A 144,179-nucleotide genomic window follows, 5' to 3' on the forward strand; every position below is an offset into this window, starting at 1 on the left:
TCTCAAATGTAGGGACTTCCTGGGTAGCCACCCCAAGTGAAACAAAGTCCACAGTACCAGATGATTCTGAGGATATATATAAAGATAAGTGTATATATCACAGGCATCAAGTAACCCCTGAAAATAAGGAACACAATATGGGTATATTACCATCAATAAAGATCAAGAAGACTCCCGTCGACTTGAAATAGGATCAGGTCCTTGATGCTTGTTTAGAGGTGTATAAGGGGGTGGGGAGCCAGGTAGTCACAATACGTAAATTCCAGACACATATAGTGTATATATAGCAGGCCGTGTGTACCTGAGTCTATATACCCAATGAAGGGTTTCCAAAAATTACTCAATCTGAGAAAATTGAAGCAGTTTCATTAGGATATGGCTATGTCACAGCATACAATGCCAAAAAATAGGATAGCGTGTATATATATATATATATTATCCTCCAAAGAGGATTTCCAAAAAATTCCCCGAGTATGCAGGGTAAATTAGGCCCGTATAACATGCCTTCTTAACTCCATAAATGCTCTATAAATCTAAACAGCTGTAAGCTTAAATAACTTGCCACCGGTGGAAGGTATATTCCCCTAGGGGATTGCCGTTTGCGAGCCGCTGTAATAGTAGCCTTATGGTAGTTTTTCAGAGGGCCTCGTGCCTTCCTAGCAAGGAGCTGTGACACCGCCGTTCCTTCCCACCTTGTGGGCGCCGCACCCTGTGAAGACGCCGAGCGTAGTGACGTCAATACGTTGACGCGTTTCATCCGCCAATCACCGCAGACTTCGTCAGAACTGGGAGGGGACTTCAGTCCTTTGCCTTATATGGTGCACTAATTGCATACCAAAAAATCTCCACCTCGCCATCTTGTGTTGAAAGAGTATCACTACATTTGAAATATCCAAAGTGATGCTAAGATGACCCTATAATGAAGACGCCAAGTGCTTTTTAACATGATTTTATTTTGTTTGACATGTTCACCGTGCTCATGTTTAACCTCCTTATGATCTATGTGATCAAATAAAGTATTGCCTGGATTTTTTGAATCCATATTACTCCGTGTGGATCATTTAGTAACCTTCTTTTTTCAGGTAGGAGTGCCCTTGTCACACTACCATATTGTTTGGTTTTGCCATCCAGGTACAGACTGATATTTCTAGGGGATGCTTTTACAGAGAATGGACATACTGCTAGGAGCTGGGAAATATGACCTCAGATGGCTCATGGGGGGGAAGGGGAGGAAGTCTGCTGACCTCAGAAGGCTCATGGGAGGAAGGGGAGGAAGTCTGCTGACCTCAGAAGGCTCATGGGGGAGGACCAGTGATAGATAATAGGAAAGGCTATGCTCCAATCGGAATGTACATCCTGTGTATAGGCACTCCCCATTGCATTGTTCGGTGGGAGGGGATTGACTTTATTCATGTGGGGGGCATGTGTGTATTTTTAATAAAACCAGGGGCTGAGTCTGAAACCGGCCCTTATGTGGTTTGCAACACTAGCCTTAGAGTGTCGTGTGATCATTCTAGGGTAACAGAGCTCTAATTCCCCACATTTCAACAGAAGCTAACCAATTTGGATGGGCAGGAATCGTGTAACTTAGCTGCAGTCGTGGTAAGCAAGATTCGCACAGCTTTATGGGGGATTTCTGCGCATCCAACTGCAAGTACTCACGGTAAGGAGAAATTCGTTAAAGCGAATTTCCAAGACAACACTTAGCACAATGCAGCCAGGCAAGTACCGTTCTCCTGGCAACCACCAAACGCAGACACATCCATTGGATTGCCAGACAGAGAAGAGTGATTTGTCCTTCCAGAGAACATGTCTCCGCTGCTCTACAGTTCAGTGGTGGTGTGCTTTACGCCACTGCATCCGACGCTTTGCATTGCACTTGGTGATGTAAGGCTTGGATGCAGCTGCTCAGCCATGGAAACCCATTTCATGAAGCTCTCTATGCACTCTTGTTGTGCTAATCTGAAGGCCACATGAAGTTTGAAGGTCTTTAGCTATTAACTCTGCAAAGAGTTGCCGACTTCTGTACACTGTGCGCTTCAGCATGCGCTGACCCCACACTGTCATTTTACATGGCATACCACTTCGTGACTGAGTTGCTTTTGTTCCCAGTTGCTTCCACTTTGTTATAATACCACTAACAGTTGACCTTGGAATATTTACAGTAGGTGTAAAGGGAATTTCACAGATACACATATTGCACAGGTGGCAACCTATCACAGTACCACGCTTGAATTCACTGAGCTCCTGAGAGCAACTCAGTCTCTCACAAATGTTTGTAGAAACAGTCTGCATGCCTAGGTTCTTGATTTTATACACCTGTGGCCATGGAAGTGATTGGAACACCTGCATCCAATGATTTCTCAATGCTCAATGCTTTTGGCAATATAGTGTATGTTGTAATAGCCCTGGTGACCGGGAACCGCTCTTTTAAATCTATCAGCCTTTTTATTTGCAGTGGACCCGTATGGTCTATCATGAATTTTGGACCCATAAGGTCTAGTTGTTCGGTCCCTGTTATTCTCAACCAACTCACTCAGACATTAGTCTACCATATATAGTACTATATATAGTACCATAAGCACCACATGTAGTGATGTAGCTTATTATTTTATTAATTCATGTATGTATATAAATCCAGTGTCCTCTAATGGTTATATGTATACCCATATATACATATATTTTTGTACCAACATCCTGTACTAGGACTAGCCATATTGCTATTTATTTTGTCATTCATGATCCCTCTACCATACCTTTGTATAATAATGATAATTTATCAAGAGCCCATTTGCACCCCTCCTCCCTCCCCTCTATTTTTCACCGCTATTATACTTTGTTTTTATTTGTTTTATATGGCCAGAAAATGGGGAACTGGTGTTTAATATATCCATCCAATGTTGTGCCGTTTTTGGTATTGCTGTAATTTGTTGTCCCATGATTAAGGCATTCCATTACTGCCTCCTATTTATATATTTCAGATAAAGGAGTATACCCCCAGGCCTGTAGATGGAGCTAGAGGCTCCGAGTGAGTAGCCTGTGTCTCTGTGATCCAGTCCTCCCACATTTCTGGTGACGTCACTTCCGCCAGCACGTTCCACACTGGCTAGTGTTAACTTTCCTGGACCTGCCAGCATTCCTGTGCCCATATCTACCTCCAGGACCCCCTAGGATCGCGGCTGGCATTTCTCCTGCGGGACAGAAAGGAGCAATCTATGGATTCACAGATGACCCCTGTTTTATATTTACTCTTGTGAGTGTTTTTTTTATCCTGTGTCATTAAATCGCATACTTATGTTCTGCACTTAGTCGGCACCCTCTTCTCTTTTCTACTGATTGGTTTCTATGAAGAGTTACACCAGATTTTGCACTCTCTAGTTTTAGTAAATAAACCACAATATTCCTAATTCCTAAAATAGCAGCATACCAAAGGGGATGCTTAATTTTGATCCACCACTATTGTATATGACAAAGCAGAGTGTAAGAAAGGATAAGAGCATGCAAGTGACAAAATTTGACAAGTGACTAGTCACCTTGATTTTAGTATTCCTTCTGACATTTTTGCATTTTCCAGCAGCTTCTTAAACTATTGCAATGACCACAGTGTTAATATTTCTAGAACTCATAGAAAAATAATCTCAGAGCAATAATATAAAGATACAGCTTTCGGCATCCAATTTCTTGTTACATAGCAACATAGAAAAGTGACAGCAGAAAAAAGACCTAGTGGTCTATTGAGTCTGCCCTTTTTTTTTTTATAGATCTATGTTTGTCCCAAGAATGTTTGAAACCACTGACTGACTCACTACCTTTGCAGCAAATCTATTCTAAACATCAACTATTGTTTCAGTAAAATAATACTTTCTAACATTAGTTTTGAACTTTCCTCCAGTTAGTTTGAGGTCATGTCCCCATGTTCTTGATCTTGGTTTCATGTTGAAAATATTGCTCTCTTGATCCTTTTTCACCCCTTGATGTATTTAAAGGTTTCAATCATGTCTTCCTTTTCCCTTCTATTCTTCAGGCTGTACGTATCAAGTTCCCGAAGTCCCTCCTGCTATGTTTTATCCCCCAGGCCTTTCACCATTTTTGTTACCCATCTCTGGATCTCTGGATTTGTTCTATCCTATCAATATCTTTTTGTAAATGAGGTCTCCAGATTTTGTCCACCAGCCCATCCCCCACAGTTATCACCTTTTGTATCTCTCAACCCTCTCTCTTAGATTGTAAGCTACAACGTGCAGGGTCCTCTGAATCCTCCTGTATTAATTTGTATTTTTAATGGGACTGTCTGTCCTTATGTTGTAAAGTGCTGCGTAAACTATTGGCGCTATATAAATCCTGTATAATAATAATAATAATAATAATAATAAGTGAACACAGTATTCTAAATTGGGTGTAACTAAAGATCTATCTAGGGGAATCAAGACCTCCTTCCTCCTGCTGGTGACCCCTCTAGTAATGCATGTTAGACTTCTATTCACTTTTCCCATTGCTTGGTCACACTGTTTGCTCATTTTGCCATAGTCTGAAATAAGTACCCCCAAATCTTTTTTTTTCTGTAGTGCTGGCCAGCACTGTACTCCCCATGTTGTACTCTGTCACAAGATTTTGTTTTTCCCTAGGTACATTATTTTGCATTTAGAAACATTGAACTGAAGTTTCCACTGCTTTGATCAAATCTATCAGCAATGCCAAACCATGTTCCGTGTTACAGGGATGTCAACCCTATTGCACACCTTTGTATCATCAGCAAAACACATACCTTACCCAACAACCCTTTAGTTATATCACTATCTTAACCTGCATGAAAACCAATATCATCAGCACATCATATGCTCAGAGTAGAGCCATTTATTTGTCATAAATAAATATTTTAGAACTTATGATCGGCTCCTTTTTTAACCGCTTCCCCTCCGCCTATAGTAGAAATATTGATACAGGGTGTCAGGGGTACTCAAAATCACGTATATACATGATTTTGCAGTTCCGGGTAGGGGGCAGCCTCGGCTGTCAATCACCAGGTCCTGGCCAGTGATTACTTGCCGGCATCCAGTGCTCACGGAGTATCTCCGACGGGGGAGAGATCTGTATGTAAACAATACAGATTTCTTTCTTGTCAGCTCCTGCACACTCCTGCATAACAGAGCCATACAAAGCAGTGTGCTTATAGTGAAACAGAGACACAGCACATATAGTAAAACAGCACACAACACACAGTTAACCCTTTGATAGCCCCAGATGTTAACCCATTCCTGCCCAGTGCCATTTGTACAGTGTCAGTGCTTTTTATTAGCACTGATCACTGTATTGGTGTCACTGGGGATGTCAGTGACACTAAATCAGTTACCCTCGGTGTCAGAATGCCCGCCGAAGTCCTGCAGTCTTGCTAAAAGGCGCTGATCGCCACCATTACTGCTAAAAAAAAAAAATTCCATGTATATTCTATATCGCCATTTGTAAACGCTATAACTTTCACATAAACCAATTAATTTACACATATTGGATTTTTTTTTAGCAAAGACATGTAGCAGAGTACATTTGGCCTCCATTTATGACGAAATTTGATTTTTTTAATTTCTTTACTTGACATGTTTAATAGCAAAAAATATTGTTTTTTTCTCAATATTGTCTGTCTTTTTTTTGTTTATAGCGCAAAAAAATAAAAACAACACACGGCAATCAATACCACTGAAAGAAAGCTCTATTTGTGGGAAAAGAAGGACGCAAATTTAATTTGGGTGCAGCATTGCATGACTGCACAATTCTCAGTTAAATTAATGCAGCGCCGTATTGCAAGAAAATGGGGGTAAATCCTCTGTAGGGCAAATGGTTAGGCAACAGTGATTCTGATATCTGTTATCAGATTAATCACTGTTGCCCAATGTTAAGCTCTGTACAAGCTGTGCAAAGCCTGGCTTTATTTGAGACTCATAAATGACTTTACTCTGAGAATTAAATGTGCTGATTACACTCTACCAAAAAAAACACCAGATGCTTTGCATCATTACAGAACTACATTTTATTGACCTGGAAAACTATTTGGAGTGCAATCCTTTTTGTGTTTTGTGGCCTAGTGGGATGAGCCTGCTGGAGACTACAAGCAGCCATTTGTAACGATTGTGCGCAATAGGGACATGGAAGCTGTACGCGACAGCATCTTGTTAAGGTTTCAGCCATTATGTTTTCAATAGCAGTGATCTCCCTCCTCTAGCAAACTATGGAATTTGTAGCTGTAACTTTTAACAAACTTTAAAAGAGCCTCTTAACTCCACTAAAACACACGCCAGAGTCCAGGCCTGAGTGCCAGCTGTGAACAGCCAATTAGTCTTGGCAGGATGTCTGCCCTATCGTAAAACCATAGTAACTCAGTCGAGCCTGCCACACATGATGTGTAAGGCCATTAAAGCTCTAGGCATGCAAATTTCTATAAATACAATTCAAGAATTCAGCAGGAACAAGACACATTAATATAAGGTATGTTAGCACATACAAAAAGGGAGAAAGCAGTCTCCTCCCCCCTGGGTGACAAAGGTATGCTGTTTTTAGTATCCCTGGATACTAAATATCATTCTAAATAATATTCTGTCAGTTTCTAGAATACCACCTGCATGTATTGTAAGTTATTTCTATTAGTGTAAAACTGTATTTGAGAATTGGTCGTAAACGTGGTGGCCTCCCAGCACCCATCCCTTAAACCAGATTATTGGTGAGATGGTCTCTGGCGATACCCCTTTGATATCACAGAAAAGGAGATGACAGGACCTGGTAAGGGAGCTCTCATTTAACATCAACGAAGGAACATCTTAATGGGCTTGAGAGTCACGGCACGTTTGCTTGAACAAGTGGACTAAAATCAGGACTTTGCAAGTATTCTCCATTTTCACCGTCTTTCATTCCTCTGTTGCATTATTGTTCTCTTTATGTCCTTGTAACATCCTTTTCTGTAAATATTTTAATTGCACCATTTGAACTTTTCATTAATAAACCCTGTCAAGAGAACCAGAGAGCACACAGAGACAGATTGCATGGAACCCAACATGTGGGCGTTTATTGGGGAGGCTTTTGGGGCAAAGACAACAGTTAGTTTAGTCCGCAGATCCACACTAGACACAGCAACACAGTAAAGTTCTCTGGAAGGCAATATGGAACAACAGGGGTATGGTAATCCACAGGGTTCAGTCTTTTGGTCAGCACGGGGTTAGTCCACTTACTGGATGCGGGGAGCCGGACACAGAGGGTTACAGTCCACACAGGCAGCTCCAGGCAATGAAGGATTAAGTTTGTTCGGCTCATGGGCAACAAAGAGTTAAATCCAGCCAGGGAAGATGTCCAGCCCGCAGGCTCACAGGGAACAAGAGGTAAGTCCATCCAGGGAAGAGATTCCAGGCAGCAGAGAGTTCACCCCACTCCGGAGAGGATCCAGCAGCAGACGGGCAGTCCGGTAAGCCAGGAAGATGAGAAGGGGATGGGGGATGGTCGTATGAGGAAAGCTGGCACTCAGCACAGCCTTCTCTCACACAAGCAGCCAGAAGAACACAAGGGGGGTTTTCCCTGCTCTCTCTTAAGTAGTGAACTGGGCGCCTTGCTGCTGCAGTGGTAACCCGATACTTCCTGTTGGGTTACCATGGCAACGGGTCCTGTCTCCCAGGTCTCCAGACCCGCCCAAGGAACACGGCCTCTGGCATGGAGCCTGGGAAGATGTGCATGAGGGGGAAGGGAGGAGGGGGGCCTGTTTGTAGATTCCCTCAGCAGGGGGCCAGACTGCCAGGGACAGGGGGGTGAGGGGCTGCTGAGGGTTGCGTGTGTCAGTGACACAGAGGACTAGAAGTCCCAGCATGGACGGGACAGAAGAGTGAGGGGCTGAGGAGTGGGGGTTGGCTGAGGAGTGGGGGGTGGCAGGCAGCAAACCTAGAGGATGTGGAAGGAAGGACCAGTTCTGTGACAAACCCTATTTTGAAACGTGTTAAAACTATCTCTAAGGCTTTTAATGAAAATGAAAGAATCCCTGTCTCTTGAAGAGTACTACTGATAATAGTCCTCTGAATATACCTGTCTGTGATGACAGTGTGTGTTGGAGACGTTTATGCTAAAATCATGGAATTTTTGCTAAGATTGTGAGTCTCCTCCTTCTCAGTAAAAAGGTGGTGGTGGCAGTTTAACCACTTCCAGTCCGAACACTTTTACCCCCGTCCTGTCCAGGCCAATTTTCAGCTTTCAGTGCTATCACACTTTGAATGACAATTGCGTGGTCATGCAACACTGTACCCATATGAATTTTTCAGCATTTTTTTTGAGACAGATAAAACTTTATTTTGGTGGTATTTATTCACCACTGGGATTTTTATTTTTTTTGCTATATAAATGAAAAAGTCCCAAAATTTTGAAAAAAAGTGTTTTTCTTATAAAATTTTACAAATAAATGATCTTTCTTCATAAATCTTGGCCAAAATGTATTCAGTTATCTTTTTAGCAAAAAAAAAAATAACCCAAATTAGTTTATAATCAAAAATGATAATTTTTCAAACATTTTATTTACATTTTTATTTTATTTTTTTTATATTATTATTATTTTTTTTTTTTTACATATTGTCACCCTAGTAGTACAGTGTCACCATAGCGACACTGTACTACTTGTGGGGGGGTTATGAAGATTTTTTTTTTTTACACTGATTGCTGTTACACCCATAAAGGCTATAAAAGCAATCATTTCTCCTTCTCTCTGGCTGCATTCTTGCAGCCATTGAGAAATACTGTGTGAGCTGTGATTGGTCACAGCTTGTCACGTGGTACAAGGCTGTTGTGAATAGCCTTGTACCATGTGACCTCTGTGATCATTCACAGATTTCACACGTAGTAAGCAATGATGTCAGAAGTGACATCTTGCTTACTACTCTGCATGTGATCACTGATTGGCAAATCAGTGATCACGTGATCGGGACCTCACACACAGGTCCCGTACAACGATTGGTGTTCCGGAGGACACAGCGGGCACTGGATCGCGGTGCTGGCGCTCCCAGGGAGCGTGCACAGGCAGGGGGCAGGGAGGCCGTTTATAAACAGCCATCCGCCCCTGCACTGCTCCCGTCCAGCCGTTTATATACATGGGCCAGATGGGAAGTGGTAAAAAAAGTTAATTGCCTAATTAATTAACCCACTGACAATCGCTCTCAGGCTGCTGGCACATAGATTGTGGTCCTGCGAGCTGGAAAATCTGTGTGCAATGTGCAGCTGAGAGTGGCATTGTTACGCAAGTGACAGCGCAGTGTGAGATTGGTGGGTCCTTTGTCATGAGTTGGTGAGAAGAGCAGGAGTCGGGCACTGTGTTCATCATACCATGTTACTATATGTTTTGCATGTATGGTCAACCATCGGCTTCATCAAAAAGCTAGTTTAGAGCAATAGTGTGCAGCTGATGCTGGAGCAATTTCATGTAGACAGAAATTATTTTTAAAGGTTGGAGGAGATCAACAGCATTGAGAAGCAAACAAAGGATGAAAAGGGTAAAATGGTATTCTATTAAAAAGAGCCGTGGTGTTTGCTCATGCTAAATATAATTTATGCAAACTAAATGTCATTAAGTTGGGGTTTACATCTACTTTAATGTGGTTGGGAGACTCAATGACAAATATGGAAGCTAAAGAGACAGGGTAAAACTTTGACTTTTAAAAGGAAAGTAAACATTTCCATATAACCGCAACTGCCTATTTCACTGGATTTACTGATTGTTTTCACGTGTTTATTTGCCAGAAGGTTGCCTTAACTTTTATATATTTTCATCATATGTCCAGTTTAAATTGCTACAGCCTGAATTGTCAAAGATTTACTTTATTTTATTGACACTTCACTGGTTATAAAGCATTTCTGATGACTACAAATTCTCTGTCTCTGTATTTCTATAATTTAATATTGAAAACTGCAGCTTGACATGATTGCTATAAATACTTTGATAGTTCTCTTTGTGGTGCTTTGTTAAAACAACAAAAAGTGTCCCTTAGGTCAGAGAAACTTTTAATAGAAAAGCTGTAATCCTTTTTCAATTTCTAAATTCTTAAATGATCATGGTTTTTCAGTGCATTAATTTTTGTTTATCTGAAACTAATGAGTATTAGGGAACAGTTTTTCAATCTCTTGGTTTTATTAAAATTTAAATACAATTCATCTGCCTGCAGAATTATATGAAGCAGAAGAGAACAAACAAAAGAAAAGCAAAAACCTGATTAAAGAGCTGGGTTCATTCAAACTTTATTAACCGTCTCCTAGAGGTACTTTAAAAAGCAATTTAAGGAGTAATTGTGGTATGGTTAAGACTGATATTTTGATTTTTTGAAATATAAATTTGAAAATTGTATGCATTTTTGTGTGAGTGGGTATGTATAGGTATAGGCTATAACACGTCCTATACATTTAAGCAGATTCTGTCATCTAAATAAAAACACAACTGTTGCAGATACAACGTTCAGTAACCTAGAAGTCCCTGCACATACCTGCATCAGTCTCCCAAATCCTCCTGTTACAAATCAATCCTGGCCAGTTATGACAAATAAAGCACCATCACTTTTGGGATGTGTGGGAACTTGCCACCAAGCCTGTCTACACACATTGGCTAATTATTATAAAGGGCAACCTGTGGAAATGTATAGGAGGTAGCTAGGGATGCAAACTTTGTCACTATCAGAAAGAGATGAGACTTTGCCTGTTAAAAAGGAATGCAATTTATCCTGTTTTTTATTCACGGTAAGTAGGTTCTCTTTAAAACAACTGAATCTATTCTTGAATGCAAAGAAAGGTCAGATGACCCTTAAGGAAATGTGTGCAAAAAATCCTTTCCAAAGGAAGGCAGGACCAGAATGTACATAACAATTTTGCAGGAAAGTCTTTAAAGTGGTACTAAAGCCAAATTTGTTTCTTAGTAAAATAAAAAAGAGGGTATATTTATCTGCTTTGTGCAAAGGTATTTCACAGAGTGATCCCTTACCTCTTCTGGAGTCCCCAACAGGCACTGTCTGCTCCTCCTCTCCTGTGTGTGCCCCCAAAGGGAGCTGTGTACTATGGGGGCACATGTCCTGAGGCCAGGTTGTGTTAGTCCATAGTCACACACAGTGCAGCTTGGCCATGCTCCCGCTCCCTGCTCACAAAAGTTTATGGACAGCAGCTCCCTCTGCCCTCCGTGTTTCCTGGGAGAGCAGGAAGTGAACAGAGAAGAGATGCAGCAGGGCCCAGCATTGGATATATAGAGGAGGTAAGTTTTGGGGGGTGTACAAGTGGTAATATATTTTTACCTTACTGCAGTAAATGCAAAAAGGAAATATGTTTGAACTTTAGAACCATTTTAATTGAGTTTTGGAAGTGTCTCATGGCATTTGCTTTGCCACAACATAATATCATGGACAACACTGTTTTGTACTACTGGATTTGGGTCCTGAGGCTTGAATGGGGCTTGTGGCTTGGTCAACTCCTGAAATGCCATTCGGGTGGCTTCAGTGTGTAGGTGTATAAAGTGCTAACAGAGCGACTTCAGAAAATGCTTCTTGATATATGGATTCAGATAGGCAAAAGATGGAATTTTTGGATTAAATGTAATGTTTGCACAGTAAGTACATTTGTCACTTGTTTTTAGAGCATGTTCTGGAACTAGAACCAATATTATTTTAAAGAGGCCCACCAAGCCAACACAATATTACCTACAGGTTCAAAAAACTGTACGATGCCTAAAAACCTACTAGATGGGCATTCATATAAAGGCAAAAATGGCATTCATCTGTATCTTCTGTATAATTTTAAAAAGTATTTTTTACATTCTTTTCTTTAACATGATTGCTTATTCTTTTTCCTCTAACATGCCTTTTCTTGCATGGGTTCTATGCCAGCAGTGTCAGACAGAATAATCTCCTGGCTGACAATGCTTGTGTAATTCCGGTAATGTTGTCATCAGAGTGCATGTCAGTTGCATGAGACAACTAAACAGCAATACTGGGGCACTATTCACAAATAATTGGGCACTATTCCTATTACTGACACTAGCAAAGGGACATAAATTCCTTCCACTGGCACTAGAGCTGTGGTGCCCAACCTGAAGCCATTTGGCTCTTCACAGTCGTCGGGACCCCTGCAGACACTAATCTGGGATTTCCCTATTTCTTGTTATAGTAGCCATATCTAGCAGCCTCATGTTACAGGTCTCCAGTCTATGACTGTTTCATGATGCATGTCTCCTGTCTTTAACAACTTCTATAGTTGAGGAAAGTGGAAATAAAGCACAAGTTATCTCACTGGTATGTAGATCTTAAAGTATTGATACTGATGTAGGCAGCTTCTACACCCCAGAGGATCTACACAATCTCCTTGGCTTATAGTGTAATGTAACAAACATTGAAAGTGAAGCGCCACACCACTGCTAAGAAGTTCATATACAAATGTATTTCAATAAAAGTCAGGGGAACAATTTTGGATTGTCCCCCTGACTTTTACCAGAATAAAGTTTTATTTGGACCTCTTAGCAGTAGTGTAGTACTTCAGTTTCAACAATCCTATAGCATGTTCAGTCTCCTGCAGCATGTCCACAATTTCTGACCATCTCTGTATCATGTCTGCAATCTCTAACCATCTCTTGTATTATGTCCACAGTCTCTGACCTTTTCTTGGATTATGCCCATAGTCTTTTACTATATCCTGTTGTGTGTCTGCTGTCTCTGATAATGGATATCCACTGAATATTGTGTTTTCCCTTTGGTGATGTCAGGGGCTGCACTTGGGGCCCCTGATATCAATATTGTTGACTTCTACTGCTCTAAAGCATCAGAGCATTCTTTCTCCCACTCATAAAAACACTGGGGCATTATTCCTTCCACTGACCAATGATGCCAGTGAATTTTTTTCACTGAGAACCTATTCTGGGACATTATTTTTTTCCATTGACCAGTTTATGAATCATAGTCATAATAAAGACAGTACTTCAGACTCTCCCATTGCTTCTGTATTGGTGTATGTTACAACCCCTGAACACCTGCACTCTACATGCTAAGTTTTATGTTACATACTTCTGTTCCCTGCTCTTTATAGGACTCTGTATATTACATATTCCTAACCCCTGTTTCCTACACACTATAGTGTACTTTACATAATTCTAATCCCTGTGCACTATATTTTGTGTTATATGTTACCCAGTGATAATTGCTGTACTCCGTAGGTAGGCTCTGACATATTGTTTGCTCTGTGTTTTTATTCTGAGTGCAAAAAAATTATATCTCATAGAAGAATTTCATGTCTTAAAAATAATTCCTTGTTTTGTGCTGCCAAGGATGGTGTGCAAAGAGCAGAGGTGCTGTGTGCTAAGAAGTTTACTGCCAGGGGTTTTATATGGGAAGATGTGCTGCAGGATGTTTTTGCTGGGATGTGGGAGTAGAGATGAGCCGAACATATCAGAGCTGAGTTTCAGCCACACCGAAATCAATAAAAAGCCAAATGTTAAAATATAATAACGGCTAAAGGCTAATTGGCAAGGAATTGTCAATCAAAATGACAAAGGGGGCTGGGTACTTAAACTCTGTTGGGCAGAGAACATTGATTTTAATAAGGCTTTCTAAATTCTTTATTATTAGTTTTCAACATTTACCCAGCTGCTCTGTGCAAAATCATGTGTGTATCTATATATATATATATATATATATATATGATTTAGTATTCCTGGGTAGGGGGTGCGCACTCTGTCCTACCCGTGCTGTCATTGGCTCCTGTAGGTGTCAAGCGGTTCATGACTAGGACTCAGCAGGGGAGCTGACAGGAGAGAGATCTGTGAGTGTTAACAACACAGATCTCTCTCCTGTTAGCAGGGATGTGCTGGTTTTTATCTCTCTGCAAAACAGGAAGATAAAAGCCAGCACATCCCCTAGTAAAAAAAAGCACACAGTACACAGTGTAATCACTCCCCAACACACAGTTAACCCTTTGATCGTCCCAGATTTTAACCCCTTCCTGCCCAGTGTCATTATTACAGTGTCAATGCCTTTTTTTAGAACTGATCACTGTATTAGTGTCACTAAAGATGTCAGTGGCAGTTAGTCAGTTCTCACCCAGCGTCAGTTAGTGTCAGAATGCCCACTGTACTATCGCAATCCTGCTATAAGTCATTGATTTCCGCCATTATTAATATAAAAAAATAGAGTATAAAGTAAATAAAAATTCCAATATACTGTATATACACTGCCATTTGTTAGCACTATAACTTTCACACAAACCAATTAATATCAACTTATTGGGATGTTTTTTTTTCACCAAATACCGTATTTTGCGCTCCATAAGACGCACCTGACCATAAGATGCACCTAGGTTTTAGAGGTGAAAAACAAGAAAAAAAATATTCTGAACCAATGGACTGCAGACACAGTACAGGAGATGACCAGAGACTGCGGACACAGTACAGGAGATGACCAGAGACTGCGGACACAGTATAGGGAATGACCAGAGACTGCGGACACAGTACAGGAGATGACCAGAGACTGCGGACACAGTACAGGAGATGACCAGAGACTGCAGACACAGTACAGGGAATGACCAGAGACTGCGGACACAGTACAGGAGATGACCAGAGACTGCGGACACAGTACATGAGATGACCAGAGACTGTGGACACAGTACAGGAGATGACCAGAGACTGCGGACGTAGTACAGGGGATGACCAGAGCAGGGGCGGACTGACCATTTGGAAACTCGGGCACTGCCCGAGGGCCCAGGGTCAGTAGGGGGCCCCATGAGATGCCCCTGGTACCTTTTTCATAGGCTTTTTTGAGTTTGGGCAAGGACACAGGGGCCTCATGATCCCCTATTGCCCGGGGGCCCCTTGAGTTGTCAGTCCGCCCCTGGACCAGAGACTGCGGACACAGTACAGGAGATGACAAGAGACTGCGAACACAGTACAGGAGATGACCAGAGACTGCAGACATAGTACAGGAGATGACCAGAGACTGCGGACTGCACCTTTTTTTGGGGGGAAAAAGTGCGTCTTATGGAGCGAAAAATACGGTACATGTAGCAGAATACATTTTGTCCTAAATTTGTGAAGAAATTTAAGTTTTTACATTTTTTTTATTGGATATATTTTATAGCAAAAAGTAGAAAATATTGTTATTTTTGTCTTAATTTTCATTTTTTTAATATATAGTGCAAAAAAATTAAAAACCCAGTGATGATCAAATATCACCAAAAGAAAGCTCTATTTGTGTGAAAAATATGATATAAATTTCAATTGTGTACAGTGTTGCACGACTGTGCAATTGTCAGTTAAAGCAAAAAATGGCCTGGTCATGAAGGGGGGGATCTTCCAGAAAGAGGTTAACCAAACAAAGGCATTACAAAAGCACTGTATAACACATAAAGCATTGTCTTAATAATGCTTTAAATGAAACCTTAAAAAAAGCAAGATTACTTTCAATAACATTCATGGGAAATGCATTAAACATGCCTGTGAAGCGGTGCATATGTAATAGAGAAGTAAAATATCAAGATATTTTGAAGCCTTGTAGAAAAAATAGTTTTTTCGCTGTTTGTTTTCTGATAAAAAAAATTTACATTTTTGGAAAAATTTAAATAAAAATCAATGTGGAGTAGTTTTATAAATTAAAAGTAATTTTGTTACACTGAGAAGTTGAAATGTAGCATATATAAAGTATTGTGCTTGAAATAAAAGTACAGCCTATTCAAATCAGTAAATAAACTAAACTTGCTTTTTAACATTTTATTTTTTTATTACAAATGGAACAAGAACAATATATGTTAAGAACATTTCAACTATACATGATAATAGATAACCACCCTTCTTTTCCTCATAATAATTTAAAAGCTTCTTAACAATATGCATTTTCAGTTATTGACAATGCTGATCCAGAAGCAAATATTGCTCTTGCAAGAGCTTGATTAATGTTTTCCTGGTTTTCATTAGTCATTTTATCTGTAAATGAAGATATTGTGTATTTTTGTGAAACAGTGGTTTGTAACACTTCCCTACTTGAAGATGCTGCTGGTGAAGAAACACTTTGTGATGATCCAGAAGCAGCAGGAGTGTTTCTGGATTGAGAACTCTGGAGGGAAAAGTTACTTGCACTTAGAAGAATTTTCTTCCCACAATATTTGTACATTGAAGTAAAAATTGCACTGTGCAAATGTTTTCAAACTCTAGATGTTGGTCTCACCATTTTACTGAGAAGAGCAAAAGAAAAAAAACTATTTACTGACCAGACTATAGGTAAACATTATGCTGTGATGGTGGAGAACATTAATAAGAATCATTTAAAGGTTAAAAAGACAAACTAAGTTGTCAGACAAATGTATCCTCTTACCTGTCAATTAAGACCTTAAAGGACAGAAACTATCATCTACTGTATCCCAGCAATGACCCAACTGTAGGTGATATAAGATGGAGCCCATAAGCAAACTAAACTGAAGCCTTTCCCCTGCAGTGCCCACTGGTGGCATATTTCTCTTGTTGAGAAGTATAGTGCTACTGTATTCCAGGAACTTGTTGTCTTCAGCTAAGAGAGCTTGTAATATTGTAACAAATCTTTGATTAAGGTCTTTATGTTATATAGTTTGAATACCAGATCATATATATATATATATATATATATATATATATATATATATTACTTATCATTGTAAAAGAATCCAAGCTTCTTTTTCTTTCCAATTTTTCCATAAAAAAAAAACAAAAAATGGCTTTGAAAAAAAGTAGAAAAAAACTCTATTTTTTTCCCAATTTTTCCATATTGTTCCCAAGGCCTTCCCATCTCTAACCTTGTATACCGTTTTTTTTTTTTAAACTTACAATTATAAAGAAGAAAATGCTCTTTAAATGACAGTTCCAGACTTCTTACTTCTGTTTCATCTAGACCCATATCCTAAATGACCACATACAAGAAATAGCAGCATGGGATTCCCCCTAAAAATATATACCAGATCCCTCATGAGGATCTGGTATGGATATCAAGGAAAACCCCATGCAAAAATAGCAAAACAAAACATGGGATCCCACCCAGAATCCATACCAGACCCTAATGCAAGTTATTCCCCCTCCTCAATCAAGCAAGACCACATGTCCTCAACATGGGTGTTACCTTTACAGGGGGACTCCCTGGCAAAGAAAATTTTCCCATGTTTATGAGGACAAGAGCCTTCCCTGGCACAGTGGTTGTGGAGGTTTGTGGCAGTGGGTTTACCGCAATCAAGCCCAATTATAAATAACAGTCCCCAGTCCCCTCCATGTGAATGAGTAAGGGGAACATAATATTTCTACTCAATAACAAAAAAGTGTCTAATCCTTTATTGAAAAATAGTCCCACAATGTACTGTAAATCCATTGTCAATCATTTTGTCCATATTTGGTCAATTGCCCAGGAGGGTGTTTTCGTCTCCTGAATCAACCATAGTAATAAAAACAAGGTCAATTCCTCAAGGTAAAAACCCAGTGTATCCCGCCAATGCCCATGGAATGCAAGGGCACACACAAGGATTAAAGGAGACCCTCCATAGAATGAACTGTGAATTGGGATAAAAGTATTATGTATAAGGTTTGGGCTTAAGGCTTGATTAGCTCCTTAAGCACCTTCCTAATGTAAGTGTTGCTATTATTGGAACCCATGTTGGTTTCTGGCAGATTGTAGCTACCTTTATTTTTGTGTCTGATGTGATATTAAAAATCTGCATGTATTACAATGCAGCTGTCTGAGTAACTCTAAACCCCTGAAGAAGATTGACAATGAAACGCCTTGGAATATCTCCCATGGATTGATCTACTCTTTGTAATAAGAGGGAATTGTTTCAATACATGTGGAAATGAGAGTTGTTAGGTGGTATTTATGGCTAGATGAGGATTGCAGTAGAAATATTTTTAAGTAATCTTTCTTTTTATCATAAGAATTTTATATAGTTTTTGTAATACACTTCTTACGTTTTATACATTTTAACTACTTTTTCGGTATCGTTTTCCTGTGCCTTTAAAGTCCAAATCACTTTAAAAAAAATTATGTATACTAGGCATGTTGGCACTGAGCAACATGCAAAATCCTTTTTTTTTGTTGATTTTATACTGTAGGGTCTAATGCAGGCCATAGACGGGGGGAGAAAAGCGGCCGATTTTTCTTTTAAAAAATGAAAAATCGGTCGTTCAAGCGGCCGACGTTACCAGCAATGGTAAAAAAAATCGGACGATTTTCATCCCGTCTACAGCCGCAAAAAGTGTCCCTGCAGAGAGCTCTGCTATTTCTTTGACAGTTCTTTGACAGTTCCTTGACATTTACAGCGGTTGCAACAATGTATCTATTTGTATCCATTTAGGATACAGATGTTTTTATTCGGAAACAAATAGATACAATGTTTCAACCGCTGTAAATGTCAAGGAACTGTCAAAGAACTGTCAAAGAAATAGCAGAGCTCTCTGCAGGGACACTTTTTGCCGGGCTGGAATTCCTCTTATTTTTCAATCTTCTTCTTCATCATCCTCTTCTTCTTCTTCATCATCATCCTCTTCTTCTTCTTCTTCATCATCATCATCATCATCCTCTTCTTCTTCTTCTTCATCATCATCATCCTCTTCTTCTTTTTCATCATCATCATCCTCTTCTTCTTCTTCATCATCCGCTTCTCTTCTTCTTCTTCTTCTTCTTCTTCTTCTACTACTTCATAATCATCATCATCATCATCATCATCCTCTTCTTCTTCTTCTTCATCATCATCCTCTTCTTCTTCTCCTTCTTCATCATCATCCTCTTCTTCTTTTTCTTCATCATCATCCTCTTCTTCTTCTTCTTCATCATCATCCTCTTCTTCTTCTACTTCTTCATCATCATCATCCTCTTCTTCTTCTTTTTCTTCATCATCATCATCCTCTTCTTCTTCTTCGTCATCATCCTCTTCTTCTTCTTTTTCTACTTCTTCATTATCATCATCCTCTTCTTCTTCTGCTTCTTCTTCATCATCATCCTCTTCTTCTTCATCATCACCATCATCCTCTTCTTCTTCTTCTTCTTCTTCTTCTTCTTCTTCTTCTTCTTCTTCTTCTTCATCATCCTCTTCTTCTCCTTCTTCTTCTTCTTCTTCTTCATCATCCTCTTCTTCTTCTTCATCATCATCCTCTTCTTCTTCTTCTTCTTCTTCATCACCATCATCTTCTTCTTCTTCTTCATCATCATCATCCTCTTCTTCTTCTTCTTCTTCATCATCATCATCCTCTTCTTCTTCTTCTTCATCCTCTTCTTCCTCTTCTTCTTTTTCTTCTTTTTGTCTTCCTCTTGCAGGTCACTGCTCATGCGCAGATTTTTTATCGGTAAAAAATCTGCCGATTTGCCCATTATTGCCGCGAAAATCGGCCGATCGGCAAAATCGGCCGATTTTTTCCCCAAGTTTACCGATTAAAATAATCTGCCAAAATACCGAAAAACGGCCGAACAAATAGCCCACTAACGATCCGAAAATCGGCCGATTTTATTTTCGGCCGAAAAATCGGCCGATTTTCGACCCATCTATGGCCTGCATAACACACTGTGTGCTTTTCCAGGATTAGTTGCTGTAAGTATAGCATACTTGTGGTATATTTATGATTGCAGAATGTCAAGGGGCATAATGGGATACTCTTATGTCTTCTTTTCAACATCAGTTTGAACAACAGGATAAATTTGCATCTGATCTTCTCTCTTTATTCTTTAGACTTAGTGAAACACTTAACAAAAGTACCGTACTCTTTATTTTGGCATATCAAAACTTTAGAAAAATACATAAACTAGGGGTAACCCTTTTGGATTATGAGTCCAAATTTTTCTGAATTTTCCAAAAGTAACAGAGGACTTTAAAAAGAATCAGGAGAACAAGTTTATTGAATGCTCTAAAATTATGTTGATCTCACTTATGAGTGAATATAAGCTTCAAATGGTCAGCCTAAATAATGATATTCAGCAAATACAGGCTCAATTGGCCCCTCTGTGAGAAGTGAACACACACAAAGTTCACTGAGTTGGACAATAAATTAAAACAACAGTTAAATCACTTTAACAAACTACTTCTAAACAAATAAGAGGAATAAATTCAACATTGAAAAATGACATTTATGGGGGGCAAGGCTTAAAAATGGATGAATCAACAGTTTAAGAAAAAGCTGAGTAATGATAGAACAGATATAGTACATATAAACTATGAAAATGAAGCTTACTCACCTTCCAGCTTCTCATCTATTTGCTTTGTTTTTAATTCTATGGCTGATTCAACACACTAAAACACCCTCTTGATGTAAGTTTTGCTATTGGAATCCATGTTAGTTTCTGGGAGATTGTAACTACCTGTATTTTTGTGCCTGATGTGATATTAAGAATCTACATGTATTGCATTGCAGATGTCCAGACACCAAACCCCTGAAGATTGCAAATGAAACGTGTTGGGTTACCTCACATGGACTTATACAGTCTTTGTAATAAGAACTGATATGTTATCAATACCATGTAGAAATGGGAGTGGTTAGATGATATTTATGTCTAGATGAGGGTTGTAATTGATATATTTTTCATCCATATCCCTTTTTAGCATAAGGATTTTATATGGCTTTTGTAATAATCTTACAAGGTTTTATTTATTTTGATTATTTTTGGTGTAATTATTCCTGTGCCTTTAAATTCCCAATCACAACTTACTATTATAATTACTATTTTAATAAAATTTTCCCTTAAGGTAGGAGCAGGCAAAGTGTTAGCTGTCTGCCTATATTTTATGCAATAAAAGACGTGTAATAAAAGTTACCGTTTCAAAAATTCATCATTTTTGCTGAGGAATATGTATATTTGTAAATCTGGCCCTACCATATAGAATCTGACAGATTCCTCCATTCACATTACACAGTACTGTAAAAATATCTGAACAGCTGCTGCATCTAAATGTACTGTTGATTGGCCAACAATTTTCTGCCTGACTCTTTTTATTTTTCAGTCAAGGGATGTTGGGCAGAAGGTGACCAGGGTGGACAGGTTCATACATTGAGCAAATTTCAGCCTGATTATTAGATTATAGCCACCAGAGCATTTTGTTAGTACAAGTAATGTGGCGTATTTGTGGAGTGTATACTATAAGTAGCTCAGGCTCTATTAAGCTACATGCAATGTCCTTTTTCTCAAGTTGCAAGGCATACACATGTCAAGTATAAAATTATATTAATTAATTTGATTACTGGAGCATTTGTTACATAATTAAAAACCAGTATTTCATTCTGAAAGTTTACTATAACTTATTTTGAAAAAAGTAACAGCAATAAGCATAAAATACAGAATAGTTCATGTAGAAAATATAACATCAAGCAAATAATTGTAGGAAAAAATAGTTTCGCTATTTAGTTTTCCTCAAGGTAGCACATTAGTCTTTGAAACATTGCAACTCCAGCCGTCAATGTTTCTAAGGTTGCTATAAAAAAATGTATTTAATACTCATCCTTTTAGTAGTAGACTGCTGATAATCTAATAAAAATAATGTGCTGATAAAACAGTAAAAATGCTAAGGCTTGTAAATGTCTCAAAGGAAATGTTATCTGCTAATCAAAGAGCCTTGAAAAATGTTAATAAACTATTGACAACACACTGCCATGTATGCTGATGCTCACACTCATAGTATTATTTTTACTAGGTATTTCTTTCGGTCAATACTAAAGATCTCATTAGATGGGAGATAATAATAATATCAGTCTGAACTTTCCAAGTCTATCGGCTACTGTGACGTGAATGTAAATCTTTAAAATTTATTTTTTTCTCCAGCCTAAAGCCTGGTACACACGATGAGAAAGTCAGAAGATAAATAATGCTTTCAGAGCAATCTTCTGATAATCTGATCGTTAGTATACAGCTTTTGAGAGCTAATCATGACAGTTCATTTAAAAATATCTGAAGGAACAAGCACGAAAATGTTTCTCATAAGATGACAGAAGGAATGAATTTCATTGAATCAGTGCAGTATTTGTCCGAAAGAAATTGGAAGACCAGGACCTATGCATGTTTGGAAATGAAAGAAGACATTACAATACAATACAATACAATACATTACATCACTTCCGAAGTTGTATTCTGTCATACGAGAATTGAGGCATTTGTTTTGTTGTTCAAGTCCCAAGAGAACAACTTTGGGAAAAATAGAGGCCTATTTTAACAAAACATTTTGCCCAAGCAAAATTTTGCAGTATTTGATACCATGTTTTAACCATTGGAGTCCCTCAATCTTTTTTTTTTTCTATAACCCTATTTTAAGTCCCAGAACATTTTTTTTATTGTTTTGGAAATGTCTTTGTTCTTCATCCCTCACCCTTTTAACTTTTGTAGATTTCCTTAAATAGTTATGAACTAATTGTGGGAATTTTAATTTGGGGTAATTTGAAAACTCAATGGACATTCAGATTCTGTATTTGATTCCCATTGAAGAAGAATCTTAGAAACCATTAATGGACATTTTCTAGGCTACTTGGCAAAGTTTTGTCAAACAAATGGCATGGGGAATGGACACTGTCCTGAGGAACTTGTATCAAAACAATAACATTTTTTTTTGTATTCCATTTGAAGGTGATCAACAGTTTTCTTAATGCCCAAATTGAAATATTAACCCCATTAATGCCTGAAGGTAAAACAAACCATAACCATCTGTATACTCGGTGGGAAGGGGTTCAATTTGCAAATTCCTTTAAACAACATTCCTGGGGGATGGGGGAAACTACCTGTGAAGTGAAAATTCTGTATGATGTATTCAACCTACTGCAGCAAAACTGACCTACTGATATAGTTTTAATTAGTACACTTTTTAACATCTTAACTGTTGCATGTAGATGACTTCAAAAGTTGTAAAAGTGTTTTTCCATGAACACAGTATATGTGAAGTCATAGCAACATGCGCACATTCCTGCTTTAAAACAAACATTTTTTATAACTGAGGTCCTCCAGCTCCACCAATTTTTTTGTCCTTCCCTGAATTCTCTCATGTTCAAGAACATCCTTCCTGAGGATTGGTGACCAAAATCAAATTGCATACTCAAGATAAGGTTGAACTAGTGTTTTTTGCTAAGTGGTACAATTATATTTTGATTATTTCAATTTATATTTAAATACTCTTTTTATTGCAGTGGTAAACCCCCCAAAAAGAAAAAATGGATCCCCTGCTGGTTACTGCCATAATGTGCTAGTATTCAATGCATACTAGCATATTATTATGTATTTACTATTCAACAAAGCCGTCCAAGGGAGCGTTGTCACCTGATGGGGTTTCCATCTTCAATTGGTCTTCCTTCTGGGTTGGCAAGCTTCAGTTGTTTGAATGGCAGCTGCAGAGATGACGGCACTCCCGCACATGTGTGCGGGAGTTGCGGCTGTGGCATGGCGCTCTGCTTTCCATGGCCTATTGTGTGCCCTGAATTCAGAACGTCACTGCGCATGTGTGGGTGACATCTTCAGCTATTTCCAATGTGAATATCTCCTAAATGGTGCATGTTTAGGAGAAATCATTATACCTACAGGTAAGCCTGATTAAAAGCTTTGCTGGTTGCAGATTTGGCATTAATTGATATTGCTAAGTCTTTGGTCTACAAGAACCACCTAGTTTTCTCCAGCCTTGATTTGCCCAAAGTAGCTCCTCCTAATGAGTATCCTTCTATATTCATAAAGTGCTAAAAACATGTCCATAAGGCCATCTGATTTGATTCATATTGCATCCCTAAAAACATATTTGTAACAATGGTGTACATTGTTAAAGAGGAGTAAAAAACGTGAAGCTTTACTTTGGAAAGAACACCCAATCACATGCAAGGAAAACAAAACAGCATTTTTTGCTTGCACATGGTTGAATGATGGAAGTCAGCAGAGCTTCCTCTCATTTACTAAGCTCTGAAGCAACTGCACTTGCAAAGTTCACAATCTATTTACTTTTCGTAAACCCACTCATTTTATGGCTTGCTGTTATTTTTTTTCACATTCTGTATTCAAATCTGAACAGAAAGAGCATTGTTAAGTAAGTAAAATGTGGCATTTATCATTAGAGATTAGTATACATTTAAACTAAGTGTACCCTCTATTTTCAAAACAGGGCTCATATCTAGAAGCTGGATGCTTATTTGATACTTTCTAAAGTATAATCATTCATACCTGTTAAAGTATATTATTTTAGATGTTGATGGTAAGTGGAATGAGAAGGAGGAATGAAATAAGTTTGCCCTTGGTAATGCAGGGCTGGGGTGGGGGAGGGTGGCAGTGCATTTCACATGACCTGTCAGTGTGTAAACTGACAATAGTAGTGGCAGCCACTATGTTATACTACACCAAAGCTTGCCTGTCTGATTATTTCAGAGCAAATGAAATACCAGTTATTTCAAGATAACTACTGTGAAAAAACGTTGCAACAATATAGAAAATGACCTACAAGCATATCAACTCTAGATGAAAAAAGTTAATTTAGCAGATTTTGCTTACAACACTCATGATGTAAAAGTTCATTTAACAGATTTTGATAACAACACTAATGTGTTAAAGCTCATTTAGAAGGTTTTGATAACAACACTCATGATTTTCTAGAACATATGACCTAAAGGCCCGAATCTTTAAGTGGAAGCTCTGTTGCCATAAAGATTAGACCTAACTGGCTGATGCTGGATCAAGTTGATCACATGTATGTGCATGTGTGGAGCTATTTATCCTTTAATATTTAAAGTAGAAACACTAAAGTTTGTTTATGCCATCCAGGGGTGGACTGACCCCGGGCAATAAGAGATAATGGGGCCCCCTGTGTCTCCACCTACACTAAAGCCAAAGCCACACCCACACAGCACCCACCTACATATTGCAGCTCAGCTGCATATAAAGGGCATTAAAAATAATTGAAAAAATAATAAAACAACATTGCAGGGTCCCCCCTCCATCCATCCATACCCTTCGGGTCTGGTATGGGTTTTGAGTGGAAGACCACGCCAAAATTAAGAAAAAATGGCATGGTGTCCCCCCCCAAGATTCATACCAGACCCTTATCCGAGCATGCAGCCCAGCAGGTCAGGAAAGGGGGGTACGAGTGAGTGCTCCCCCCTCCTGAATCATACCAGGCCACATGCCCTCAACATAGGGGGGTGCTTTAGGGGGTTCCCCCCCAAACCACCTTGTTCCCATGTTGATGGGGACAAGTGCCTCTTCCCCACAACCCTGGCCGGTGGCTGTAGGTGTCTGCAGGCAGGGGGCTTATCAGAATCTGGAAGCCCCCTTTAGCAGAGGGGCCCTCAGATCCCGGCCCCCCCATGTGAATGAGTATGGGGTACATGGTACCACTACCCATTCACAAAACAAAGGTGTAGTGTGAAAAAAGACAGGAGACAGTCTTTGACAAGTCCTCTATTAAAAGAAGAAAAATAAAAGAATGTCCCCCGAAGTAGATCCAACATCAATCACGATGCCCGCCGTCACCGCTCCCCAAAAAGAGGAAAAAAAAGGCTACGCTCCCGACGCTGGCTCCCGGCCATCTGCCTGCTCCGCTGGCTTGACAGTTCTTAAATATGTAAGGGGCAGGGCCACCCAGTGACATTACTCATGTGGTCCCACCTCCTTGTGAAATCATTAACCCAGCATGCCCCGGTTGATGATGCCACAAGGGGCGGGGTCACACACGTGATGTCCCGGGTGGCCCTGCCCCTTACATATTTAAGAACTGTCCAGCCAGTGGAGCAGGCAGATGGTTGAAAGCCAGTGTCGGGAGAGGAGCCTTCTTTTTTATTTCCAGGTAGCGGCGGCTGCGGACACCAAAATTAATGTTGGATCTACTTTGGGGGACATTCTTTTAGACTTCTTCTTTTACTAAAGGATTTGTCAAAGACTGTCTCTTGTCTTTTTTCACACTACACTTTCCTTTTGTAAATGAGTAGCGGTACCATGTACCCCATACTCGTTCACATGGGGGGGTAGTATCTGGGGGCCCCCTTGCTAAAGGGGGCTTCCAGATTCTGATGGGACAAGTTGTTTTGTAGGAGGGGAGCCCCCTCCACCCCAAAGCACCCCCTCATGTTGAGGGCATGTAGCCTGGCATGGTTCAGGAGGGGGGCGCTCGCTCGCCCCCCCCCCTTTCCTGATTTGCCGGGCTGCATACTTGAATAAGGGTCTGGTATCGATTTTGGGGGGGAACCCCACGCCATTTAAAAAAAATTGCTGTGGGGGTTCCCCTCAAAATCCATACCAGACCTGAAGGGCTTGGTATAGATGGAGGGGGGATCCCACACCATTTTTTAAATTGTTTTTTAACTGCCGGCAATTCTTTTTTTTACATACATTGGGGAACCCCGCTGACAGCTGGTTTTCACTGCTAAAATACCGCATAACTTGATCAAATAACTCATGCAGTATTTTAGTAGTGTTTTTTGGGGAATTCAAACTTTTTTTTTAAATGCTATGCGGTATCCTAATGCATACTCGGATGTGGTAAGATACCACTTAGTGAATTGTGCCCAGTGAGCCTCTCACCAGGTCCCCTACTGACCACGGGCCCTTGAGCAATGCCCGAATGCCTGAATGGTCAATCCACCCCTGACGCCATCTCAGCTAACACTAAACACCCTCCCAGCAGCAATTTTCTCACATTTCAGCTTTGATAACTCCTAATTATGAGAATTTGCCATCAAAGGGATTTAGCACCCTCCTATTTAGGCTGCTAGATAAATTTATTTTTTGGCTCCTCTGTAATCAAGGGAGCAGTGATTGTTCCCTCATGATTTCACAGGCTGGGAGTTTGATTGCTTCCCTCTGCCTCTAGAAGAAGTTTCCAGAGCTTAGGAAGTGAGAATTCAAATTCAAATAACCAGCCTGAATATTGATTAGAGCTTAGCAAATCCCTGGGGAGGGGTGCCCAAATGGTGGCTGAGGAATTTAAAAAATAGCCTGGAGCCCTAGAGAGATTGTCTTCCCCTGCTAGGACTAGTTCACAGCCATAAAAGTCTTTGCCTCTCTGAGGCAAGCCTTAGATTGTGCTGCTTTTCTCTGAGGTCTCAGGGCAGGAGACCTAAAAGGGATCTGGAATTGGCTGCAGGACTTCACCAAAGGGATCTGGTCTTGAGAAGAATTTTTCTTACTGGGTTGTGTCCAGAGGAAGCTTGAAGGTAGCAGCTGTCCTGGGGAATTGTGAGTAATGACCCTATACTAATTCCTGGTGACTGTGTGCTTTTGGGATATAAGTGCCAGACATTGCTCTTAATAAGACAGCTGTCCTAGGGTCTCAGATACTGGCCATTCTCCTCATCAGTGTCCTGGACTGTGAGCTAAGTGAAGAGTGCTTTCCTGTACTGTGCTGTGTTTCTGTTGCACTGGTTACCTTCGACTGGGCAATTGTGCAGGTTAACCAGGGGCCAAAGAGACTTGTCTCATGGTCCCCAGCTCTGAGGCCATAGACCATTCAGTATCCACAATTACTAAAGAGAAGATTGACAGTTAAAAAGACTGGCATCATGGTCTTCAGCTGTGAGGCCTTAGACTTTCCCATTTCTCAACAAATGTTAAGAAAATGATCACATATACCAAAGAGACTTGCCTTATGGTCCCCAGCTGTGAGGTTTTAGTCTGCTCAGCTGTGGGGAGTTGAGACTCTGGGAAAAGACTGGCCTCCAACTGTTATGTGCTAAACATTTTGTACTATTCCAAACATATATCACAAAAAGACAACCTCTAGGCTGTTGATTGGAGCTGGAGTGAATGGATTGTTGCTTGGGTGGCTGTTGGTCTCTGTACTGTTTGGGAAAGAACCAGTTAAAATCAGTGAGCCCCCGAAGGGGGTAGTGCTACAGTTAGAATAGGGGGGGTTGACCATTGTGTACTCACAGATCAGAGCATTGACATCATCAACAATTAAAATAAAGCAGTGAAGATGAAGAAAACAAAAGCACAAAGAAAATTGTTATCAACATTATAGAACAGAGTATAAAAGACTGGATGATAGAGCTAAATGATCTCGTATCACAAAAAGTGGTAACAAGCAACAAGAAAAAAGAGACCCCAAAAGAGAGTCACATTTATCTTTAGCTTGATTATTTTTTATAGGGTGAGATGTGGATACAAGCATAGGCAGGCTGTCTCAGTTGTGACTTGATTTAAAGTGGTCTGCAGACCATACAACTTCAAAAATGCCTTGCAATATGAATTAAGAGGTATCAATCAATGTCTGCATAATATACAACACAAAGTGAAAGATGACAGATTAGATAATATATTTAATTGGATAGAGGAAACATTTGAACTTAAGCTTTCTTGTCCTTTGTAAAATCATCCAAAATGGTATGCAGTCATTTAGCATTACATTCATTTTATGTGGGTTCATTTATAACAGAGAACAACACATCATTTCATTTAGAATACTGTGGCAGCTCATTTCCAAACTAATTATCAACATGGGATAGCAGATATTATGAGGCGATAATGTTTCTGGCAGAACATATTGCCTAATTATATTATTCAAGCTCTACCTAAAAGTAACTGGCCAATACGTGATAGAACTGATTCTACAAAATGATACAAATTAAAGGTGTCCATTACAAATGAACAAAATGATAATACAGAAAATAATTCTGATTTAATCACTGGAGTATGCCTTATCAAATAATATTGCTGTATGTAAAGCAAAAATATACCATTACTTTGAAATCAAGTTAATTGCAAATGTGTTTCCAATGAGTATTTTGCTTAATAACTAGCTTTACCTTTGTACGTTTGTCTAAAAAACACTGAGAAATACTGAAAACTGAAACCAAACTAGTATATTACACTGGCTTTTTTCCTAAGGAGATAAACCAATGAGTAAAATGCCATAGACACCATAACAACTAATCAAAAATAACCTGATACTAGTCTGAGAATAGCAACTCTAAATCCAGATTAGTACTCTGCCCATCAGCATACTGTAGTTCTTTGCACTTCTTAGAAAATCACAAAGTGGACCTATTTAGAAAGATAATCCAAAGGATAATGGTGATAATGTATTTATAAGTTACATGTTACTGACATTACTGCATTAAATGGGTTAGTTGCTATACTTTGCACACTTTTTCTGCCGAAAGAGACCCACACCATAGACAGAAAGGTAAAAAAAATACTCCTTTCATTTAATGTAAAAGATCATTTAGATAACTTCTTTTCAACAGGGTAGAAAAATAATTTTACAGTGAAACCAATCAATCCTGTCATTAGAAGCTATACTTTTTTGCCTCCAAGGTGTTCCTGTGCAGTGTGATTATAACTGAAACATTGTATAAGGTGTTACATCATGCCGAGGATCATGTAGTTTATGGACAGCCTTACTAAATAGGATTGGCATAGCAAGAGATCATCTAAGCAGTTGAGACCACCAGTAATAACCTTAACATTGCCAGTGTGTGTTGGTTGGAACTTCTCAAGACTTCTGTTTTCCCTTTTTGGTTTTGGTGGTTGAGTTACTATAGGTAAATATGCTGTTTACTTTTCAAGGTAAGTTGTGCTTTGCATGGGAAGTTTCTCCAGAGCTTAGTGGTGAAATTTCACTTTGAGATGAATATCCAATCATGTTTAAGGAAATAAAATAACATTTATTTTTTGCACATGATTGAGTACAGGAAGTCAGCAGAACTGCAGCTCATTCATTAAATTCTGTGGAAAAATCCCATACAAAGTTAAACTTCCTTTGCAAATTAAACAATCTATTTGTCTTTAGTAAATCACCCCCTATTTTTTTAGCATCCCAGCACTGTCTTCCAGTATTATGTTTTATATTTGCACGTTATCATGAATCTTTTAACAGACTTATGCTACCAGCTGGTGGAGGCAATTATTTAAAGATCCCAAAATTCTCAGATCCCACAGCTCCTATTTAGAGTAGCAATGGACAAAATGCTTTTTATGCTATTGCTATTTATTACTATCATCACTGAACTCTCACTTGTAAAAGCTTAAAAAGCACTCAAGCATTTACATAAAAACCTATGAAGCAGCAGAACTAAAAAAAAAAAAAAAAAGCTAAAACAAAAACCTTTCAAGACCACTTTTTAATCAGTTACAGTAAGCAGTTTTTTCCTTTTGTGATAAAGGTTTTACATGAATAAATAAAATGTGATCATTTTAAGCACCCCTGTCAGTGTTAAATGGTTTTTCTCATGCATGTGAACTAGTACATCTGGAAAAGATCTTGTTCTTCTGAAAAACAGACTTGGTGTCTGGGTCACCAGATACAAATAGAATAAAGAAAGTTTGGAATAATAACTTACATACATCAGGGATGTTGTGGAAAATAATATATAATTTAGAAATGACACAAACTGGAAGAGCCTTTACTGCTGATCTCTAGTAAGTGTTAAAAGTTAAGCTACTTTTTAAGTCCCTCCCACCCTCCCAGCAAGGGTTAACTGCTTGTTTAGTCTAGGTAGAAAAGCAAATTTGAAGAAAAACTTACCCTGTTCCTTCTTCTACCCTGGCAGCTGATTTCTCTTCACTGTCCCCCTTTATGATGTGGTTTGGTTCTCCATGTCCTCATGTACAATGCAATGATGACTCCGGAGAGGTTGCAGGCAGACAGGTGAAAAAGAACCCTTTTGTGGAAACAATTACACAGAGGAAGGATGCTTGTAAAACTGAGAAATAGGGTAAGTATTGCACCTTATTTCTTGCCTACTTGACTAAATAAGCAGTTAACCCTTACTAAGCATGGTGTTTGAGTATGGGAGAAGGGGTCAGGTGCAAATACAGTATATAAAATTTTTTGAATTTGGACTTCAGGTCCGATCCTTAACTTGACTTCCTTTTCCACCTTTGGGGAAAGGGAATGGAACCATAATTAAATGTAGTAAGTGGATACAGGCATATTACTAACAGAGCAGTGACCTCTATTTTTACAATATGGTGAGGGGGGGGGCAAGGGGTTCCTTTTCTACAAGATAAATGAATTCCCTCTGATGTTCATGGGACCACAGCTTCAGGAGGTTTTATTACTATTAAAAAGAGTTTTTTTTTTCAATAGTGCTGGTAGGAAAAGCAGCAGAAGCATGCGCATTTACTAAATCCTGGCTAGCATTATCCAATGATTCAGCATGTTGAATATTGGCCCAAACATAGATCTAGGTTTTAATTGTCACATTGCACAGATGAATGAAGCTTTCACACACAACACCATTGTTCATATGTGGCTAGGGGAGCATTGAAATTATGTCTTTAAATCCAAAGTACCTATACGTAGATTACAAAAACCAAAATTTTGAAGATAGTATGATCACCTTAATTTGTACTTTTATTGGTAGTACTGCCTATAATATTTTCATACAATGCATTTTTATTTTTTTTAAAGCCTATAGGTAACTCACTGTCAATTTTATTAACATTTATCAAAAACTTGTGTTCACAGTTGAAACTAGGCCTGTGAGAGCTTTTCTATACCCCTGATTGATTGTCCAGGACTGAAACAGTTTATTATAGAACACCACAGGACACAAGAGTACTATAATGAAGAGCAGCAGCAGCGGACAATCAATCAAAGGTGTAGGAAAATATCTCTGCTTATTACACACATCTGAGTAGTGGCCTGGAGCATTTGTACATTATTAAAGGACTTCAGCATTGGTAACTGTCACTAGTTCTTTTTTTAATAGTTAAGGATTTCCTATTTTTTTTAACTTTCAGTATCTTAAAAATGATATATATTGATTTTAAGCATTTTAACTTTTTTTCATAAAATGAAAATGATAGACTCACATTTTGGATCACTCAATTTCAGCAGTAGGCTGACTGAATTTAGAGGGCAGAACTGCTTCTCATCTCTTCCAAAAACTGTCCAATACTAGAAAACCAAATTTTATTTTGCAACTTTTTCATACCTGGGTCCAGAATTGGCAGCTTTTACAGTCAATACTAGATAAGATTAGAATGGGTTCAATTCATTTTAAGTGCCATGCAGTTGCATTCAACTGCACGTGTTTGCAGCATTGTGGGATTATTTAAGATTGATTGTTACTGCATGAAATGGCATACTACTTGTGTAGTTTACTTCATATTGAACCATTTGTTCCAGCCGTTTATTGATCAATTGCTATTGTTGGAGACTTACATCTAGTAATGTTGGTTGCATGATTCAGCTGCTAAAACTCTTCTGTGCAACTTCTTAGGGTGACTGCCAGCAAATGATAAAGTTAGGATATGTTTAAAGATCTAGGGTTAAAGATTTAGGAGGCATTTTCATGTGAAGTGATACATTAAGTTTTAGGGTTATGGTATTTTAACATGTTAGGTTAAGGGTTAGGTTGGGGTTGGGGTTGGGATAAAAGGGTCAGTAAGTCCAAGAATGTTATTCCAGTTACTGTGTGGATTCAGTATTGCTGGCTGAGTCATCTACCTTGTGGACTCTGAAGAGATCATTTTCCTACCACAGTTTGTGGCTCCATTTATGCACATCTTGGAGTGTTAGGTGTCCCAACACATCTTGTAAAGGTTTCACTATTTCTGTTGTGCTCTTCATCATATAAAATTAATTATAATGTACTGGGAGAGTGGTTTTCAGTGTCAAAGATTCACACTGAGAATTGTCACATAAAAGCAACTCTGTTGCTTTAAAAAAAAACCCTACAAAAAACCCACAAAAGAAGAATATTATTTTTCACATTTTCAGTCCTCAGGCTGTTGTCCTCCTGTTTTCAACATTCAACATTACAGGTGAGTCAGTTGCTAACATCCCTTGATCTGTGCTGTGGTTCTCTCAGCTGATCTCTATATTATTACAGCACACTGTAATGAAGAAAGGCTTGGTCGGAGGAGTAACAAGTGCATAGCTAGGGGATCAGGCATTCAACACATCTGGAAGTGTAAGATGTTGAACATTCTGCTGGAGATATTAAAGTGGTTCTATAAACAATACCTTTTTTATCCTAATGCATTCCCTGCATTAAGGTAAAAAATGTCTCAGTAGTAGTATTGCCCCTTCACCAACCTATATAATTACCTAACTCCTAAATAACTGTGTCCATCTGCAGAAGAGCTGGTCTATGTTCCTCTCCTTACAGGACACAGAGGCAACAGAGGGAGCTATTGTCTCCTGTTACTTTGAAACAGATCCTGTGAGTAGGAAGCATGGGGCATGGCTGGGCCATGCTGTGTGTGTCTATGGAAGCACACAGCCCAGCTTGGGAGTAAGCCTGCAAGTGTGTCCCCATAGCAAGCGGCCTGCTATGGGGGTACACACAGAAGATGAGGAGCCAAGTGGGACCCCAGAAGAGGAGGTTTGTGGCCACTCTATACAACACCATTGCACAGAGCAGGTAAGTATAACACGTTTACTATCTTAGACAACAATAAGCCTTTGCAATCACTTTAATTCTTGAAGACAGCAAAGTGAGGCTTTAAAGCAAAAGGATCAGTATAGGGGTTTGGGTTTCCAGCACCAGAAACAAACACATATTTTTACAAAATGGGGTGAATGGACCCTGAGACCTCGTTGAGATGAGTTGAATGTCCCTATCTAAATTGTAAGGTACACAAAACTGGTGTATCCATTTGTACAGCGCTATTGCAAATATTAGTTATAGTGTAACTAATAATCTTTGCATTTAAGGGTAGGTCTATTCCTAAGTACTTGCAGGTTAAGTAAGTTGGAGGATAAATGTGTTTTTTTCTTGCACAGTAGGTGTGGAAGTGTTTTTTTTAAATTACATACAGTTATGGGCAGTTGCAAGTTTTAAATAAACATCTGATGTTATAACACAATTAACACAATCTTAGAATTTGCAGTTTATTTATATCCGAGCAGTATAACAATCAGGGGCGGACTGACCATTTGGAAACTCGGGCACTGCCCAAGGGCCTGGGGTCAGTTGGTTGCCCATGAGATGCCCCTGGTACCTTTTTCATAGGCTTTTTTGAGTTTGGGCAAGGACACAGGAGCCCCATGATCCCCTATTGCCCGGGGGCCCCATGAGTTGTCAGTCCGCCCCTGATAACAATATAACAATGTGCTAGTTAACCATAGAGATGCATAAATATATAGAATGAAAAAAATTGCCTACATTTTCTCTAGAAACCCCAAATAAATTCACTGCTGGCACATAGACAATGTAGAACGACCCAGGATTTCATATGGCTTTTAAAAGAGCTATGGTGACGTTATAAAGCATTTACACAGGAAAGGCAAGTTTATGATGAGCACCTATTACACATAAAAATTTGAATGCTTTGTAGAGGTTTTACACCTGGCTTATTAACTTTGTAATAACATATCCTTTGTAGAAGTAACAAGGTTTCTAATAATGCTTATCTCATCACATTACAATATATTCAAGGTATTCATGAGAACCATGAATGACATCCGGTATATATATATTTTTTGCCTGAATAGCTTCCATCCAATGATTGAAATTACAGTAGAAATTAACATGGGTATTGTAGGTAGAGATCAATGACTTGTACTGGATGTTGATAATGAAATTGCCCAATCCTTCTGTCTTTGCTTTTGTTACCCTTTCATCCTGGCTCTTCATCTTTCTGCCTTAGTGTATACAGGTCAGGATTATACACAATGACCAAAGAGATTAGAAACACTTAGTTGTATCATTCGTACATGATTCCTATGTACATTTCACATCAAAAAGAAACTGAACATCTACTGAATTAGCATTAAACCAACCTGAATCACATCCCTAATATATATATATATATATATATATTGTACAACATATACTGTATATGGGATGTGGTTCAGGTTTGCCTGTTGCTGGATTAATTTACACTTTAAGTTGCCTATACAGCAGTATCCTAAGACTTGTAACAGCATTTGTATCTAGAATATTTGTCCCTAGAAAATTTTGTCCTAGTCTTGCTATTCAAAATTGTCCTGGTGCTGCCCAATTTTACACTGATTTGTTGTAAATCAGTGGCTGCTTGTCCGGCACCCTGAGTGCTTACATCATATACATTACATGATAAGTATGGGAACTTTAATTTTTTTGTTCAATGGCAGTTATTCACTGGCACTTTGTCTCTGTTGTCTGCATATTCTCTTTTGTTTTTACAGGATCCGTGTGCATACCATCATCATTTATGTAAGGTTTCTACAACTTTTTTATCATTAAATTAAAAATGCTTCACACTTTATTATATGTTATAAGTTTCTATTCACTTGGTCTGGTGCTGTTGGGAAAAAGTATATATATATTGGAAGAAGGAAATCCCTATCACCGAACTCAGCCTAGCTCTATCCAGGACACCCCAATGCGTTTTGTCTGCCCCCAGAGCTTAGTCATGGAGGTCTCAATGACCTTCATGACTAAGCCCCATGGGTGGGAAGAAACTCATCGGAGGCATGGTCTGGACGGTGCTAAGCTGGTTCTGCTTTTACCTATGTGACCGCTGGGTTTCTCCGTAGTGCAGCATCTGGGACTTCCTCCTCCAATACATACAGAACCGGTAAGCACTCCTTTCCCAGAGGCGCCACCCACAATGTAAGTCCACCGGATTAGACACAGGGACCTGAGTTGCAGTCCAACAATTTCCATTCAGGTTCACAAACGATATATATTTTTCATTATCACCATGCTCAGATTATTCATACCCATGTGGATACTCATATCATTGGTGCAGTGCTCACTGGAGTTTTTCTACTTCTCTTTTTCCTCTTTTATTCTTCTCATTTTCCTTTTTAGATTTTAACTCTTCAACTTTATTTGCTCTTTTTTTCTCATTCAGCATAATTCTCTATCCTATGTATTCTATGATATATTGTTTTCTAGGTCTTTTGGACCTTGTCATTCTCCAAATAGAACAGATGCTAGTCAATAAAGCGTGGGCAATGATTCAGTTAATTACAGCACATTCTAAATCTAATAAACACTTCCAATCCAGATTTATGGATTTTTTTATTCAAAGTATAGAACACTGCTTTAAATGCTAGTTAAGTGTTATCAATATTTGTTATATGTACTCTCCTGATATCACTTGATCAAGGCCTATTTTAATTGAAAATAAAAAAATGTGTGTTTTCTAAGTGTTTAAATAATAAAATCTGGCATACAGAGAACTCAAGAGAGATGCCATATGCTATTTTAAACATAGCGAAGTCACTCAAATGAATGAGACTTTGAACACAAATTAAAGGGCATCTGTTAAGATTAAAATTACCTGTCAGTATAGTGGTCATATTATGCTGTGGTGCCTAAAGGAGCTAGAACACCTCAGTAAAGTACAGTGCAGCAAACAATTTCCTTCTTTAAACAGAAGGTATTTAAATATCATTTTATTATCAGTCCAGAAATTATGAGATTTAAGGACAATAGTATGACCATGCAATTCCTTCCCTTACTCCCTAGTGGCCAGCTGTGCTCTCATGTCCACTGGTTTATAGTAAAGTTACAGGATCAACTTATGCTTGAGGTGATTGTAGCCATATTAGTGCACTTGCGACAGAAACAATTGAGTACTGTCCGTGATACTTTTTTTTATTTGCACTAACATACAATTTTGAGGACAAGCTTTCGGGGAGTGTCCCCTTCTTCAAGGTCCAAGCAGTACAGGATCAACTTATAAAAGTAGATTTTTTTTTATATATTTTCAGTTACTCATCTTGTATTGAAAGAAAAGTTTTTCACCAAACAGATCATTTAGAAACTAAATTTTATGACCTAGTTCAGTATGTGCAAGTGCTAGAAGAAGATAATCATACCCTAAAACAACAGGTCTCCCAGCTGCAGTCACAACAAGAAGATTTGGAAAATAGGGAGAGGAGACAAAGTCTCTGCATCCGGAGAGTCCCTGAATCAATAGGAGATGCTGACCTACAAGATTTTTACAGGGCCTATTCACCAGACTGGTTTCTATGGTCTTGGACATAGATTAATGTATGGATAGAGCTCACCGTTATCTGGCCCCAAAACTGCCAATGGAAGCGAGACCAAGAGATATTGTTGTCAGGTTTCACTATTATGACAGTAAGGAATCCTTACTGAACTCTACACGTAATAAGGCCTCCGTCGATTATAAAGGGGAAAAAATTCAAATTTACAGTGATCTGTCTCCTATTACGTTAACTAAGAGATGCTTGCTCCATCCGATTATTCTTCATCATCATAAACATTGCATCATCTACATATGGGGGTTCCCTTTCAAACTGACAGTAACTAAAGATGGAACTCAACATGTCATCAGAGATCTCCAAGAAGGAGAGGCATTTCTGCGAAACCTGGGTTTACCCTCTCTCCTGGATAAAGCCCTAGCACTACCCATATCTAAGCCTAGACTTGCCAGCACTCCTAGCAAGAGCTGGTTTGCGGAAACCTAGAAACAAAACACGCTTACTGATTCCACAACATTCTCCCAACCCTTGTATGTCATCCGGAACCTGAAAACGTCTGGTCCTGACAGTTGGTAATCAGTAATGTATGTAGACATATTTGCCCTTTTTTTTCAACTCTTTCTCATATCCTTAGTAGGATGTCCCTGGCATCCTATTGGGATTAACCCATGACCAATTTGATTTTCTAAAGGTTAATTTTATTCTTCCCACTTTTTATTCATTCTGGAAGTGAGGCGGGAAGATACCGTCCTGAATTCATCCTCCCTATGCCACCCCCTGAAATCTATGGCCATTCCCGTAGATGCCTGAGTTTCCTCTGCTACCTAGGCCTTTACCATATTCTGGTTCTTTTGTGGACTCACAGATCCTACTTAGATCTATTGACTCTGTTTTTTGACATTTTTTTCGTGTATTGAACTTGTTCTCTGAGTACAATGTTCTGTTTTCTATACTATGTTTGTACAGCATGATATACCCTTTTCTTTGACCTGCACATGTCAGCTTATTTTGAGAAGTACTACAATATGTCTTTACGTTTATATTCATGTAATGTTAAGGGACTAAATATGATGAGGAAGACTTGGTTGGCCCTGTGAGAATTTCGCCACTCTATGGCTGATATTATACTTATCCAAGAAACCCATTTTAAAAAAGGAAGCTCATTCAATTTTGCTCTCAAATACTACCCCACAGCCTACTCTACTACAAACCGCACAGGTAAAGCAGGTGTAGCTATCCTTATAAAGAAACATTGCCCTATCCATGTGCATTCATCCACACTAGTTGCCCAAGGCAGATTACTACTACTTAACTGTCAATACAGCAACACCCATATTACAATTATGAATGTTTATGCCCCAAATGTTTTAGAGATTCTATTTCTCCTTTGCTGTCGACATCTCATCCTTTTACGATTATAGGGGGTGAATTCAACGTAATTATATCTCCTACTAGAGATCGGAGATCCCTTCTGGGCCACCTACCTTCCAAGCATGTTCTAAAGCAATCTGCTTCTTTTCATCAATGGATCAGAGGGCATAAATTGTTTGATATTTGGCAAATAAAACACTCAAATGCAGGGCAATTTTCATTTTTTTCCCTGGTGCACAACATTTATACCAGATTGGATTCTTTTTTTTATATCTTCCCCGCTGATTACACAGATGGTAGATACTGCTGTTGTCAATAGTTCCTGGTCTGATCATTCTTTTTTGGCTTTAGATTTACCTATAAATCAACCAAGCCCCCGCACATGCCATTGGCATCTGAATTACACTCTTTTGCATCATGCAGACATCAATGCTTGCATATCAATGGCAGTGCATGAATTCTTTGAACTTAATGCGGGTTCTGTACCTAAACTCTCAACTTTGTGGGAAGCCCATAAAGCATTCATTAGAGGTTGCTTTATAGCAGAAAACTCCCATCTCAAAAAAACTCAGTTAAACTGAAACTGGATCTCATGCAACAACTATCCCAGGCAGAAAAAAATCTTGTAGAATCTCCATCCACCTTTAAATTAGCATAGTAATACAACTTAAGAATCAATTTAAAGTACTAGAAGCAAATTCTGCAGCAAAGAGCTTTCTGTGGAGGAAACAAAAATTCTATCAGTATGCCAATAAACCACACAGACTATTAGTCAACAGACTATGAGTGAAATTATCTAGTACCATCCCCGAATTCCTATTCCAAACAGATGGCACCCCCACATACTGCCCTCAAGGGATTGCCAAGGTTTTTGTTGATTTCTATCGCAGGCTTTATAACTGTCTGTCCTCAGACTTACACCCAGTTAGAGATGAGCGAAGTATTCAAAAATTCGATTCGGCTGATTCGGCGAATTCGCGGAATAAATTCGATTCGAGTCGAATATATTCGCTGCGAATTTAACTTATAAAAAGGGTGCTTCTAGGCTTCAGAGAGCCTTTATATTAGTGCAGAACACTGTACCTTTAATTTAAATGCCCTTGGAGTCTGCTGGGGAAGAGAAATAATACTGTCAGTCAGTATGACATGCAGATGAGTGCCGTCGATCTTACAATCACCGCACACTTCACTCATTTGGGCAGTCACGGGGCCAAAACCAGAGTGTGGAGCCACAGTGTGGCGGGGGAGGCAGCAGCAATGGGAGGCCATACAGCACCCTATGACAAAATGGAACCCACCAGCAGTGTGAGGAGACCTGAAAGTGGCACATGGCAGAGTGTGGTGTGGAGACAGCAGCAATGGGAGGCCGTACAGGGACCCATGAGACACTCTGGACCTGGCAGCAGCATGAGGAGGCGGTACGGGGGCCCATGGCAGATTACGGGCCTGGCAGCAGCAATGGGAGGCCCGTAATCTGCCAGCACCCTATGACAAAATGGAACCCACCAGCAGTGTGAGGAGACCTGAAAGTGGCACATGGCAGAGTGTGGCGATGGAGACAGCAGCAATGGGAGGCCGTACAGGGACCCATGAGACACTCTGGACCTGGCAGCAGCATGAGGAGGCGGTACGGGGACCCATGGCAGATTACGGGCCTGGCAGCAGCAATGGGAGGCCCGTAATCTGCCAGCACCCTATGACAAAATGGAACCCACCAGCAGTGTGAGGAGACCTGAAAGTGGCACATGGCAGAGTGTGGCGATGGAGACAGCAGCAATGGGAGGCCGTACAGGGACCCATGAGACACTCTGGACCTGGCAGCAGCAAGAGGAGGCGGTACAGGGGCCCATGGCAGAGTGGCGAAGCGTAAGCAGCTTAAATTGAAGGCCATACAGAGGCCTATGTTAAAAATAATAACATGTTTGGGGCATGATTCATGGCGGATTTAGTCAGTTGTGTCAGGAACTGGTGGTTTGAAATCCAGACTAATCCACGCCTGATTCATTTTCACAAACGTGAGTCTCTCCACACTTTGGGTGGACAGTCGTGTCCTCCGCGGAGTTACAATACCTCCTGCCACACTAAACACGCGCTCCGATGCCACGCTACTGGCCGGGCATGACAGCCTTTCAAGGGCAAATTCAGCTAGTTGGGGCCAAAGGTCAAGTTTCGTTGCCCAGTAGTCAAGGGGATTGTCTACCTCGGTTGGCAGGGTGCTGTCCAAGTAGGCCCAAGCCTGTTGTTTGAGGTCCTGCTCCAGGTCCACCTGATGCTGCTGCTGCTGCGGCTGGTTAGTAGTTTCCTCACTGCGCTGGTGAAGAAAACTACTCATCATCGACTGCAGACTGAGGCAGCCGCTGCTGGTGGAGCTGCCACTGCTCCTACCACCCCACCCCTCCCCTGCTGCCATGGCAGCGGAACGCGAGCGCACAGGGCCCACAGTGTCTGAGGATGGACATTGGCGCAGAAAGGCAGAGACCAACTGACTACATAGGTGGTTTTTATAGTACGTTATTTTGGCCTCCCTCTCAGCAGGTGTGAAAAAGGCCACCATTTTTGAACGGTAGCGAGGGTCCAACAAGGTGGACAGCCAAAAGTCATCCCTCTGTCTGATGGTTATTATTCGGCTGTCGCTACGCAAGCAACCGAGCATGTTATGGGCCATTTGTGCCAAGGAATGCGAGGGACTCCCTGCCTCCATCTCCACAGCATACTGCCACGGTGCGTCTGGGTCCTCTGTCTCCTCCTCTACCAGATGCTCCTGCTCCTCCACTCCTGTCCGCTGAGTGGAAAAACCACCCATTTCACTCAATAATTCCTGAGCACCAATGTCCTCCTCTACCTCCTCCTCTTCTTCCTGTCCTGCCCCCACAGGGGTCATGTGGCGTTGAGATCTGTGCGCCACGTCTACCGCACCCTGACCAGCCATTGTTAACAGCATTTGTTCCAGGACGTGCAACAGAGGAATGACGTCGTTCATCCCATAGTCCTGCCGACTCACGAATAGCGTGGCCTCCTCAAAGGGCCTGAGCAAGCGGCAGGTGTCACGCATGAGCTGCCAATGGCTGACATCTAAGTTACACAGGGGAGTACCTTTATCCGCTTGTAACATCAGGAAATCTGTGATGGCCTTTTGCTGTTCTTAAAGGCGGTCTAACATATGTAGGGTTGAATTCCACCTTGTTGCAACGTCACAGCATGAGGAGTCGGTACGGGGGCCCATGGCAGATTACGGGCCTGGCAGCAGCAATGGGAGGCCCGTAATCTGCCAGCACCCTATGACAAAATGGAACCCACCAGCAGTGTGAGGAGACCTGAAAGTGGCACATGGCAGAGTGTGGCGATGGAGACAGCAGCAATGGGAGGCCGTACAGGGACCCATGACAGATTACGGGCCTGGCAGCAGCACGAGGAGGCGGTACAGGGGCCCATGACAGATTACGGGCCTGGCAGCAGCAATGGGAGGCCCGTAATCTGCCAGCACCCTATGACAAAATGGAACCCACCAGCAGTGTGAGGATACCTGAAAGTGGCACATGGCAGAGTGTGGCGATGGAGACAGCAGCAATGGGAGGCCGTACAGGGACCCATGAAAGATTACGGGCCTGGCAGCAGCATGAGGAGGCGGTACAGGGGCCCATGACAGATTACGGGCCTGGCAGCAGCAATGGGAGGCCCGTAATCTGCCAGCACCCTATGACAAAATGGAACCCACCAGCAGTGTGAGGAGACCTGAAAATGGCACATGGCAGAGTGTGGCAATGGAGACAGCAGCAATGGGAGGCCGTACAGGGACCCATGAACGATTACGGGCCTGGCAGCAGCATGAGGAGGCGGTACAGGGGCCCATGACAGATTACGGGCCTGGCAGCAGCATGAGGAGTCGGTACGGGGGCCCATGGCAGATTACGGGCCTGGCAGCAGCAATGGGAGGCCCGTAATCTGCCAGCACCCTATGACAAAATGGAACCCACCAGCAGTGTGAGGAGACCTGAAAGTGGCACATGGCAGAGTGTGGCGATGGAGACAGCAGCAATGGGAGGCCGTACAGGGACCCATGACAGATTACGGGCCTGGCAGCAGCACGAGGAGGCGGTACAGGGGCCCATGACAGATTACGGGCCTGGCAGCAGCAATGGGAGGCCCGTAATCTGCCAGCACCCTATGACAAAATGGAACCCACCAGCAGCGTGAGGAGACCTGAAAGTGGCACATGGCAGAGTGTGGCAATGGAGACAGCAGCAATGGGAGGCCGTACAGGGACCCATGACAGATTACGGGCCTGGCAGCAGCATGAGGAGGCGGTACAGGGGCCCATGGCAGATTACGGGCCTGGCAGCAGCAATGGGAGGCCCGTAATCTGCCAGCACCCTATGACAAAATGGAACCCACCAGCAGTGTGAGGAGACCTGAAAGTGGCACATGGCAGAGTGTGGCGATGGAGACAGCAGCAATGGGAGGCCGTACAGGGACCCATGACAGATTACGGGCCTGGCAGCAGCATGAGGAGGCGGTACAGGGGCCCATGACAGATTACGGGCCTGGCAGCAGCAATGGGAGGCCCGTAATCTGCCAGCACCCTATGACAAAATGGAACCCACCAGCAGTGTGAGGAGACCTGAAAGTGGCACATGGCAGAGTGTGGCGATGGAGACAGCAGCAATGGGAGGCCGTACAGGGACCCATGACAGATTACGGGCCTGGCAGCAGCATGAGGAGGCGGTACAGGGGCCCATGACAGATTACGGGCCTGGCAGCAGCAATGGGAGGCCCGTAATCTGCCAGCACCCTATGACAAAATGGAACCCACCAGCAGTGTGAGGATACCTGAAAGTGGCACATGGCAGAGTGTGGCGATGGAGACAGCAGCAATGGGAGGCCGTACAGGGACCCATGACAGATTACGAGCCTGGCAGCAGCATGAGGAGGCGGTACAGGGGCCCATGACAGATTACGGGCCTGGCAGCAGCAATGGGAGGCCCGTAATCTGCCAGCACCCTATGACAAAATGGAACCCACCAGCAGTGTGAGGATACCTGAAAGTGGCACATGGCAGAGTGTGGCGATGGAGACAGCAGCAATGGGAGGCCGTACAGGGACCCATGACAGATTACGGGCCTGGCAGCAGCACGAGGAGGCGGTACAGGGGCCCATGACAGATTACGGGCCTGGCAGCAGCAATGGGAGGCCCGTAATCTGCCAGCACCCTATGACAAAATGGAACCCACCAGCAGCGTGAGGAGACCTGAAAGTGGCACATGGCAGAGTGTGGCAATGGAGACAGCAGCAATGGGAGGCCATACAGGGACCCATGACAGATTACGGGCCTGGCAGCAGCATGAGGAGGCGGTACAGGGGCCCATGGCAGATTACGGGCCTGGCAGCAGCAATGGGAGGCCCGTAATCTGCCAGCACCCTATGACAAAATGGAACCCACCAGCAGTGTGAGGAGACCTGAAAGTGGCACATGGCAGAGTGTGGCGATGGAGACAGCAGCAATGGGAGGCCGTACAGGGACCCATGACAGATTACGGGCCTGGCAGCAGCATGAGGAGGCGGTACAGGGGCCCATGACAGATTACGGGCCTGGCAGCAGCAATGGGAGGCCCGTAATCTGCCAGCACCCTATGACAAAATGGAACCCACCAGCAGTGTGAGGAGACCTGAAAGTGGCACATGGCAGAGTGTGGCGATGGAGACAGCAGCAATGGGAGGCCGTACAGGGACCCATGAAAGATTACGGGCCTGGCAGCAGCATGAGGAAGCGGTACAGGGGCCCATGACAGATTACGGGCCTGGCAGCAGCAATGGGAGGCCCGTAATCTGCCAGCACCCTATGACAAAATGGAACCCACCAGCAGTGTGAGGAGACCTGAAAATGGCACATGGCAGAGTGTGGCAATGGAGACAGCAGCAATGGGAGGCCGTACAGGGACCCATGAACGATTACGGGCCTGGCAGCAGCATGAGGAGGCGGTACAGGGGCCCATGACAGATTACGGGCCTGGCAGCAGCAATGGGAGGCCCGTAATCTGCCAGCACCCTATGACAAAATGGAACCCACCAGCAGTGTGAGGAGACCTGAAAGTGGCACATGGCAGAGTGTGGCGATGGAGACAGCAGCAATGGGAGGCCGTACAGGGACCCATGAAAGATTACGGGCCTGGCAGCAGCATGAGGAGGCGGTACAGGGGCCCATGACAGATTACGGGCCTGGCAGCAGCAATGGGAGGCCCGTAATCTGCCAGCACCCTATGACAAAATGGAACCCACCAGCAGTGTGAGGAGACCTGAAAATGGCACATGGCAGAGTGTGGCAATGGAGACAGCAGCAATGGGAGGCCGTACATGGACCCATGAACGATTACGGGCCTGGCAGCAGCATGAGGAGGCGGTACAGGGGCCCATGACAGATTACGGGCCTGGCAGCAGCATGAGGAGTCGGTACGGGGGCCCATGGCAGATTACGGGCCTGGCAGCAGCAATGGGAGGCCCGTAATCTGCCAGCACCCTATGACAAAATGGAACCCACCAGCAGTGTGAGGAGACCTGAAAGTGGCACATGGCAGAGTGTGGCGATGGAGACAGCAGCAATGGGAGGCCGTACAGGGACCCATGACAGATTACGGGCCTGGCAGCAGCACGAGGAGGCGGTACAGGGGCCCATGACAGATTACGGGCCTGGCAGCAGCAATGGGAGGCCCGTAATCTGCCAGCACCCTATGACAAAATGGAACCCACCAGCAGTGTGAGGATACCTGAAAGTGGCACATGGCAGAGTGTGGCGATGGAGACAGCAGCAATGGGAGGCCGTACAGGGACCCATGACAGATTACGGGCCTGGCAGCAGCACGAGGAGGCGGTACAGGGGCCCATGACAGATTACGGGCCTGGCAGCAGCAATGGGAGGCCCGTAATCTGCCAGCACCCTATGACAAAATGGAACCCACCAGCAGCGTGAGGAGACCTGAAAGTGGCACATGGCAGAGTGTGGCAATGGAGACAGCAGCAATGGGAGGCCGTACAGGGACCCATGACAGATTACGGGCCTGGCAGCAGCATGAGGAGGCGGTACAGGGGCCCATGGCAGATTACGGGCCTGGCAGCAGCAATGGGAGGCCCGTAATCTGCCAGCACCCTATGACAAAATGGAACCCACCAGCAGTGTGAGGAGACCTGAAAGTGGCACATGGCAGAGTGTGGCGATGGAGACAGCAGCAATGGGAGGCCGTACAGGGACCCATGACAGATTACGGGCCTGGCAGCAGCATGAGGAGGCGGTACAGGGGCCCATGACAGATTACGGGCCTGGCAGCAGCAATGGGAGGCCCGTAATCTGCCAGCACCCTATGACAAAATGGAACCCACCAGCAGTGTGAGGAGACCTGAAAGTGGCACATGGCAGAGTGTGGCAATGGAGACAGCAGCAATGGGAGGCCGTACAGGGACCCATGACAGATTACGGGCCTGGCAGCAGCACGAGGAGGCGGTACAGGGGCCCATGACAGATTACGGGCCTGGCAGCAGCAATGGGAGGCCCGTAATCTGCCAGCACCCTATGACAAAATGGAACCCACCAGCAGTGTGAGGATACCTGAAAGTGGCACATGGCAGAGTGTGGCGATGGAGACAGCAGCAATGGGAGGCCGTACAGGGACCCATGACAGATTACGAGCCTGGCAGCAGCATGAGGAGGCGGTACAGGGGCCCATGACAGATTACGGGCCTGGCAGCAGCAATGGGAGGCCCGTAATCTGCCAGCACCCTATGACAAAATGGAACCCACCAGCAGTGTGAGGAGACCTGAAAGTGGCACATGGCAGAGTGTGGCAATGGAGACAGCAGCAATGGGAGGCCGTACAGGGACCCATGACAGATTACGGGCCTGGCAGCAGCATGAGGAGGCGGTACAGGGGCCCATGGCAGATTACGGGCCTGGCAGCAGCAATGGGAGGCCCGTAATCTGCCAGCACCCTATGACAAAATGGAACCCACCAGCAGTGTGAGGAGACCTGAAAGTGGCACATGGCAGAGTGTGGCGATGGAGACAGCAGCAATGGGAGGCCGTACAGGGACCCATGACAGATTACGGGCCTGGCAGCAGCATGAGGAGGCGGTACAGGGGCCCATGACAGATTACGGGCCTGGCAGCAGCAATGGGAGGCCCGTAATCTGCCAGCACCCTATGACAAAATGGAACCCACCAGCAGTGTGAGGAGACCTGAAAGTGGCACATGGCAGAGTGTGGCGATGGAGACAGCAGCAATGGGAGGCCGTACAGGGACCCATGAGACACTCTGGACCTGGCAGCAGCATGAGGAGGCGGTACAGGGGCCCATGACAGATTACGGGCCTGGCAGCAGCATGAGGAGTCGGTATGGGGGCCCATGGCAGATTACGGGCCTGGCAGCAGCAATGGGAGGCCCGTAATCTGCCAGCACCCTATGACAAAATGGAACCCACCAGCAGCGTGAGGAGACCTGAAAGTGGCACATGGCAGAGTGTGGCGATGGAGACAGCAGCAATGGGAGGCCGTACAGGGACCCATGAGACACTCTGGACCTGGCAGCAGCATGAGGAGGTGGTACGGGGGCCCATGGCAGATTACGGGCCTGGCAGCAGCAATGGGAGGCCCGTAATCTGCCAGCACCCTATGACAAAATGGAACCCACCAGCAGTGTGAGGAGACCTGAAAGTGGCACATGGCAGAGTGTGGCGATGGAGACAGCAGCAATGGGAGGCCGTACAGGGACCCATGAGACACTCTGGACCTGGCAGCAGCATGAGGAGGCGGTACGGGGGCCCATGACAGATTACGGGCCTGGCAGCTGCATGAGGAGTCGGTACGGGGGCCCATGACAGATTACGGGCCTGGCAGCAGCAATGGGAGGACCGTAATCTGCCAGCACCCTATGACAAAATGGAACCCACCAGCAGTGTGAGGAGACCTGAAAGTGGCACATGGCAGAGTGTGGCGATGGAGACAGCAGCAATGGGAGGCCGTACAGGGACCCATGAGACACTCTGGACCTGGCAGCAGCATGAGGAGGCGGTACGAGGGCCCATGGCAGATTACGGGCCTGGCAGCAGCAATGGGAGGCCCGTAATCTGCCAGCACCCTATGACAAAATGGAACCCACCAGCAGTGTGAGGAGACCTGAAAGTGGCACATGGCAGAGTGTGGCGATGGAGACAGCAGCAATGGGAGGCCGTACAGGGACCCATGAGACACTCTGGACCTGGCAGCAGCATGAGGAGGCGGTACAGGGGCCCATGACAGATTACGGGCCTGGCTGCAGCATGAGGAGTCGGTACGGTGGCCCATGACAGATTACGGGCCTGGCAGCAGCAATGGGAGGCCCGTAATCTGCCAGCACCCTATGACAAAATGGAACCCACCAGCAGTGTGAGGAGAACTGAAAGTGGCACATGGCAGAGTGTGGCGATGGAGACAGCAGCAATGGGAGGCCGTACAGGGACCCATGAGACACTCTGGACCTGGCAGCAGCATGAGGAGGCGGTACAGGGGCCCATGACAGATTACGGACCTGGCAGCAGCATGAGGAGGCGGTACGGGGGCCCATGGCAGATTACGGGCCTGGCAGATGACGACGAGGCTGCCAAGTGCGATCAGCCTCATCATCATCAATTAGGGTCTCCGCCTCACTACCAGCCCCCTCGGCTGCGTGTGGGTCAGGAGACAGACCTGTCTCTAGACCGGCTACCGAGCCACTCTCCTCGCCACTACTTCTTCGCCTGGCTGCTGAAGAGGCGGATGTCTCCCCCCGTTCCTGACCGCCCTCTGTTAGCTCTTCCTCACTGTACAGTGGGGCTGAGCCCACAGCATGCGATACTTCGCTTGGTGAGGGAACACCAAAGGACAGGGGCAGGTAGAGGACATGTGATTTCAGTGGGCTTGCTCCCGGGCCATGCCAACTAACGGTTGTGTCTGACGTACCCACCGACCGTTGGCTGTAGGTGTCAGAGGTGACCTGGGAAGAGGAAGATGACCGAGCCAACCAATCGATGACGGCAGGGTTGTCGGTGGAGACACGACCGCTGGATGACACCGGGAGCACTGGCCTCTGGCTGCGACTAGTGCTGCCTCGACCCCTTCCTCTGCTGCCACGTCTGCTCGCTCCTGAAACATTGCCTCCTCTGCCACTCCTCTGCGTGTTGTCTGACATACTCTTTAATTCAACGATTCTGTGTCCCTGAGTAACAATTCTGTGTCCCTGAGTAACAATTCTGTGTCCCTCAGTAACGATTCTGTGTCCCTCAGTAACAATTCTGTGTCCCTGAGTAACAATTCTGTGTTCCTGAGTAACAATTCTGTGTCCCTGAGTAACAATTCTGTGTCCCTCAGTAACGATTCTGTGTCCCTCAGTAACAATTCTGTGTCCCTGAGTAACAATTCTGTGTCCCTGAGTAACAATTCTGTGTCTGTCCCTGAGTAACAATTCTGTGTCCCTGAGTAACAATTCTGTGTCCCTGAGTAACAATTCTGTGTCTGTCCCTGAGTAACAATTCTGTGTCCCTGAGTAACAACTCTGTGTCCCTCAGTAACAATTCTGTGTCCCTGAGTAACGATTCTGTGTCCCTGAGTAACAATTCTGTGTCTATCCCTGAGTAACAATTCTGTGTCCCTCAGTAACAATTCTGTGTCCCTGAGTAACAATTCTGTGTCCCTGAGTAACAATTCTGTGTCTGTCCCTGAGTAACAATTCTGTGTCCCTGAGTAACAATTCTGTGTCCCCGAGTAACAATTCTGTGTCTGTCCCTGAGTAACAATTCTGTGTCCCTCAGTAACAATTCTGTGTCCCTCAGTAACAACTCTGTGTCCCTGAGTAACAATTCTGTGTCCCTGAGTAACAATTCTGTGTCTGTCCCTGAGTAACAATTCTGTGTCTGTCCCTGAGTAACAATTCTGTGTCCCTGAGTAACAATTCTGTGTCCCTGAGTAACGATTCTGTGTCCCTAAGTAACGATTCTGTGTCCCTAAGTAACGATTCTGTGGCCCTAAAGTCTCTCTGGCCCTAACTCTGTCCCTAATACAGACAGGTCTGTCTCTCTTGAATGACAGCAGGCTAATGGAGAATTGTAAGATGGCCGCAATTTATAGCTCCACCATTACACAGTGCTGGCTGGCTGCTGATTGGCTAATGCGATCACATGTCATGAATGAATGCATTATGGGTCAGCGCGCCTTGTCTGCGCGCCTTCCCAGAGTTCCCCGCTCCGTCGCCACACATGTCGCCGCCATTTTTGGGAAAATTCGATTCGTGCATCCCAAGTTGGCTAATTTTCGGATTCGGCGCGAATCGAATATTTCCCAATATTCGAAACGAATTCCACTTCACCATGTTCGATTCGCTCATCTCTACACCCAGTGTTTAATAGGGAATCGTTTGACAATTTCATGTCCTCTCTTCACCTTCACAAACTTAAACATAAAGATAGGCTTAATTTAAATGCCCCTGTCACCATGGAGGAATTATGCAAAGTTGTAAAAGATCTTCCGATGCAAAAAACACCTAGCCCTGATGGCTTTTTCTATGCTTATTATAAGAATTTTATTGTTAAATTAAGGCCCGCATTATTGGATTTATACTCCTCTCTGATGAAAGGGTAAATACCTAACTCCAACACTCTTACATCACAGTCATCCCCAAACCGGGTAACAACCCAGCCACCCCAGCTAATTATAGACCCATTGCCCTAATTAATACAGATTATAAAATCTTCACAAAAAGTTTAGTGAATCGTTTAGCTCCCTTACTGCCTAAACTCATACATAAAGATCAAGTGGGGTTTATTCTAGCTAGACAGTCTGGTGACAATACAAGATGAATGGTAAATTTGATTGATATACTTAACACCTCACATTCTCCTGCTTTGCTGTTAAGTCTAGATGCTCAAAAAGCCTTTGACAGGCTAGGGTGGTTCTTTATGTTTGAGTTGTTACAACATATTGGCATACAAGGCTCTTTTTTTAAAACTGTTACAGCACTATATGCATCACCCACTGCACAAGTCAAACTCCCTTATGCAATATCTGACACTTCCCCAATGTTTAATGGTACTAGGCAGGGCTGCCATTTATCCCCACTTTCATTTGTGTTGTTCCTTGAACCTTTAGCTATGTCGATTAGAATGCCCTCAGATGTAACAGGAGTGAATGTAGGACAGAAGGAGTCCTATTAACAATCACTAAACCTCACCTCTCCTTACCTGTTCTACATAAACTTTTACAAGCCTTTGGTGACCTTTTTGGTTACAAAATAAACACTTAAAAAACAGAAGCTTTACCTCTTAACATCCCAGCCCATTATCTTCAACTCTTACAACAAAATTAAAAATATCACTGGTGTCCCAACTCTATTAAATATCTGGGTACTCTTATAACCTCAAAATACTCACTTTTATATGAAGCCAACTTTCCTCCCTTGTTTAAAGAAATGTATGCTCTCCTGAATCAATGGGATAAATATGATATTTCTTTTTTAGGCAGGATAAACTTGTTAAAGATGTCGATTCTAAAGAAGCTACTCTATCTCTTTGAGACACTTCCAGTTGCAGTTCCACAATCTCAACTGCGATCCCTGCAAAGCCTATTTCTCAGATTCATATGGCATGCTAAAAAACCCAGGATAGCAAAAACGGTACTTTTGTCCCTGAAAAATAAAGGTGGTCTGGGGGCACCAGACATAATTAAATATTATTTGGCAACTCACTTAAGACAAACATTATCCTGGTTTTCCCAGACTCCCCATAGCAGATGGTCGGAGTTAGAACTGAACCATTTATATCCCATTCATACCTACTCATTATTACGTCCCTTATAATCTATACCCTCCCTAATCCCCCTCCCCCTTGCTTAGATCTATGAAATTTACCCTTAAGTTATGGTTGACCTGTATAAAATCTCATATGTTATTATCCACCTGCTCTCCTCTGATAAATATATTATATAACCCAGAGATCCCTAACAGTCTGTCCTATACTCAAATGAACTCATGTGTAATTAGTGGGATATTCCAGCTTCATCATTTAATCAATCCAGTCACTTGTAAGATTAGATCGTTTGAGGAAATTAGAGTGCGGAAATCCTCTATACCTTTACAAGCTCGTTATACTTACCTCCAATTCCGTCATTTTTTCCATGCCCTGAGCTCTTTTTAATATTAGATCGCCCCACTGACTTTGAAAGAATAGTTACTCAAGGTGCCTCCTAGATGCATCTTATATCTTCACTCTAAAAACTACTTCAAGGCAAAGATCTTTTAGAAAATCATTCCCATCGTTATATGAGTAACTGGGAGGAGGCCCTCCAGCATCCAATATCTTTAAAATGTTGGGAGATGATATGGGAGGCAGCTACTAAAACTTCCCGATGTGTCACTTATAAAGAGAACATATATAAAATATTGATGCATTGGTACAAAACACCTGTTGTCTTACATGCTATAAACCCGACTTTGTCCGAGAGATGGTGAAAATGTCTGGGTGGAATAGACTCTTTGGTACATATCCATGCTCTCAGATCCAAAATTTTTGGGCTATGGTCAAAAGTGTCTTGGAACGAGTTTAAATGCAGCTCTCCCATTAGATCCACTTCATTATCTTTTAGGTCTTCTATGTAAGGGAATTTCTAAACACTCTAAAAAACTAGGGGTACACATACTGACTGCCGCCGGGATCAATCTCCCTTTGGTAATACCTCCTTATCTACCCTTGACATTTCATAAATCGCTAAACTGATCTACACATATCTCTTTACCAGGTCTGTGTTATCCTATGCTGTTAATATATAAAGATTTATCATGATGTCTGTTCACTTTCTTTTATGTTTTATGTTGATTATGTTACATACAATGTCCATACCCATGTTGTTGTTGTATTTCTGTACCATTATAATAGTAATTTTCCATTAATAAAAATTTACAATAATTAAAAAAAAGAAAATTTTTCAATAAAAAAGACTTGGGGGAGGTGTCAGGCGGTAACATGGGCACCCATAGCTTTAAGCCATTTAATGCTACTTGTATACTGCATTTTCTGACTTTTAAATATACATCAGTGCAAGAAATGGAAACTATGACTTCCATGGAGTAGAAATCAACAATGGTTGGTCAATACTACATGATAATTAGTCAGGTTGTAGAAATAGCTAAAAGTAACCAAAATGTACACTTTTACACATTACTCAGTGCAACGTGTTACACTTTTACACAATACTCAAATTGCGCTCAACCAGTCAAAACACTAAAATATATCTGGTAGGATGAGTAATGAGAGTTCCAACAGAGTAAAGAATGAAAGTAAACTCCATTGACTAACAAAAGATACATTATTTGTCAGTAACTAACCTTTCAAAACGTCAGTCAGACATCTACTGGCTGCTGAAATTAACCACTTGACAACTGGCATGGTAAACTCCCTTCCAGGCTAGGCCATTTTTTAGTTTTCACTGTTGTCACACTTTAAATGACAATTAATCATTCATTCAACACTGTATTAAATTAATTTATATACTTTTTTTTAGACTGATAAAGCTTTCTTGATGATATTTAATTACCGCTGTTTGTTTGTTTTATTGCTACTGTATATAACAGGAAATTACCAATGTTTTTCCTTATTTTGTAATGACATTTTGCAAATATAATCATCTTCAGAAATGTAGGCCAAAATAAGTGTATATTATTTAGTTTGTATGAAAGAGGCCCTAAAATGCAAGGTCAGTGCAAAGTGACCCCTTATCTAAGTACAGGTGCATCACAATAAATTAGAATAACTTCAAAAAGTTAATTTATTTCAGTAATTCAATTAAAAAATAAAACTCATATATTATATAGATTCATTACACACAGAGTGATCTTTTTCAAGCATTTCTTTCTTTTAATTTTGGTGAATATGGCTTACAGCTAGTGAAAACCCATAATTCAGTATCTCACTGAAAATTAGAATAAAAAAACCAATAAAAAAGGATTTTCAATACAGAAATGTTGGCTTACGAGAAGACACACATTAGAAGACAGAAATGTGGCAGGGAGGAAGGGGAGGAGCCTAAACATGGCACCGAGAGAGTGCTCGTGGTGAGAGCACCGGAACGTGGGAGCCCCTGTGACCCGCCAGAGACTGCCATGCTCGCGGGGAAGTGAGCTCCTGGAGAGTGAGCAAAAAAGGAAAAAACTACCTGAGGTGCCATTCTGGAATGCCTGGGCTGCCGGAGGATCCAGGGGCTGGGGGCGCAGAGAGGAGATGACAGAGTGCCGGAGGCCGGTCCGGAGGAAGGAGATCTTGCTGACCTCGCTGATCTCATGGAGACACAGAGTGGGGGATGCTGGGAGGTCGTTCAGTGAAGGCTGACAGAGAGAGGAACGGCGGCTGACAGGAGGAGTGCACAGGAAAGTCTCTACAGAGATGCTGGAGCTGGAGACCCAGAGAAGGTGACGCCCTGGGGAATGATCATGTTGGTCACCACAGGGGAACATAGCAATAGTTGTATTGCAGGAAACATCCTAGAGAAAGAAGAATATCAAAGGTTGTAGAGGATGAAATGGAGGAGATATATGGCAGAGGGCTGTGGTTGGTGAGTTAGAAATGAAATTAAATAAATACATACTGTGATCTTTCCAGGGGGTCACCTGGGGGGTATAGAAGGAAAAAGAAAGAGAAAGAAAATATAAAAAGATACGGATATGATGGGAAAATGAGAAGAGAAAAGAATGATTTGACAGATGATTGTATAAGTCTATTTCTGGGACTATTGGAGAATGGTATAGGAGAAAATTAAATATAAAACCATAAAATAATATATTATACAGAAGCACCTTTCTTATCTTATTGAGCATTTTTGAAAAACATTTGAAACTTTGTAAGGACAGTGAAAATATCTTATGAATATGAAAGGTAAAACTGGGAAAGGAGGAGGGACTAAAGTAGCTCAAGCAAGTACAATTAAAAAATATATGTCCTCACAGAAAAAAAATGCAGAGGGATTAACTCCTGAAAGACCACAGGGAGCAAAGGGAAGAGAGGAGATGGAAACCAGTATTGGGCACTGCTCTAGGATGTCTTTGGGACTATCTATTACGAACCAAGAGAAAGAGAGCTAGTTATGGAAAAAAGTGGAACAAGCAAAGGAAGTACAAATGATTACTAAGAACGAGATGGCAGAAATGTTTTCAAAACTGGAGTGGTCTATAAAACAAGAGCTATCGGTAATACATAAAGACATGGAGCAAATGTTGATATGGGTGGAAGAAACTGAAGATGAATTAAATAAATATGGCCAGATAATATCCACTTTAGGAAAACAGCTGGTGGAGGCGCGAAAAAATCAAATGAGACTGCTTTATAAATTAGAAGATCAAGAAAATAGAGATTGGAGAAATAATTTGAGGATACGCGGTTTACCTGAGACATCGTAAGGAGAAGATGTGGAGCAAATAACAAGAAGAATGTTTATGTCAGGGACCCTGGGCTTCGCGGCAGAATGCGGGGCGGCGCATGCGCATGCGCAGAATGCCGATGCGCACTAGCCGGCGGGTGGTAGGACCTGGGCGGCCGCAGCAACAGCGGCGGCCTCGCATGCGCACTCGCGATCGCGAACGTGCACCTGGCACCAATGACAGTGCAGGGCACGCTATTTCAACGAGCTGGGGGTATGCAACATTGCCGTTTGGTCTTTATTACCTGTTCCTGCATTCTGTCCGTGAAGTATTCCTGTTGCCAACCTCTGCTTGATCCTGACCCCGCTGACTGTCTCCTGCTCGATCCCTGGCTTGTCCTGACTACCCTCCTGCCTGCTCTTATGATTTGATCTCCCATTGCTGAACTTTGGCTTGACCTGACTAATCTTTGTCTGCTCCACTGGTACCTCACTGCCCACACGTTACTGACCTGGCCCACCTGACCACGCTATACCCCATGGTCTCCCATCCATCCCGCACGGATCCAGTCCCTGCTGCCAGGCCTGCCAGCCTCTTCACGTCGGGCTCTATTCCTTGCATACCTCTGACGGTACCCTCTACCATAGCCGGACGTACTCAGGGGTCGCGACCTGGTCTCAGTCTGCTCCAAGTCCATCCCCACCATCAGGGACCCTGGTGAACAAGCAGATTGGGACATAGACTCCACGCCCTGAGGATCCCCGCGCTGTGGGCAGCGGCTGACAGTTTAATACAATCTTGGGCAGACCTGATACAGAGTATCTGAAGATAGAAAGGGTGCATAGAATAGGAAGATCTCAGGGAACCGTGAGCGAGAAGTATAGAGATGTAATTGTACGATATCACTATTATAAAGATAGAGCGGATTTATGGAAGAAGATAAGAGGTTGCCCAATAATAAAGTATGAAGATAAAAAATTACAGATTTTTGCAGACATATCTCCAGAGACATTGGCCAGAAGAATACTGTTAAAACCATTATTAGAACAAATGAGAAAACAGAATGTACGTTATAGTTGGGGCTTTCCCGCATGTCTAATAGGATGGAAAGATGGTCGTTCTGCAAGACTAAGGTTCCCAGAAGAACTAAAAGACTTTTTAGAAAGACTGGAAATACAGACGATAGACATTCCAGGATGGGAAGGGGGGAAGAGGAAAACCAGGAAATAGAATATCAGAAATGGCAGTCAGTTATTAGAAGGAGGGAGAATTGGAGGGGGGGGGGGGGAGAGAGAATGAGAGGGATACAGATGAGAGGACCTATCGTGATGCGTTCCTTTTTTTTTTTTTATCTCTTTCTCTTTCTCTCTCTCTCTGCCCACCCTCCTCTTTCTGGTCCCTTGTCTTCCTGTTTTTTTGTATTTTGTTAATATAATGGAAGAGGTGAGAAATAGGAGGCCACAATGTCACCTAGACAAACGCTCCAGGAGGAGGGAGAGTGGTTTAGGGGGGTGGATGTGGTTAGAGTTCAGCCCCAGTACTGAATCTATGGTGGGATGAGGACCACAAATGAATAAAAGGCAAGCTCGAAGCCTAGGGGATATAGGGGGGTGGTGGGAGGAGTGGGGTTATGGAAGGGAGGGGAGAAGGGAGAGGAGGGGGAAGAGGAAATGGGTAGGAAATTGCTCTGTGTCCCTTTGGAGGAAAGATGAAATCCAAGTGGGAATTGAATACGTATATGAAGAATGGAGATTAGTTTTGTAACCTATAATGTTAAAGGGCTGAATAGCCCAGGGAAAAGGCATAGGATTCTTAATGAATTACAACAGAGATCTATTGCAGAGACATTTCTACAGGAAACCCACCTATCACAGGAAACAAACATAAGGATGTACTCTAAATATTACCCAACTTGGTATTATGCAAATTCACCTAATAAATGTGCAAAGGGGGTGGCTATAGAAATAGCAAGTTATGTAAGATTTGAATTGGAAGATAGGATGGTGGACCCTGAGGGGCGATTCTTGTTCTTGAAAGGGAAATTACAACGAATAGAGTGTACATTGGTAAATATCTATTGCCCCGAATGGAAATCCAGTGATATACCTGAAATAAATATTGAGAAAGGTGATGGATTTCAAAGTGGGCAAACTAATTATAGCAGGAGATCTTAATATTTGTATGGAACCGCAGATAGATACAACATCGTATAGGCAGAGAGAGGAATAAGGTAGTTTGAAAGGAAAATGTTATATCAGAGTCAATTAGTAGACATATGGAGGGTGAAGCACCCCAGAGATAGAGACTATACATTCTACTCTCCTGCACATGCACCGTATTCAAGATTGGATTATAGATAGAGCATAGGCTCATGGAGACGGTTGTTAAAAAAAATATAGAAGTTATAACTATATCTGATCATGCTCCTGTTACAATGAAACTACTATGGGGAAGAGAGCAAGACAAGGGAAATATTTGGAAATTAAATGAGACACTCCTTCAGGATCAGAAGACGGAATCAAGAATAAGAAAAGAGATAGAACAATATTTTGAAAGAAATGAGACTGAAGGAGTTTCGATGGCCATGGTATGGGAAGAACATAAGGTATATATCAGGGGGATTCTGATTGCGATTGGAGTAAAGAAAAAAAAAGATTGGAAAAAGAAAATTAGTAGGCTTTGAAAAGCACAGTGTCGGGGAGGAGCCCTGGGTATACGGTGAGATATTACAAAAAATTTAAAGAACATGTGTGAGACTTTTTCACAACCTAGCCACATAAAGAGGCTCAATATCCAAGGAGCACCTTCAGAGACTGTACCACATATATGCACTTGGAAATTGCTTCTGTACCCAACTCCAAATAAAGCAAAAAGGGAACTATCAATTGGTTATGCTGGTGGCAGGGGCTTATTAGAGTACCAAATGAATCACACAAATATACATAAATATATATTCTTTATTCATGGAGTGCTAGAAACATGCCCATTAGGCCATCTGTTGTGATCCATATTACATCTCTAAAAGCATATTTGTAACAACAGTGTGCATAACTCTCATCATGGGTTGTATTTTCCCACAACCCAGGAGGTAATTTTAAAAGCCATTAACAACCCAGAATCAAGTGAGCCCAAAGCCTGGTGTGTTCGGAGACTTGCTCTTCCTTGGGCTATTCCTTGGACCTTTTAGAAGAAGAAACCACAATAAGCAAAGTGATAACAAAACTCCAACTCCACACCTAAGAATTACATACTACATTGCTTACACTGCACAAAGGTCATATGATCACAAGTGATCTGTGACTAACCTTAAAGAGTAACTCTACTTTTGTTGATAAAAAAATATTCCCCTCTGGGTTGTCAGTGTACATTACAGGGACTTTAACAAACTTTGTTGCAAATTCCTACCTTTTGTTATTCTGAAGGAATAGCTGTTTGTTTGTGTCCATCTGCTAAGTGAATCTGTATGGCACTGGTTTTATAATTATCCATGAGCTGCTACACTTGCAGGGCTCTAATGTGGAAATGTGCAGGGTCTGTATCTCTTTAGCGATATAGATTGAAGGAACAATCAAAAAGGCCTCAGTTAGGCAATTCAAAGAGCTAAAGCTCAGTCACATCAGATATTGCTGTATAATAAAGCTGTGAAAAAATATGAGATATCTAGAATTGTGCCATATTTCTGTAGACTACAGTCAACAGTGCAACGGATCATATCCAAAATTGACAATTGCTTAGTACTTACCTTGTCATAGGCGGTCTAGTTCCTCTCAAACCTGCCATCACTTTCCATTGTACAACTTACAACAAAGATAGATTAGTACATAGCTCGAGACTTGAATAGAGTGGATCTTTGTAAAAGTAAAGGCACCTTTCACTGTGATACGTGTAATTATTGCAAATTTGTTACCCCAAAAAAATATCAAATTGTCCAATGGTGAGCTTTACGAACCTCCTCATTTTCCCAACTGTCAAATTGAAGGTGCCGTTTATCATCTTGTCTGTGACTGTGGTAGTTTCTATGATGGAAAAACTAAGCATAAATGGTAGAAGCATATTATGGATCATATGAATGCGATGGACGTGGGCAACCTCTTCCTCCACATTGGGAAGACATGCAGTCCAGGTCCATCAGTTTTGCTAAATTTTTCACATACACCCATGATTGTATCCACTGTGATCATGATCCCTGGGGGGGGGGGGGGGAATCAAGAAGCGATTGGGACAAGCATCTATTGCAGAAAGCAATTGGTTGGATTCACAGGTCACAGTGACTCCAGGGTTAAATTAGAATGTAAGCTATCAATCTTCCCTTCCAGGATATTCTTCAAAAGTTAAACAGAAAACTACTATGACATAATTCTTTCTCTGTTATTTCCACCATTTTGGAGATGTTATTCAGGCATATGGTGTAACTGTTGTTATTGGTTTGTTATAATATTGAACATTATTCATTGTTAAGAAATTGTTAAGAAAATTTGTATTTGATGTTTTGTGATTTAGTTTGGCTATTACAACCTGCTTTGTTCATGATTCACATCATATGTACTCAGGGGCGGACTGACCATTTGGAAACTCGGGCACTTCCCGAGGGCCCGAGGTCAGTAGGGGGCCCCATGAGATGCCCCTGGTACCTTTTTTCATAGGCTTTTTTGAGTTTGGGCAAGGACACAGGGGCCCCATGATCTCCTATTGCCTGGGGGCCCCATGAGCTGTCAGTCCACCCCTGTATGTACTATATGTTATAAGTTGGTGAACATGCATACTTTTTAATAAATGGTATTGTGGATATATAGGGTGCAAACATGGTGTGTGGACACCACTGGCCAATTTTGTTGGTGGGAGAGGGGAGGTTTAACTCCCTCTTTGTCGATTTGCTGGGGGGAACTATCCAGCTCCACTCAGCACTCACAACCCATGGCCCTCAACTTTTTCTTTTGGGGGCTGTGGGGTGATAGGTGGAGCTGTTTGCAAGGGGGGCTTTCTAGAATACCTGAGCTCCTACTTTACTGACAACTACATCCTTGACCCCTTACAGTCTGACTTACACTTGCAACACTGCACAGAAACTGTCCCATTAAAATTCCTTAAAAATACATACTGCCTATGATACTGTTCACTACCTGATCCTTCTAAAAAAACTCCTCTGACTCCTTTGGCCTCCAGGACTCTTTTCTGGTTTTCCTCCTACCTATTTGAGCATTCCTTCAGTGTTGCCTACAACTTTATCACCTTCTCTCCACTTCCTCTTTCTGCAACATTACCACAAGGCTCTGTCCTTGGACCCCATCTCTATCTATCTGTTCCTCCTTCCTTGGTCACTTGATAACCTCCGATGGTTTCCAATCCTATCTCTGCTGATGGCATCCAAATCTATTTCTCTAATTTTCACATCACCCCTTGAGTTTCCTCTCACATTACTAAATTACTCGCTAATAAATCAGTATGGATGTCACACCACTTCCTCACATTAAAGTTTTCTAAAGCTGAGCTTATATTATTCCCCCCTGCCCATTCCCTCCAGCCTTGCTTTCCCATCAAGAGCAGTAATACAACTATCAGACCCTCTCCTCGTGCCAGGATGCTAGGTGTAATCCTAAAATCTGACCTGTCCTTTAAATCCCAAATCCAATCAGACTTTATGTCAGTAACATCTCCAAAATATGGCCCTTCCTAACCAATGAAACCACCAAGCAGCTCCCTACTTATTTGCCTGCCTCTACACAGGCTGCCCCCCCCCCACTATCCTTCCTTCAGCCTATCATGAATGCTGCTGCCAGACTCATCTATCTTACCAACCACTCAGTGTATGTCACACCCCCTCCCTACACACACACCAATAGCTTCCAATTTCCCAACAACTAAACTTTAAAATACTAACAACAGTGTACTGTATAACTCTGCCCTGAGTGACACAACCAATCTTGTATCAGTGTTATGTTGGTCAGGTGATCACATATTGTATGCGATAATGAAAATGTCAATTCTCTTTTATGCTAGTATGCAGTATTTACCGCAAATAGCAAAAATGCTCAGTAAATACCACATAAAAAGACCTTAAAGCCAATTCACAGAAATAAATAAATAATTAAATGCAAGTGATAATTAAGTAGTGGTTGAGGAATGCAGTATGTACTGGTATCTGTCAGCACTGTCATGGGTCATTGCTGCCGAGTCCTTTACAACCTATGGGTTCCCCATTGACAGCTGCATGTAAAAAAAAATTGACAGCAATTAAAAAATAATTTAAAAACAGAGTGGGGTCCCCCCCTCCATCTATACCAAGCCCTGTTTGCTTGGAAAAGAATACCCATCAGGGTTGTTTTGCCAAGGACTAAAGTAACGCCTACATCAATGGGATATGGATGGCATGATTCACACGGAGAGTCTAAATGGTGAATTGTGGCCATTCTGACTTGCTCCTATCACGAGATAAATCTCGGTAAAGTTTATTTCTGTTTTTATTCACTTTGTTCTATAGTGAATAGTCACATTTTGTATGTCTTTTCTTTTGTTTTTTTCTTTGTATATATTTTTTCACTTCCCTTTTTTGGGACATTAAATTATACTATTAATAAGTGGATTCTGTTTACTAAGCTAGGACTGATATCCCTAGAGAGCACACAGTAAAACACACACAGTTAATCCTTTGATCGGCCCAGATGTTAACCCCTTCCTGCCCAGTGTCATTAGTACAGTGTCAGTGCTTTTTATTAGCGCTGATCACTGTATTGGTGTCACTGAGGATGTCAGTGACAGTTAGTCAGTTCCCACCCAGTGTCAGAATGCCAGCTGCATATATATAAGCCGCTGATCGCCCCCATTAGCAGTCTAAAAAAAAATTTAAATTTCAGCATATATACCACCATTTGTAGATGCTATAACTTTCACATAAACCAATTAATTTACACATATTGGGATTTTTTTTAGCAAAGTGTAGAAGAATACATTTTGGCCTAAATGTGCGAAGAAATTTGATTTTTAAATTTTTTTTACTGAATATGTTTTATAGCAAAAAGTCAAAAATATTGTTTTTTTTCTTTTCAAAATTGTCATTTTGTTTTTATTTATAGTGCGAAAAATAAACACTGCAGGTCTGATCAAATACTACCAAAAGAAAGCTCCATTTGTGGAAAAAAAGGACATAAATTTCATTTTGGTGCAGCGTTGCATGACCGTGCAGTTGTCAGTTAAAGTAACGCAGCGCTGTATCGCAAAAAATGGCCTGGTCATGAACAGAGGTAAATCCTCTGGAGGGCAAGTGGTTAAAATATTAGAAGTAAAAAATTTAAAAGCACAAAAGTAATAGAAAAAACAGAAAAAAGTTACTGTGAAAGAAATAAACTAAACTATTAATCTATTTAAAAGCTAGTCTAAACAATATTTTTTTTCCTTTACCTAAGTAAGTACATAGGTAAATAAAGTACAGACAGCTGTCTTCCGGGGCCCCATGGGCCAGACAGTGCAAAAGGTATGCAGTTTTAGGACCAATGGCTTACATCCCCATTGTAATCTGTTCTGCACTTTGCTCTGACCCATTTCCTTGTTTTGGGGAAGCTATATTTATTCTATTCAGTTTCACTGCAGTGGTATGACTGCCATGAAGCTGGTCAGTTTTGAAGTTGGGTATAGGTGTCAATTTTCCAATATTATTGAATTGAACATGTTTAATCATGTTTCTTTTTAAGGTTGTAGAGAAATTTGGAGCATATTTACAAAGTCAATAATCTTGATTCCACCCCTTACATGTCTTCTGATAATTTTATTTCCAAAACATACACACACACACACACACACTCATGTAAAATGCAGCATCAAAGTATGTTTTTCCCCACTTTGTCACTGAAGACATACCTATAGGTGATAAGTAATAGAAATGATCTGTCCCAGTCTATTGAGAAGTCTTAAATTGTGATTTATTCTCTGTTATGCTGTCTTGTGACATTTCATTTCTTTCTCTAGCATGATATATGACCAAAGAGTTTAATGTAATGCAGTCAGAATTGTCACATATTATACAAGAAAAATATGGATTGGGTGAAAAATATAATATTCGGGAGATGGACAATATTAACAGCATTGAAACCTCAGTAGTTAATCATGTATAGATTTTTTCGGATCAATAGGGTTTATATGAACCTATGTGACAGAAACTTTAGTCATTGCTGTATTTATTTATTTTTTTAGGGAAAGCTGTATTTCAGAAGTATGAAGGCTGTCCTTGCAATGTTCTTTTTGAAATTGCTAGTTGCCTGGCAGTCATACTGAATAAATGGTTTCAGAACATTGAGGGCACTGATCTGGAGCAAGTATTTTATACTTACCAGCAGCTCTAACCTAACTCTGACTTTCCTGATCTAATGCTTATCGCATGACAGTGAAAATACTGAAACAAGAGACAGCCAGACAACTTGCATTTTCACACACAGAGGTCAGCAGTGACGGTGGTTGTGTTTTCTCCCAGTACAGGTTCTCTTTATTCATATTTTGTGGAAGTGTTCTGACACTCCTTGATTGTGGTCTTTGTCTCTGGGTGAACAAATGGAGATAAATTATGCATTTTAAAAATAATGCAGTTAGAGAGCAGCCACCATACATATATAAGCCATCATTCCAGCAGTGTTCCTACTTGTTTGCTTGTTTGGCAGTGTACTCTGTTTGTAACATCACAGTACATATCTATTTTTTTCATTTGTTTATCTATATAAATTTGACAACTGCCTCACATATTGTGCAGGTGAAAGGGGGAGTTCGTGATGAAACCAAAATTGGCATATGTACTATATGAGTGCTGAAGGATGGAACTTTTTTGGTGGAGCCAGTAATGTAACAGGGGCATAGACCATCTGGTTAAGGATATCATGCTCGCAAAAAATGGTATGTATGTTTTCTAAAAATATAGGACAATGAAAACAGAACCTCTTCCTATTAACCAAATGGCGTAAAGTTTTTGAAAATCATAGCTGTTTTTTGGAAGTACCTTGTATACAGTCATGGCCGAAATTGTTGGCACCCTTGATATTTTTCCTGAAAATCAAGTATTTCACACAAAAAAGGTATTGCATTAACACATGTTTTGCTATACACATGTTTATTCCCTTTGTATGTATTGGAACAAATATAAAACAGAGGCAGAAAAGCAAATATGACATAATGTCACACAAAACCCCAAAAATGGGCTGGACAAAAGTATTGGCACCCTTAACTTAATATTTGGTTGCACACCCTTTGGAAAACATAACTGAAATCAGTCGCTTCCTATAACCATCAATAAGCTTCTGACACCTCTCACCCGGAATTTTGGACCACTCTTCCTTTGCAAACAGCTCCAGGTCTCTCTTATTGGAAGGACACCTTTTCCCAACAGCAATTTTAAGATCTCTCCACAGGTGTTCAATGGGATTTAGATCTGGGCTCATTGCTGGCCACTTCAGAACTCTCCAGCGCTTCTTTGCCATCCATTTCTGAGTGCTTTTTGACGTATGTTTGGGGTCATTGTCCTGCTGGAAGACCCAGGATCTTGGACGCAAACCCAGCTTTCTGACACTGGGCCCTACAGTGCGACCCAAAATCCTTTGGTAATCCTCAGATTTCATGATGCCTTGCACACAGTCAAGGCACCCAGTGCCAGAGGCAGCAAAACAACCCCAAAACATCATTGAACCTCCACCATATTTTACCGTAGGTACTGTGTTTTGTTCTTTGTAGGCCTCATTCCGTTTTCGGTAAACAGTAGAATGATGTGCTTTACCGAAAAGCTCTATCTTGGTCTCATCTGTCCACAAGACGTTTTCCCAGAAGGCTTTTGGCTTACTCAAGTACATTTTGGCAAACTGTAGTCTTGCTTTTTTATGTCTCTGTGTCAGCAGTGGGGTCCTCCTGGGTCTCCTGCCATAGCGTTTCATTTCATTTAAATGTCGACGGATAGTTCGCGCTGACACTGATGCTCCCTGAGCCTGCAGGACAGCTTGAATGTCTTTGGAACATGTTTGGGGCTGCTTATCCACCATCCGGACTATTCTGCGTTGCAATCTTTCATCAATTTTCCTCATCCGTCCACGACCAGGGAGATTAGCTACAGTGCCATGGGTTGCAAACTTCTTGATAATGTTGCGCACTGTGGACAAAGGCAAATCTAGTTCTCTGGAGATGGACTTGTAACCTTGAGATTGTTGATATTTTGCCACAATTTTGGTTCTCAGGTCCTCAGACAGTTCTCGTCTCCTCTTTCTGTTGTCCATGCTTAGTGTGGCACAGACAGACACACAATGCAAAGGTTAAGTGAACGTCTCTCCTTTTTATCTGCTTTCAGGTGTGATTTCTATATTGCCCACACCTGTTACTTGCCCCAGGTGAGTTTACAGGAGCATCACATGCTTGTAACATTCTTATTTATCCGCAGTTGTGAAAGGGTGCCAATACTTTTGTCCAGCCCATTTTTGGAGGTTTGTGTGACATTATGTCGAATTTGCTTTCTTTCCTCCCTTTTTTTGTTTTGTCCCAATACACACAAAGGGAATAAACATGTGTATAGCAAAACATGTGTTAATGCAATACGTTTCGTGAGAAATACATGATTTCCTGGAGAAATATCAAGGGTGCCAACAATTTCGGCCATGACTGTATGTTTACTACTTCCAAGTTTGGAAAATGAACAGCTGTAGGTACAGGAATAAAAAGTTTGACTTGTCACATAGAGTTTGGTAGTGGTTCTAAACTCAAGCCTTGTACCAAAATACACTAGCAAGAAAACCATAAAAAGCCATAAAAAACATCGTGTCTTGCATTACTGTATGTATGTAGTGGTTTTCTGCATTTTGGGAACTGAGTAAGATATTGGTGTAAACGAATGACTAAATTGCATTTATGAGTACCTACATATATATTCTGCGAATTAGTCCATTATCCAGAAAGTGCAACAATTCTTCCACAACAAAGTACAATAATGTAAGACTTCTGTGAAATAAAATGCTTCATGCAAATTCCACCACTTCTTGGTCCTTATGTTCCACACCACCTTCATGTGCCATCACCACCACTGAGAACTCACCAGACAGCCATGACCTTCTCAATTAAGACTTGGTCTATATAAGCTTGTTTATATACAGTATATGGATTCCCCCACTCCAGTATGTCAATCCACCATGCTTCTCATAAGTAACTTTGCCAGAGGTATCATGTATTAAAAGGGGAGAAAGAGACTCCACTAGTGCAAAATACCCTTTGTTAAAATTTCACATCAGACATATATAAAACCATTGGTAAATCTGCATTACGCACTGTACTTGGGTTAAAACTCAATGTAATACCCGGCTCACCCAGCCGGCTCACCCAGCCTCACAATGCTCACACCGCTCCACACTACATGCAAATCTCACCACTTCCGGGTCACCAGATCATAACTTCCTTTAGCTCCTCCTCAACGTACGTTTCATTGTGCTGACGTCATCAGGAGGAACGTATAATAATGGCAGTATTACATATTAGTGTAATTATAAAACAAAAGTATAATAGCATTCTTATTTCTATAATAAATCATCTTGTAGTAATGGGACCAATGACAGTAGACAAGCACATAAATTAAACAGTAAATATAAAACTTCTCAGGTTTTTACCCTTAAAAAAGAAGGCACTGGAATTTTGACAAGATTGCCTTTTGTTCCACTTGAAATGAGATGCACAACTGGACATCTTTGTAGGAACATGTAGCGACTTTGAGAATAGGTAATGTCGAAATTCTGACTGACCTTCATCTATATTCCAGGATATGATTTTGTTTTTGCAAAAATCAGTTTTTGAAAGAGAGACAGTATCTGAAAATAAGACAGAATAACAGAATACCATATGACAGTAAAGGTGTTCCTGAAAGCTTTAAACAGATCCCAGCTCCACTCCAAAATAATTCAAACCATCCAGAATATTAAGCAGCTGTGTACTGGATGTCTGGCAAAATAAAAAAAACTAACAAAATGTGAATTGTACAATACCAGATGTTTGAAAAATATCTATAATAATTGAATCTCCTTCACTGATTTTTTTTTTATTTAGAAATCAACAGTTCAATACAATTCAGCATACTCTTACATGGAGAAAGCCAATGTTGAGCTAGACAGATTAGCAGAAGAATCCTATTAAAAATCCATTTTTTACTGACATGTAATTTGACTTCTCAAATGACTGCAACAGAGCTCTTCAATATATTGGTCAATCCTGTTAAGTAGACAGATGTATTTTCAAAGAAAAAAGCTCCCTTATCGGTATCATAGAAAATGTTAAGTGTGCATTTGCAATGCTTTCCTTAGCTCTATTACTATATATATATATATATATATATATATATATATATGTATTATAGGTATTAATATAGCACTGACTATTTACTAATAGTTTTGCGTATCACACATCACTCCCTGCTCTCAAGGAACCTGCAATCACAGATCCCTCTCCTGGAAGAACCCCACTCAAGCACAGGGAGAACATGTGAACTCCATCCAGTCAGTTTTATGGCCAGGAATATCTATCTATCTATCTATCTATCTATCTATCTATCTATCTATCTATCTATCTATCTATCTATCTATCTATCTATCATGCTTTCAAGCCCCACAGACAAAATTAATTTGTCTTCAGTCATGTTTTTTGCACATTTCAAATTGGTTTTTCACATTATGCCTAATGATATTTTGTCAATACACAACAAAATATGCACTATATAGAAACTCATAAATTTGAACAGTGTCTTTTATACTAGCACATTTTTTTTCAAAGAGTAATCTGTTGAAAATGGTGGGACCTTTGTTAAAGATGTGTATGTGTTAACACTGGAGCCTGAGAGTGATATACCTGGTGACATAGCCTCTTGCACTCACGTGAAATTTTAGTTTTGGATGCTATATGGTACAAGAACTACATTAGAAAGGAATTGTAAAAAAGCCAACTATGTTAAAATGCAGTTTATGTTAAAATGCAGTTTAAAAAAATCATAGTTGGTACTTGTTAGGTTTATAATGACCCTTTGAATACATGTTTGAAAGCAATCTTGCCACAAACTTGGGCATTTCAAAATGAACATGTTAGGAAAAAATGCATAAGCCGGGTTGCAGTTCATGAAACTGCTTGACAATTTATTAGAGATCCATAGATATAGACAGCTGAAATTATATGCGGATCTAAACTTTTCTTGTAAATGTCAAGGTTAGCCCTGTCCTCATCCCATCTCCTGAGACACTTTATTGGTCCTTTAATGTGATAGTGTTGTCATTATAAGAAATGCTTGACAGGTGGGAGGTGACCAAACAAACCTAACCTTTACAGGAAGAATCAAAATTTGCATATTCCTTTAGTGGACTTTTGGGTTGTTTCACCAAAGGCAAACATGCTATTCACTTTGCAAGGGAAAGTCTCTTAGCTTAGATAATGTGGTGACAATTCACTTTGCAAAGAATACTCAAGCATGTCCAAGGAAAAGAAAAACAAACTGTGTTTTTGCTTGCACATAATTGAATAATGAAAATCAGTAAAAATGCATCTTATTCACTAAGGCAAGAGAAAATTACCTTGCAAAGTGAAAATTCTTTTACAAATTGAATAGCCTATTTGCCTTGAGTAAATCCACCTCTATAGCTCTAGTTAAGTGATAATTTTAAGGCCTCTTGCACACAGGGAGTTTTTGCAGCCAATTGCTTTGGAAACACTGGACAAAGATGCTAGTGGTTCAGCATTTTTTTTACCAGTGTTTAGCAGTGTTTAGCCTAGTGTGTATGGTACATTTAGTGGCTTCAGTGTTAAGAAGCGGGGGGGGGGGGAGTATGGTCTGCCGAGATCCAAGATGGTCGTGTGATACAGGAGCTCCTGCCAGCCAGAGACCTTGCATCGATATTTGCAGAGGAGCGGGTGAGACAGAGCCATTACATGATGGGGAAAGCGGACCGGAAGGTCACCGGCTCCTGTTCCAGCTCTCCGCACATAACCCCCAGCAATCCAGACATATTCAGGAGCTGTTCAGCTCTCAGCAGAGGGACAGGCCACATGCAGCATTCCCCTCTCCCCCCCTCCTCCCTCCACTACAACAACATGTGCTCAGAGCACAGACACTGGGGCTGGCATTGCATCTGTCCCAGAGCATGATCTCTCTTCAGACACTCATACACTTTCTTTAAGAGATCTGCAGGCAGTTGCAGCTGACATTAAAGCTACTTTTACCACAGCCCTCAGTGACCTAAGGGAAGACCTTCATTTGTTAACCACTTCCCTCCCGGCCAATAGCCGAATAGCGGCTGGGAAAACGCTCTAGATTTCCGGGTGAACGCCATTTGGCGTCCTCCCGCACATGTGCAGTTTTCACACTTGCAGAGCCGCGCAGTGGTGCGATCTGTCACTGGCCGTGTACCTCGGACACGGCCGACGACAGATCTGAGTACCGACCCCCGTTGCCGGTACCATGTGACCTGCTATGACCAATCACAGCAGGTCACATGACAGTTGTATACAATGGATGGCTTCATTCATGCCATCCATTGTATACTAGTGTCTAGCTGTGAATGGTCACAGCGATCACATGCACATGTCATGTGATTAGCTGTGGCCAAATCACAGCTAAGCACAAAAAAAAAAAAAGCCTGAATGAATCAATGTCATTCAGGTAAATTCTTGCTTATAGCAAAGTAATTCTTTGCTATAAGCAAATTGTGTACAAAAAAAAAAAAAATACTGATCACTTCCCCAAAGTAGTACAATGTTACTATGGTATAGTCATTCAAAGTGTGAGAGCGCTGAAACCTGAAAAATGGCCTGGGCAGGAAGGGGGAAAATTGCCCGGTATTGAAATGGTTAAGTACAAGAATAGAGGAGGTGGAATTCACAAGCAGATCTAATGCTAATGCCATAGTGGAGATCCAGCAGTTGTCAGTATCGCACATATCTCATATCCGTGATTTTTATAGACAGATTGAAAATCTGGATAATAGAGGTCGCAGACATAATATCAGATTGCGTGGCTTCCCTGAATCTGTGGAGCCGAACGACATCCCCAAAACAGTAATTGCGATCTTCAATGATCTGCTGGGCCGTCCACCTGCTGCACCCATTGATCTGGAACGTGCACACAGAGCGCTTTGCTCCAGAGGCAGAGATTCTGACCCCCCAAGAGATGTGGTGTGTTGCTTGGTCAGCTTTCCAAACAAAGAAGACATTCTCAGAAGGGCCAGAGAAAGAAGACACCTTTTATTTCAGGGTAATGAGATACACCTGTTCCAGGACCTCTCTTCCATAACCTTGCAACAAAGGCGAGAACTTCACCCCCTGCTGGACACCCTTCGCTCTCATAACATACCATACAGGTGGTGATTTCCATTCTGTCTCTCCGCTCAAGCTCGGGCGCACAGCCTACCTGTGAGTTCCAGAGGATCTCCCCAGCTTCTGTTCTGCAATGGACATTCCTCTAGTTGAGCTTCCAGATTGGTACAGATCTTTGCGTCTTCCAACTGCTACTGAATCTGGTCGAGTACCAAGTGACATGGATTGGCAAGGCCCCCATCTCCGCTGCCGCCGATCGGTCCCTTCCACTCCTCCGAGACCTCCTGCCAGAGGCTCCACCACCAACAACAGCCCGACGGCCTCTCCTGCACATCACAGACCCCGCCATGATGCCTAAAGGCCTTTCTTCGATCTTTTCCCTGACTTTCTCTCATCAGCAATACTTATCCAGATTATGATCTTACCGGATCCCTCTCATCCGACTTCAGTACCATGCCGGTAGCACCTCGGGTCCTATTTGGCCCCTTAACTGGACACCTTCACCCTTTTATTTTCTGCTCTCTAACCCATCCGCCATGGTCCAGGTCTTTTGATGCCCCTGCAGATGTTGCCAAATTCGCCTCATCGATCATGAAGACTTTTTCCCTCTCCGTCTCAGCTTCTTCAATGTACCGCCAGTCCTGATGTACCTCCGCAGGCACCCTCCATGTCACTGGCCTTTTTATTGCTGCATTTTCACTACCTCTGATGGAAGCCTGGGGGATGGTCCTACAGTCTTTCTCTAGCCCTGTTTGTAATGTATATGCTGATTTGTCCACTGCATAGAGTCTCTGGAGAGTATGGATCTCCAGACCCTCTATGCCCAGTCCCTGTTTGGTTGTATGGCCTCCCAGGGGTCTTTTGATGATCTTGCAGTGGTCAGAGGTGAATTCCATGCCCTCCATTACATATTGTCTGTATTTCCCTGACCATGATCCCTACTGTTCTTCATTAGAGTTTACTGTGAGAGGTTTCATACTCCAGCTCACCTTTATACCTTTTTCAGGGGTGGTGTGGGATGGTGGGGGGGGACTGGGTTGGGGGGAGGAGGGGATCCGGGACCCAGGCTGTCATTTCCATACTATTATTATGTTACATATCTGTTTGAAATCAAGTATCACCTCATTACACTCTCCAGGTGTTGTCCGGCCCCCTCCTTCACCTCATGTCATAACACCCATCTAAACCACATTTACTGCTTACAGGTTTTGAAACCATCATTCAGAGTTTCTGCTGAGCTCCCCCCAGTCCTGTCCTCTTTCCTCTCCCTTTGCCTAGCTACCACTATTTTTTCTTTTTAGACACGAGGTGTTACCTGATTTTTAGAATGTCGTGGAGTCCTGCGGGAGTGGGGTGGGAGATGGATGGTTTGAGTTTTTGAGAGGGAGCCGGGAAGAGAAGAGTTAGGACAGATGAGAGATACCTTAGGGTTCCAAAAAGAAATGGTGCACTATGTCTCATTTTTCCCAAATGTTTCCTTTAATGGTTTGTTTTTTTTTGAATGGTTGCCCTGCTGTTTCTGTGATGTTGCATTGTTTTTGCCCTAAACAGATTATAATACGGTTTGCTTTTCATCTTAATGATATGCAGGTTTTATATCTGGCTTTCACTGCTGTTTTATTTTCAGCATGGACTCGCCCACTTGCCCTACCACGGCACACCTACGATACCACAACTCTGCCCATAACTTTAGGATCATGCCACGACTGCATTCCACTTAGATGTACATTTTCTCATTTCCCTACATACAATGCTTCCAAGACTATACGCCCTAATGATATATATTCGGTTTCCTTGCCCTCCTGACATTTATTACATTTTCCTTCTGATATCCCTAAGCTTGTTGCTGCGTCTTACCTCACCCATTATGTCAGATGATGGCGTTTGTGCCCCCTCTATATCTTCATTCAAACGAATTGTGCTCACCCTCCCTCCCCGATTCTTGCACTTTTTAAGGTCGGCAGACTCTTTCTTTTTTAATCTAAGTCCACCGCGTTTCCCACACAGCAAGCTTTGAGAGCTCTTGGTAACTTTATGGAAAAAAAAAAAAAAGAAGCGGAGCTGTTGTTAAGGAGAGGGTTGGAAAGCTGCTGACAGCTGAATGTAAATACAAAAAACATTGCTGGCAATAAAATAAAAATGTGAAAAAAAATGGCGTGAGGGTCCCCCTCCCAATCCATACCAGGCCCTCTGGGTCTGGTATGGATTTTAAGGAAAATGAAAAAAAAAATGAAGTGGGGTCTCCTCCAAAATCCACACCAGGCCCTTATCTAAGCATGCAGCCTGGCAGGTCAGGCAAGGGGGGGACAAGCGCTCACCCCCCTCCTGAACCATACCAGGCCACATGCCTTCAACATGAGGGGGTACTTTGGGTCAGAGTGGATCCCCCCAAAGCACTTTACCCCTATGTTGATGAGGACAAGGGCCTCTTCCCCACAACCCTGGCCCTGTTTAACAAGGGGGCCCCCAGATCCTGCCCCTCTTACTCATTCACATGGGGTTGGCTGGGATTTGGGGGCCCCCTTGTTAAAGGGAACTTCCAAATTCTAATAAGCCCACTGTCCGCAGATCCTTACAACCACCTGCCAGGGTTGTGGGGAAGACGCCCTTGTCCTCATCAACATGGGGACAAGGTGCTTTGGGGGGACCATCCCTGTCCCAAAGCACTGGTATGGTTAAAGAGTGGGGGCATTCACTCGTCCCTCCCCTTTCCTGACCTGCCAAGCTGCATGCTTGAATAAGAGTCTAGTATGGATTTTGGGGGGACCCCAGACCATTTAGAAAAAAAATTGGTGTGGGCTTCCCCTTAAAATCCATGCAGAGGGCTTGGCATGGATTGGGAGGGACCCCTACACCATTTTTTTCATTTTTTTTATTGCCGGTAATTTTTTAAAATTTACATTCAGCTATCAGTGGGGAACCCTGCTGACAGCTGATGACTCATCCGTTGTTAAGGACAAAGCGGCTGGCTTCCCGACCTTCTCCTTAACAATGGCATAGCTTACACACTAGGTTAAACACTGCTAAGCACTGGCAAAAAAACGCTAAAACATTTAACGTTTTTGTCCAGCGTTTCTAAAGCAGTTTTTAGCTTCTCTAGTGTGCATGAGACCTAATATTCAGTTTCACAGCAGCCTCTGCTAATTAATTTTTTCATCATAATCTCAGTTTGAGTTGCCTATGTTTGTGACATCTGAACACAAACAGTAAAGTGCCAACTGTTCAATCAATTGAAAACTAGCATGAGAGGGTTATTGTGCTCTGCACAATGCCTGTGGCTATCCATTAAGTGAACAATGCAACATGACCAAGAACTGTCCTGCAAGAAGTGGTCCTGACCAATAAAAACGATGCAGTCTGCTTGTAATTTTTAACATAAAGTCTAACTTGCATATTTTTGATAATAAGTGGAGAAACTGCAAAATTCACTGAGATGCTTTTGTGTCCTATTATTAACAAAAGATTGCATCTACAGTAGATTAAAAGAAGGCATAAAGGTAAGACAGTGTGATTGGACTGTTTATCTTAAAGACTAAGTCCACCTTTTGTAAGAAAAAATATTAAATGCACATCTTTGCAGGTAAAAAAATGTGCATTTATTATTTTTTTTATTTGCAGCCTGTAAAACATTTTACCCATGATCAGAGGATCATGGGTACAATGCCAGGATCCTGCAGACTCTCAGTAAGCTCTCTGCCCGTTCCTCCCTTATGGGCAGGTAGTTACTGAATGGAAGGAAGACTCAATGAACTAGGAGAGCTTATCCTTTAAATTGCGCTTTTTTTAATGCTACACTAAAAAAACTGATGAACAAAACAAATTAAAATGAAAAAAAAAAATTTAATACTAATGATTAGAAAAATACAAATGCACAAACAAAACCAGCAGGAAGAAATAACTGGGGAAGAATTATAAAAGGAGTTCATTAGGGCTGATTATGGTAAATGAAGGCTTAATAAGGAGTCAAAGAGCAACAAGTTTAAAAGCAACCTTTTTATACATCAGGTTGCTTTTACTGATATCCTATGCAAACTGAAGCTCATCCCTTTGATCTGTAGATACATGGAAAAGAGTTATGGTGTATCTCTCTATCCCACGCCTTAACAGTGTTTATAAATGCTGTGTTAGTGACAGCTGCAGCTGAAATAGCTGCTGCTGTAATTACACAGCAACTCCATGCTGAATACTGGAGGGATCTGTTTATGATAAAGGGTTATCATATGAGGTTATACGATATTTGACTTGTTATGTCATACTGGAAGTGCTTCACCAGTATTTGATTTTGATTCATTAGCACAGTGGTAGCTGCTTTCCTTATTCAATTTGACTTTATTTGACTTATTTTTTATTTATTTATTTATAGTTGTGAGTACTAATATCACGGGGGGGGGGGATTCTATTTTTATTTTGTATCTACACTATTTCATATTTACCTGAGTAAACATAAAAATCACTAACTATATTATTTTTGAATAACATCAAATATAATTTATAGTAATAATTTAAATATAATTTCAACTGTTGAATGGTATGCTAATTTTACTTTTGGATAGAGATGGGAAGAGTTTTAACCCCTGCCAACTACTTCTTATCTTATTACAATTATCTGTAATTGTTTTGTAATTTTATCTTGATATCCAGCCAATGGGTGTCACACTGAAAAAGAGGTGAAGGAAATCCTCTCCAATGGATAAAGAGAGATCTTCTGTCAGGTTTTCATTACTGTCTGTGTACCTAGTTTGGAGATTTCTCACTTTTTTTCCTATCCATTTAATAAGTGTCAGACAGAATAAAAAATGAGCAGGCTTATCCAAGTCTGGTTTATTTGGGTGAATGATAGCCCTTGTGATCAGCACTACATAATTTCTACAAGTAAAACAGATAAAAGGAAGAATACTTTTTCTTTACATTTTTTAGCAACTAAGTGAGGATGACATTGGTGTTTGATGGTTTTAAAATTGATCAATTACCCAAAATTTGTTTCATTGATCACATCTATACAGGCTTAAAGTCAATATTTAAAATACTGTATTCACAAAGTCACCATTTTTAACAAATTTTGTTACTATAAGTGAATGCATGCATAAATATTGGGAAAAATATAATTGCAAGGAAACAGCTAAAATGCACTCTGGCCATAATAATTCTGATGGTATTATTATTTTAGACTTTATCTTTTTACTTATAGTACCAGCATAAAAAGCACAAAAGCAATAAGATGTTTGTAGTAGACCATGATTTATATTAGCCAATCAATATATTAGCTGTACTGAAAAAAAAACTCTCAAAAAAGATCCACTGTGTTCTGCTAAGACATGGTTCTAAAGGAGTATATTGGTGAACAATAAACAAGAAGCTTCACCGTGCTTGGATACAGAACAAAATATCCCAAGCAAATACAAATTAAATATACAAAATATAAAAAATAATATATGATAGGCGACTGAAAAGTTCTCAGCCTACCCATGAAGCATTTGTCTTAGCCCAATTTTATTTTTGTTGCTCATAGTACATATCTTTGCAAGGTTCCATACCAAATTTCTCACAAATAGCTTTTTCTTTGTTAAGGTTATTGAAGACTGAATCGCAGAAGGTCATCATTGTCTGAAAGATGGAGAAAGTGAGCAAACGTGCTGTTATCCAATACCTGCTATAAAAGGGAATGAGTGGACAGGACATCCTCAAGGACATGATGGAAAACGTGGGTGGCGGAATTCAAGAGGGGAACCCCTCTGTCCAGGATGCCTCTTGCAGTGGAAGGCCAGTAACTGCCTATACAGAGGAAAACATCACATCAATCCAGGATCTCGTAATGGCAGACAGGCGTGTGACAGAATGTTTCATCGCAGAGAAAGTGGGCATATCCCAGGAATGTGTTGGACACAATTTAACAGTAGCGCTGGACATGCACAAGGTGTCAAGTCGGTGGGTCCCGAGAATGTTGACTGTTGAAATCAAACACGACAGACAGCAGGTATTGGATAACAGCACGTTTGCTCACTTTCTCCATCTTTCATACAATGATGACCTTCTGCGCTTCAGTCTTCAATAACTGAAACAAAGAAAAAGCTATTTGTGAGAAATTTGGTATGGAACCTTGTGAAGATATGTACTATGAGTAGCAAAAATAAAATTGGGCTAAGACAAATGCTTCATAGGTAGGCCGAGAACTTTTCAGTTGCCCTTCGTAAATAAAATAGAATAAGCTGCCAGCATAAATTTGATTGATCACAAATACAATAACTCAAACTATAAACATGGAGCGCTTATTATACATATTGGTGATTCATGGCAGTAATCCTTCCTGCAACACAAAAAGAATTTCCACCAATATTTCACCAAAATATTTTTTTCTATTTCCACTATACAGTAGATGCAAAAAATTTCAAGGGTACTAATAGGATGTGGTCTATGAAATGTCTGAGCCAGATCTGACATGGAAACTTGTTAGACTAACAGAGCCTTTTTGCAACACTGTGCCTCTAAAACGTTTGGCTATTACTCACATTCATTACTTGCATAAAACTGTAAGGCATCAAGCAAAAAATAACACGGCAGAAAAAAATGCCTCCTATGCTGTTTACCTGTATACATTTATAAGTGTATGTATGTATGTGCATTTATGTGCATATAGATGCATTCTACTAGCCAGATAAATGCATTCTACTGGCTAAATATTAATGTATTCTGACCATTGGAATAAATTTGCTCCTATATTTGCTTGTTTTTGCTCCCTTATGCGCATTTACAACAGTACAAGTGAAATTATTCTTGTAAGCTAATCTTCAAGCACAGCTTTGGTGTAGTGTTTAGGCCTCTAAACACTGCTCTTAAAATACTGATGGAAATGCCTTATGTGCATGGCCACATATGCTAACATATAACTGCATTTAGAGGCATAAATAAAAGATGCTGTATACCTGTAAAAGCAAAGTTTTTTTTCTGCCTGTGTGCACTTATTTTCAGAAACCAAACAGCTGCATGCAAAAAGGTCTAACAGCCAAAAAAGTACTGAACTAACTTAAAGACCCTGTTGTTAAAATAAAACAAACAAAAAAATTGCAGGTATAAGTCACCTGTTTAAAATCGCGCAATTTGTGTGCAATTTCAACGCAATTTCAGGTGTAATTTCTGAAGACTTTATTGCTACTTGTGAAGATTTTCAAAGATTTCTTGCAATTGCAGTGTGATTTCCAATGTATTCTATGTATGTGAAATTGCAACAAAACTGTAGAAAAAGTAATGCAAGAATTACTTTAGAAATCACGCTGCAGCAAATCGCACATGCTAAGACACTGACATTCAATTCATTAGGTTTGATTTCAGGGGCAATTTCAATTCGAAATCGCACCTGAAATCACAGTTTGACTGGGCACTAAAGTACAGACACCTTTTCCCTTTCATCATGTCAGGCCATTTTGCGTAGTGTTAGAACTTGGTACTAAGGCTAGCCCAGGGGCGGACTGACCATTTGGAAACCCGGGCACTGCTTGAGGGCCCGGGGTCAGTAGGGGGCCCTATGAGATGCCCCTGGTACCTTTTTCATAGGCTTTTTTGAGTTTGAGCAAGGACACAGGGGCCCCATGATCCCATATTGCCTGGGGGCCCCATGAGTTGTCAGTCCACCCCTGGGCTAGCCCCCACAATTTCTAGTGGTCCATTGCTATGAGGGGCAGCCTCATTAGCAAATAGGAATATACTATAGGAGAAAGGGCAAGACAAGATTTGGAAATACTTCTTTGGAGCTTTGGAGGGTTTTGGAGACCACTGCAGGCATGCATGGACACCTCTAGGCATACAATATTTTTCTATACATAATGCAGATCTAACATCTGGCCAGGTACTACGATAATTCAGGAAGACAAGCTATTTTTATTTTCTTTGGCTGCATGAAAATGCTTCTGCCATAGAGATGAACTAACTTTTTGTACAATGCATAAATATAATCAAGAACACACAATAAAGAATGTTTTTTCTGACTTTTTTGGTTCAACTATAATGTGCACTTGATAAGCATCAAATAAAATACATAGTGTGCCTATGTTGAAGATGATTTACAATATGTGTGATAACAACCAGAAATTCACAAATTGTGATTTGTCACAGGAATGGTGCAGTTTCTGCACCCTGTAAACGAATATCTGCAGATATGGTGAAGATATTAGCCACAAATCTCTACCTAGTTTTGCCAGATGCAAGTCTGCATATTGGGCTGACCAGGGGCGGACTGACAACTCATTGGGCCCCTGGGCAATAGGGGATCATGGGGCCCCTGTGTCCTTGCCCACACCCAAAAACGCCTATGAAAAAGACAATGAAAGGTACCAGGGGCACCTCATGGGGCCCCCTACTGACCCCGGGCCCTCGGGCAGTGCCGAGTGCTCGAATGGTCAGTCCGCCCCTGGGGCTGACTCTTTCTGATAAGCTTCTGTACAGTTGCTTACTAGAGGGAGACTGAGGCGGGTAGTGATGAGAATGGGCTCAGTCTGGAGCAGGCTCGGAGAACTTTAGTTTGAATACCAAATCCAAACCCCATTGAAGTCTAAGCTAACAGATGTCATATTGTCTCTGATCATCATATTGTCCCTGATCACTGCTATACCAGTTACAGTGACCTCATCACTGCCACACCAGTTTCAGTGTCCTTAATCATCACCACACCAGTTACAGTGTCCCTGATCACAGCCACATAAGTCACAGTGTCACCACACCAATGTAGCCTAGCAACAATGTTCCAATTGTCACCACACCAATACCAGTGTTACCAGACCAGTGTAAGCCAGCAGCATTGCTCCTGATTACTGCCACACCAGTTCAGTGTTGCCTCTGCCTGCTACCTGTGCTAACCTGGCAAGTTTATTGACCATGTTTCTGTTTGTTGCCTGGGTTGATCATTTGCCTGTTTGCTGACCATGTCTCAGCCTGTGGCCTGAAATAATGCATCTGTCTGACTGACTATGTTCTTGTGAGACACCAGTCCCAGCCATCTCCTGTGGACAACTGCACTACTGGAACCAAGGGAACTCTTTTATTCTTCTTTTGTTTAGCTTTCTGTACTTCCTAGCCAGTGAACATGGCATTCCTGGGGGCAGACATGTACCAGTAGGCTAGGTTTGCTTGACGTATAGGAACGTGGACTGCTATAGGTGATGCTACACTTAGTTACAGTATATTTCCTGACCACTTGTATAGAGGTGATCATTACAGTACATTGGTTTTGATACAATTGGTTGATTTGTGTAAAACACAAGTGCAATGTCCAGCAATCAGTCCAAAAAAAACAAAAAAACAAAAAGTGAAAAAGTCTCACATATGTGGTATAAGCATACTCAGGTGGAGTAGTAGAATATATTTTGGGTTGTAATTCTGTGTATGGCCATGTAAATAATGTAAGTATGGCAATGCTGTATGTGTGCGTGTGTATAGTTTATTGGGCATAACGTGTATGTTGCATGTGTTTTGAAACAATAGGTACCCACCATCTTTCTTGAAAATGCTGCATGCTTAACAAATGTTTACAAAGAGTCAGCTTCACTACAGGTTTCTGAAAAATGCTGCTTCTCAGTTTCCATGTTAACTACTTGCCGACCCCCTTCTACCCAGGCCAGTTTTCACCTTTCAGCATTGTTGCACCTTAAATGACACATGCACTGTCATGTAAGATTGTACACATATGACATTTTTATAAATTTTTGCACACAAATAGAGATTTCTTTTGGTGGTATTTAATCACCACTGGGTTTTTTATATTTTGCGCTATAAACAAAAAAAAAAAAATAATGACCAAAAAAGTGTTTTTTTTGGTTTCTGTTATAACATTTTGAAAATAAATAATCTTTCTACACAAATTTAGGCCACAATATATTCTTCTACATGTCTTTGGTGAAAATAACCCAAATCAGTGTTTATTATTAAGTTGGTAGGAATGTTATAGAGTCCACAAACTATGGTATATACTGTATCTAAAAATTGATAAATCCTGATGTACTGATGGCTGATCTCATTTCTTGAGGCCCAAAAATGCCATGACAGTACATATATCCCCAAAATGGCTGCTTTTCAGAATGTGGACAGTCTGAGGTATTTAGTAAGAGGCGTGGTGAGTTTTTTGAAGTTGTCATTTTTTGTCATAATTTTGTGGAAAATTAAGAAATGAAAAAAAAAATTTCACATTTTATTTTTTAAATACTGTCACCAGTGCAGTCAGTGTCATCATATAACTGGCGTGGCGGTGATCAGGGACACTGACTGGTGACAGTATGTTAAAAATAATAATATGGAATGTCAGTGAGCGCTATGGGTGTGTAGAAAGGTAGAAGCTGCTGGCACTAAAGGACCACCCTTCGTATTCTCACTAGTGACTTAAATATAAAAGGTGCAGTGCTAAAGTAATGAATGAATCAAATTAAATACTTCTAAAACATGTGCATATACATAAATAAATAATAAGGTGAATAGAAGCAGCAATAAAACGAATAGCAGTAATATTAAAAGGCAGACAAAGTGAGGCGCTCTGATCAGCGCTACCAGTCTAAAGTATGAGAGTTCATGAGTTATTAATATAGCAATAATTAATATACTGAGTGGTCAGCGTTGGGTGATATAAAATAAATAGTGACTAATAGTGAACGTATATCAAATGACACAATTGCAATAAACAATAGTTATAAGAAAGTCCAGAAAATAAATCTGTGAACAGGTGACATCCAGTGCTGGTGAATCCGTGAAAAGTATTCCTTTATATGCACTCACCAGAAGAGCATATAAAATGCGCATGAACAGCTGGTTTCTTCCCCAGGTAAGTCAGGCAGCACACCCATCAGTCATAGGACCATGAAGGCCAGGATGATCTCAGATAGGGATGATGACACCAAGCAGCATGCAAACCGCGATGAGAAGTCCTGAGGAGTTAGCTCACAAAAGAGCCAGAGAAAATCAGCTAATAGTGTAGTATTTTATTAAAGGTACAGAGTATCCATATGGCGAGTACAAGCAAACAGTATAAAACAACTCACTAAGATGGACACTGGACCTTCGTGCGGCCCCGGCGGCATGGCGTCAATGCGCAGGCTCCTAACCTGGCGTGTTTATATTAATAACTCATGAACTCTCACACATTAGACTGATAGCGCTGATCAGAGCGCCTCACTGTATCTGTCTTTTAATATTGCTGCTCTTCGTTTTATTGCTGCTTCTATTCACCTTATTATTTATTTATGTATATGCACGTTTTAGCAGTATTTCATTTGATTCATTCATTACTTTAGCACTGCATCTTTTGTATTAAAAATATTAATTTTAAAAAAGTTTTTTCATTTTTTAACTTATTTTTTAAATTTATTATTACAATTAAAAAGAAAATTACTATTTTTTTATGCGCCTGTGACCAGAGCAATATAATGTTACCATAGTAACATTGTACTACTCTGGGCAAGTGATCAGGATTTTTTTTTACATATTATGATTGCTTATACCAACAAATTACATTGGTATAAGCAAGCATTTTTACTGAATGAAACAGAGTCATTCAGTAGTTTTTGTTGTGATCAGCTGTGATTGGCCATAGCTGAGCACATTATACAGATAATGTGGCTGTGTTTGACCCAGTCTGTACATGTGATCACTGTGACCAATCACAACTCACAGCACAGTTGTAAGCAGTGAATGGCATGTAAGGAAGCCATTCATTGTTTACAACTGTCCTGTGATTGGTCACCGTGATCACATGACACTGATAGCGGGCCACGCACAAGGTGCAATCCTAGGACGACATCATTATAGGGTTCCCGCTCGGCTGTCATTGTACAATAGGCAGGGCGAGAAGGAGTTAAATAAATGCTGCTTGTTGGAAAGAGAAAGTGAAGAACTAAAATTAGAAATGATCCTGAAGACTCCTTCTGTGTGCCTGGCATCAGCTCTGCTAGAATGGAGTCTTTACAGGAAGTTAGTGTCAGCATCAACAGCACCCTCTCTAACCCTTAAAGTGGTTGTAAACCACAGGCATGAAAAATTAACAAAACACACTACAATATAGTGTGTAGTAGCCTGAATCCAAAGCATCAGGTGTTGATCCTCTCAGATCTCAACTCTCTCTGCTATCTGTATAGGTCACTTCAGTCATTTTTTTTTGCTGAACCAACAGCCTAAATGAAGATGGTCTGCCCTCCACCACACATCCGGTGACTAATACCCTCAGCTCTGTGTAATTTTGTATGAGCCTGTAAGCCTTTGCATAAGGGGGTTCATATTTTCAGATATCAGTGAACATAAACTAATCCACCATCTTGCCTAATGGACTTAGTTTATTTATTTATTTTAACCAATTGATCATTTTATTATCATTTGTATAAAAATGTGACTTTGAACTGTGAACAGCTCATAGTGACATAACAAATTTAAAATACACCAAAATATTAAATGTACATACATAAATATATAAACATACATAAGTGTATGTTATTAATTATACTTATAGTAAAAGTAATATGGTAGTTGTAAATTCACTTTGGTAAGTCATTTAATTTTGTTTATATATATTGCACTTACAGTACATATTGCATATTTGTTTATTTGAAAGTACTGAACCATTCACAACAATCCCTGTTGAAGAAAGTACTTTTAAAGCAGCAACAAATATAAAGTCAATAAAGCATCTTATCCATATCTTTAGGGGCCGTAAGCAAACATTACAACCATCATGGGAGACAAGGGGAAAGGTGCCAGGCTGAGAACACTGATCAACAAGACAATATGTTGCTCAATGAGCCACTGTAAATGATATTTAAAGTGTAATTCCTTCCAAAAAATGTTTAAAACTAATTTATTTATTCATTTAATTTCTAACTAAAAGAGCCACCTTATAGATAGTTCTAATCTGAATAGTTAGACTGAGTCCTATTTTTTGTAGCAAGGAGGTAAAAAGAGAACAAAAGTTTTAAGCCTTCTCTAACTTCAACCAAATCAAAGTTCCACATTAAGTGCACATTGTATTTAAGGGGCAATAGTAATGTGCAAAGGGATGTAACCCATATAATATCAAATCTTTCAATTTAAAGAGTCAAATCGTTTGAAGATTTCTTTCTTTTGGTTGTTAAGGACTATTATATTTTGGCTGTAGCTCTTTGACTTGAATACATTTGATGCAAATCTTGTTTTTAGGACTGTTCCTTTCAAAAGACATGCCATGAAATTTGTCTTGGGAAGCACTCTCATACCGTACCTTCCATTTCCCAGCTCATTTCTGGGAGGATAATGATGGATCAGTACATGGGTATAGACCTTTGATCCTTTTGTTCTTTTCTCACTGTTTAGACTCCTGGTTTGCAACCTGTGCCCAAGCAGCCACATGCAGCTCTTTGCTACTTATTGTGCAACACGTAAACCTCAGTTGTCTGAGGTTTCAAACATTGTATACAGGTATAACAATGATCTCTACTAGGTTCACATAACATGTCTTCCCTCTTTTACTCTATGTCTGATAAGGCGACAACCACTGGTCAACAATATTCCTCTGACCACAATTAGGGCTTGTGAACATGGAGTTTTGGTCAGAAACACCTCTATGAATTCTGAATGATCTCAGAAGAGTCTAAACATGATCTTAATCGTAAGTTTCATTCACCTGAAAACATGCTGCATTTGTTTCTTGAAATAAGGCCTCCAGAGGGCATGGGGACAGACTTTAATTCAAGTATCTACAATGTTTAAACTTTAAGTTCACCTTTAAAAAGTAATAAATTCACTTAATTGTGCTGTAAAAATACGCATTTATTTTATTTTTTTACAGGAATCTGCAAACCATTGCTCTTTTGATCAGTGGATTGTGGATTAAATGCCGTTCCCCTGCAGTCTCTGCCTGTACCTCGTTATGATCTAGTAGCTGGAGAGCTGGAGGACGTGTCAATGAACTAAAAGTGTGATGATCACCGCACTTGTATTCCACTGAGAACCAAAAGTCCATCTTCTGCAATCCAAGATGAGACTTGTAGTTCATTAATTCACAGATCTTTAAAAGCACATTCATAAAATACAGCTCACAATGGCTAAAATAACATGATCTGGTGTCCCGCTTTGTTGAACATCATTTATTGCACTTTACAAACTCTGCTCTGCTGAAATTAATATGTCAAATAATGTACTATATATTTAGTGTGCTTTAAATATATATTTAATATCTGCTTTGTTTTAATTACTACCATAAAAAAATAGGACCATTGAACATACCATCAGTACTAGAGCGTTTATTGTTTGGCACCTCATGAACTGAATAGGTAGTTAACATTTAATAACTGCTCATATCAAGTATTTAAATTTTATATGCAGCATTATAAGAAATAATAAGTGCCCAATTCAAGCAATAACTTATTTTCTTAAAGTGTCAGATTCAGTTTTTTCTTCCCCATGTTTGTTTCTGTAAAATAAAATTTCTATAAGTGATAGCAAATTATTTGCAAATAAGGCAAATTGCAATATATTTTACTGTGTGAATTAATGCATACATATTTGTCTAATCCACAGAGAATTCACACAATTCATAAATCGCTATTGCATGCATTCCTGGATTAGGTCATTCTCCATAGGTAAGACATATCAGACATGTAAATAATTAAGTCAAAAATTGGCTAATTGTTATTTAACCTGATTTCACTACACTTTATGATCATAATTGTAAAAGCTGCTATGCAAGGCAAAAAATATAGGTATAGAAACTGATGAGGTTGAGGTGTACAGCATCCTTTAAAACACGCCATTTGCATGTCATCCAAGGAAACCTTAAGCACAATTTATAGATCTGTATAAATTTCAGTTAGAGAGAGAGAAATTATCACAAAGGGAGAAGCTACTTCAATTCTATCTATTGAGAAATACAGAAAAAACAGCGCCATGAGGGCACCCTGTAATAAATTAATTATTAAACATAATTTAACATTTTGTAATCCTTAAATGGTAAATTTAAATTGTAAAAAAATCTGGATTTTTTTGGGATAGGATTTCTATTTCTGTTTGTGCCCTGTTAGGAAGATATAGCCTTATTTGATGTCCCAGTGACAAAATCAACATTAAATAACCTCCAAATTGTGCAGCACTCCTATGTGAAACTACAAATAACCACTAGATTATATATGTGAAAAACTCAAATTCTCAGTAACCAAATATCCTAATATATACTTCATATCACATATAAAAAATAAACAAAATCATACAAATACAATGTACTATTATGTGCACTTTTACCAAACAATGACCAGTGCAAATTGATTTGACCACGGACCATTTCAAATCACACAGTCCACAGTGCAAACAGTCAGAGCAATGAAATCTAAGTGCTCCAATTTCCATAATCTGAATGAAAGTGCCACAACATGGATATCCTCCTCCTCACATTCATTATGGGTATACTCTCATCTAAAGCATCAGCCCTCTTAAATTATAGGAGATCTGGGTAGGCATGTTCCCTAACAAGGGGGTCAATCCACTTTTGAGCTTGTTTCCTAGAAGGGGTTAATTTGCTTTAACCCCCCTAGCGGTATGATTATGTCAATATTTCTGTGCTCAAAGCGGTACTTTTTTTGCATGGAAATATGTATTTTTTTATTGTAGGCCTGTAATTTTTAGGAATAACTCACTGAAATCTGTCTGAACAAGAGTCTAGTAAACATCCCGGGTATAATAAAACTTGAAACACGAAATCATAAATTCTAATATAATAAATAATCATAAAAAATAATAATATAATAATCATAAATTTAATTCAATAATATAATCTAACCAAAAACACTGAAATTTGAAATAGAGCTCCAAGTTCGCACATCACTGAGCTTAGTCGCAAAATCATTTTCAGTGTCTGATGACGAATTTCCCCACCAATCATTATCACTCAATTCTGCTAGTGGTTCTGATTCACTATCTGTGTTTTCTAGCTGTTCTAAAACCGCTTTTGACCTAAAGGGATGCTTTTTGGATGCCATGGACTCTCCTAAGTTTCCAGGCAGAAAGAACAGTAAAAATGCAGGCAGGGCACAGGACAAAACACTAGGGACAAAATATATGTGAAATGCTTTGATACAGTAATGTTATATTATGTGATTTTAGTGTATTTAGTGAATGTCACTTTTAAAATTTTTGAATTTTCCGCCAGTTCCGTCCCCCGTATGTCCCGTCGCTTGCAGGGAACGGAACTTGGAAGACGGATGCCGGCATTGGCCGGAGGAGATGGCTGGGGACGCTGCAGGGGGGACATCGCGGGAGCGCAGGACAAGGTAAGTGAAACAGGGATCCCGGAGCAATGCTGCAGGGTATTCCCGAGTGTAGCTCGGGGGTTACCACTTTTGGTACTGAAAGTTTACCCCTTGCTACTCTCGGGAATACCGCCAGGAAGGTTAAACTGCTCTTTGAAAGTTGCACCAAATCAAGCTTCAATTAAATATAAATACACTGCTCAAAAAAATTAAAGGAACATTTTGAAAATACATCAGATCTCACTGGGAGAAAATATCATGCTGGATATCTATACTGATATGGACTGGGTAATGTGTTAGGAATGTAAGGATGCCCCATTTTTTTGGAAATGAAACTTGTCAATGTATAGAGGACTGAATTTGAAGACACCCCAAAAATCAAAGTGAAAAAATGATGCAACAGGCTAGTCCATTTTTCTTGCATTGCAGCAACTCAAAGTGGTACTCAGTAGTTTGTACGGCCCCCATGTGCTTGTATGCATGCTCGGGGCATGCTCCTAGTAAGAAAAAGGATGGCATGCTGGGGTATTTCCTCCCAGATCTGGACCAATGCATCACTGGACAGTCTAAGGTGCAACCTGGCGGTATCGGATGGACCAAAACATGATATCCCAGAGGTGTTCTATTGGATTTAGGTCAGGTGAGCATGGGGGTCATTCAATGGTATCAATTCCTTCAACCTCTAGGAACTGCCTGCATATTCTCACCACATGATGCCGGACATTGTCAAGCACCAGGAGGAACCCAGGCCCCACTGCACCAGCGTAGGGTCTGACAATAGGTCCAAGGATTTCATCCTAATATCTAATGGCAGTAAGCGTGCCATTGTCTAGCCTGTAGAGGTCTGTGTGTCCTTCCATGAATATGCCTCCCCAGACCATCACTGACCCACCACCAAAACGATCATGCTGAACGATGTCATAGACAGCATAACATTCTTCACGGCTTCTCCAGACCCTTCCACATCTTTCACATGTGCTCAGGGTGAACCTGCTCTCATCTGTGAAAAGCACAGGGCACCAGTGGTGGACCTGCCAATTCTGGTGTTCAACGGCAAATGCCAATCGAGCTCTATGGTGCCGGGCAGTGATGTCGGGCCCTCAGGCCACCCTCATGAAGTCTGTTTCTAATTGTTTGGTCAAAGACATTCACACCTGTGGCCTTCTAGAGATCATTTTGTAGGACTTTGGCAGTGCTCATCCTGTTCCTCTTTGCACAAAAGAGCAGATACCAGTCCTGGTATTTTTACCCTACTACACTATGGGCGCCTTTTTGCTTTGACCCCGTGTGGGGAGAATCTTTTTCAGACACCTTTTGCTCCGGGTTTATCCAGAAAGGGAGGCACCTGTCACTATTAGAGCCACACCTACTTATCTCTAAAGGGGAACTCTGGTCTGGAACATTAGCCTACTAGTGTTCCTGAACCTGATCCACTCTGAGAGGGAAGTCATCCTGCCTGCTGATCCAGATGTGTAGTCTGGTCCATACCAGGAAGCAATTTGTTCATTGCACTTTAATAGTGCACTTCCGGTGAGTGCGCATTTCTACTACTTATCACAAGGCACTTTCACCGATCTGGAATTGCGGGGACTTTTATTGTGGAATTATTAACCTTTTACATTATTGTATCACATTTTAGCGCTGCACTATTTTTATGATATTCTTACTAAGGTGTTATGTTGGTTACCTTGAGTGTACAGCTGCTGGACTGAATCAGCGCTCACTTTTATTTCTGTTTTATTGTAAGTGGGGTGGATGTCTGTGCAGTGGCGATGCCCCTACAAATTGCGTCAATCTTGTTTTTGAAATGATTTGCAATCTCGTGAGCAGTGAGTTAGGTACTGGGTGGAGGTGGAGAAAGTAGAGAGTTAAAAGTAGAGGAGAGACGACGAGGACTGGATGACAAGGTATTAATACGAGTGACAAATTAGGCTTGTTTGGCAGCATGAATGGAGGAATTGTATGTTAAGAGAGCAGATTTATATAGGGTGAATGCTTGTTGAGATTTGGTTTTACGCCACAATCGCTCCAGCGCACGACTATGTCGTTTAAGATTTCTGCCAAGGTTGTAAAGGTCGGGGCCTGATGTTTCGTGTTGTTAGAGGAGCAAGTGAGTTTAATGCGGATGAAAGCGAACTGTTATAGACAGCAGTGGCCAGGTCAGGGCAGGACAGAGGAGAAATTCTGTCATAGAGTTGGTCAGTTGCAGAGTAGAAAGGAGCAGGGTTCAAGTTGTGAAGGTTTCCGTGGGTAATTGTTTTCTGCTTGGAGGGATAGGTATTTGAAGATGAGGAGACTGTGAAGGTGATGAGATTGTGATCAGAGAGAGGAAAGGGGGTGTTTGTGAGGTTGTAGGGAGTGCAAGGACGGGAGAAAACAAGGTCTAATGTATTCCCATCAGAGTGAGTGGAGGACTGTATACATTGTGCTAATGCAAAAGATGAGGTTAGTTTGAAGAGTTGGGATGTAGCCAGGTTGCAGACATTAATGGGGATGTTAAAATCTCCGAGAATGATAGTGGGTAGTTCAGAGAAGAGAAAGTAGGGTAGCCAGGTGGAGAAATCATCAAGAAAGCGGGACACCGGTCCAGGAGGCCTATAGATCACTGCAATCCTCAGAGAAATGAGAGAAAACAGCCGGATGCAGTGAGTCTCGAAAGAAGATAAGGATAGTGAGGGAGGGTTAGGGAAGACTTAAAAGGTGCTCAGTGGGGATAGAAGCAAACTATCCCCACCACCTTTCCGACCATTGGGTCTGGGTGAGTGGGTCCAGATGAGGCCTCCATAGGAAAGTGCTGCGGGAGAAGCAGAATCTGTTGCTTGGAGCCAGGTTTCTGTAATTGCTAGTAGGTTAAGGGAGCGGGTGACAAAAAGGTCATGGACAGAGGTGACCTTATTAAAAACAGAGTGGGCATTCCAGAGCGCACATGAAAAAGGGAGAGTGGTTTTTGGGAGCACGGGGATCGATATTAAATTGAAGGGATTGCGGCTATTCCTGGAGAAAGAGGATGCCTGGTGTGGGGGTGAGATAGTGGAGGAACAGGGTTTGGGGAGATATCCCCAGAGGTTAGGAGAAGAAGAAGGGTGAGGAAAGTAACATGGGAGCGGGATGTACACGAGTGTATATGCCTTCCAGTCCTGGTGTTTGGGTCATCTGGAGAGTGAAGTATCAGCAGGAGGTGATGAGAGCAGTAGTAGGGAGATGGTAGCAGTGAGGGTGAGATGTACAAGTTTTGGGGTGGAGCAGAGGGATAAAGAAGTGAGATTTTGGGAACGCAGGAAAATAATATGAAAAGGAGGAGTAGAGGGGACATATTAAAAGGTACACGGAGTAGGACTCAGACTTGTAAGAGATGTTTCCCAGGGTATTTGCTTGCAGTCTGTCCAGCATGCAGTAGAGTTTCTTGTTGTTGTATCTTCCTGCTGCTTGAGTTATCCTGCTTTAGTTCAACTGCTGTGTTTAACTGCTTCTTAGCACTCCATCAATGCAGCACTCACGCAAAAGCAGCACCCCATCAGTGATCTCCCCCATGAGCTGTTCTAAATTTATAGGGAGATGGTCAAATGAGCACTCATCTCCGCCCCAATTAGAAACTGATAAGGATCACATGAATGGGGGGAATGTTTCTCAAACAGACTAGACTACAGTCATACGAGTGCAACTAGAGGTGAGAGCTAGTCAACATATACAAAATATATATACACTATTTGTTCTGAAATTAACAGGATTATAACAGGATGAAATTAACTCAATGCGTTGTTCTTGTTAAGAGTGGAGATAGGAGCATTTACCCAGTGAAAGCAGCAGGAGTTAATGCTTTGTTCTTGTTAAGAGTGGAGATAGGAGCATTTACCCAGTGAAAGCAGCAGGAGTTAATGCTTTGTTCTTGTTAAGAGTGGAGATAGGAGCATTTACCCAGTGAAAGCAGCAGGAGTTAATGAGTTGTTCTTGTTAAGAGTGGAGATAGGAGATAGGAACATTTACCTGTGAAAAGCAGAGAAGGCATGATTAGATTGCTGTGTTTAACTGCTTCTTAGCACTCCATCAACGCAGCACTCATGAAAAAGCAGCAAAAGCAGCACCCCATCAGTGACTGTGCCCCCCATATGTGCCACATGTTAGACTTCTCTGTTCAACATGACTTTTGGGTACAGTTATTACCTATTTTTTGTGTGTACTGTAGTTTGCTTGTTTCTGTTCTCACTCAGGAATTTTTTGGGGGCCCCAGGTTATTCAAGTTGCGGGAAACAATATGCTATGTTGTTCTCTGTCGGGCTGGGAAGGGGGATTTGGGTATCTTGATTTTGGCATCCCCAATACATTTGGCTCCTTTCACTCATTCTTGCTACTGTTATGGTGTAGACTAGAGATGAGCGAATTATTCAAAAATTCGATTCGGCTGATTCGCCGAATTTGCGGAATAAATTTGATTAGATGCGAATTTATTCGCTGCGAATTTAACTTATTAAAAGGGTTTCTAGGCTTCAGAGAGCCTTTATATTAGTGCAGAACACTGTACCTTTAATTTAAATGCCCTTGGAGTCTGCTGGGGAAGAGAAATAATACTGTCAGTCAGTATGACATGCAGATGAGTGCCGTCGATCTTAGAATCACCGCACACTTCACTCATTTGGGCAGTCACGGGGCACGACGAAGAAGAAGATGAAGAAGATGAAGAAGAAGAAGAAGAAGAAGATGAAGAAGATGAAGAAGATGAAGAAGAAGAAGAAGAAGATGAAGAAGAAGAAGAAGATGAAGAAGAAGATGATGAAGAAGAAGAAGATGAAGAAGATGATGATGAAGAAGATGATGATGATGAAGAAGAAGATGATGATGAAGAAGAAGATGATGAAGAAGAAGATGATGAAGAGGAAGATGATGAAGAGGAAGAAGAAGAAGAAGAAGAAGATGAAGAAGAAGATGATGATGAAGAAGAAGAAGAAGAAGATGAAGAAGATGAAGAAGAAGAAGAAGATGAAGAAGAAAAAGAAGAAGAAGAAGAAGCAGGATAAGAAGGATAAGAAGAAGAGGAAGAAGAAGATGAGGATGAAGAAGAAGAAGAAGAAGAAGATGAGGATGAGGATGAAGAAGAAGAAGATGAGGATGAGGATGAAGAAGAAGAAGAAGAAGGATAAGAAGAAGAAGAAGAAGAAAAAGAGAAGGAAGGATAAGAAGAAGAAGAAGAAGAAGATGAGGATGAAGAAGAAGAAGATGAGGATGAAGAAGAAGAAGAAGATGAGGATGAAGAAGAAGAAGATGAGGAAGATGAGGATGAGGATGAAGAAGAAGAAGAAGAAGGATAAGAAGAAGAAGGATAAGAAGAAGAAGAAGATGAGGATGAAGAAGAAGAAGAAGAAGCAGAAGTAGAAGAAGAAGAAGAAGAAGAAGAAGAAGAAGGATAAGAAGAAGAAGAAGAAGAAGAAGAAGAAGAAGAAGAAGAAGAAGAAGAAGGATAAGAAGAAGAAGAAGGATAAGAAGAAGAAGAAGATGAGGATGAGGATGAAGAAGAAGAAGAGGATGAGGATGAAGAAGAAGAAGAAGAAGAAGAAGAAGGATAAGAAGAAGAAGAAGAAGAAGAAGAAGAAGAAGAAGGATAAGAAGAAGAAGAAGAAGAAGAAGAAGGATAAGAAGAAGAAGAAGATGAGGAAGATGAGGATGAGGATGAAGAAGAAGAAGAAGAAGAAGAAGAAGAATGATAAGAAGAAGAAGAAGAAGAAGAAGAAGATGAGGATGAAGAAGAAGAAGAAGAAGAAGGATAAGAAGAAGAAGAAGAAGAAGGATAAGAAGAAGAAGATGAGGAAGATGAGGATGAGGATGAAGAAGAAGGATAAGAAGAAGAAGAAGAAGAAGAAGAAGAAAATGAGGATGAAGAAGAAGAAGAAGATGAGGATGAGGATGAAGAAGAAGAAGAAGAAGAAGAAGGATAAGAAGAAGAAGAAGGAGAAGAAGAAGAAGAAGAAGGATAAGAAGAAGAAGGATAAGAAGAAGAAGAAGAAGAAGAAGGATAAGAAGAAGAAGAAGGAGAAGAAGAAGAAGAAGAAGGATAAGAAGAAGAAGAAGATGAGGAACATGAGGATGAGGATGAAGAAGAAGAAGAAGAAGAAGAAGAAGAAGAAGTAGGATGAAAATAAGAAGAATTCCAGTACAGCAAAAAGTGTATCTGCAGAGAGCTCCGCTATTTCTGACAGTTCTCTGACAGTTCCTTCACATTTACAGCGGTTGAAACATTGTATCTATTTGTTTCCGAATAAAAACATCTGTATCCTAAATGGAAACAAATAGATACAATGTTTCAACCGCTGTAAATGTGAAGGAACTGTCAGAGAACTGTCAGAAATAGCGGAGCTCTCTGCAGGGACACTTTTTGCCGGCTGTAGAAGGGATGAAAATCGGGCGATCGGGAAAAATTCGATTCGTGCATCCGAAGTTTGCTAATTTTCGGATTCGGTGCGAATCGAATTTTTCCTAATATTCGAAACGAATTCCACTTCGCCAAGTTCGATTCGCTCATCTCTAGTGTAGACTATGGAGGTGGCAACAGAGGCTAGACATTTGGGGTACAGAACACCTACCCAGCCTGTTAATGATACTTCATATTTACGCCTTATGCATTTTACATTAGTGTCATGGAATGTTAGGGGTCTAAACTCTAAAATCAAGCGTTCACTGGTTTTCACTCACCTAAAGACAATGGGTGCCCAGGTAATTTTTTTGCAAAAGACCCACTTAGCAGGATCCGACGTGTTGGCCCTTAAGCACCCACATATTTCTCATGCCTTTCATGCTACTTATTCCTCTTACTCCAGAGGAGTATCCATTACCTGTCTTGATTGAGGAGGTGTTTATTGACCTTCAGGGCTGCTATCTTATATTGATCCTCTGTCATTGCGATATGTACTATACTCTGATTAATGTGTACTTACCCCCCTCCCTTTGATATTCAGAGGTTGCCTACCTTTACATCTAAACTATTTCAAGTTAAGAAAGGCACTATTGTTATAGCAGGTGATTTTAATGCAGTTATGAATCCATCTGTGGATATGTTGTGGGGTGGGTTGATATTTGGCGATGGATGCAACCTGATAAGAAAAGTTACTTTTGTCACTATTGAACTCTTATTTGATATGACATTGTTTTTACTACTAATGCCTCCCTTTAATAGGTTCTCACAATCTGCTCCCTATCTAGAGCAATTTCAAATAATTCCCCATTGGAGCTACAGCACGGGACAGTTAGTGCTAAAGGGTTGCACATGTGCTGGATGAGTCTCTGCTGGCTTTTGGATCCTATACAAATGTCGTCATGATATGAGCAAGTATTTCCAAGAGGCTGATGGGGCAGTACCCCCCCCCTGGCTCAAATGGGACACTTTTAAGGCTGTTATGAGGGGCTGTTATATGACTGGAGTGGTGGCTCTAAAAAGAGCCAACGGATCTAATCTGATAGATCTGTCTCAAAAAGTGGTAGGAATGAAAAATCAATACCTTGGCCATGCCTCCCCTCATACCTATCTTCAATGGAAGGAGGCTCAGATAGCCTATAATATTGCTTTAGCTGATAGACCCCAGAAGAAGCTTCTGTATCAAGCACAACACATCTTTGATTCAGGCGATAAAAACGGCCGTCCTTTTCCGCTAAACCTGTACATGAGCCAGTTGCCATCCCTGAAATCTTGGACAGTGGTGGCTCCCCCTGGACTTTCACTGACCAAATTCTAGAGACATTCTTACAGTTTTATGAAGACTTGTATACCTATAGGGCCACCTATAGTTCAGATGACCTTATGGGATATCTTGGTGGGATTTGGCTTCCTACTCTTTCTGTGGAGGACAGGCTGTCTCTAAACAGTCCAATTACCTCTGAGGAGATAGATAAAACATTGGGCTTTGCTAAACATAAAACCCCTGGCCTTGATGGCCTCCCTATTGAGTGGTATCTGGCTCATAGGGAATAACGTGTGCCTTGATTAACTACTCTTTATATAGCCATCAAGGAGGACAAGATTTTACCCCCTTCAATGTAGGAGGCTCTGATAGTGTAAATCCCTAAGCCTCATAAAGATCTGAACTTTTGTGAATTGTATCGGCCAATATCTTTAACCACTTGCTTACCAGGCACTTATTACCCCCTTCGTGCCCAGGCCAATTTTCAGCTTTCAGTGTTGTTGAAATTTGAATGACAGTTACACGGTCATGCAACACTGCACCTATATTAAATTTTTATAATTTGTTTTCACACAAATAGAGCTTTCATTTGGTGGTATGTACTCATTGCTGGGTGTTTTATTTTTTGTGCTACTGTATATGTACACTGGTGGTTGTTTCTAGAGATGAGCGAAGAAATGAAAAATTCGATTCGACTGATTCGGCGAATTCGTGGACAATATTCGATTCGAGTCGAATAAATTTGCTGTGAATTTAACTTAAAAAAGGGTGTTTCTAGGCTTCAGAGAGACTTAATATTAGTGCAGAACACTGTACCTTTAATTTAAATGCCCTTGGAGTCTGCTGGGGAAGAGAAATAATACTGTCACTCAGTATGACATGCAGATGAGTGCCGTCGATCTTAGAATCACCGCACACTTCACTCATTTGGCCAGTCACGGGGCCAAAACCAGTGTTTGGAGCCACAGTGTGGCGGTGGAGGCAGCAGCAATGGGAGGCCATACAGCAACCTATGACAAAATGGAAACCAGCAGGAGTGTGAGGAGACCTGAAAGTGGCACATGCAGTGGGAGCAATGGGAGGCGGTACAAGGACCCATGTCACACTGTGGACTCAGCAGCAGCGTGACCAGGCGGTACGGGGGCCCATGGCAGATTACAGGCCTGGCAGCAGCAATGGGAGGCCCGTAATCTGCCAGCACCCTATGACAAAAAATGGAACACACCAGCAGTGTGTAAGGAGACCTGAAAGTGGCACATGGCAGAGTGTGGCGATGGAGACAGCAGCAATGGGAGGCCGTACAGGGACCCATGAGAGACTGTGGACCTGGCAGCAGCATGAGGAGGCGGTATAGGGGCCCATGGCAGATTAGGGGCCTGGCAGCAGCTATAGGAGGCCCGTAATCTGCCAGCACCCTATGACAAAAAATTGAACACACCAGCAGTGTGTGAGGAGACCTGAAAGTGGCACATGGCATGAGACACTCTGGACCTGGCAGCAGCATGAGGAGGCGGTATATAGGGGCCCATGGCAGATTAGAGGCCTGGCAGCAGCTATGGGAGGCCCGTAATCTGCCAGCACCCTATGTCAAAAAATTGAAAACACAAGCAGTGTGTGAGGAGACCTGAAAGTGGCACATGTTTGGGGCATGATTCATGGCGGATTTAGTCAGTTGTGTCAGGAACTAGTGGTTTGAAATCCAGACTATTCCACGCCTGATTCATTTTCACAAACGTGAGTCTCTCCACACTTTGGGTGGACAGTCGTGTCCTCCGCGGAGTTGCAATACCTCCTGCCGCACTAAACACGCGCTCCGATGCCACGCTACTGGCCGGGCATGACAGCCTTTCAAGGGCAAATTCAGCTAGTTGGGGTCAAAGGTCAAGTTTCGTTGCCCAGTAGTCAAGGGGATTGTCTACCTCGGTTGGCAGGGTGCTGTCCAAGTAGGCCTAAGCCTGTTGTTTGAGGTCCTGCTCCAGGTCCACCTGATGCTGCTGCTGCTGCGGCTGGTTAGTAGTTTCCTCACTGCGCTGGTGAAGAAAGCTACTCATCATCGACTGCAGACTGAGGCAGCCGCTGCTGGTGGAGCTGCCACTGCTCCTACCACCCCACCCCTCCCCTGCTGCCATGGCAGCGTAACGCGAGCGCACAGGGCCCACAGTGTCTGAGGATGGACGTTGGCGCAGAAAGGCAGAGACCAGCTGACTACATAGGTGGTTTTTATAGTACGTTATTTTGGCCTCCCTCTCAGCAGGTGTGAAAAAGGCCACCATTTTTGAACGGTAGCGAGGGTCCAACAAGGTGGACAGCCAAAAGTCATCCCTCTGTCTGATGGTTATTATTCGGCTGTCGCTACGCAAGCAAGCGAGCATGCTATGGGCCATTTGTGCCAAGGAATGCGAGGGACTCCCTACCTCCATCTCCACAGCATACTGCCACGGTGCGTCTGGGTCCTCTGTCTCCTCCTCCTCCTCCTCTACCAGATGCTCCTGCTCCTCCACTCCTGTCCGCTGAGTGGAAAAACCACCCATTTCACTCAATAATTCCTGAGCACCAATGTCCTCCTCTACCTCCTCCTCTTCTTCCTGTCCTGCCCCCACAGGGGTCATGTGGCGTTGAGATCTGTGCGCCACGTCTACCGCACCCTGACCAGCCATTGTTAACAGCATTTGTTCCAGGACGTGCAACAGAGGAATGACGTCGTTCATCCCATAGTCCTGCCGACTCACGAATAGCGTGGCCTCCTCAAAGGGCCTGAGCAAGCGCAGGTGTCACGCATGAGCTGCCAATGGCTGACATCTAAGTTACACAGGGAGTACCTTTATCCGCTTTTAACATCAGGAAATCTGTGATGGCCTTTCGCTGTTCGTAAAGGCGGTCTAACATATGTAGGGTTGAATTCCACCTTGTTGCAACGTCACAGCATGAGGAGTCGGTACGGGGGCCCATGGCAGATTACGTGCCTGGATGCAGCAATGGGAGGCCCGTAATCTGCCAGCACCCTATGTCAAAAAATTCAACACACCAGCAGTGTGAGGAGACCTGAAAGTGGCACATGGCAGAGTGTGGCGATGGAGACAGCAGCAATGGGAGGCCGTACAGGGACCCATGAGAGACTCTGGACCTGGCAGCAGCATGAGGAGGCGGTATATAGGGGCCTATGGCAGATTAGGGGCCTGGCAGCAGCTATGGGAGGCCCGTAATCTGCCAGCACCCTATGTCAAAAAATTCTACACACCAGCAGTGTGAGGAGACCTGAAAGTGGCACATGGCAGAGTGTGGCGATGGAGACAGCAGCAATGGGAGGCCGTACAGGGACCCATGAGAGACTCTGGACTTGGCAGCAGCATGAGGAGGTGGTATAGGGGCCCATGGCAGATTAGGGGCCTGGCAGCAGCAATGGGAGGCCCGTAATCTGCCAGCACCCTATGTCAAAAAATTCTACACACCAGCAGTGTGTGAGGAGACCTGAAAGTGGCACATGGCAGAGTGTGGCGATGGAGACAGCAGCAATGGGAGGCCGTACAGGGACCCATGAGAGACTCTGGACCTGGCAGCAGCATGAGGAGGCGGTATATAGGGGCCTATGGCAGATTAGGGGCCTGGCAGCAGCAATGGGAGGCCCGTAATCTGCCAGCACCCTATGTCAAAAAATTCTACACACCAGCAGTGTGAGGAGACCTGAAAGTGGCACATGGCAGAGTGTGGCGATGGAGACAGCAGCAATGGGAGGCCGTACAGGGACCCATGAGAGACTCTGGACCTGGCAGCAGCATGAGGAGGCGGTATATAGGGGCCTATGGCAGATTAGGGGCCTGGCAGCAGCTATGGGAGGCCCGTAATCTGCCAGCACCCTATGTCAAAAAATTCTACACACCAGCAGTGTGAGGAGACCTGAAAGTGGCACATGGCAGAGTGTGGCGATGGAGACAGCAGCAATGGGAGGCCGTACAGGGACCCATGAGAAACTCTGGACCTGGCAGCAGCATGAGGAGGCGGTATATAGGGGCCTATGGCAGATTAGGGGCCTGGCAGCAGCTATGGGAGGCCCGTAATCTGCCAGCACCCTATGTCAAAAAATTCTACACACCAGCAGTGTGAGGAGACCTGAAAGTGGCACATGGCAGAGTGTGGCGATGGAGACAGCAGCAATGGGAGGCCGTACAGGGACCCATGAGAGACTCTGGACTTGGCAGCAGCATGAGGAGGCGGTATAGGGGCCCATGGCAGATTAGGGGCCTGGCAGCAGCAATGGGTGGCCCGTAATCTGCCAGCACCCTATGTCAAAAAATTCTACACACCAGCAGTGTGTGAGGAGACCTGAAAGTGGCACATGGCAGAGTGTGGCGATGGAGACAGCAGCAATGGGAGGCCGTACAGGGACCCATGAGAGACTCTGGACCTGGCAGCAGCATGAGGAGGCGGTATATAGGGGCCTATGGCAGATTAGGGGCCTGGCAGCAGCAATGGGAGGCCCGTAATCTGCCAGCACCCTATGTCAAAAAATTCTACACACCAGCAGTGTGAGGAGACCTGAAAGTGGCACATGGCAGAGTGTGGCGATGGAGACAGCAGCAATGGGAGGCCGTACAGGGACCCATGAGAGACTCTGGACCTGGCAGCAGCATGAGGAGGCGGTATATAGGGGCCTATGGCAGATTAGGGGCCTGGCAGCAGCTATGGGAGGCCCGTAATCTGCCAGCACCCTATGTCAAAAAATTCTACACACCAGCAGTGTGAGGAGACCTGAAAGTGGCACATGGCAGAGTGTGGCGATGGAGACAGCAGCAATGGGAGGCCGTACAGGGACCCATGAGAGACTCTGGACCTGGCAGCAGCATGAGGAGGCGGTATATAGGGGCCTATGGCAGATTAGGGGCCTGGCAGCAGCTATGGGAGGCCCGTAATCTGCCAGCACCCTATGTTAAAAAATTCTACACACCAGCAGTGTGAGGAGACCTGAAAGTGGCACATGGCAGAGTGTGGCGATGGAGACAGCAGCAATGGGAGGCCGTACAGGGACCCATGAGAGACTCTGGACCTGGCAGCAGCATGAGGAGGCGGTATATAGGGGCCTATGGCAGATTAGGGGCCTGGCAGCAGCTATAGGAGGCCCGTAATCTGCCAGCACCCTATGTCAAAAAATTCTACACACCAGCAGTGTGTGAGGAGACCTGAAAGTGGCACATGTTAGAGTGTGGCGATGGAGACAGCAGCAATGGGAGGCCGTACAGGGACCCATGAGAGACTCTGGACCTGGCAGCAGCATGAGTAGGCGGTATAGGGGCCCATGGCAGATTAGGGGCCTGGCAGCAGCTATGGGAGGCCCGTAATCTGCCAGCACCCTATGTCAAAAAATTCTACACACCAGCAGTGTGTGAGGAGACCTGAAAGTGGCACATGGCAGAGTGTGGCGATGGAGACAGCAGCAATGGGAGGCCGTACAGGGACCCATGAGAGACTCTGGACTTGGCAGCAGCATGAGGAGGCGGTATAGGGGCCCATGGCAGATTAGGGGCCTGGCAGCAGCAATGGGAGGCCCGTAATCTGCCAGCACCCTATGTCAAAAAATTCTACACACCAGCAGTGTGTGAGGAGACCTGAAAGTGGCACATGGCAGAGTGTGGCGATGGAGACAGCAGCAATGGGAGGCCGTACAGGGACCCATGAGAGACTCTGGACCTGGCAGCAGCATGAGGAGGCGGTATATAGGGGCCTATGGCAGATTAGGGGCCTGGCAGCAGCTATGGGAGGCCCGTAATCTGCCAGCACCCTATGTCAAAAAATTCTACACACCAGCAGTGTGTGAGGAGACCTGAAAGTGGCACATGGCAGAGTGTGGCGATGGAGACAGCAGCAATGGGAGGCCGTACAGGGACCCATGAGAGACTCTGGACCTGGCAGCAGCATGAGGAGGCGGTATATAGGGGCCTATGGCAGATTAGGGGCCTGGCAGCAGCTATAGGAGGCCCGTAATCTGCCAGCACCCTATGTCAAAAAATTCTACACACCAGCAGTGTGTGAGGAGACCTGAAAGTGGCACATGGCAGAGTGTGGCGATGGAGACAGCAGCAATGGGAGGCCGTACAGGGACCCATGAGAGACTCTGGACTTGGCAGCAGCATGAGGAGGCGGTATATAGGGGCCCATGGCAGATTAGGGGCCTGGCAGCAGCTATAGGAGGCCCATAATCTGCCAGCACCCTATGTCAAAAAATTCTACACACCAGCAGTGTGTGAGGAGACCTGAAAGTGGCACATGGCAGAGTGTGGCGATGGAGACAGCAGCAATGGGAGGCCGTACAGGGACCCATGAGAGACTCTGGACTTGGCAGCAGCATGAGGAGGCGGTATATAGGGGCCCATGGCAGATTAGGGGCCTGGCAGCAGCTATAGGAGGCCCATAATCTGCCAGCACCCTATGTCAAAAAATTCTACACACCAGCAGTGTGTGAGGAGACCTGAAAGTGGCACATGGCAGAGTGTGGCGATGGAGACAGCAGCAATGGGAGGCCGTACAGGGACCCATGAGAGACTCTGGACTTGGCAGCAGCATGAGGAGGTGGTATATAGGGGCCCATGGCAGATTAGGGGCCTGGCAGCAGATATGGGAGGTCCGTAATCTGCCAGCACCCTATGTCACTCTCCTCGCCAGTACTTCTTCGCCTGGCTGCTGAAAAGGCCGATGTCTCCCCCCGTTCCTGACCGCCCTCTGTTAGCTCTTCCTCACTGTACAGTGGGGCTGAGCCCACAGCATGCGATACTTTGCTTGGTGAGGGAACAGCAAAGGACAGGGGCAGGTAGAGGACATGTGATTTCAGTGGGCTTGCTCCCGGGCCATGCCAACTAACGGTTGTGTCTGACGTACCCACCGACCGTTGGCTGTAGGTGTCAGAGGTGACCTGGGAAGAGGAAGACGACCGAGCCAACCAATCGATGACGGCAGGGTTGTCGGTGGAGACACGACCGCTGGATGACACCGGGAGCACTGGCCTCTGGCTGCGAATAGTGCTGCCTCGACCCCTTCCTCTGCTGCCACGTCTGCTCGCTCCTAAAAAATTGCCTCCTCTGCCACTCCTCTGCATGTTGTCTGACATACTCTTTAATTCAACGATTATGTGTCCCTGAGTAACAATTCTCTGGCACTCAGTAACAATTCTGTCTGTCCCTGAGTAAAAATTCTGTGGCCCTAAGTAAAGTTTCTGTGGCCCTGAGTAACAATTCTCTGGCACTCAGTAACAATTCTGTCTGTCCCTGAGTAACAATTCTCTGGCAGTCAGTAACAATTCTGTCTGTCCCTGAGTAAAAATTCTGTGGCCCTAAGTAAAGTTTCTGTGGCCCTGAGTAACAATTCTCTGGCACTCCGTAACAATTCTGTCTGTCCCTGAGTAACAATTCTCTGGCACTCAGTAACAATTCTGTCTGTCCCTGAGTAAAAATTCTGTGGCCCTAATTAAAGTTTCTGTGGCCCTGAGTAACAATTCTCTGGCACTCCGTAACAATTCTGTCTGTCCCTGAGTATGAATTCTGTGGCCCTAACTAGCGTTTCTTTGTCCCTAAGTAACAGTTCTGTGGCCCTGAGTAACAATTCTGTGTCTGTGCGAGTAACAATTCTGTGGCCCTAAGTAACAGTTCTGTGGCCCTCAGTAACAGTTCTGTGTCTGTGCGAGTAACAATTCTGTGTCTGTGCGAGTAACAATTCTGTGGCCCTAAGTAACAGTTCTGTGGCCTTCAGTAACAATTCTGTGTCTGTGCGAGTAACAATTCTGTGTCTGTGCGAGTAACAATTCTGTGGCCCTAAGTAAAGTTTCTGTGGCCCTAAGTAACAATTCTCTGGCACTCAGTAACAATTCTGTCTGTCCCTGAGTAACAATTCTCTGGCACTCAGTAACAATTCTGTCTGTCCCTGAGTAAAAATTCTGTGGCCCTAAGTAAAGTTTCTGTGGCCCTGAGTAACAATTCTCTGGCACTCCGTAACAATTCTGTCTGTCCCTGAGTAACAATTCTCTGGCACTCAGTAACAATTCTGTCTGTCCCTGAGTAAAAATTCTGTGGCCCTAATTAAAGTTTCTGTGGCCCTAAGTAACAATTCTCTGGCACTCAGTAACAATTCTGTCTGTCCCTGAGTAACAATTCTCTGGCACTCCGTAACAATTCTGTCTGTCCCTGAGTAACAATTCTCTGGCACTCAGTAACAATTCTGTCTGTCCCTGAGTAACAATTCTCTGGCACTCAGTAACAATTCTGTCTGTCCCTGAGTAAAAATTCTGTGGCCCTAAGTAAAGTTTCTGTGGCCCTGAGTAACAATTCTCTGGCACTCAGTAACAATTCTGTCTGTCCCTGAGTAACAATTCTCTGGCACTCAGTAACAATTCTGTCTGTCCCTGAGTAAAAATTCTGTGGCCCTAAGTAAAGTTTCTGTGGCCCTGAGTAACAATTCTCTGGCACTCCGTAACAATTCTGTCTGTCCCTGAGTATGAATTCTGTGGCCCTAACTAGCGTTTCTTTGTCCCTAAGTAACAGTTCTGTGGCCCTGAGTAACAATTCTGTGTCTGTGCGAGTAACAATTCTGTGGCCCTAAGTAACAGTTCTGTGGCCCTCAGTAACAGTTCTGTGTCTGTGCGAGTAACAATTCTGTGTCTGTGCGAGAAACAATTCTGTGGCCCTAAGTAACAGTTCTGTGGCCTTCAGTAACAATTCTGTGTCTGTGCGAGTAACAATTCTGTGTCTGTGCGAGTAACAATTCTGTGGCCCTAAGTAAAGTTTCTGTGGCCCTAAGTAACAATTCTCTGGCACTCAGTAACAATTCTGTCTGTCCCTGAGTAACAATTCTCTGGCACTCAGTAACAATTCTGTCTGTCCCTGAGTAAAAATTCTGTGGCCCTAAGTAAAGTTTCTGTGGCCCTGAGTAACAATTCTCTGGCACTCCGTAACAATTCTGTCTGTCCCTGAGTAACAATTCTCTGGCACTCAGTAACAATTCTGTCTGTCCCTGAGTAAAAATTCTGTGGCCCTAATTAAAGTTTCTGTGGCCCTAAGTAACAATTCTCTGGCACTCAGTAACAATTCTGTCTGTCCCTGAGTAACAATTCTCTGGCACTCCGTAACAATTCTGTCTGTCCCTGAGTAACAATTCTCTGGCACTCAGTAACAATTCTGTCTGTCCCTGAGTAACAATTCTCTGGCACTCAGTAACAATTCTGTCTGTCCCTGAGTAAAAATTCTGTGGCCCTAAGTAAAGTTTCTGTGGCCCTGAGTAACAATTCTCTGGCACTCAGTAACAATTCTGTCTGTCCCTGAGTAACAATTCTCTGGCACTCAGTAACAATTCTGTCTGTCCCTGAGTAAAAATTCTGTGGCCCTAAGTAAAGTTTCTGTGGCCCTGAGTAACAATTCTCTGGCACTCCGTAACAATTCTGTCTGTCCCTGAGTATGAATTCTGTGGCCCTAACTAGCGTTTCTTTGTCCCTAAGTAACAGTTCTGTGGCCCTGAGTAACAATTCTGTGTCTGTGCGAGTAACAATTCTGTGGCCCTAAGTAACAGTTCTGTGGCCCTCAGTAACAGTTCTGTGTCTGTGCGAGTAACAATTCTGTGTCTGTGCGAGTAACAATTCTGTGGCCCTAAGTAAAGTTTCTGTGGCCCTCAGTAACAGTTCTGTGTCTGTGCGAGTAACAATTCTGTGTCTGTGCGAGTAACAATTCTGTGGCCCTAAGTAAAGTTTCTGTGGCCCTAAGTAACAATTCTCTGGCACTCAGTAACAATTCTGTCTGTCCCTGAGTAACAATTCTCTGGCACTCAGTAACAATTCTGTCTGTCCCTGAGTAAAAATTCTGTGGCCCTAAGTAAAGTTTCTGGGGCCCTGAGTAACAATTCTCTGGCACTCCGTAACAATTCTGTCTGTCCCTGAGTAACAATTCTCTGGCACTCAGTAACAATTCTGTCTGTCCCTGAGTAAAAATTCTGTGGCCCTAAGTAAAGTTTCTGTGGCCCTGAGTAACAATTCTCTGGCACTCCGTAACAATTCTGTCTGTCCCTGAGTATGAATTCTGTGGCCCTAACTAGCGTTTCTTTGTCCCTAAGTAACAGTTCTGTGGCCCTGAGTAACAATTCTGTGTCTGTGCGAGTAACAATTCTGTGGCCCTAAGTAACAGTTCTGTGGCCCTCAGTAACAGTTCTGTGTCTGTGCGAGTAACAATTCTGTGGCCCTAAGTAACAGTTCTGTGGCCTTCAGTAACAATTCTGTGTCTGTGCGAGTAACAATTCTGTGGCCCTAAGTAAAGTTTCTGTGGCCCTAAGTAACAATTCTCTGGCACTCAGTAACAATTCTGTCTGTCCCTGAGTAACAATTCTCTGGCACTCAGTAACAATTCTGTCTGTCCCTGAGTAAAAATTCTGTGGCCCTAAGTAAAGTTTCTTGGGCCCTGAGTAACAATTCTCTGGCACTCAGTAACAATTCTGTCTGTCCCTGAGTAACAATTCTCTGGCACTCAGTAACAATTCTGTCTGTCCCTGAGTAAAAATTCTGTGGCCCTAAGTAAAGTTTCTGTGGCCCTAAGTAACAATTCTCTGGCACTCAGTAACAATTCTGTCTGTCCCTGAGTAAAAATTCTGTGGCCCTAAGTAAAGTTTCTGTGGCCCTAAGTAACAATTCTCTGGCACTCAGTAACAATTCTGTCTGTCCCTGAGTAACAATTCTCTGGCACTCAGTAACAATTCTGTCTGTCCCTGAGTAAAAATTCTGTGGCCCTAATAACGTTTCTGTGGCCCTAAGTAACAATTCTCTGGCACTGAGTAACAATTCTGTCTGTCCCTGAGTATGAATTCTGTGGCCCTAACTAGCGTTTCTTTGTCCCTAAATAACGATTCTGTGGCCCTCATTAACAAGTCTGTGTCCCTGAGTAATGGTTCTCTGTCCCTAAGTAACTTTTCTCTGTCCCCAATTATCGTTTCTGTGGCCCTAACTCTGTCCCTGTCCCTAGTACAGAGCGGTCTGCCTCTGTTCAATGACTGCAGGCAAATGAAGAATTCCAAAATGGCCGCTATTTATAGCTCGACCATTACACAGTGCTGGCTGGCTGGCTGCTGATTGGCTGATGCGATCACATGTAGTTGAGGAATGCATTATGGGTCAGCGCGCCTTGTCTGCGCGCCTTCCCAGACATCCCCGCTCCGTCGCCGCACATGTCAGCTGCCATTTTCTGAAAAATTTCGATTCGCGCGTCAGAATTAGGCTATTTTTCGGATTCGGCACGAATCGAAATTTTTCCGATATTCGACTCGAATTCCACTTCGGATACTTCGATTCGCTCATCTCTAGTTGTTTCCACAACTGAACAACACTGCAACTGCACTGGAGGCTGCTATAGTCTCTTCTTATGAAACTCTATCCAATCTGTTATTTAGACAATCCTTGCATATTACTGGGGGTACGTCTATTCTCCATATTTCCATATGTATTTATAAGCAGTGTTCCTTAGCTGAACTCCTTAGCTGAACAAGATCATATTTGTTCCCCAAATCAGCTGCTATGGCATAATCCATGCCTACCCCATTTTACCTCTCTCACCTGTAGACAACTATGGGAAAGATGAGGGTTAACTTATCTACCCCAACTGTGAGAGGGGGGCACGTTTAAATCTTTGCGCCAGGAATTGCGTATACCAATGCATTGATCCTTTTGCTATTCACAACTCAGGCATGCTGCAGAAGCACAAATTGGTCTCCGTAAATTTTGCCTTATTAATTCAACATTTGAATGGGGCCTCCTTCGTCCGGATCATATAGGGTTGATATTCTTCTATTACTATGCTTATGGGTAAACCATACTCCTACCTTATGAGGATTCAGAATAAGTGGTTGGGAGATATCTCTGGTCTCACCTCTGAAAATTGGCAGGAGTTGTTTCATTAACACCCGGGGACAGTGATTTCAGCCAATTTCCACTATTTACATAGAGTGTATTACACTCTGGCCAATTTTTTTAAATGCATGAGAGACACTCCTATTTGTCATAAATGTGAAAGTGAGACAGGTGACTTTCTACATATGGTTTGGGGATATAATAGGATTCAACCCTTTTGGTCACAAGTGACGGCATTTACTGCCAACACCTTCAACCTTCCTAATATTTGTTGTCCTAAATGGTGTCTGTTGGAAATATTTGAAGATTTAGAAATGTCTGCCATTTCCAAACACTTCCTTTGTCTTCTGCTTTATTATGCCCGCAAGACGGTTGTACTTAATTGGACCCGTATGAAGTCCTTACATATTGGGCTATGGAAGGTTATTAACCATACCTTGCCATTGTACAAATTGACGTATGAAGCAAGAGGATGTACCAAAAAAGGCTTATAAACTTTGGGGCACTTGGCTTGATACTCAAGACACCAGTGACTCTTTATTATCCCTGATATCTGATCCATATAAGGAATTGTTTTGTTATGTTGTTGGCCTAATGAATATTTGTATTTCAGTACTGGGACATGTATATCTCTTTATTGATTGCTACCTTGACCAATGACCGATTTTCCTTCTCAGGTATAAGTGAATGGACCTACTCTATTGGGGTAAATGCCAAGTTTTCTCTTTTTTTGTACTTTTCCTTTTTGTATGCAGGATGTTTCTGCCAATTTGTTTGTTATGGTTTATATAAATAAATGGGTAAATGGCTTCTTACAGCTCTGTACCTGAAATTAGTGTGCATCAGTGATTGTCCTACTTACTGTATAATGAGGTATATGATTTTGTAATAGGTGTATAGCATTGGGGACTGCATTTATTTTATGACAGTACCCCTGCACGTTTTTAGTAATGATCGTTTGATTGTCTGCCATGTCTGCATATGCCTATGTCTGACGTGCTTTTTATTTAATAAAACGGAGTTTAAAAAAACAAACTTTGCGAACCATGAACATAGCAGTGAAACCCGTTGTAGGCTATGAAACCCAAATCTTGTAAATTGTTCACGGTCAGTTTTAAAGAATTTGGGGGAAAAGGGCATGGGTAGCTGGACACTGCCATGGGGAACATGTATCAATGAAAAACATACAGATGAGCAGGGAACAGCTATGCACTTCACATGAAGTTGTACGCCTCTATGATGCACTAAAGAAAAAGTGAACTTTACAAAGAAAAAAATACAATTTAACCTCCCTGGCAGTATTCCCGATTGTAGCTCAGGGTAAAGTTTCAGTACCAAAAGCGGTAACCCCGAGCTACACTCGGGCTAACCATGCTGCGTTGCTCAGGGATTCCCTGCAGCGCTTACCTTGTCCTTCACTCCCGCGATGCGTCCCCTGCAGCGTCCCCAGCCATCTCCTCCAGCCGATGCCGTCATCCGGCTTCCGTGTTCCGGTCCCTGCGAGCGTTGGGACGTACGGGACGTATGGGGGCCGGCCCGGCAGCAAATTTAAAAATTTTTAAAACTGTCATTTTCTAATAAACGAATATTACATAGTAAAACATTACTGTTTCAAAGCATTTTACATATATTTTGTCCCTACTACTTTGTCCTGTGCCCTGCCTACATTTTTACTGTTCTTTCTGCCTGGAAACTTAGGAAAGTCCATGGCGTCCAAAAAGCGTCCCTTTAGGTCAAAAGCGGTTTTAGACCAGCTAGAGAACAGCGATAGTAAATCAGAACCACTAGCAGAATTGAGTGATAATGATTTGTGGGGAAATTCATCATCAGACACTGAAAACGATTCTGCGACTGAGCTCAGCGATGTGCGAACTTGGCGGTATATTTCAAATTTCAGTGTTTTTGGTTTGATTATATTATTGAATTACATTTATTATTATTATATTATTATTTTTTATGATTATTTATTAAATTATAATTTATTATTTCGTGTTTCAAGTTTTATCCTACCCGGAATGTTTACTAGACTCTTGTTTGGACAGATTTCAGTGAGTTATTCCTAAAAATTACAGGCCTACAATAAAATAACATATTTCCATGCAAAAAAATGTACCGCTTTCAGCACAGAAATATGGACATAATAATACCGCTAGGGAGGTTAAATTACTGCTATCTTAGATTTTTCAGTTACTTCATTCTGTTTGCAAGCAAAGCAGCAAGGAATTCCCCTCAACAGCTGTACAGCCCCCTATTTTAGATGAGATAAGATAGAAAAAGAGAAGCGTTTCCCCTAAAAAATTTTTTGAATATGGATTTCAGAATCCGGGATACCTTCTGACTTATTTCAGCATTTTTTGATATACTTCTATTTAGTCCCGGTTATATAATCTCCTGTATTTTGCCTGTGTGTTGTGGTTGCTTAAAACGGGCTACAGGAATATGGCCGCCGTGATCCCGCCCAATGGGTTTCCATTGGAGCTTATCCAGGCCTATTTAAGGAAGTGTGATAGACCAATCACGTTAGTCCTGATGAAGTCACGAGGTCACGTGACGCAACGCGTCGACGGTACAACGTGGTGATGCACTTCCGGCGTGGCGCCATCTTGGAACACCCTTTGAGGTCTATGCCTACACCCAGCATATGGGGAAAACGCTGTATGAAACTCTGCCCATGTGAGTTTGTTTTTTACTTTTTTTAAATGTTTTAATAAACGGTCTGCACTATGGAGGATGTCTTCTTTTGTCTTATGGGGATCTGAGCCGGGATCCATCTGGCTCATTGGCCCGCAAGGATATTAGAGGAGAGGTGGAAGCTGTGTCCTGTGGAAACATTTTCAAGTCACATTATCGTGAGGAGCCCATCCTTGTTCTGGTGGTGGTACATTTTACAAAAAGCGCTGTGGCCCTGCAGGGTCGCAGGTTGGAGGTGAGAGGCCATTTTAGCCGTTACTGGATCACATTCGAGGGTGTGTGGGTTCATACACATTCCTTTGATTTGCATGCATAAAAGGAATGTGACACGGATCACTGGACTTTCTCATGTGTACTGTTTGCAGTGCCTGTGTGGATAAAGGACTTTGGTTTGTTCCTGCACATGTGGATTGCTTCACTATTCAAAGGCTTATGCTAGGAATGAGTATATAGTTATTCCACTTGGGGGTCACTTTATCATTTTTTGTCTATGTCTAAGCGCTACATCATTTATTTATGTGTATGTGAGAATCACCTATTCGGTATAGGATTGGATGTTAGCAGCTGCTGAATATTTAGTGTGAGTCAGATATATTTTTCCCACTACTGTCTTACATAAGAGCGCAAGAGGATTTTGTATTATATTGTTTATAATCCCTTACCCTTGATGAGTGTCTGGTATAAAAATTAAAGTGAGTCCAATGCAAATAAATGCACGTGGTCCCCCTAGAAATCCATACCAGACCCTTATCCAACCAAGCAGCCTGGATGGTCAGGAAAGGGGCAGCAAGCAAACCATATTGAGTCACATGGCCTCAACTGAGGAAAGTACTTTGCCTGGAGGGGTCCCTGGCAATGCCCCATGCCCTGATATTGTTAACCACATACCTTACCTGTTGGATGTGGAGATTTACTATAATCTGGAAGTCTCCTGTTGTCCCCAAATATTTTTCCCTCCTTGTAAATGAGACCCATAGTACCCCTGGTACTCATTTGCAAAGAAAGTATATTAGTAAACAAACACACAACACTATGACAAAGTCCCTTATTAAAAAAAAAGGTCCTATGGTGTAAATCCATCATCATGCACATCATTCAGTGATGTAGAACCACACCTATCACAAACAACGATTCCCAATGACCCCCAGAACAAAAAGAGCCAACTACTGAGATAATCTGCCCTTCGTGGACTTGCACTGCCAATGACAACTGCTTGGCTGTCAGCTAAATGTAAACAAAAGAGTAGGAGATCCTGGGTGACATGATACCCTCATTATAGTTATGACTATGTTTGGTCAATGGCATCAACCAACATAACCCCTCACCTTTTTGTTTACATTCATCAGCCAGCTGGGGAAATGTAATTTGTGGTGCTCGCGGGTTGGAGGGCATCGTTTATTGTAATTAACATGGCTCTACAAAATTGGTGATTTATGATGGACCCATGTTGTGGACCTTTTTAAAGGACTTTAGCATGTTGTTGTGTGTGTATTTATTTTGTATCTTTTTGTGAATGAGTAATCAGGTGTCATGTCAGATGGGGAAGGTGAAAGTCTGGGGGCCGCCTTACTTTAAGATGATCTTTCAGATTCTGATCCCCCTCCGCAGACCCCCACCAGGCATGTGGAGAAAAGGTTCTTGTCTCCACACAGGAACAAGGTGCTTTACTGGGTCTGGTAAACTGGGAACTTACCCTCACCATTTTGAGGGCATGTCACTTGGTATGGTTCAAGAGGTTGCACTCTTTCTGCCCCTCACTTTCCAGGCAAGCCAGGCTGCTTAATCAGATTAGGGTCTGGAATTTATTTTGGGGGGCTCCAAGCTTTTTTTTTGCATTGGGTACCCCCTTAAAATCCATAAATCCTGTTTAGGATAAAGTTCTGGTATGGGACTAGGGGGGAACCCATGTCATTATTTTTTTTCACATCCCCATTGATTTTTAGGTGCACCGTAGCAGCCAATGACTGTGTATCCACCAGCTTCCTATAAACCAATGACATCATTATTTGCTAGAATGCAGGTGGCTGGACTGTACTGCACCCTTGATTGCTAGGACACAGCCTTCAGCAGGGGGGCAAACTGGCCTATCAGTTTACCCTTCAGCTTACTGTGAATATGTAAAGTTCAGGCCAAACTCTACATGGCCACAAACTTAAATATCACCCCTTTTAGGAACACTGAACTTGTACCACCTTTTCCCTGATCAAGATAGCAGGAACATAGTAAATTATCAAAAGAAAGAAATTGAGAGGGTGATGAGATTGTGAATCCTGCTGCTACATCCCTTATTTGGTACTACAAGACAACTACAATACCTTCCCTGGGACTTTTCAGCAGCAACAGATTAATATACAGTATCTATCACCAACACAAAATACTAAAAATCTATTTTTATTCTGCTTGCATTTAAAATCCTCCATTAAAAACAAAAGGCTCTGGTCTTGTTTACATGGCTTCAATATATTTTATACATCCATCTATCTCCAGTGCATAATTCCTGATGCATTTCAAACATACAAGTCTTCATCAGGGAAAACTGGAGCGCTACCTACATATATAGGCAAGAAGATATGCACAAATAATGACAATGTTGGCTGCATAACATTACAAGAAACAGTACAGTACACAAATCTAACTGTGGTAATATTGGAGTAACTTACAACTAACATTGGGATGTAAAAACCATATCCTGTCTAAACGAGTTGCCCCGGGGCACTATGGTGGTCTATGGTAAGCTGAATTATTGTCTAAAATATTATTTGCGAGATTCATATACACATATAGTTTGATATATTCTAAAAAGACTTCTGGTACTTTTTCTGTTTTTGCTTTTTCTGTTATTTTTAGATATGAGGTCTCACACATAAACTTTGGGTAAAATATCTCCTACATATAATCCTCTCTTTTCTGGTTTGAGAATTTTTTCATTAATATAAACGGAGGTAATCAATTTTTCTTGTGCCCCAATTCTGACATTATTATGGAACCTTAAGAGGATATCAGTTTTTTGGCCATTTTTATTTTTCAATTTTAAAGGGTGTGCTGTGGATGGGTGCGGTGTTATGCCTGGTCCATGTTTGCTCTCTGGGGGGCTGGGCCGTCCGGGTGAAAACTTAAGTTTCCCTGGGCTTAGACAGTGGATATGGTTTTTACATCTCGATGTTAATTGTAAGTTACTCCAATATTACCACAGTTAGATGTATGTACTAACTATTTCTTATAATGTTATACAGACAATATTGTCATTATTCGTGCATATCTTCTTGCCTATACACGTAGGTATCTCTCCAGTTTCCTCTGATGAAGACTTGTATGGTCTTCATCCGGAATTATACACTGGATATATGGCACTGTAATTTATATGCTACTCTATAAGAATATGTACTGGAGTGAACCATAGTCATTGCAATGTATATATCATCTTTGATATCATCAATACTGTGCAAATTGTGAACTGCATGTAACAGTATAAGCATGAGCTATATAATATATTGAAGCCGTGTAAACAGGATCAGAACCTTTTGTTTTTAATGGAGGATTTTATATGCAACCAGAATAAAAATGTATTTTTAGTATTCTGTGTTGGTAATAGATACTATTTAGTATATTAATCTGTTGCTGCTGAAAAGTCCCAGGGGAGGTATTGTAGTTGTCTTGTAGCATAGTAAATTATCAGTATGTTTAAGGTTTTAGAAGAAATTGCAGGAAAAAGGTAAACTAAAAAACATACAAATTCAAAGCATATAGTGAAATGCTGAGAAACTATCCAAAATTCTTAAGACAGTAATCCTACACTCTAAACTACTGTATTTTTCCTTTGCTTTTAAATTGTAAACGGCAATTGTGATTTTCAAAGTGAGGTAACACCTTTTCATTTACCACCCTTTTCCTAATATCTGTATTTAACAGCTTAGCCAGAATTGTTTAGGGTGGGATAGTTTAATGTAGGGGGATCTAGAAATAGAAATGCTTTTTCTTGGGTGGCACAGTAATATAAACCATATACAAAAGCTGCACATTACAGGCACACTTCTACATGTGCATTAGATATTAAATAAATTAAAAAGATTGTCCTATTACATTAATTGATACTATTTACTTTTACTACCCACATTAGGTCTTCCTTAATTTATAGTCAGAGCAATGTAGTTAGTGAAAACTGTGATTACTATGCAAGTTTAGAGATTGTAATTGTTGCATTAGGTGCACTTTGCACAGGAGCATCTGCTTCTCAATCAAGTCAATAGCCCCAAATACAATTGCCAATACATAGAAGGTTAAGTCTAATGACCTTATTTTGAGCAAATACTTAAAGTGATGGCTTATTGAATCAAGCACCAAAGTTGCAGTTTAAGCAAGAATGTTCTGTAATTTATATTCCTTCTGCCAAAGTAACAAAAGAAATGATGACAAAGTAAATAAACATTGCTGTAATTTTGGATGATTTAAAGACATGCTAGTTGGTACAAGGATGTTTTTGTGGTTTTGTAAACACTGGAAATATACATAATACTGAAAAAAGACACAAAATTGTATATAAAAATAAATCAGACACTTACACTGGAAAAGAATCCCCTGCCAATAAACAATATGGAGATCTTAAATACAGAAAGAATTATTGTTGGTTTGTAAAAATGTCATAAATTTTACCATCACAAAACATTATCTTGCTTTAAAGTGGCTATGCAGTGTACTTCAAAACACTGGAGTATTTGTTTAGATTTAAAACTAGGCCCTACTAATCCCCATAATGCTGGTTGTTTATCTCCCAAATAAGTAAAATCTATGAAAATATAATGCATTATAAATAATCTTCACTCAAAAGATAAATTCACCCATTTTCCCAATGCTGGAGCCGCAGCCCACTGCCCCCCTCTCTGTGACAGAAGTACAATGAGAGGTTCCCTGTACTAGCTGTTAGTATTTATAAACAGCGTGGCTGTGATGACCACATCATTCATTCACAGTGTTCTGTGAATGAATGAACTACAGGTCCCGACAGCCTTAACGGCTATCGGCTTGTAGTTCTCAGCGAACTACCATGGTGCTGTGGAGCGCCATGGTAGTTCATTGAATCTTCCTGTCAGTATATCTGCTTGCTCATACATCCCGTGTGGGCATGCAGATATACTGACAGCTCTGCAGGAGATCTGCATGGCACTAGCCATCTGCTGATCATTGGTGCAATGCTTCACAGGCTCATCCAAAAATAATAAATAAACATTTTTTTTCCTGCAAAAAATGCACATTTGTTATTTTTGTGCAAAAGGTGAACTTATCCTTTAAGGAAAATATATGCTCTTGTAAATATATATATGGAAATATATATGTATAACCCTCCTAGTTAGGTGCTAGGATTTATATAGTTAGGTTAAGCATAGCTGTGTTTCTCTGCTTAACAAAGAAAGACTGTTAGTAAAATCTATTTGGGCTCTTAGGCTGGCCATACATTATACAATTATCTTCCAATTTTCTGCCCAATTTCCTTTAGATTTACCTTCAACTGTGTAGTGCAAGGGCCTGCCTAATTGGATACAACTGAAAGTATTGTTTAGGTTTGTCCTCCTAAATCTAAACCAAAAATCTCCAGATAATTGTATAATGTATGGCCAGCCTTAGGTTAACAGAGTGCTGTGATTGATCAGTTAGGTCTTCTCTTGATGCTCTGGTGTTGTTTGAGTTTGTCTGAATTCTGCCCTCCTTCAGAAAGCTAGGAGAGTGTTTCAGAACATGGGTAAGTGCTAGGCAAATGCTCAACATGAATATGGATACTGCCTTAGCCAGTTGCAGGGGAGGTAGGGCCCATTGCATGCTGTAAGAGGTTTTTCATGTTCAGTGAGCACATGGGTTCATCATCTTTCCCGGGAGATGATTGAACCAGCCCAGGCTGAAGGAAGGCTTGCTTTGCCTGACATTGGCTGCCATGTGGGCCTCAGGTGGTCGACCTGAGGGTCTGAAGTAAAAGAGAGTGACCCTGATCCTACAGGAAGCTGACTGAAGGAGTCTGTCTGCCAAATATCTGTCTGGTATCACTGGATGGTGTCACTTGGAAGATTGGAAGGAGGCTACCATTCTGTCCTTGTGCCTTGTGAGAACAGACATTAAAGGATCTTGGGGATTCTGTATGCTTTGCTACCCCTCTGGTGCTTGATAGTCAGCTTGGGTCTGAGAAAAGGGAACACTAGATAGTTTCCTGAAGAGCTTGTTGAACTGTTGCTACTGCATAGGACTTTGCTCAGCTACGTTACTTTTGGGATGGAGCAGTCTGTCGTAACTGGCTTGTACCAGACCTGTTGCTACTACTACTACAGCTAAAGGAACTTTAGCTTAAGGAATACTTGTTGCTACAACCCAAGAGAAGTCCGCTATCTGCTTTCAGCCAAGACTTCAGCTGTGCTCAACTAAGAGATCAGGTAGATGTCCTCAGTGTGAATAATTCTAAATTTGGAGTATCCTACTGAATTCCCCATCCCTATCCCCAGTTCTACAAAATAACTCCAAAAACAAACATCCCCTAGGCTGGTTATTGAAGATAATGAGCAAAAGAGTGTGTGCGCCTGGTTGTGGGGCAAAAAAGGGGGGAAACCTGGGAAAATATACAAGCGGCTCCTCTGGGAGTAGTGCTATATGTACACTATGCAAACAGAGAAAATTGTCTGTTTTTTAGGCTTTGCATTCAGATGCATATATTTTAAAATAATGTAACATACACATTTACATTCATCTCTGTTACAATGCAGAGTAAAACATTCGGTACCCTGTAGACACCCTTAAACAGTTGTAAAAACTGGTTGAAGGTATGAGAGCTTTTAGCATATCCTTCTAGTATACAAAACAAATACTATTTCAGAAGCAGTGCAGGGTCCTTGGGACCATTTTACCTAGTTCCCTCAGTGAGCATACTCCAACTCCCTGTCTGTCATCTTCTTTGGTGTATTGGAGGTTTTTCTGTATACAAATGACTTTACACCATTATGGCTCATGCACCACCTCTATCTTAAATCTCCTTCCCAGTGTTGCTCTTTACCTCCACTCTTCTTTTCCTTTGCAATATTATAATCTCCTTCTTTGTATCTGCTTCTCCACTCTTTGCCCTCCCGAAGGACATACACTCAGGAGTTATTCCACATTAAAAAATAGAAGTCTGTGGACCACCTCCACATACAGCACACAGCAAATGGAGTAAATTGCTAGACACACTGTGTGCACCCACACAGCTGAGGCACACCAACACAGGAAATATCAAGACACACACACACTCAGGGCAGATACAAACACTGTAATGGAAGAAACACATAGTCAGGAAAGACATACACACCCAGTCAGGGAAGAAAATATTGAATGAATAACAGGTATAATATGCAATTATATAAAAGGAGCTCTGCATCCTCTCTGATACTGCTGAATACCAGCTATTGTGAATGGGCAACCAGTACCAACAGAAAGTAGTAAAGATTAAAAGGTAAAGTTTGCCTTTTGAAAAAAATAATAAATGCACATTTTTTTGCAGATAAAACAATGTGCATTTATTATTATTTTTTCTAATGAGCCTGCAGAGCATTGTAGCTGTGATCTGCTGGCACCTGCAGACTCTCAGCATAGCTGTACCTCATAGAGAGTAGGAATATCAATGGACTACAAGAAAGCTTACCAGCACCCTTGCAGTTCATTGAAAACTACAAGCCATTAGCCAAAGTGGCTGACGGTGAAGAAGAGAAGAAGCACCTCTAAGTGCAGTATAGATAACTTTAATGGATAACAAATGTAGAACAACTCACATGTATCATGTGTAAAACAGGCTCATAAAATGCAGGCTCAAGATGATGGGATAACGGCTGTATCCATGCTTTGACAGCCATGTCTGTGCGCATGGGAACGTGGTTGTAGGAGAAAAACCATCTGGCATATGGAATCTCCTAAAGATGGCATCTGAAACGTACGTTGAGACGCGATGTCGGCATCAGCGTGATGACATACATGGACCAGCATGTATAGCGACGCGTTTCAGAGCATGCGCTAGACCTCTAAGGGCGAAAGACCGCTCCCTTATCAAGCTAAGGGCAGAGGCTGTGACCGTTCTATTTACTGCATATATTTTCTAAATGGCACCAATTATGTTCAATACAGGGTAACAATCATACTAATTGGGATAACAATTAAAGTGAGAGTTAAAGGAAGTTAATCAAAGCTAAAAATAACATTAACAGGTTAAAAGATTATTATCATTATTATTATTATTATTATAATACAGGATTTATATAGCCCCAACAGTTTGCACAGCACTTTACAAAATGGTAGACATTACAGTTAAAATACAATTTGGTACAAAAAGAAACAGAGGGCCCTGCTCATTAGAGCTTACTTCTAAAAGGGAGTGTTGAGTGATACAAAGATCACAAAAACATTTTATGGCTGACAGGTTAGCATGTTTCTCCTCAGAAAACATATAGGTGAGATAAATTGTTATTTCATGTCGTGAAGATATAGAGGTGAATGAGAACTTGTTTTACTGTGCTTCTTTGCTTGTACAAAAAATGTTAATACTTTATTGTGCATAGCTTGGCACAGATTCACTTTAAAGCCCAATTGAAGTCTTTCATCTTTTAACTCTAAATAGATTAGCACCCACACATATTAGGATTTGATCCACTCCAGCGCTTGACTAGGGTATAAAAGATGCTTTGACAATGCTGCCTGACCACCACTACACCCTCTACAGTTAGTTGATAAACCACACATGACACCAACTGAAGTGTAATGGCCATGTCAGCCTTTTATTAACCACATATAAATAACATATCAACATTCAGTACAGTATTAAAGGGTCCTTGTTGGGCAGATACATGAAGTACCTGCATACAACAGAATTAGGCCTCCAGCCGCAGAAACACCAACCAGGAAAATGGGAGCCATACCCCAGACAGGTCCCTACAACTGTACCTTTTTACCAATATCACAAATCCTTGAAGCCCCACCTACTACAGCCCTATTCACCAATCTGGTGAGTACTCATGAATCCTGTTCATTTGATCCACAAACAACTCCTACGTTATGTCAAACCCCTTTTAACCCAGTCATGTCGGCCCTGCGTCTAGGCTTCTTCTTCTTTCACTCCTGGTCTAGCTTTTTATTTTACACTAAATTAGGTAACAACCACACTCTTCAGTACAAATGTCCTCAGTACTGCTGTATGATGAAAGCAATTAGGCTGACCATACACTACACAATCTGATTCTACCAACAACTTCTGTATGTAATGTAAGGACCTGAGCAAATGAAGTTGAATGGCCTGGTTAGGTTTGTCTTTTTAATACATCGTTATGTCAAATTTAAAGTAGATTGTACAGACATTTTACAACAGGACTTTAGTAAGGTCACCATTAGTCTAGCTTTGCTGCATATTGAACTGCACAGTTATATTTAGACACCCTGTGCACTGCTGTAACAGGAAAATGGAGGTAAGACTAAGAAAGTAGAGGATGTTAATGCAGGTTGATTAGGTTGATTTACTAAAACTGGAGAGTGCAAAATCTGATGCAGCTGTGCATAGTAGCCAAACAGCTTCTAACTTCAGCTTGTTCGATTAAGCTTTGACAAAAAAAAAACCTGAAAGCTGATTGGTTTCTATACAGATTACAGGTTTAGTAAATCAAACCCTATTATATTATATTTCAACTGGGCTACATATATTATACTTCAGCTGAGCTGTAATCAGATAAATGGAACCTCAAAGTAATCTTTGTCACTGTGCTGGCTCTTTAGCTATGTCATAGAGCTTTGGGAATTCTTTATCAAGGAATAAATGTTCATTAGTAAAACAAATATTGTATTTTTACTGTACATATACATTAAAAATGGATATAAAACTATAGATTTTAAACTTATAAAAATAGTTAAAATAAGTCACTCAAAGTATTCAAAGTATCAAAGTATTCAAGTATCAATTAAAGTATTGATTAAAGTATCAAATTAAGTATCAAATTAAAGTATCAAATAAAGTATCAATTAAACTATTCAAAGTATCCCTTCAAATATTATATTTTCTCTTGTTGTTTCTTTAGTGTTTGATTATTTAAAATACTTGCCCTAGAGGTGGAGTATTCTAAGAAATCAACATGTACCACATTTTAATGTCTTAAAATAATCCTAATGATTTAAAATTACATGAAAAACTTTACTGTGGCTGCGCCTTCTAGTTTGTTGGAACACTGTGGAAATATCAAGATGCATATATTTTATAGCAGGATGCAGCTGTGTAAAAGTGGATCCTAATTTAGCAAATTACTAGCTTTAGAAAAATGAAGATTCTCATGTTAATGCAGTCACATGACCATTCCATTCTTATACGTATACATATCTTCCTTTCTTACAGCTACACATCTGGCATCAGCTATTAACATACAATAGAGGATTACAATGCTAAAAATAGTTTGAATCACACACGATTGACTGTTGAAATATTCCTGGAAAAGAAAATAGCAAAAGTTTTAGACACATCAGTAACAAAATCCTCTTCCATGCAGTAGTTGTTTCACTGAAGTAATAAAAATTAAATCCTTTGGCAGTGTTTTCTGTGTCTGCCTACGGGAATAAGTTCTGAAGAAGGAGCTATGCATGAACAGGAGAACCACTGAGCAGAAAATTGTACCATTGACTGAAATGATTGGTATGAAGCAAAACTGTCAGTTTTCTTGTACTTCATTAACTACTAAGGCAAAAATCAGTACAGCTTAAAAAAAGTCTAACACTGATGGTACGACTCATTAAATCTTGTTCAATCTATTTACATTTTTACAGCTATCATTATCACTCTATACTCTATATAATACTACAATTATTAATAGTGTAAAATATGTGGTGATCACAGTCCTTACCCAGCCAAAAGTATTATTTCGTACATAGTTTAAATTTCATTTAGACATTATAGGCTGCTTTTGTCAACATAACAAAAAAAAGTCAGTTTAAAAAAGTGATTTAAAAAATTTAGAAGTGAGTAAAAATGACTAATATTATGATGATTATTAGAGATGAGCGAAGTATTCAAAAATTCGATTCGACTGATTCGGCGAATTCGTAGAAAAATTTCGATTCGAGTCGAATATATTCGCTGTGAATTTAACTTAAAAAAGGGTGTTTCTAGGCTTCAGAGAGACTTAATATTAGTGCTGAACACTGTACCTTTAATTTAAATGCCCTTGGAGTCTGCTGGGGAAGAGAAATAATACTGTCAGTCAGTATGACATGCAGATGAGTGCCGTCGATCTTAGAATCACCGCACACTTCACTCATTTGGGCAGTCACGGGGCCAAAACCAGAGTGTGGAGCCACAGTGTGGCGGTGGAGGCAGCAGCAATGGGAGGCCATACAGCACCCTATGACAAAAATGGAAACCACCAGCAGTGTGAGGAGACCTGAAAGTGGCACATGGCAGAGTGTGGCGATAGAGACAGCAGCAATGGGAGGCCATACAGGGACCCATGACACACTCTGGACCTGGCAGCAGCATGAGGAGGCGGTACAGGGGCCCATGGCAGATTACGGGCCTGGCAGCAGCATGAGGAGTCGGTACGGGGGCCCATGGCAGATTACAGGCCTGGCAGCAGCAATGGGAGGCCGTACAGGGACCCATGACACAATCTGGACGTGGCAGCAGCATGGGGAGGCGGTACAGGGGCCCATGAGAGATTACGGGCCTGGCAGCAGCATTTGGAGTCGGTACGGGGGCCCATGACACACTCTGGACCTGGCAGCAGCATGAGGAGGCGGTACAGGGGCGCATGACAGATTACGAGCCTGGCAGCAGCAACTTGGACAGGAGGACGTTCAGTTTCTGCACCGTCTGGTGCGTGCTCGCAAACTGTTGTCTCTTGGAAACGGATTCCAAGAAAGACTGCTGACGGAATCCGTGAAGAGGAGTAGCAGGAGAAGGAGCATCTGAACGAGCGGAATATGCCAACAAGCGACAACAGGGGCCCATGGCAGATTAGGGGCCTGGCAGCAGCTATGGGAGGCCCGTAATCTGCCAGCACCCTATGACAAAAAATGGAACCCACCAGCAGTGTGAGGAGACCTGAAAGTGGCACATGGCAGAGTGTGGCGATGGAGACAGCAGCAATGGGAGGCCGTACAGGGACCCATGACAGACTCTGGACCTGGCAGCAGCATGAGGAGGCGGTATATAGGGGCCTATGGCAGATTAGGGGCCTGGCAGCAGCTATGGGAGGCCCGTAATCTGCCAGCACCCTATGTCAAAAAATTCTACACACCAGCAGTGTGTGAGACCTGAAAGTGGCACATGGCAGAGTGTGGCGATGGAGACAGCAGCAATGGGAGGCCGTACAGGGACCCATGAGAGACTCTGGACTTGGCAGCAGCATGAGGAGGCGGTATAGGGGCCCATGGCAGATTAGGGGCCTGGCAGCAGCTATGGGAGGCCCGTAATCTGCCAGCACCCTATGACAAAAAATGGAACACACCAGCAGTGTGAGGAGACCTGAAAGTGGCACATGTTTGGGGCATGATTCATGGCGGATTTAGTCAGTTGTGTCAGGAACTGGTGGTTTGAAATCCAGACTAATCCACGCCTGATTCATTTTCACAAACGTCAGTCTCTCCACACTTTGGGTGGACAGTCGTGTCCTCCGTGGAGTTGCAATACCTCCTGCCGCACTAAACACGCGCTCCGATGCCACGCTACTGGCCGGGCATGACAGCCTTTCAAGGGCAAATTCAGCTAGTTGGGGCCAAAGGTCAAGTTTCGTTGCCCAGTAGTCAAGGGGATTGTCTACCTCGGTTGGCAGGGTGCTGTCCAAGTAGGCCTAAGCCTGTTGTTTGAGGTCCTGCTCCAGGTCCACCTGATGCTGCTGCTGCTGCTGCTGCTGCTGCTGCGGCTGGTTAGTAGTTTCCTCACTGCGCTGGTGAAGAAAGCTACTCATCATCGACTGCAGACTGAGGCAGCCGCTGCTGGTGGAGCTGCCACTGCTCCTACCACCCCACCCCTCCCCTGCTGCCATGGCAGCGGAACGCGAGCGCACAGGGCCCACAGTGTCTGAGGATGGACGTTGGCGCAGACAGGCAGAGACCAGCTGACTACATAGGTGGTTTTTATAGTACGTTATTTTGGCCTCCCTCTCAGCAGGTGTGAAAAAGGCCACCATTTTTGAACGGTAGCGAGGGTCCAACAAGGTGGACAGCCAAAAGTCATCCCTCTGTCTGATGGTTATTATTCGGCTGTCGCTACGCAAGCAAGCGAGCATGCTATGGGCCATTTGTGCCAAGGAATGCGAGGGACTCCCTACCTCCATCTCCACAGCATACTGCCACGGTGCGTCTGGGTCCTCTGTCTCCTCCTCCTCCTCCTCCTCTACCAGATGCTCCTGCTCCTCCACTCCTGTCCGCTGAGTGGAAAAACCACCCATTTCACTCAATAATTCCTGAGCACCAATGTCCTCCTCTACCTCCTCCTCTTCTTCCTGTCCTGCCCCCACAGGGGTCATGTGGCGTTGAGATCTGTGCGCCACGTCTACCGCACCCTGACCAGCCATTGTTAACAGCATTTGTTCCAGGACGTGCAACAGAGGAATGACGTCGTTCATCCCATAGTCCTGCCGACTCACGAATAGCGTGGCCTCCTCAAAGGGCCTGAGCAAGCGCAGGTGTCACGCATGAGCTGCCAATGGCTGACATCTAAGTTACACAGGGAGTACCTTTATCCGCTTTTAACATCAGGAAATCGGTGATGGCCTTTCGCTGTTCGTAAAGGCGGTCTAACATATGTAGGGTTGAATTCCACCTTGTTGCAACGTCACAGCATGAGGAGTCGGTACGGGGGCCCATGGCAGATTACGTGCCTGGCAGCAGCAATGGGAGGCCCGTAATCTGCCAGCACCCTATGTCAAAAAATTCAACACACCAGCAGTGTGAGGAGACCTGAAAGTGGCACATGGCAGAGTGTGGCGATGGAGACAGCAGCAATGGGAGGCCGTACAGGGACCCATGACAGACTCTGGACCTGGCAGCAGCATGAGGAGGCGGTATATAGGGGCCTATGGCAGATTAGGGGCCTGGCAGCAGCTATGGGAGGCCCATAATCTGCCAGCACCCTATGTCAAAAAATTCTACACACCAGCAGTGTGTGAGGAGACCTGAAAGTGGCACATGGCAGAGTGTGGTGATGGAGACAGCAGCAATGGGAGGCCGTACAGGGACCCATGAGAGACTCTGGACCTGGCAGCAGCATGAGGAGGCGGTATATAGGGGCCTATGGCAGCTTAGGGGCCTGGCAGCAGCTATGGGAGGCCCGTAATCTGCCAGCACCCTATGTCAAAAAATTCTACACACCAGCAGTGTGTGAGGAGACCTGAAAGTGGCACATGGCAGAGTGTGGCGATGGAGACAGCAGCAATGGGAGGCCGTACAGGGACCCATGACAGACTCTGGACCTGGCAGCAGCATGAGGAGGCGGTATATAGGGGCCTATGGCAGATTAGGGGCCTGGCAGCAGCTATGGGAGGCCCGTAATCTGCCAGCACCCTATGTCAAAAAATTCTACACACCAGCAGTGTGTGAGGAGACCTGAAAGTGGCACATGGCAGAGTGTGGCGATGGAGACAGCAGCAATGGGAGGCCGTACAGGGACCCATGAGAGACTCTGGACCTGGCAGCAGCATGAGGAAGCGGTATATAGGGGCCTATGGCAGATTAGGGGCCTGGCAGCAGCTATGGGAGGCCCGTAATCTGCCAGCACCCTATGTCAAAAAATTCTACACACCAGCAGTGTGTGAGGAGACCTGAAAGTGGCACATGGCAGAGTGTGGCGATGGAGACAGCAGCAATGGGAGGCCGTACAGGGACCCATGACAGACTCTGGACCTGGCAGCAGCATGAGGAGGCGGTATATAGGGGCCTATGGCAGATTAGGGGCCTGGCAGCAGCTATGGGAGGCCCATAATCTGCCAGCACCCTATGTCAAAAAATTCTACACACCAGCAGTGTGTGAGGAGACCTGAAAGTGGCACATGGCAGAGTGTGGCGATGGAGACAGCAGCAATGGGAGGCCGTACAGGGACCCATGAGAGACTCTGGATCTGGCAGCAGCATGAGGAGGCGGTATATAGGGGCCTATGGCAGCTTAGGGGCCTGGCAGCAGGTATGGGAGGACCGTAATCTGCCAGCACCCTATGTCAAAAAATTCTACACACCAGCAGTGTGTGAGGAGACCTGAAAGTGGCACATGGCAGAGTGTGGCGATGGAGACAGCAGCAATGGGAGGCCGTACAGGGACCCATGACAGACTCTGGACCTGGCAGCAGCATGAGGAGGCGGTATATAGGGGCCCATGGCAGATTAGGGGCCTGGCAGCAGCTATGGGAGGCCCGTAATCTGCCAGCACCCTATGTCAAAAAATTCTACACACCAGCAGTGTGTGAGGAGACCTGAAAGTGGCACATGGCAGAGTGTGGCGATGGAGACAGCAGCAATGGGAGGCCGTACAGGGACCCATGAGAGACTCTGGACCTGGCAGCAGCATGAGGAGGCGGTATATAGGGGCCTATGGCAGATTAGGGGCCTGGCAGCAGCTATGGGAGGCCCGTAATCTGCCAGCACCCTATGTCAAAAAATTCTACACACCAGCAGTGTGTGAGGAGACCTGAAAGTGGCACATGGCAGAGTGTGGCGATGGAGACAGCAGCAATGGGAGGCCGTACAGGGACCCATGACAGACTCTGGACCTGGCAGCAGCATGAGGAGGCGGTATATAGGGGCCCATGGCAGATTAGGGGCCTGGCAGCAGCTATGGGAGGCCCGTAATCTGCCAGCACCCTATGTCAAAAAATTCTACACACCAGCAGTGTGTGAGGAGACCTGAAAGTGGCACATGGCAGAGTGTGGCGATGGAGACAGCAGCAATGGGAGGCCGTACAGGGACCCATGACAGACTCTGGACCTGGCAGCAGCATGAGGAGGCGGTATATAGGGGCCTATGGCAGCTTAGGGGCCTGGCAGCAGCTATGGGAGGCCCGTAATCTGCCAGCACCCTATGTCAAAAAATTCTACACACCAGCAGTGTGTGAGGAGACCTGAAAGTGGCACATGGCAGAGTGTGGCGATGGAGACAGCAGCAATGGGAGGCCGTACAGGGACCCATGACAGACTCTGGACCTGGCAGCAGCATGAGGAGGCGGTATATAGGGGCCCATGGCAGATTAGGGGCCTGGCAGCAGCTATGGGAGGCCCGTAATCTGCCAGCACCCTATGTCAAAAAATTCTACACACCAGCAGTGTGTGAGGAGACCTGAAAGTGGCACATGGCAGAGTGTGGCGATGGAGACAGCAGCAATGGGAGGCCGTACAGGGACCCATGAGAGACTCTGGACCTGGCAGCAGCATGAGGAGGCGGTATATAGGGGCCTATGGCAGCTTAGGGGCCTGGCAGCAGCTATGGGAGGCCCGTAATCTGCCAGCACCCTATGTCAAAAAATTCTACACACCAGCAGTGTGTGAGGAGACCTGAAAGTGGCACATGGCAGAGTGTGGCGATGGAGACAGCAGCAATGGGAGGCCGTACAGGGACCCATGAGAGACTCTGGACCTGGCAGCAGCATGAGGAGGCGGTATATAGGGGCCTATGGCAGATTAGGGGCCTGGCAGCAGCTATGGGAGGCCCGTAATCTGCCAGCACCCTATGTCAAAAAATTCTACACACCAGCAGTGTGTGAGGAGACCTGAAAGTGGCACATGGCAGAGTGTGGCGATGGAGACAGCAGCAATGGGAGGCCGTACAGGGACCCATGAGAGACTCTGGACCTGGCAGCAGCATGAGGAGGCGGTATATAGGGGCCTATGGCAGATTAGGGGCCTGGCAGCAGCTATGGGAGGCCCGTAATCTGCCAGCACCCTATGTCAAAAAATTCTACACACCAGCAGTGTGTGAGGAGACCTGAAAGTGGCACATGGCAGAGTGTGGCGATGGAGACAGCAGCAATGGGAGGCCGTACAGGGACCCATGACAGACTCTGGACCTGGCAGCAGCATGAGGAGGCGGTATATAGGGGCCCATGGCAGATTAGGGGCCTGGCAGCAGCTATGGGAGGCCCGTAATCTGCCAGCACCCTATGTCAAAAAATTCTACACACCAGCAGTGTGTGAGGAGACCTGAAAGTGGCACATGGCAGAGTGTGGCGATGGAGACAGCAGCAATGGGAGGCCATACAGGGACCCATGACAGACTCTGGACCTGGCAGCAGCATGAGGAGGCGGTATATAGGGGCCTATAGCAGCTTAGGGGCCTGGCAGCAGCTATGGGAGGCCCGTAATCTGCCAGCACCCTATGTCAAAAAATTCTACACACCAGCAGTGTGTGAGGAGACCTGAAAGTGGCACATGGCAGAGTGTGGCGATGGAGACAGCAGCAATGGGAGGCCGTACAGGGACCCATGAGAGACTCTGGACCTGGCAGCAGCATGAGGAGGCGGTATATAGGGGCCCATGGCAGATTAGGGGCCTGGCAGCAGCTATGGGAGGCCCGTAATCTGCCAGCACCCTATGTCAAAAAATTCTACACACCAGCAGTGTGTGAGGAGACCTGAAAGTGGCACATGGCAGAGTGTGGCGATGGAGACAGCAGCAATGGGAGGCCGTACAGGGACCCATGAGAGACTCTGGACCTGGCAGCAGCATGAGGAGGCGGTATATAGGGGCCTATGGCAGCTTAGGGGCCTGGCAGCAGCTATGGGAGGCCCGTAATCTGCCAGCACCCTATGTCAAAAAATTCTACACACCAGCAGTGTGTGAGGAGACCTGAAAGTGGCACATGGCAGAGTGTGGCGATGGAGACAGCAGCAATGGGAGGCCGTACAGGGACCCATGAGAGACTCTGGACCTGGCAGCAGCATGAGGAGGCGGTATATAGGGGCCTATGGCAGCTTAGGGGCCTGGCAGCAGCTATGGGAGGCCCGTAATCTGCCAGCACCCTATGTCAAAAAATTCTACACACCAGCAGTGTGTGAGGAGACCTGAAAGTGGCACATGGCAGAGTGTGGCGATGGAGACAGCAGCAATGGGAGGCCGTACAGGGACCCATGACAGACTCTGGACCTGGCAGCAGCATGAGGAGGCGGTATATAGGGGCCTATGGCAGCTTAGGGGCCTGGCAGCAGCTATGGGAGGCCCGTAATCTGCCAGCACCCTATGTCAAAAAATTCTACACACCAGCAGTGTGTGAGGAGACCTGAAAGTGGCACATGGCAGAGTGTGGCGATGGAGACAGCAGCAATGGGAGGCCGTACAGGGACCCATGAGAGACTCTGGACCTGGCAGCAGCATGAGGAGGCGGTATATAGGGGCCTATGGCAGCTTAGGGGCCTGGCAGCAGCTATGGGAGGCCCGTAATCTGCCAGCACCCTATGTCAAAAAATTCTACACACCAGCAGTGTGTGAGGAGACCTGAAAGTGGCACATGGCAGAGTGTGGCGATGGAGACAGCAGCAATGGGAGGCCGTACAGGGACCCATGACAGACTCTGGACCTGGCAGCAGCATGAGGAGGCGGTATATAGGGGCCCATGGCAGATTAGGGGCCTGGCAGCAGCTATGGGAGGCCCGTAATCTGCCAGCACCCTATGTCAAAAAATTCTACACACCAGCAGTGTGTGAGGAGACCTGAAAGTGGCACATGGCAGAGTGTGGCGATGGAGACAGCAGCAATGGGAGGCCGTACAGGGACCCATGAGAGACTCTGGACCTGGCAGCAGCATGAGGAGGCGGTATATAGGGGCCTATTGCAGATTAGGGGCCTGGCAGCAGCTATGGGAGGCCCGTAATCTGCCAGCACCCTATGTCAAAAAATTCTACACACCAGCAGTGTGTGAGGAGACCTGAAAGTGGCACATGGCAGAGTGTGGCGATGGAGACAGCAGCAATGGGAGGCCGTACAGGGACCCATGACAGACTCTGGACCTGGCAGCAGCATGAGGAGGCGGTATATAGGGGCCCATGGCAGATTAGGGGCCTGGCAGCAGCTATGGGAGGCCCGTTATCTGCCAGCACCCTATGTCAAAAAATTCTACACACCAGCAGTGTGTGAGGAGACCTGAAAGTGGCACATGGCAGAGTGTGGCGATGGAGACAGCAGCAATGGGAGGCCGTACAGGGACCCATGACAGACTCTGGACCTGGCAGCAGCATGAGGAGGCGGTATATAGGGGCCTATGGCAGCTTAGGGGCCTGGCAGCAGCTATGGGAGGCCCGTAATCTGCCAGCACCCTATGTCAAAAAATTCTACACACCAGCAGTGTGTGAGGAGACCTGAAAGTGGCACATGGCAGAGTGTGGCGATGGAGACAGCAGCAATGGGAGGCCGTACAGGGACCCATGACAGACTCTGGACCTGGCAGCAGCATGAGGAGGCGGTATATAGGGGCCTATGGCAGCTTAGGGGCCTGGCAGCAGCTATGGGAGGCCCGTAATCTGCCAGCACCCTATGTCAAAAAATTCTACACACCAGCAGTGTGTGAGGAGACCTGAAAGTGGCACATGGCAGAGTGTGGCGATGGAGACAGCAGCAATGGGAGGCCGTACAGGGACCCATGACAGACTCTGGACCTGGCAGCAGCATGAGGAGGCGGTATATAGGGGCCCATGGCAGATTAGGGGCCTGGCAGCAGCTATGGGAGGCCCGTAATCTGCCAGCACCCTATGTCAAAAAATTCTACACACCAGCAGTGTGTGAGGAGACCTGAAAGTGGCACATGGCAGAGTGTGGCGATGGAGACAGCAGCAATGGGAGGCCGTACAGGGACCCATGAGAGACTCTGGACCTGGCAGCAGCATGAGGAGGCGGTATATAGGGGCCCATGGCAGATTAGGGGCCTGGCAGCAGCTATGGGAGGCCCGTAATCTGCCAGCACCCTATGTCAAAAAATTCTACACACCAGCAGTGTGTGAGGAGACCTGAAAGTGGCACATGGCAGAGTGTGGCGATGGAGACAGCAGCAATGGGAGGCCGTACAGGGACCCATGACAGACTCTGGACCTGGCAGCAGCATGAGGAGGCGGTATATAGGGGCCCATGGCAGATTAGGGGCCTGGCAGCAGCAATGGGAGGCCCGTAATCTGCCAGCACCCTATGTCAAAAAATTCTACACACCAGCAGTGTGTGAGGAGACCTGAAAGTGGCACATGGCAGAGTGTGGCGATGGAGACAGCAGCAATGGGAGGCCGTACAGGGACCCATGAGAGACTCTGGACCTGGCAGCAGCATGAGGAAGCGGTATATAGGGGCCTATGGCAGATTAGGGGCCTGGCAGCAGCTATAGGAGGCCCATAATCTGCCAGCACCCTATGTCAAAAAATTCAACACAGCAGCAGTGTGAGGAGACCTGAAAGTGGCACATGGCATGAGACACTGTGGACCTGGCAGCAGCATGAGGAGGCGGTATATAGGGGCCCATGCAGATTAGGGGCCTGGCAGCAGCTATGGGAGGCCCGTAATCTGCCAGCACCCTATGTCAAAAAATTCAACACACCAGCAGTGTGTGAGGAGACCTGAAAGTGGCACATGGCAGAGTGTGGCGATGGAGACAGCAGCAATGGGAGGCCGTACAGGGACCCATGACAGACTCTGGACCTGGCAGCAGCATGAGGAGGCGGTATATAGGGGCCTATGGCAGATTAGGGGCCTGGCAGCAGCTATGGGAGGCCCGTAATCTGCCAGCACCCTATGTCAAAAAACTGAACACACCAGCAGTGTGTGAGGAGACCTGAAAGTGGCACATGGCAGAGTGTGGCGATGGAGACAGCAGCAATGGGAGGTCTCCCATTGTCCCAACATGGCCCAAATAGTCCCAACATGGGCCCCCTGGCCACGCTTGACTTTCTGGCCACATAGTCGACATACGGCTACGTTTACTTCCTCGGGCGGCTTGACGAAAAATTGCCACACCGCCGTGTAGGAAACTTTGCCCCCGATACTCCTCACTGGCTGACTGCTGCTTCCTCCGTGCACACCGGCACCACTACTGGCCGTGGTGGTAGGCTGCAGTGGAGCTGGTGCTCTACTCCGTGGCCGTTTGGCTCCACTGACACTGCTTCCACTGACACTGCTGCGACCCTCCTGCTGTCTCCTGGGCAACCCACCGACTGTTTCGCTCACTGCCAAGCTGCCACCCTCTTCTCCTGATGATGCGGAAGAAATTGCCTGATGACGACGAGGCTGCCAAGTGCGATCAACCTCCTCATCATCAAGTAGGGTCTCCGCCTCACTACTAGCCCCCTCGGCTGCGTCTGGGTCAGGAGACAGACCTGTCTCTAGACCGGCTACCGGGCCACTCTCCTCGCCACTACTTCTTCGCCTAGCTGCTGAAAAGGCGGATGTCTCCCCCCGTTCCTGACCGCCCTCTGTTAGCTCTTCCTCACTGTACAGTGGGGCTGAGCCCACAGCATGCGATACTTCGCTTGGTGAGGGAACACCAAAGGACAGGGGCAGGTAGAGGACACGTGATTTCAGTGGGCTAGGTCCCGGGCCATGCCAACTAACGGTTGTGTCTGACGTACCCACCGACCGCTGGCTGTAGGTGTCAGAGGTGACCTGGGAAGAGGAAGACGACCGAGCCAACCAATCGACGACGGCAGGGTTGCCGGTGGAGACACGACCGCTGGATGACACCGGGAGCACTGGCCTCTGGCTGCGAATAGTGCTGCCTCGACCCCTTCCTCTGCTGCCACGTCTGCTCGCTCCTAAAACATTGCCTCCTCTGCCACTCCTCTGCATGTTGTCTGACATACTCTTTAATTAAACGATTATGTGTCCCTGAGTAACAATTCTGTGTCCCTGAGTAACAATTCTGTGTCTGTGCGAGTAACAATTCTGTGGCCCTAAGTAACAGTTCTGTGGCCCTCAGTAACAATTCTGTGTCCCTGATTAACGTTTCTGTGTCCCCAAGTAACAGTTCTGTGGCCCTCAGTAACAATTCTGTGTCTGTGCGAGTAACAATTCTGTGTCTGTGCGAGTCACAATTCTGTGGCCCTAAGTAAAGTTTCTGTGGCCCTAAGTAACAATTCTCTGGCACTCAGTAACAATTCTGTCTGTCCCTGAGTAACAATTCTCTGGCACTCAGTAACAATTCTGTCTGTCCCTGAGTAAAAATTCTGTGGCCCTAAGTAAAGTTTCTGGGGCCCTGAGTAACAATTATCTGGCACTCAGTAACAATTCTGTCTGTCCCTGAGTAAAAATTCTCTGGCCCTAAGTAAAGTTTCTGTGGCCCTGAGTAACAATTCTCTGGCACTCGGTAACAATTCTGTCTGTCCCTGAGTAACAATTCTCTGGCACTCAGTAACAATTCTGTCTGTCCCTGAGTAAAAATTCTGTGGCCCTAATTAAAGTTTCTGTGGCCCTAAGTAACAATTCTCTGGCACTCAGTAACAATTCTGTCTGTCCCTGAGTAACAATTCTCTGGCACTCGGTAACAATTCTGTCTGTCCCTGAGTAACAATTCTCTGGCACTCAGTAACAATTCTGTCTGTCCCTGAGTAAAAATTCTGTGGCCCTAATTAAAGTTTCTGTGGCCCTAAGTAACAATTCTCTGGCACTCAGTAACAATTCTGTCTGTCCTTGAGTAACAATTCTCTGGCACTCAGTAACAATTCTGTCTGTCCCTGAGTAAAAATTCTGTGGCCCTAAGTAAAGTTTCTGGGGCCCTGAGTAACAATTATCTGGCACTCAGTAACAATTCTGTCTGTCCCTGAGTAACAATTCTCTGGCACTCAGTAACAATTCTGTCTGTCCCTGAGTAAAAATTCTCTGGCCCTAAGTAAAGTTTCTGTGGCCCTGAGTAACAATTCTCTGGCACTCCGTAACAATTCTGTCTGTCCCTGAGTAACAATTCTCTGGCACTCAGTAACAATTCTGTCTGTCCCTGAGTAAAAATTCTGTGGCCCTAATTAAAGTTTCTGTGGCCCTAAGTAACAATTCTCTGGCACTCAGTAACAGATCTGTCTGTCCCTGAGTAACAATTCTCTGGCACTCGGTAACAATTCTGTCTGTCCCTGAGTAACAATTCTCTGGCACTCAGTAACAATTCTGTCTGTCCCTGAGTAAAAATTCTGTGGCCCTAATTAAAGTTTCTGTGGCCCTAAGTAACAATTCTCTGGCACTCAGTAACAATTCTGTCTGTCCCTGAGTAACAATTCTCTGGCACTCCGTAACAATTCTGTCTGTCCCTGAGTAAAAATTCTGTGGCCCTAAGTAAAGTTTCTGTGGCCCTGAGTAACAATTCTCTGGCACTCCGTAACAATTCTGTCTGTCCCTGAGTATGAATTCCGTGGCCCTAACTAGCGTTTCTTTGTCCCTAAGTAAAGTTTCTGTGGCCCTCAGTAACAGTTCTGTGTCTGTGCGAGTAACAATTCTGTGTCTGTGCGAGTAACAATTCTGTGGCCCTAAGTAAAGTTTCTGTGGCCCTAAGTAACAATTCTCTGGCACTCCGTAACAATTCTGTCTGTCCCTGAGTAACAATTCTCTGGCACTCAGTAACAATTCTGTCTGTCCCTGAGTAAAAATTCTGTGGCCCTAAGTAAAGTTTCTGTGGCCCAGAGTAACAATTCTCTGGCACTCCGTAACAATTCTGTCTGTCCCTGAGTATGAATTCTGTGGCCCTAACTAGCGTTTCTTTGTCCCTAAGTAACAGTTCTGTGGCCCTGAGTAACAATTCTGTGTCTGTGCGAGTAACAATTCTGTGGCCCTAAGTAAAGTTTCTGTGGCCCTAAGTAACAATTCTCTGGCACTCAGTAACAATTCTGTCTGTCCCTGAGTAACAATTCTCTGGCACTCAGTAACAATTCTGTCTGTCCCTGAGTAAAAATTCTGTGGCCCTAAGTAAAGTTTCTGTGGCCCTGAGTAACAATTCTCTGGCACTCCGTAACAATTCTGTCTGTCCCTGAGTAACAATTCTCTGGCACTCAGTAACAATTCTGTCTGTCCCTGAGTAAAAATTCTGTGGCCCTAAGTAAAGTTTCTGTGGCCCAGAGTAACAATTCTCTGGCACTCCGTAACAATTCTGTCTGTCCCTGAGTATGAATTCTGTGGCCCTAACTAGCGTTTCTTTGTCCCTAAGTAACAGTTCTGTGGCCCTGAGTAACAATTCTGTGTCTGTGCGAGTAACAATTCTGTGGCCCTAAGTAACAGTTCTGTGGCCCTCAGTAACAGTTCTGTGTCTGTGCGAGTAACAATTCTGTGTCTGTGCGAGTAACAATTCTGTGGCCCTAAGTAACAGTTCTGTGGCCTTCAGTAACAATTCTGTGTCTGTGCGAGTAACAATTCTGTGTCTGTGCGAGTAACAATTCTGTGGCCCTAAGTAAAGTTTCTGTGGCCCTAAGTAACAATTCTCTGGCACTCAGTAACAATTCTGTCTGTCCCTGAGTAACAATTCTCTGGCACTCAGTAACAATTCTGTCTGTCCCTGAGTAAAAATTCTGTGGCCCTAAGTAAAGTTTCTGGGGCCCTGAGTAACAATTCTCTGGCACTCAGTAACAATTCTGTCTGTCCCTGAGTAACAATTCTCTGGCACTCAGTAACAATTCTGTCTGTCCCTGAGTAAAAATTCTGTGGCCCTAAGTAAAGTTTCTGTGGCCCTAAGTAACAATTCTCTGGCACTCAGTAACAATTCTGTCTGTCCCTGAGTAACAATTCTCTGGCACTCAGTAACAATTCTGTCTGTCCCTGAGTAAAAATTCTGTGGCCCTAATTAAAGTTTCTGTGGCCCTAAGTAACAATTCTCTGGCACTCAGTAACAATTCTGTCTGTCCCTGAGTAACAATTCTCTGACACTCCGTAACAATTCTGTCTGTCCCTGAGTAACAATTCTCTGGCACTCAGTAACAATTCTGTCTGTCCCTGAGTAAAAATTCTGTGGCCCTAAGTAAAGTTTCTGTGGCCCTGAGTAACAATTCTCTGGCACTCCGTAACAATTCTGTCTGTCCCTGAGTATGAATTCCGTGGCCCTAACTAGCGTTTCTTTGTCCCTAAGTAAAGTTTCTGTGGCCCTCAGTAACAGTTCTGTGTCTGTGCGAGTAACAATTCTGTGTCTGTGCGAGTAACAATTCTGTGTCCCTAAGTAAAGTTTCTGTGGCCCTAAGTAACAATTCTCTGGCACTCCGTAACAATTCTGTCTGTCCCTGAGTAACAATTCTCTGGCACTCAGTAACAATTCTGTCTGTCCCTGAGTAAAAATTCTGTGGCCCTAAGTAAAGTTTCTGTGGCCCAGAGTAACAATTCTCTGGCACTCCGTAACAATTCTGTCTGTCCCTGAGTATGAATTCTGTGGCCCTAACTAGCGTTTCTTTGTCTCTAAGTAACAGTTCTGTGGCCCTGAGTAACAATTCTGTGTCTGTGCGAGTAACAATTCTGTGGCCCTAAGTAACAGTTCTGTGGCCCTCAGTAACAGTTCTGTGTCTGTGCGAGTAACAATTCTGTGTCTGTGCGAGTAACAATTCTGTGGCCCTAAGTAACAGTTCTGTGGCCTTCAGTAACAATTCTGTGTCTGTGCGAGTAACAATTCTGTGTCTGTGCGAGTAACAATTCTGTGGCCCTAAGTAAAGTTTCTGTGGCCCTAAGTAACAATTCTCTTGCACTCAGTAACAATTCTGTCTGTCCCTGAGTAACAATTCTCTGGCACTCAGTAACAATTCTGTCTGTCCCTGAGTAAAAATTCTGTGGCCCTAAGTAAAGTTTCTGTGGCCCTGAGTAACAATTCTCTGGCACTCAGTAACAATTCTGTCTGTCCCTGAGTAACAATTCTCTGGCACTGAGTAACAATTCTGTCTGTCCCTGAGTAAAAATTCTGTGGCCCTAATTAAAGTTTCTGTGGCCCTAAGTAACAATTCTCTGGCACTCAGTAACAATTCTGTCTGTCCCTGAGTAACAATTCTCTGGCACTCAGTAACAATTCTGTCTGTCCCTGAGTAACAATTCTGTGGCCCTAATAACGTTTCTGTGGCCCTAAGTAACAATTCTCTGGCACTGAGTAACAATTCTGTCTGTCCCTGATTATGAATTCTGTGGCCCTAACTAGCGTTTCTTTGTCCCTAAATAACGATTCTGTGGCCCTCATTAACAAGTCTGTGTCCCTGAGTAATGGTTCTCTGTCCCTAAGTAACTTTTCTCTGTCCCCAATTATCGTTTCTGTGGCCCTAACTCTGTCCCTGTCCCTAGTACAGAGCGGTCTGCCTCTGTTCAATAACTGCAGGCAAATGAAGAATTCCAAAATGGCCGCTATTTATAGCTCGACCATTACACAGTGCTGGCTGGCTGGCTGCTGATAGGCTGATGCGATCACATGTAGTTGAGGAATGCATTATGGGTCAGCGCGCCTTGTCTGCGCGCCTTCCCAGACATCCCCGCTCCGTCGCCGCACATGTCAGCCGCCATTTTCTGAAAAATTTCGATTCGCGCGTCCGAATTAGGCTATTTTTCGGATTCGGCACGAATCGAAATTTTTCCGATATTCGACTCGAATTCCACTTCGGATACTTCGATTCGCTCATCTCTAATGATTATGGTATATTATTGATAGTCCCACCCCATAGGGTTGTAGGTAATCAGAAGACATTCATTTCTCCATTATTGTAGTGTTTTTCTGCAGATTCACACCTTTTTCTGGTCTGACTAAATAGATGTTTTCTCCATGTTCTTTTTGGACTAATTCCTGAATAGGAGGGTCAGTCTTCATAACTATATTAGAAATTATCAGTGTTCTAACAAGGAAAGCTGTAGAAAAACCTTTTTTAACAATATATAGTTCAAAAATATCAAGAGGTGGCTATGTGAATGCCCAAAGGCGTAGCACTATGGTGATAAATCACATAGCCATTCTCACTTAAGCATGTTCTGACATGTTCTAATTTACATTCACCTGGGTCGCAGACCAGTTGACCCAGTCTTCACAGAGTAGTAGGATAGATGCAAATGTGAACAAAGGGTGAAGCCCCTTATTGAAAGACTGAATGTGCGAATGATGACAGAAGAATTGAATATGAACAGCAAAACAGTGCAGCAGATTCTAACTAAGGATTTGGGAATGAGAAATATTTCCACGAAGATGTTAACTCAAACCCTAGCACAAGATGAGAAAGAATGTCATCTTAAAATTTCATCCGATCTTTTGAATAATGCAGAGGTGTTTGATAAGGTTGTGTTGAAACATAATATTTCCAGTATGATCCAAAAACAAAAAATTCTAGAGCATGCAGTGGAAAACAAAGAATTCACCTCATCCAAAGGAAACATGCTTGTCTTGCTCTCAGTCCAAAACCATGCTGGCATTTATTTTATCACAAGGGGATTGTTCACTACAAGTTCATAGCACATGCAAAAACGATCAACCAACATTGTTACTTGGAAATCATGAAAAGGTTACTGGAATTTGTTTGGAGGAAAAGACCAGCACTTTGGCCTGACAAATGGATTCTCCACCATTACAACACTGCTGTATTAAGTGTCTCTTTCCTAGAAAATCATTCAAAAACTTGACCAACCACCATATTCCCCTGATTTTAACACCCTACAACTTTTGGCTTTTTCCAAAATAAAAAGTGCCTTAAAAGGACACAGGTTTGATGACATTCCAGTAATCCACCACGTCACGACACAGTCATCTAGAAAAATGCATCCCTTCACAAGGAGACTGCTTTGAAGGTGACAACAGCCACTAGTGTATAGGTAAGCAAAAACATTTTTTACAGTCCATTTCAGGAATTAAATTGTCACACCTTGTATATGTATGATATTAAAATTAGAAAAATACATGCATATAATAGAGGAAAGCCCCTTCCAGGAAGTTTCATCCACTCTGCACACCTCAGTACTACCCTTTTACTCCCCTCCCCCTTATCCAAGTCTTTATAAATGTTTCTGGAAAACTTTGTTCAGCTCTGAGAAGTGACAGCAATACTAACCCCTCCCAATAATTGCTGTCAGTAACAGTGACGGCAATAATAACTGTCAATATCGGTGTCAGTAAGATTGGCAGTAATCCAATATTACCCTTTCATTGGTGTTCGGGGGCAGTAGTAGCAAGAAACTGCCTACCATCATTGATTAGTGGCAGCAATAAATACCCCTATCCTTCATTTGTGTCAGAGGCAGCAATAAATATCTTCTTATTGGTGTCTAATGGCAGAATTTATAACCCTATTATTGTTTAATGGGAGTAAAAATAACCCTGACCCTTCCTCTACAGTATGTTCGGCTGGAACTATGCTATCCCTGTCCAGCAAATCACTACACAACAGTCAGTGCAGGGTGCTGGACCACAGAGAGCATTCAAACTTACAGTACCTCTTTGCCACTCTGCAATGAGTACTGTCTAGCTGAGTCCATGTGGGCCTCAACAAGTCTTTTTACCAATTATACAAACAGGAAATTACATTTCTGGAAGCATGCCACATCCAGGTAACATTTGACAGTTTCATAAAATTACAGTTCTTCCATATTGAAATGCACAGTTTGTTTTAAACAACAATAAATTACAAAATCACATAAATAAAAATTATATATGTAATATTTTTTTTTAACCAAAGTAACATTTTTCTTTAAGGCACCCATTTGGATCAGGTTGGATCAGGGTGTAGCAACATATTCATTAGTGGTTAGCTCTGTGGCTTTGCATGGATGGGGCAACATATTCCTTAGTGGTTAGCTCTGTGGCCTTGCATGGCTGGGGCAACATATTCCTTAGAGGTTAGCTCTGTGGCTTTGCATGGATGGGGCAACATATTCCTTAGTGGTTAGCTCTGTGGCTTTGCATGGATGGGGCAACATATTCCTTAGAGGTTAGGTCTGTGGTCTTGCTTGGCTGGGACATTGGTATTAATATTCACACTAAATACTGTTTGTATATCATCCCTACATTTGCTTGAGTTTCACAATCCATAAAGAAATGGGTCAACTGGCTTTCTCCCAAACCAAGCTCAGTATGTATGTAAGTGTATGTGTGAAATATTCAACTGAAATGGACTGACATTCATAGTTCATTGTTTTTAGTAAGGCTTTTTGGGATGTGCTTGCATTACATAAATTAATTCAATTACAAAGACGGCCTTCTTCCAGTACTAGTGATTTTAGTTGCTTTGGAAGACAGCTGGAAGACAGAATTCATCCTCAAGGAACTTTCAGATGCACGTTCAGTTGGTCAGCTTGATGGTTTATTAAGTGTTCTTGCATGGCAAGACCACTTACTGTTATCTCACATATATATTCTTATTAAGTGTTCTTGCATGGCAAGACCACTTACTGTTATCTCACATCTATATTCTTATTATTATAGCCAAATTTACCACCCTAACTCCTCCCACAGTTTTTACACTACATACACAGTAATATACCGAAACGTGCGGATTGTTCCCGATTGGTGTGCTATTACTTTGTGAACGTTTCGCCGAATGGTTCACGAAATTTCTACGTTTTTGTGGTGAAATTGGTCCCATAGGAATGAATGGAGGAATGTTCAAAACTAGAGTGGGAGCTGACAAAAGCTAGAGTGTGAGCTGAAAAATCAGGACATGATTTCTAAACTGCCATCACTCCCTCATTTTCAAGCCCACCTACACAATTCTTATATCAAAACGTTCAGCTATCCCTGCTGCCACTAAAAATGTCCACGGCTAAGCCATAGCCCTGATAAGTTTTCACAATATGACCATTTGTTTGCAACTCACGCCGCCCATTGACATTCATTGAAACTCCACTCTAGCCACCTCAATTTTGAAGGGCAATTTCTAAACTGCGACTGTGCCTTCATTTTTAATATTTCAGAGACATACTATGCATCAAAATGTAGGTCTGGGTCTTGTGATTCTCACAATATTCTCTTCGCAGTAGGATTTATAGTTTTTAAAACTACGACCATTTGAAGATGCCAGTGAAGTTAGCAATTTGGAGCAGTTTGTTTTTAACCGCTCTTCTCTGCCCTATTTGAAATCTATTTTTGAATTCGTGACAGTTTGGCCGGCTTCTGGTTAAAGGTTTGGAAATAAGTTTTCTACAGTAGAGAGGATTTGAGGTGATAATGCTGCTAATGTTTTTATACATGTATGTTTTAATGTAACTGTGAAGCACTTTTGGCAACAACATTGCAATTAAATGTGCTATATAAATAATTAAAAGTTGAAATGCATTTCTCACTCTATCAAGCTTGCCATGTGCACTTTTTAAATTTCATCAATCAATTGGTTAGTGTAATGTTTACTATCTTTACTCACTCCACACAGTTACTCTGCCCACTCCATAAAGTTACTCTGCCCAGTCCAACCTTTCACAGTTACTCCAGCCACTCCAACCACACAACAGTTACTCAAGCCACTCCACCCAGTTACTCCGCCAACTCCAGTTGTAGACTACTGGTGGAGGCAAGAACACTTCACACAATTTCCCCAGAAATTGTAGCTTTTCTAGTTTACCTTTGTCACACTGCACTGCTTCATTGGTAACATACCTATTTGCTGATTCATCAATTATTCTCTCTATATTACCTCCTCTGCTCAAATTTGTTCAATGAAAAATGTAATAGCATCATAATCTCTGCCCAGGTAGCAGAAAGATAGTCCAGGAGAAAGGGAGCAGGAAATAGTAGCGTGATCTTCCTGAATGTGGAGTGTAAAAGTTAGGGGAATAAAATGTAATGTACCAGTTATCTGGTATCCTCAAGTAGATAAACTGATGCAAAATCCCATTTCTAACTGCTGTTCACACACTGCCTACATATTACCAGTCCCTGCGCTTTAAACTTTTTTATCTCTCAAAGTTGCACAATGATATTCTCTGGATTTTGTCTTTAAATAAAAAATCTGGGCACACAGGATGTGTTGTAACATTATATTTTGATCACAGTAAAAAAGGGATTACAATTTTATGTAAATAGCAAATAATGTTTAATTCTTTGATAAAGAGCACACAAGTATGAAACTGTGAGTCTACTGAGGTATTCATCACTGTACCACTTTATCAGGGTCAAAATAGCCTACATTTTTAAAATTAAAATATGTTTTAAGTGTAGCTTGGTGTAATCCTCTGTCTTCCCCCTGCCAGGCTGATGTATACACAGAGAGGAATGCATCCAGTTTTTTTTTTTTTCACTGCCAACTGTGCTGTGGCTGTGTGTGTTGTTTGCTCATGATTGCTCTCCCCCTCCCTCTTGGCAGTGCAGTGTGGATCCTATCAGAGGGCAGGAGAGGGACAGCTAATGGGAGCATCAGAGAGGACTCACTGTGCAGGCACCATGGACATTGGGAATTGCAGTTGTTTAAGTGCCACTGCACCAGACTTCATCAATGGAGGCTTATGGATATGGGACTTCAATTCCCAGAAGCCACTACATGAATAGGAAGAGAAGGTTCACTGTTGTCCTAGGCAAATCTGGCAAGATAAGGCAGTCCTGGAAAGTGGGGACAGACTTTCAGTCAGGGTCTGTGTCTCACAGCCAATAGATTGGAGCCATTAGGGAGGACCAAAAAGGACCTGTTGCTGTGTCTGTACCCACTCATCAGAGAGAGGGAACTGACCTGCATCTGAACCTGCTAAAGCTGTTTCAGAGACTGAGTTGAGAGAGAGAGAGTTGCTGCATCTTCAGGATCCAAGTTGAGAAACTGCAGCCTGTGTGAGGATCCTGGACTTGATCGGTTGGAACTGCTGATTGCTAAACCATTGGGACCAGATTAGTCACCTGCTGGGAAGTGATGATCTAAACTACATGCCCTAACCTTCCTCCACACATGATTAGCCAAAACAGAGACTACTCCTACAGCTTAGCCTTTGTGATATATTAACCTGCTGAAAGGGACAGTAAACCACCTAAAGAAGGGCCCAACTGAAAGCCAGCCAACATTAATACTAGGCGCCAGGTACTTTCATCACTTCCAGGGGTATCCCTAATCTAGGAATTTATACACTTGTCCACTGTTGGGGTTGTATGCACAAGGTGTACACCTGGACCCTTTTCTATTCTTCTGAACAGGTAAAGGTTATTTAGAGACTCCAGTAGCCTAGAAAAGATTCAAATTACCAGTGCTGTAGTTTCTTCAGGTGTAAATGAGCAAATTGCTACCCACTTGTTTATTATACTGTTCTTTTGTTTATGGATTTATCTGTCTGTTGATTTGCAAAGTATTGCATTCAAGTGATTTACTCTCAAGCTGTTTTTGGCCTAATTCTTTCACATTCTTAGTGTTTTTGTCCGCTAACCCTTAAATCCACAGGTGCAAACAGTCTTTAGTATATGGCCAAGTGTGTCAGTGGGGACCGAGCAGTTTAGAGAGTTGTATCAGAGCAGAGGACCCACTGTCCAGTTATTAAATATTGCATCTCTCACTTATCTTCTTTCTCTATTTCTCTCTCTCTTTTTCCTTGTATACTAGTATAATATCATTGCAGTCTATATCATATTGTTCAAAGAACAATTGTATCGTGAAGCAACCCTTTAATTAACATGTATATCCATCCAAATTTGTCTTCTTAATTTTGGTTAAAGTGGTGAAGGGTTAGAATTACATTAGGTTTTTATTGTTTTTTATGGCTATCTGTTGAGAATCACTGCTATCCACCGCTATCCATTAGAGATACTTACGCTCGCTTACTGTTCTGTTGGCAATAAGAGAGAGAAAATGAAAAGAACTCTGAAACAGCAACACAGACAGAAAAAAACATACTTTTCTTTAGTACTGTTTCTGCGTTTTTATACCTTGTGTCACAATCATGTCCACAGGGAGATGTGCGGTTCTCCATTTTGCCCTAAACTTATACATTTTGGTAATGCTCTTAAACTCATATGCCATCACCTGAGTGGGGGGAAGGTGTAGTATCGTGCATACAAGCCAAGCACAGGCTCTCGCTGTATTAAGAAGGCTTCATGTATCTCCTCATTCCACCTCCCTCAGGAATGCAATCAGCGTATGATGCTGAGCCCTGCCCGACAATTCCTCTGCCAAATAAGGTAGTGAAGATACTAGTTGATGTTGTGTAGAAAAAGAAGCAGTTAGTTTTTGTGGGTAGTCAGAGAAGTGAGGACCGTCCTCGATATAACATCTATCGGACAGAAAGCAAAGGAGAATCTTGCGGCACCAACGAAACCCAGTGCGAGACCAGAAATCCCTTTTTAGCTCATCAGACTTGAAACTGCTTAATCCCAGGCATTTATTTAACAAGTACTTATTTACCTAAACTTCTTTCTGTTATCTGTTTGCTGTGCTGTTCTGCTCTGTATATATATATATATATATATATATATATATATATATATATATTGGTTACATCTTCTTTCTGTAAATATTTTTACTGCACCCTTTTAACCTTTTGGTAATAAATCTTACTTTCTAAAAGTGTTAAACTGTTTCTATAGCTCCTGAATGTAACTTACGAGTCCCTGCCGCTGAATGCTACTATGAGTATTTAACCCTCTGTATAACCGGTCTGTTGAGATAGCGGGATACTGACGGTTAACCAATCATCCTAGTGTATTGCTGAGTTTCCTCTTTCTCTGTATAAAAAGGAGGTGGTGGCAGTGTGAAGAGTTAATTGCGTAATTAACCTGACCCAGTAACAATCGCGCTCAGGCTGTCGGTACCTCGATCTGTGGTCCATTAGCTGGAAAATCATTGTGCAGGGTGCAGCTGGGTGTGGCATGGTTACGCCCGTGACAGCGCGGTTTTAGATTGGCTAGTCCTTCGGTCACGAGTTTGGTGAGAAGGGCTGTGGTCTGACGCCGCGACCGTGACACCTTGCACTCAGAAATAGTGTTGTGACCCAGCAAGCTCCAACTCAGGATTCAGTATGTCCCACCATCTCTGTGATTAGCTCTAAAGTCTAAGTTACATTTTGTAGGTAAAAATATGTGCATTTATTTATTTATTTATTTTACTCTGCAGCCTGTAAAGCATTGCACCCATGGTCAGCAGTTCGCAGGTACAATTCTAGGATCCTGCAGACTCTCAGTCAGGGGTCTGCCCATACCTTACATATGGGCAGACAATTGCTGAAGTCTAGGAAGAATCAGTGAACTAGGAGAACACGCACCAGCTGCTTTGCAGTTAATTGAGAATTACAAGCTGACAGCTGCAATGGTAGGTGATGGTAGTAATTTATTCACAGGAAACGATGGGCGGAGCCCCAAACAGCTATGTTGTTTTTGAATTGTGACAGTGGGTTCAGGGAAAAGGTCCCCCACCCATTGTAACAATGAGAGATCAGATGGTGTGGGCAGATGATCTTTGATAACATGTTACATCCTAAATATGGGTGTAACATGTAACATGTTACCAAAGGTGAACTGATTCTTTAACTGCCTCACGCCCGCCATATAAGGAAATTATGGGATGGTTCTCTCATTCTGGGAGGACATCATATGATGTCCTCCCACTCTAACCGCGCACCCACGAGGTCACGCAGTGCGGCAATTGCTGGTGCGCTGTGTCCATGGGACACAGCAGATCACCGATCAATGGAAAGAGACGAAGACTTAGGCTCTGTCATGTGATCAGCCTGTGTCCAATCATAGCTGATCGCATGTAAATAAGGAAATTCTGGTTATTGGCATTCCTCTCCTCACAAGCTGTCACGCTTTTCAGCTCGTGAGGAGAGGAGAGCTGGTAGTTGGCATTACTCATTGGGGACATGTACACTGATCATCAGGCCACTGATGATCAGTGTGCACTGATGATCAGTTTAGCCCAAGCAGTGCCACATGTCAGTGCCCATCAATGCCACCTGTCAGTGCCCATCAATGCCACCTGCCAGTGTACATCAGTGCCACATGAATGCCACATATCAATGCCTACTAGTGCACATCAATGCCACATATCAGTGCCCATCTGAGCTGTTTTTCTGTGCCACCTATTAGCGCACATCAGTGAAGGAGAAAAATCACTTATTTACAAAATGTGATTTTTTCCTAAATTTTCTGTTGTTTTTGGTTTGTTTAGAAAAAAATGGAAAACCCTGAGGTGATTAAATACCACCAAAAGAAAGCTCTATCTGTCTCAAACAAAATTACAAAACTTTAATATGGGTAAAGTGTTGCATGACCGCGCAAACTGATATTCAAAGTGCTATAGCGCTGAAAGCTGGAAATTGGCCTGGGCAGGAAGGGGGTATAAATGCCCTGTAGGCAAGTGGTTAAAGATAATGTGATGCAGTTGCACAAACAAAAAATGACACAACAGAGCATTTGAGTCATACATGGATTTTAAAAAGATTAAAAATAAGTTAAAAACACACATAGTGTTCCACTCTTTGTGTACCCTTAAATCATACATATTTGTTTTTCTATAGAGAGTTTAATTATATTTTAAGGTACTGCATGTGGTTTTTTAGATATGGTGCCTGTATTAGAGCAATAAAGTGCTTAGCACATGTTTTTCTTTAAAGAATTAGACAACATTGTTAGAAAATAGTTCATGCTGCAAAACAAATTAAGGTCAGCTTGTTTAGATTAATATGAAATATAATTGTCCTGTTATGAATTTAGCAGTCTGCAAAATTTCAAATGGCAGAACTATATTTCTGGAAGCCGTATATTCATATAACTGAAAACCCTGGATAAATAGTCATTTAACATGTTATAAAATATTTCCAGAGAGGATACATAATTAAAGATTCAGGTCTCTGTAGGAGTCGATGAGACTCTGGTTGCTGATTTAGCACATTAAAGGAATGGTAATATACAGTGCAGCGGAGGAACGTTGTGATCATCTGTATCTACTGCTGTGAAAGTAATCTGTAAAGCTAACCCTCTATCTCACCAGCATGCAAAAATCATTTCCAGTAGGTGAAATGTCAAATATGAGTTATTAGAAATATATAAACACAATCCAATCATATAACAGCTGCACTA

General features: G+C 42.9%; 1 long non-coding RNA gene across 1 annotated transcript in view; it reads right to left on the bottom strand.

Moving 5' to 3' along the window:
• Positions 1 to 133, bottom strand: part of LOC149469148 (uncharacterized) — a 540-nt gene extending 407 nt beyond the window's left edge. The window contains exon 1 of the long non-coding RNA XR_016311634.1: positions 1 to 133. This exon is cut by the window's left edge and continues 30 nt beyond it. This is a non-coding gene — a long non-coding RNA (uncharacterized LOC149469148).
• Positions 134 to 144,179: the final 144,046 nt, after the last annotated feature.

This window comes from Staurois parvus, unplaced genomic scaffold, assembly GCF_062004578.1.
Source record: "Staurois parvus isolate SC_StPar_1 unplaced genomic scaffold, SC_StPar_1.0 ptg000080l, whole genome shotgun sequence".
Lineage (NCBI taxonomy): Eukaryota > Metazoa > Chordata > Amphibia > Anura > Ranidae > Staurois > Staurois parvus.